The sequence below is a fragment of the Salvelinus sp. IW2-2015 genome, linkage group LG26 (assembly GCF_002910315.2).
Source record: "Salvelinus sp. IW2-2015 linkage group LG26, ASM291031v2, whole genome shotgun sequence".
Lineage (NCBI taxonomy): Eukaryota > Metazoa > Chordata > Actinopteri > Salmoniformes > Salmonidae > Salvelinus > Salvelinus sp. IW2-2015.
In genome coordinates, this window is record NC_036866.1 from 45748913 (window position 1) to 45893091 (window position 144179).

General features: G+C 43.9%; 4 protein-coding genes across 8 annotated transcripts in view; 3 read left to right on the plus strand and 1 right to left on the minus strand.

Annotated features, from left to right (window-relative positions):
- Positions 1-28390: 28390 nt before the first annotated feature.
- On the plus strand, positions 28391-78319 carry prickle1a (prickle homolog 1a). Of its 2 annotated transcripts, none has more exons than XM_023971792.2 (8): positions 28391-28938; positions 66273-66470; positions 68351-68464; positions 69708-69845; positions 74654-74857; positions 75053-75239; positions 75529-76449; positions 76634-78319. In XM_023971792.2, the coding sequence occupies exons 2-8, from the start codon at positions 66291-66293 to the stop codon at positions 77578-77580; spliced, it is 2691 nt and encodes an 896-aa protein (XP_023827560.1). In that variant the 5' UTR covers positions 28391-28938; positions 66273-66290; the 3' UTR covers positions 77581-78319. The 2 variants fall into 2 exon arrangements, with proteins under 2 accessions (XP_023827560.1, XP_023827559.1); XM_023971791.3 differs by lacking the exon at positions 28391-28938 and adding an exon at positions 53920-54319.
- A 661-nt stretch (positions 78320-78980) lies between these two features.
- pphln1 (periphilin 1) lies at positions 78981-117112 on the minus strand. Of its 2 annotated transcripts, XM_023971972.2 has the most exons (11): positions 116929-117111; positions 116385-116438; positions 112917-112981; positions 112445-112681; positions 112166-112236; positions 100456-100548; positions 99916-100127; positions 99563-99601; positions 96071-96144; positions 94946-95089; positions 78981-79714 (listed from the first exon to the last, which is right to left on the minus strand). In XM_023971972.2, coding segments are annotated over exons 2-11 (1128 nt in total). In that variant the 5' UTR covers positions 116386-116438; positions 116929-117111; the 3' UTR covers positions 78981-79522. The 2 variants fall into 2 exon arrangements, with proteins under 2 accessions (XP_023827740.1, XP_023827741.1); XM_023971973.2 differs by lacking the exon at positions 100456-100548 and having other exon boundaries at positions 116929-117112.
- A 1962-nt stretch (positions 117113-119074) lies between these two features.
- Positions 119075-122414, plus strand: LOC111952966 (YY1-associated factor 2). Its single transcript, XM_023972010.2, has 4 exons — positions 119075-119259; positions 119648-119773; positions 120515-120667; positions 122031-122414. The coding sequence occupies exons 1-4, from the start codon at positions 119234-119236 to the stop codon at positions 122272-122274; spliced, it is 549 nt and encodes a 182-aa protein (XP_023827778.1). The 5' UTR covers positions 119075-119233; the 3' UTR covers positions 122275-122414.
- A 4387-nt stretch (positions 122415-126801) lies between these two features.
- Positions 126802-144179, plus strand: part of LOC111952943 (glucoside xylosyltransferase 1-like) — a 20707-nt gene continuing 3329 nt past the window's right edge. The window contains exons 1-8 of one of the 3 annotated variants that reach the window (XR_011474219.1): positions 126802-127179; positions 131031-131111; positions 137848-138037; positions 138222-138353; positions 138612-138863; positions 140999-141122; positions 141417-141589; positions 143433-143667. Coding sequence is in view for 2 of the 3 variants with exons in the window: in XM_023971979.2 (XP_023827747.1) it covers positions 126935-127179; positions 131031-131111; positions 137848-138037; positions 138222-138353; positions 138612-138863; positions 140999-141122; positions 141417-141589 (1197 nt within the window). In the remaining variant the exon portion in view is untranslated. The remainder of the gene's footprint in view (positions 127180-131030; positions 131112-137847; positions 138038-138221; positions 138354-138611; positions 138864-140998; positions 141123-141416; positions 141590-143432; positions 143668-144179) is intronic. The other 2 variants (XM_023971979.2, XM_023971980.2) reach the window with 2 other exon arrangements.

The window sequence follows — 144179 nt, forward strand, 5'->3', positions numbered from 1 at the left end:
ACCTCCTGTTGTGTTCGTTTCATGTTAAATTAATTCTGTGTTCCCGCGTCCAAAATGACCGCCCATATAGCTGATTATAAATCCATAATAATCCATATTTTCACCTAATTTGTGTTAGATCTTTTTATCAACTTAAGTTCTTTGAACATGACAAGTTTTTAACTTCTATTTTCTATTTATGGCCTGTAGGCCTCATTGACCTGAGCTCATACAACTTGTTTTTGAGTAAAAAAAGCATAAATTGTCACGGCCGTTTAAAAGGGTGGACCAAGGTGCAGCGCGATTGGAATACATCTTTTAATCCAACGAAGAACACTTAACAAACTAACTAACAAACGAAACGTGACGCCAACGTAGTGCTCACAGGCAACTAAACATGGACAACTACCCACACAGACAGGTGGGAATGTCACGCCCTGGCCTTAGTATTCTTTGTTTCTTAATTATTTTTAGTTAGGTCAGGGTGTGACAATGGGGAATGTATGTGTTTTTGTAGTGTCTAGGGTGGTTGTAAGGTTATTAGAGTAGTTTGGGTTTATGTTAGTATAGTAGTCTAGCTGTGTCTATGGTTGAGGTGTAGGTATCTAGGAAAGTCTATGGTTGCCTGAATTGGGTCTCAATTAGAGAAAGCTGGTTATTGTTGTCTCTGATTGGGAGCCATATTTAAGGCAACCATAGGCTTTAGCTGTTTGTGGGGGAATTGTCTATGTCGAAGTGTTTTGTGTCAGCACTGATTTTTGTATAGCTTCACGGTCGTCTGTTCTGTTTGTTGTTTTGTTTTTTCCTTCTTAAAATAAAAGAAGATGTACTTTCCACGCGCTGCGCCTTGGTCCTCTCTCTCAGTCCGGTTGACGATGCATGACAGAATTCCCCACCAACATGGGACAAGCAGGGTAAATCAAGGCAGAGTGGCTGGAAGCCCGAGAGGCTACCCCAAAAATTTCTTGGGGGAGGGCACACGGGGAGTGTGGCTGGGTCAAGTGGGAGAATTGAGCCAGGTTCCCGTGCTTACCATCAGGAGCAGTTGGCTAAACGAAGGTATGAGTCGGAGAATGTGGAGGAGTTATTGGACAGATTGGAGGAAAGTGAAAGGATGGGAGATTATGAGACATTTGAGGAGTTGTTGGTGTTATTGGAGGAGAGCGAAGAGAGAGGAGATGTTGATATGGGGGAGCATACAACCAGGTAAGGTTGGGAAGCCTCCTGTGCGTCTCCTGAGCCCCTGTACGCACTGGTTCCTTCTCCCGCACTCTTCCTGAGTTGCGTGCCCTCAGCCTGGTACCACCAGTACCGGTACCACGCGACCAGGGCCTATAGGGCCGGCCTCGAGAGTCCAGTGTGCCCTGTTCCTCCTCCACGTACTAGCCCTATGGTGCGGTGTCTCCAGTCCGGACCACGCACAAGCTTCCTGTGTGTTCCCAGACGTCCTGGTTAGCGTTCTGTGCTGCTCCCCGCACTAGCCCTGAGAATGCGTGTTCCCCAGCCCCGGTACCACCGCGTTCGGCACACGCACTAGGGCCTAATGTTGCATCTCCAGGGCCCGGATGACCCTGTTCCTTCTGCCCCGCACTAGCCTGGAGGGTGCGTGTTTCCTTAGCCCGGTGCCTCCAGTTCCGGCACCACGCACCAGGCCTACAGTGCGCCTCATCCGGCAAGAAGCCATCCGTCTGCCCAGTGCCATCTGAGCCATCCGTCTGACCCCAGCGCCATCTGAGCCATCCGTCTCCCCAGCGCCATCTGAGCCATCCGTCTCCCCAGCGCCATCTGAAGCCGGTCCGGCTCCTCCCTCAGCGCCATCTGAGCCGTCCGTCTCCCCAGCTCCATCTGAGCCATCCGTCTGCCCAGTGCCGTCTGAGCCATCCGTCTGTCCCCGAGGCCATTAGAGCCACCCGTCTGTCCCGAGCCGTCAGAGCCGTTAGTCAGTCAGGAGCCGCTAGAAGCCATTCGTCAGACAGGATCTGCCAGAGCCGCCAACCAGAACAGGATCTGCCAGAGCCGCCAACCAGACAGGATCTGCCAGAAGCCGCCAACCAGACAGATCTGCCAGAGCCGCCAACCAGACAGGATCTGCCAGAGCCGCCAACCAGACAGGATCTGCCCAGAGCGCCAACCAGCACAGGATCTGCCAGAGCGCCAGCCAGCCATGAGCAGCCAGATCCGTCAGCCAGCCATGAGCAGCCAGATCCGTCAGCCAGCCATGAGCAGCCAGATCCGTCAGCCAGCCATGAGCAGCCCAGATCCGTCAGCCAGCCATGAGCAGCCAGATCCGTCAGCCAGCCATGAGCGCAGCCAGATCCCGTCAGCCAGCCATGAGCAAGCCAGACTCCGTCAGCCAGCCATGAGCCGTCCAGCCAGGATCCGCAAGAGCCGGCCAGCCAGGATCCGCCAGCCCAGCCAGGATCCGCCAGCATCCAAGGATCCGCCATTCAGTCCGGTGTGCTGCCCTTCAGTCCGGTGCTGCCCTCATTGTCCGGAGCTGCCGTACCTCAGTCCGGAGGCCTGCCCCTTATCCTGGGGCGGCCTCTTATCCTGGTGCTGCCCTTATCCTGGTACTGCCCCTTATCCTGGTGCTGTCCCTTATCCTGTGCTTGCCCCTTAGTCCGGTGCTGCCCCTTAGTCCGGGGCTGCCCCTTAGTCCGGTGCTGGCCTCTTAGTCCGGTGCTGCCCCTTATTCCAGTGGGGTTAAGAAAGCGGGTAGTGACTATGGTGGGGTGGGGAACACGACCAGTGCCGGAGCCGCCGCCGTGGACGGACGCGCCCACGCCAGACCCTCCCCTAAGACTATGTGCTGGTGCGCCCGGAGTTCGCACCTTAAGGGGGGGTTATGTCACGGCCTGGCCTTAGTATTCTTTGTTTTCTTAATTATTTTAGTTAGGTCAGGGTGTGACATGGGGAATGTATGTGTTTTTGTAGTGTCTAGGGTGGTTGTAAGGTTTATTAGAGTAGTTGGGTTTATGTTTAGTATAGTAGTCTAGCTGTGTCTATGGTTGAGTGTAGGTATTCTAGGAAAGTCATATGTTGCCTGAATTTGGGTCTCAATTAGAGACAGCTGGTTATTGGTTGTCTCTGATTGGGAGCCATATTTAAGGCAACCATAGGCTTTAGCTGTTTGTGGGGAATTGTCTATGTCCGAAGTGTTTTTGTGTCAGCACTGATTTTTGTATAGCTTCACGGTCGTCTGTTCTGTTGTTGTTTTGTTTTTCCTTCTTTAAAATAAAAGAAGATGTACTTTCCACGCGCTGCGCCTGGTCCTCTCTCAGTCCGGTTGACGATCGTGACAGGGAAAAAGGCAACCTAAGTATGGTTCTCAATCAGAGACAACGATAGACAGCTGCCTCTGATTGAGAACCACAACCCGGCCAAACACATAGAAATAGAAAATCATAGAACATAGGACTGCCCACCCAAATCACACCCTGACCAAACCAAAAATGAGACAAAACTCTCTCTACGGTCAGGGCGTGACAAATGTATGGACTTATTTTTTGACTATAACAAATACTCAGATGAAACATATTGTGCTATTTATCACAGTATACTTTGTGTCAAAGTTTAACAAGGGACTCTCTCCTCCTCACTAGTGTCATGATCAAAGATATGATCAAGAGCCTCACATTTACAGCTCTGGTATATAAAGCTTTTTTGAGGCCTTGCTCACAATTCATTCTGTGGCAGCACAATGACCAAACCATATACTGTATTGAGGCTCTTGATCATATCTTTGATCATGACACTAGTGAGGAGGAGAGAGTCCTTGTTAAACTTTGACACAAAGTATACTGTGATAAATAGCACATATGTTTCATCTGAGTATTTGTTATAGTCAAAATAATCCATACATTTTGTCACGCCCTGACCGTAGAGAGAGTTTTGTCTCTATTTTGGTTTGGTCAGGGTGTGATTTGGGTGGGCAGTCTATGTTCTATGATTTTCTATTTCTATGTGTTTGGCCGGGTGTTGGTTCTCAATCAGAGGCAGCTGTCTATCGTTGTCTCTGATTGAGAACCATACTTAGGTTGCCTTTTTCCCTGTCACGATCGTCAACCGGACTGAGAGAGGACCAAGGCGCAGCGCGTGGAAAGTACATCTTCTTTTATTTTAAAGAAGGAAAAACAAACAACAAACAGAACAGACGACCGTGAAGCTATACAAAATCAGTGCTGACACAAAACACTTCGACATAGACAATCCCACAAACAGCTAAAGCCTATGGTTGCCTTAAATATGGCTCCCAATCAGAGACAACAATAACCAGCTGTCTCTAATTGAGACCCAATTCAGGCAACCATAGACTTTCCTAGATACCTACACTCAACCATAGACACAGCTAGACTACTATACTAAACATAAACCCAACTACTCTAATAAACCTTACAACCACCCTAGACACTACAAAAACACATCATTCCCCATGTCACACCCTGACCTAACTAAAATAATTAAGAAAACAAAGAATAATAAGGCCAGGGCGTGACATAACCCCCCCTTAAGGTGCGAACTCCGGGCGCACCAGCACATAGTCTAGGGGAGGGTCTGGGGTGGGCTCCGTCCACGGCGGCGGCTCCGGCACTGGTCGTGGTCCCCACCCCACCATAGTCACTACCCGCTTTCTTAACCCCACTGGAATAAGGGCAGCACCGGACTAAGAGGCAGCACCGGACTAAGGGGCAGCACCGGACTAAGGGGCAGCACCGGACTAAGGGGCACACCAGGATAAGGGACAGCACCAGGATAAGGGCAGTACCAGGATAAGGGGCAGCACCAGGATAAGAGGCAGCCCCAGGATAAGGGGCAGCTCCGGACTGAGGTACGGCAGCTCCGGACTGAAGGGCAGCACCGGACTGAAGGGCAGCACCGGACTGAATGGCGGATCCTGGCTGGCTGGCGGATCCTGGCTGGCTGGCGGATCCTGGCTGGCCGGCTCTTGCGATCCTGGCTGGACGGCTCATGGCTGGCTGACGGATCTGGCTGCTCATGGCTGGCTGACGGATCTGGCTGGCTGCTCATGGCTGGCTGACGGATCTGGCTGCTCATGGCTGGCTGACGGGATCTGGCTGCTCATGGCTGGCTGACGGATCTGGCTGCTCATGGCTGGCTGACGGATCTGGCTGCTCATGCGGCTGACGGATCTGCTGCTCATGGCTGGCTGGCGGCTCTGGCAGATCCTGTCTGGTTGGCGGCTCTGGCAGATCCTGTCTGGTTGGCGGCTCTGGCAGATCCTGTCGGTTGGCGGCTCTGGCAGATCCTGTCTGGTTGGCGGCTCTGGCAGATCCTGTCTGGTTGGCGGCTCTGGCAGATCCTGTCTGGTTGGCGGCTCTGGCAGACCTGTCTGACGAATGGCTCTAGCGGCTCCTGACTGACTAACGGCTCTGACGGCTCGGGACAGACGGGTGGCTCTAATGGCTCGGGACAGACGGATGGCTCAGACGGCACTGGGCAGACGGATGGCTCAGATGAGCTGGGGAGACGGACGCTCAGATGGCGCTGAGGAGACGGACGGCTCAGATGGCGCTGGGGAGACGGATGGCTCAGATGGCGCTGGGAGACGGATGGCTCAGATGGCGCTGGGGAGACGGATGGCTCAGATGGCACTGGGCAGACGGATGGCTCTTGCCGGATGAGGGCGCACTGTAGGCCTGGTGCGTGTGCCGGAACTGGAGGCACCGGGCTAAGGACACGCACCTTCAGGCTAGTGCGGGGAGAAGGAACAGGGCATACCGGACCCTGGAGATGCACATTAGGCCTAGTGCGTTGTGCCGGAACTGGTGGTACCGGGCTGGGGACACGCATCTCAGGGCTAGTGCGGGGAGCAGCAACAGAACGCACAGGACTCTGGAACACACAGGAAGCTTTGTGCGTGGTCCCGGACTGGAGACACGCACCATAGGGCTAGTACGTGGAGGAGGAACAGGGCACACTGGACTCTCGAGGCGCACTATAGGCCTGGCGTGCGTAGGTACCGGTACTGGTGGTACCAGGCTGAGGGCACGCACCTCAGGAAGAGTGCGGGAAGAAGGAACAGTGCGTACAGGGCTCAGGAGACGCACAGGAGGCTTCCCAACCTTACCTGGTTGTATGCTCCCCCATATCAACATCTCTCTCTCTTCGCTCTCCTCCAATAACACCAACAACTCCTCAAATGTCTCATAATCTCCCATCCTTCACTTTCCTCCAATCTGTCCAATAACTCCTCCACATTCTCCGACTCATACCTTCGTTTAGCCAACTGCTCCTGATGGTAAGCACGGGGAACTGGCTCAATTCTCCCACTTGACCCAGCCACACTCCCCGTGTGCCCTCCCCCAAGAAATTTTTGGGTAGCCTCTCGGGCTTCCAGCCACTCTGCCTTGATTTACCCTGCTTGGTCCCATGTTGGTGGGGAATTCTGTCATGATCGTCAACCGACTGAGAGAGGACCAAGGCGCAGCGCGTGGAAAGTACATCTTCTTTATTTTAAAGAAGGAAAAAACAAAACAACAAACAGAACAGACGACCGTGAAGCTATACAAAAATCAGTGCTGACACAAACACTCGACATAGACAATCCCACAAACAGCTAAAGCCTATGGTTGCCTAAAATATGGCTCCCAATCAGAGACAACAATAACCAGCTGTCTCTAATTGAGACCCAATTCAGGCAACCATAGACTTTCCTAGATACCTACACTCAACCATAGACACAGCTAGACTACTATACTAAACATAAACCCAACTACTCTAATAAAAACTTACAACCACCCTAGACACTACAAAAACACATACATTCCCATGTCACACCCTGACCTAACTAAAATAATTAAGAAAACAAAGAATACTAAGGCCAGGGCGTGACATTCCCACCTGTCTGTGTGGGTATTGTCCATGTTTAGTTGCCTGTGAGCACTACGTTGGCGTCACGTTTCGTTTGTTAGTTAGTTTGTTAAGTGTTCTTCGTTGGATTAAAAGATGTATTCCAATCGCGCTGCACCTTGGTCCACCCTTTTAAACGGCCGTGACAACTTTTTGCTTTTTTTACTCAAAAACAAGTTGTATGAGCTCAGGTCAATGAGGCCTACAGGCCATAAATAGAAAATAGAAGTTAAAAACTTGTAATGTTCACAAGAACTTAAGTTGATAAAAAGATCTAACACAACATTAGGTGAAAATATGGGTATTATGGATTTATAATCAGCTATAATGGGGCGGTCATTTTGGACCGGGAACACAGAATTAATTAACATGAAACGAACACAACAGGAGGGTTAATAAATGTTCAACCCCTTTAATAAGTTCAGGAGTAAAAATGTGCTTAACAAGTCACGTAATAAGTTTCATGGACTCACTCTGTGTACAATAATAGGTGTTGACTACCTCATCTCTGTACCCCACATATACAATTATCTGTAAGGTCCCTCAGTCGAGCATTGAATTTCAAACACAGATTCAACACAAAAGACACCTATTGGTAGAATTGGTAAAAATAAAAATAAACATACATTGAATATCCTTTGAGCATGGTGAAGTTATTAATTACACTTGGATTCACCTTTCAGCAGGGCAAAATAACTAAAGCACCAAGATGACATTGAATGTTCCTGAGTGGTTCAGTTACAGGTTTGACTTAAATCGGCTTTAAAATATATCGCAAGACTTGAAAATGGCGTTCTAGCAATGATCAACAACCAACTTGACAGCGCTTGAAGAATTTTTAAAAGAATAAATGTGCAAATATTGTACAATCCAGGTGTGCAAAGCCTCTAGACATACCCAGAAAGACACAGCTGTAATCGCTGCCAAAGGTGATTCAAACATGTATTGACTCAGGGGTGTGAATACTTATATAAAGAGATATTTCTGTATTTCATTTTCAATACATTTGCAAACATATCTAACGGAAATACACAATGACAAAAAAAAAAAATATGTTTCTCCTCCTCGCTCAGCTACATAATGCCAGGGTATATCTGTTGAGCTTTCTGGAATAAGGGGAAGTTAATTTTGTGGTTGAAAGGGCAATAGAGGATAAAATGATTTGAATTCTCTCTGTCCTACGTTGTGTGTGTGTGTGTGTGTGTGTGTGTGTGTGGTGTGTGTGTGTGTGTGTGTGTGTGTGTGTGTGTGTGTGTGTGTGTGTGTGTGTGTGTGTGTGTGTGGATGAGGATGGGTTCCAAACATAGTGTGTTGATGCATTCTAAAGTGCTGTACATAAAATGTAATGATTGAAGCGAATAGTTAAATGAATAGCAGTTAAACAATACTACGCTGGCTGTTAAAAAACACCATCTATTCAGTATAGGCTGTATTTCAAAGTGACTTGACATCAATAATCAATAGGATGCAGGCTGTTACAAGTCATTGTTCTTGAACTGCCTCAATGCAGTTGACCATTTCAAATGGTCCCATTGCTCATTTCATCAATTAGGCCTAATCAGCTGTTCATTCATTGGGTACATGGTAACCTACCCCTTCCGAATTGTTTTCCATTTTTCATTTAGAAATAACTTTATTATGAAAGGTACAGCCTAAAGGGAAACCCTTCAGGGTAGAAGGCATGCTCAGATGTCTGGGTTTATGACAGGACGTGTATTCTGGATTTATGCATGTTTATGAACATAAACACTGCCGAAATAACTTTCCTCGACTCTCCGAACCCCTCAAGCAATCAGTGACTAATTTCTGAACTCTTGTATAGTAATAAGTGACATGAATTACGGCCAACCTTTTATTGCATTACTGAGAATGTTGGAATTTGGAAATAAAAGCAATTCCATTTTATGTTTTAGGGTGGCCTGGGGCTGAAGCTGGGGATAGAGCTGAGGCTGGAACTGGAGTTGGGGGTTTGAGGTTGGGGCAGGGGCAGGGGAGTAGGATATAGATAGGTTTGGGGCTGGGGATAGTGGGCTGTGGTTAGGGCTGGGGATGAAGAGAGTGCGGGCAACCGGGACTGGAGTTGGGGACTTGAGCCTGGGGAGTAGGGCAGTAGATAGCTTTGGTGCTGGGGCTGGGTATAGTGGAGCTGGGACTGAGGCTGCAGCTGGGAGGAGAGAGTCAGCTGGGGTATAGCCCACAGAGCCCTCTCCCTCTCCTCTCCTCTCCACGCTACTCTAGTCTCTGCCGTTGACATGTGCAGGTCCATGAACCGTCCATTTTCCCTCTGACAAGTAAGGCCCTCTGATGCAGGCATGGAGGCAGGCAGAGAGGCAGGCAGGAGGCAGGGAGGCAGGGGGCAGCAGGGAGGCAGAGACTGACTGAAAAGATGTGGTGTGGATCCCTGGATTGACCAGCTGATTTGTGTCTCACAGTCAACTGTATTATTCCGTTTTTCATAGTTCTTGTTTTTGAGCAATAAAGTTTGATGTTCTACCATTGTTATTGGACACTATAACTTTATGGTTTCCGCGTTAATGTTAAAAAAAAAATGTTTTTTGTCATTTAGCAGACATTCTTATCCGGAGTGACATACATTAGTGAGTGCGTACATTTTCATACTGGTCCCCATGGGAATCGAACCCACACCCCTGTTATTGCAAACATCATGCTCTACCTACTGAGCCACATCAATGTCATTTTGATATTATATCAGAAACGTAGAGACGGAGAGAGTGAGATTACGAGGGAGATGGAGAGGGAGAAAGAAGAGGACGAGAGACAGAGATAGAGAGCAGAGAAAAAAAAATACAAAAGCACAAGGAAAAAGTATAGCATAACATAGAGATGTTCCTGTGTCAGAATGGTGTACGCCCAGGGGCCTCTGGTAGCATCTGGTTTGGTCTGGATCCAGACATCCAGACATTAATAGATGAGTCAGAAATGACTATGACAAATTGAATATCACCAATGAATAATGACAGGGAGGATCTGTTGAAAAGGAGACCTATGGAAACAATGTCTCAGAGAGCATTGATGCATGGTTGCTCTAAATTGGTAAAGAAATTACACAAAAATACTCTAAATGCAAAACACTCCATTTCTTCACTTACAACTCTAGTGAATCTACAGATCTTTCTTACTCAGTAGAGAATGGTGACTGACTTCTGATTCTGTATGTTTAGTAGAGTTCTACAGCTGACAAGTTAACCATGCTTTTTGAAGATTAGTTCATTAAAATAAAATTATATGTAGTATTGTTGGTAACATATGAATAATGTTAATGTAAGCCTCAGTTAGCAGTCTTAATAAGATACAAATCTGGCTAATATAATGATGAAGTTGGGACTGAGAGGTAGGACCAGCATAGCTTTTCATCTAGACAGAGATATGATACGCAAATGCCTGAGGGGTATCGTCAGACGTTTTGCTTGCACCCCAAATGGCACCCTATTCCCTATATAGTGCACTAGTTTTGACCAGGGCCCATAGGGGTCAAAAGTAGTACACTTTGTAGGGAATAGAGTGCCATTTGGGACGCAGCTTTTGAGTTCGCATGGAACCATGTAGTACTCCTAACTCCCCCGGTCATGCCATAGCTGAACCTACATGGTGGCTTCACATGGCTGTGTCTTTGACAGCAATCTGTCAACGAACAAAATGCAAGATGTAAAACGGAGCAGCCAGAAGGGTGATGGTGAAACGTGGAGGGATGTAATCTCTGCTCTCTTTGTGGTTGAGGAACATCACGTTAATAACCACAGAGAGAGTGCTACTCAAGCTCTTACAAAGATGTGAGAAGATCATTGTAGACTTGCGGTCTATCATAGTTTCAACATCATAACCGACCTGTAACACAGCATGTGGTGTTGGGGGTTGGGAAAAGTAATAAGACTGCAAAAGACACTACCGTTTCACAATGGACAAGTGAAGTTGTATTGTATTCTATTATATTGTAGTTAAGTGAATGGTAGACTCGATGCTGAGACTTGAGACTCCCAATGTTATGTTACAGCAGAAGACATATAGCAGGGAGAATAACATACAGCGCCTTCGGAAAGTATTCAGACTCCTTGACTTTTTCAACATTTTGTTACATTACAGCCTTATTCTAAAATGCATAAAAAAAACATAATCCTCAGCAATCTAAACACAAGACCCATAATGATAAAGTGAAAACCGTTTTTTTTGACATTTCTGCAAATTTATAAAACATAAAAAACTGAAATACCTTATTTACAGAAGTATTCAGACCCTTTGCTCTGAGACTCGAAATTAAGCTCAGGTCTCATCCTGTTTCCATTGATCATCCTTGAGATGTAAAAACAACTTGATTGGAGTCCACCTGGGGTAAATTTGATTGATTGGACATGATTTGGAAAGGCACACACCTGTCGAAATAAGGTCCACAATTGACAGTCCATGTCAGGGCAAAAACCAAGCCGTCAAGGAATTGTCTGTAGAGTTCTGAGACAGGATTGTGTCAAATCAAATCAAATCAAATCAAATTTATTGTCACATACACATGGTTAGCAGATGTTAATTAACCCTCCTGTTGTGTTCGTTTCATGTTAATTAATTCTGTGTTCCCGGTCCAAAATGACCGCCCCATTATAGCTGATTATAAATCCATAATAATCCATATTTTCACCTAATGTTGTGTTAGATCTTTTTATCAACTTAAGTTCTTGTGAACATTACAAGTTTTTAACTTCTATTTTCTATTTATGGCCTGTAGGCCTCATTGACCTGAGCTCATACAACTTGTTTTTGAGTAAAAAAAGCATAAAGTTGTCACGGCCGTTTAAAAGGGTGGACCAAGGTGCAGCGCGATTGGAATACATCTTTTAATCCAACGAAGAACACTTAACAAACTAACTAACAAACGAAACGTGACGCCAACGTAGTGCTCACAGGCAACTAAACATGGACAACTACCCACACAGACAGGTGGGAATGTCACGCCCTGGCCTTAGTATTCTTTGTTTTCTTAATTATTTTAGTTAGGTCAGGGTGTGACATGGGGAATGTATGTGTTTTTGTAGTGTCTAGGGTGGTTGTAAGGTTTATTAGAGTAGTTGGGTTTATGTTTAGTATAGTAGTCTAGCTGTGTCTATGGTTGAGTGTAGGTATCTAGGAAAGTCTATGGTTGCCTGAATTGGGTCTCAATTAGAGACAGCTGGTTATTGTTGTCTCTGATTGGGAGCCATATTTAAGGCAACCATAGGCTTTAGCTGTTTGTGGGGAATTGTCTATGTCGAAGTGTTTTGTGTCAGCACTGATTTTTGTATAGCTTCACGGTCGTCTGTTCTGTTTGTTGTTTTGTTTTTCCTTCTTTAAAATAAAAGAAGATGTACTTTCCACGCGCTGCGCCTTGGTCCTCTCTCAGTCCGGTTGACGATCGTGACAGGGAAAAAGGCAACCTAAGTATGGTTCTCAATCAGAGACAACGATAGACAGCTGCCTCTGATTGAGAACCACACCCGGCCAAACACATAGAAATAGAAAATCATAGAACATAGACTGCCCACCCAAATCACACCCTGACCAAACCAAAATAGAGACAAAACTCTCTCTACGGTCAGGGCGTGACAAATGTATGGATTATTTTGACTATAACAAATACTCAGATGAAACATATTGTGCTATTTATCACAGTATACTTTGTGTCAAAGTTTAACAAGGACTCTCTCCTCCTCACTAGTGTCATGATCAAAGATATGATCAAGAGCCTCACATACAGTATATGGTTTGGTCATTGTGCTGCCACAGAATGAATTGTGAGCAAGGCCTCAAAAAAGCTTTATATACCAGAGCTGTAAGAAAAGTTCTATATATTATTGAAACAATGTTGCGATTGTTTGTGAGAATGGTTCCTGTGGGGGAAAGATTCTATTGGAGAAAGGTTCCAGTGGGGGTTGCCATGGAAGCCAAGAAGGGGAGTGAGGTGTGTTTGTGTGTGTGCTCAAACACACATGCATGTGGGGGTCTGGGAGAGGATGTGTGTCCATCTAATGAATGGACATGTGCCTGAACTCACTTTTATACACGAATTGTAGTATCATCCATTAATTTCTAATGACCGGTCATTTTTGACAGGGAACACCACAGGTGTACAAAAGTTAAATAAAACACCCAAGATGTAATGAAAATCATCTAAATGTATTTTGTGTGTTCAGATGCCCTGCGTGGACAAAGTCCTGGAACCTGATGACAATCAGATTTAAATGAACTACATTCAGAGAGAACATGTAAATTGGTCCAATTCGACCGGATCGCAACAGGAGGGTTAACTCAAGACATTTCAGCTTTTCATTTATCATTAATTAGCAACATTTCAAAAAATAGAATTCCACTTTGACATTATTGTGTCTAGGCCAGTGACACAATCCATTTTAAATTCAGGCTGTAACACAACAAAGTGTGGAAAAAGTCAAGGGCTGTGAATACATTCTGAAGGCATTGTTTATAGACTGTGTGTAGGCCTGTCTCACACTWGAATCTTCTCTTTGTGCCAGACTGGGTTCACTGTAAATCATTGTAATGTTTGTTTATGTGTCAATTCATCTCGTAAGGGATGACTGGAAATTTGACACGGAAATAAATAAATGAATTCACTCACTCACACACACGCTCACGAACACACTCACGCATATGCTCACGCACCTCTGCCTCGTGAAACTTTCTCCAGGATCAGAAACCCAAACCCAATCTCCAAATAAAATGCAGCAACGGAATTACGTCATGGCTTGACGTTTTAATTACACCATTAGGCACTGCATCTTAGTTGTCACAGAATTACTCCATTGCTTGACATCTAAATTACGCCATGTGGTGCACTATCTTAGCTGTCAGTCAAACCCCGTAAAAGTTAAACTAACATTTTTACGTTTAGGCATTAATTCCAAATTGTTGAGTTTAGGGTTAAATCAAATCAAATTGTGTTTGTCACATGCGCCGAATACTACAGGTGTAGACCTTACCGTGAAATGCTTACTTACAAGCCCTTAACCAACAATGCAGTTAAGAAAAATAAAAGTGAAGAAAATAAATTGACTAAATAAACTAAAGTACAAAATAAAAGAGCAACAATAAAAGAACAATAACGACACTATATACAGGGGGTACCGGTACAGAGTCAATGTGCGTGGGTACAGGTTAGTCGAGCTAATTGAGATATTATGTACATGTAGGTAGGGGTAAGGTGACCATGCATAGATAATAGATAATAAACTGGAAATAGTCAATGCAAATAATCCGGGTAGCCATTTGATTAGATGTTCAGCAGTCTTATGTCTTGGGGGTAGAAGCTATTCAGAAGCCTTTTGGACCTAGACTTGGCACTCCGATATCGCTTGCCGTGCGGTAGTAGAGAGAACAGTCTATGACTAGGGTGGCTGATGTCTTTGGCAATTTTTAGGGCCTTCATCTGACACCGCCCGGTATAGAGTTTCTGGATGGCAGGAAGCTTTGCCCTAGTCATGTACTGGGCCGTACGCACTACCCTCTGCAGCGCCTTGCGGTCGGAGGCTGAGCAGTTACCATACCAGGCGATGATGATGAACACCAACAAACTAACATGGTCCAAGCACACCAACACAGTCGTGAAGAGGGCACAACAAAACCTATTCCCCCTCAGGAGGCTGAAAAGATTTGGCATGGGTCCTCAGATCCTCAAAAGGCACCATCGAGAGCATCCTGACTGGTTGCCTGGTATGGCAACTGCTCGGCCTCCGACCACAAGGTACTACAGAGGGTAGTGCAAGCGGCCCAGTGCATCACTGGGGCCAAGCTTCCTGCCATCCAGGACCTCTATACCAGGCGGTGTCAGAGGAAGGCCCGAAAAATTGTCAAAGACTCCAGCCACCCTAGTCATAGACTGTTCTCTCTGCTACCACAGACAAAAAGTTAGAGGAAAATCTCCCTCAGTCTTCTGAATATCTAACCCTGGGATAGAGTTTTATTTTCTAGCTGTACAAATGTTAATGCCAAAGACACCAGAATGGCTTTCTAAGACGTGTTGAGTGTTGCTGAGTGGTCCAGACTCAGTCCTGACTTGAATCTGCTTAAACGTCTGAGACCAGGTTTAAATATGGCTGTCCGTCAATGATTCCCAACCAAATGTACAGAGCTTGAGCAATTTTGACAAAAACAATGGTTATGTTAACCTAAAAGTTGTGCAAAGTTGGTAGAATCTTAATCTTAATCTTATTTTTAAAAATTTGTATTCATTTTGAAAATGTGGAGCAGGTTGTGTAGATCAGAAGGAAACAAATAAAATATAATCCCTTTTTTAGATGTAATTTTAAGGCAGCAAAATGTGAAGACTGTCCAATTTGGTGTGAAGACTAGACACTGTACAGCTCAACTTCTCCACAGCCCTGCTGGCTAAACTTTGAGTCAGAGGAGACTGAAGAGGAGCAGTCGGGAGTCACAGTCCACGGTTAGTGTGACTCACGTCTTCTCTGATCTGTCTAATCACTGCTTCACTCTACTATTCACAGCAAGTCTCGTTCAGAATGACGTAAGCCCTGGAGTTGTATTGCACAGCTCCATGACAGCCTACAGAACAGTTCACATGCCTGCTTTTTCTTCTACTCATGAAAACTCTCCTAAAGTTCGAAGGTCATGTTTCACATCATACTGCTTACCTGAATTGCTGTTGTGTTCCAAATAAATTGTTGCGATAGAATATACTGTACTGCATACTATAATGCAATGTAATGCAAGTCAATGTACGTAAGCCAAATATGAGAGGCTTTTAACGCTGACAGTTCTGTAAGTCGCTTTGGAAAAGTGTCTGCTAAATGACCACAATGCACAGAACTGGTTCTTAACCATGGTTACCATGGCCGTACTGCTGTTCTTAAGATATTGCTAACGATATAACATCTAGTACTTTAAAATACAGTAATGTAATGTTTATTAACCATGTTTACCATTGCATGTACAGTGAGTAATGGTCATAAGAATTCTTCTCAACACTGGCTATAGTATATTGGTTCATTCTGTTATGTAGGTCACGCTATAACTACAAGCCCATCCATCGCCCAAATGGCACCCTATTCCCTATATAGTGCACTACTTTTGTCAAAAGTTTGTCAAAAGTTGTGATCTACCAAGGGAATAGGGTTCCATTTGGGATGCAGCAACTATATATCTCTCTCTATTCAACGCAGGTTAAAGAGTCCGTAGAACATTTCTTGAGTAAATTTCTTTTTTAAAGAAAAGGTTTTAGTTCTCTAATAAGTGCTATCTAGCCCTCCTCCTGTGAGGAGACCTTCTCTCTTTGGAACAGTTTGAACAGGGAAGTGGACCAGTCAAAGACTTTATCTGTGGTTCTCTGTAGGGTTTAATCTCTTATTGTGAGACTGAACACACTAAAGTAAAACGTCCGTGTCCAAATATAGCCCAGATCAATGCGTACGATTTGACATTGAATTATATTTCCAGGCCGCTGGTCCACCCTACATTTATATCTCCAGTGACAAGGCTCATTAGGCCTATTGTCCACTTCTATTTCTGTACCGAGGTTTTAAATAGTGTGTGTGTGTGTGTGTGTGTGCGTGCACGTGTGCGCGCGCACGCGTTGAGAGAATAACTGTGTGCATGAAAGAGCAGAGCAGCAGAGAATGTGAACAGTAGGATTTGCTTACACAAGTCTTCTCCTTTGGGGGTTTTGTTGCTTGGTGGGGGTTTTTCTTCCAAGCATAGTTGTAAATCCCATCCCATTATGATGTTGACAGGCTGTATCCCGGGTGACGAACGCAGTTGTAACAGCCCCCAATTGCTGTATTGCTTTTGGTGTGTGTGGTGCGCGTGCATCTGTGTGTAGATGTGTAACTGAAGTCATGCACAGCTGAGAGTCTCAAGTGCTTGTCCCTGGAGGGGCACACAAGAGGGTAACGTAGTTCCAAATACACACACATAACAACAACAACAACAAACACCCACAACACACAACCACCACACACACACACACACACACACACACACACAACACACACACACACACACACACACACACACACACACACAAACACATCCACATCATGGCTGTGCATTATTGCTGAGCTCAGGAGGATCACTCCACACGGTCCTGAAATGTGTGAGACAGCACAGGCTGTGTTTTGTTAGCATGATGGATGGACACTTGGAGAAGAGAAAGAAAGAAGACAGGAGGAGAAACAAATCAGTTGGCAGGAATCTCTACACAGCCGTTCTGCTACACCACATGAGCGGCAACACCTACAGATGTAGGATCTTAATTTGATCACTCTCTTGTTGCTGAGAATTTTCCTGCACAGGAAATAGGAAACGCTAACTTGCAGTGGATTCGAGGTTTAAAAAGTCGTTCACTTTAAAATGCAAGACTTGATTTGCCCTGACGAAAAATGTATCAACCCCTACAAAATTGTCCATTAATTATAATAAACATAATAACACGTTTCTTTTTGCTGCGGGGTTATTTTCTTGTTGTAGCAAACTGGCTCAAATTAAGATCCTACATCTGTATTGTTCCACTTACAGGGTTTCAGAGCTCCTCATAACTGATCTCAAAGTGCTCTCTGACACCATTGTGAGGCAAACTGAAAGGCTCAACCAAGGTTGGTTCTTTGTTAATAGTTACTGGTGAATAATAGTTTATAACATTGAATCCAACACTGACTTTTGATGTATGGCATCCACCGCACAGCTTCAGGCTGCCACTATATCATAACCAGAGCCAGACTGCCAAACAAGCTTTGGATCGTCAGAAGTGGCGAGGTCTTGTGTCTGCCTTTATGAGCCAGTAGGAACAGAGAGGATATAAATGAGTATAAATCCATTCCAAGGCTGTGTCCCAAATGGCACCCTACAGATGTAGGATCTTAATTGGATCACTCTTTTGTTGTTGAGCATTTGCCTGCACAACAGGAAATGCAAACATGTAGTGTATTTGAGTTTTAAAAAGGATTCTAAAGTTTGTAATTTCCACTTCCGCTCAGACTTGATTTGCCCTAATAAAAAATGTATCAGCCCCTACAAAATGGTCCATGAATTATAACCCACATAATAATGAACATTTCCTGTTGGGGCAGGGTTATTTTCCTGCTGTAGAAAACTGGTTCAAATTCAGATTCTAAATCTGTATTCCCTTTTGTCAAAAGTAGTGCACCGTATAGTGAATAGGGTGTCATTTAGGACCCAAACTATTTAAGTATTACAAGTATGCATTCCATTTAAAGATACACTTTGAGCAATGCATTTCATCAGTGGATACTATCCATCAGTGTTTCCTCCATCAGAACACCCACGTCTGTTTCCTCCGAAACATTCATCTGGTTTACTCCATGTGCCGGGGTTTTGTGAATGACTCATAAATATGATAATAATGTTTGGCTCCAGACGTCACAGGAGACTGGTGGGTAATGGGGCTACACCGTGACCCTGCTCTGTGTGTGTGTGTGTGTGTGTGCGTGCATGTGTGACTGTGTGTGCATCCATGCGTGTGTGTGATCTGGACAATGAGACTAGTCAGCTGGAGCTGTACAAGTCCCTCTATATACCACATTTGCATGTTCTGTATTTACTTAATACAGAACATGCTCCTAGGGACCTGGTACATACACACACTCATCTGGCTCCCTGTCATCCGTGAGTAACAGTGGCATCCACCAGACAAAACCCAGATTAAGGGATATGCTTGTTAGTTGAGATATTAGATTTCAGTTATTCCTTAATTGGCGCAGGTGTTGGTTGGTTTGATTCCTGGTTGGGTTTAAGCAACGTTTTGGGTGGGTTTGATCCCCGGGTAGAGTCAGTCTTCTCTGTGGCCAATTAGCGATATCCTGAAAGACACTGAGGAGACCTGTACAGCATCTGATTCCCATAGCGAAGATTTACAAAGGAGACCCTTTAACGAGAGGTAAAGGTCAGTCGTACAAAGGTGGCATGTGACATTGCAATATTAACTGTTCTCTTAGTTTAGTAAACACACCGCCCATATGTTCGTATTGTCCCCGTGTCACTCATTCAAATCATGCAAAACGAGAGGGAAGCATGAGCGGTTTTAAAAGCGAAAAACTTCCAGGCGGCACCAAGTCCGTTGAGTGTTGAGGCACAATGGACTATGGGAAGTGAGGAGTGAGACAGAGACCGGTTCAGATGACGACAGTCCCCCTCCCCCCATTCAGGCTGCGTGTGGCAGAGAGAGCGGGGGATAGACAGAGAGAGGAGATAGACAGTGCCGACCCCAGAGAGAAAGAGAGAGAGAGGCAGACTCCAAAAGAGAGAGGTGTCATGGAAGGGAGGAGAGCACCCGTGTGTGCCACCTGCCTCTATCCAGGGTTCACTCACTCTGCTCCCTGTACCATTTGACACATCTGGTCATTAGCGCTCAGTTGGAGACGTATGTCCCATACGGTGTCCCAGAGGCGTGTCGCTCACCTTGGGAGGGCCTAGCTAGCCTGGCCCTGGCCTGTGCGATGCTGTATCGTACTAATGTGGCGTTACAGTCTAATCAAAGCTGAGTGGTATTGCTGTATCAGACCTCTCCAGAGACTCATCCAGCCTCATTACATTACTGCCTGTCTGTCCCCAACCTTATGTGAAACCCCACACCTCCCGGCTTCCACCCACAGTTTTATATATCTCTGACATACTTTCCATTCAGCCCACTGGCTGCCGTAGCTGCTGCAGCATCAGAAACAGTTAGAGCAGGGCCAGAGTGATCCTCTGAGGACGAACTGTTCTGTTCTTTCTCACTCTCGCTCTCTCTCTCTCTCTGTGTCTCTCTCAAACTCTCTCTCTCTTTCTCTTTCACTTTCTACCTCACTCTGCTTCTCTTTCTTTCTAAAGCTGTCTCTTATTTTCTCTCCGTCTTCCGCTCTCTTTCCCTGCCTGTCTTTCTCTCTCTCTCCCACATCAGGAACAGAAGGGCAGGGCCAGAACGATCCTCTGAGGACAAACTATTCTACTCTCTCCGTGGTCCTCTCACTCTCTATTCTCTCTCTCTCTCTCACTCTCTCTGTCTCTCTCTCTCTTCCGCTCTCCCTTTCTCTTAGAAAGCTGTTTTGATATTTTCCCTGTTTACTTTCTCCTCTACGGGCACAAGTATTAATGTGATTCTCGACCACAACATGATACTCTTGCTCTGTACCATGACCACATTCAATCAATTGGACCGTACTATCACTCACTCAGAGAAACATATGTAAAGGCATGGAGCAATGCCAAAGTCGGGGGTTCCCCGCAGTGAACACATACAGGGATCACAAAATGTATGTACTCTGTGCTGTAAGATGCCTATGTTTGCTAAGTGGCATCTATTACATATTGTAGCAACGTCACAGGTCTCAAATTAGGACCGAGTGCATTGCTGTGTTAGCCCCATGTACATCCTACTTTGGCCTCGGCTCTTTGGTTGCTGAAATAAAACAAAAGGAGAGCGGCTGAGTGGCGAGTCTGTACAGGGACCGGATTATTGATAAATATCTGTTAATGCCATAGCTTTCTGGGTAATGGGAGAAGCTGGGGTAGGAGGGGCAGGGGCCCAGTCAGAGCTGTGTTCAAACACTATTTGAAATTATTTTAAATACTTTATCTGTGCTTGCCTGTTGCAATGGAACCAAATCGAAAAGTTGCACACTGCACACCCCTCCCATTAAAGCCCAAGGCAGGCTAAAGCAAATGCTCCAAAGCATTTAATTGATTTCAAATATTTTTTTCCAAAGCCGCTGAGCTGAGCTATGGGGGAGCCCCGCTGTGCTGGGGAGCGACCATGGTCCTCCATGGAAAACACTCTGCTCAGAACTGGAAGGCCACTAGAAGGCCGCCGTCTGGAATGCTGGGAATGGGGCAGATTCCTCAGAGGGGCTGTTAACTCCGGACTACCTTTCCCTACCCCTCTCCTCCCACCTTCCATCCCTTGTGATGACAACACACACCGCCCTGTAGACGTGCAGACAGAACCCTCCTGGCATATGTCCGGGGCGATGATCTTGATCTACAAGAACGAGCAAAAGACCCTGCATGGAAAGACACGTTTCATCACTATACAAATTCCAACAACCACACTGCCGCCACTTTAAGTGGAACGGGGGGCAATGTAGAAATGCATAGTAGACAGTCGTGTGTGTGTGTGTGTGTGTGTGTGTGTGTGTGTGTGTGTGTGTGTGTGTGTGTGTGTGTGTGTGTGTGTGTGTGTGTGTGTGTGTGTGTGTGTGTGTGTGTGTGTGTGTGTGTGTGTGTGTGTGTGTGTGTGTGTGTGTGTGTGTGTGTGCGTGCAGGGGTGTGTTAGTTGTGTGTGTGGGTGTAGAAGGAAATATAGGAAATGTGTCCTCCTGCAAGTTCTGATACGCCAAACGAGTTGAACACGGAACCATGAATCCAGTTATTTGGTGTTTCCAACCCTCCTTACGAGTCTGTAAAATGTAACGTGTGATACAGAAAGTGTTGAACTAGAAGCGTCAGTACATGGCGGTGGGTGACCTCATTTTGAAGTTTAAACTATTTCTGCGGCGTAACAAAGCCGTTGATGGTATTTCGAAAGCAATGTGACCCGGCGCTGAATTCCACAGACACATCAAATTACAGCCCTGTGCTTGTGGAATGACTTTAACGTAACGGGATCGTAGACTTTGGTTGGAATTTTATACTTTTTGGGGGGGGGGAAATGCCTTCCATGAGTTTTACATGTGACATTACATAGAAACACATTTTTTTGTAGCCATTTTTGACTTTACCCAGATGAACACCCCGTTCCATAGAAGCCTTATAGCAGAGGCAGCGCATCTAAACTATAGTGGTCTCAGATTGTATAACATTTTGTTAACAACATTCCTACTAGCTAATTGGAGTGGACTACATTTGAAATACCCAAGTGGGGGACAACAGGATGACTTTGCAGGACATTCGTGTAGCCTACATGAATAAGACATAATATGCATTTAGATCTTCTCCTATGAGCGTAGCACACCCACCACCCTGTCCAGTTGATCTATCACATCTGATTGAACAATAACCAGGAATAACACAATCAAGATGTGGTTTCTATTTCTTCAACTCCTGACCGTTAGCTACGAGGCATCAGGCGTTCCACTGAAGGATGACAAAAAACCATAACTCTAATTATCATCATACTGAGACATTCCATCATTAGTATTATTAGGAGTCAGCATTGAAAACAATCATGGCCACGGTAACATCTGTTTCTCCTAAAAACTCTGCTGCTTCCACGGTGATCTTCAACTAGGCAGTTGTTCTTTCCACGAACGCAGTCAGGTTGATGACCTTTCCATTGAAGGCTATAAAGTCAGTCTGATTAACTATTAAAGTGTCTTTTGAAACAACACATTTGTGAGAGCAAGATTTCTGAACAGGTCTCGTATCTGTGTCTGGACCGACATAAGCAACATTTCCTACAGTAGATTGACTTATTCCAGGACTGTACCTATTGTCTCCATCATTCTGCCTAATAGTTCCACCAATCTGCCTTGCAGCCTCTGCATTAGAGATATTATGAATGAGTGTATATCGTTGGGCCTCTCTAGCCTCTTTCTGCACCTGGCATCCACCAAATGCTGCTCTGTGTCCCCCCCCACACACAATTACAACATTTAACATCGACATTCACCATAATCACGTTCCCCTCCACGTTTGGCACATCTTTTTTTCATTTGTAGAGAGCCGCTACATGTCCCATTCTTTGGCATTTAAAACACCTTAATGGAGGTGGGACAATCTCTCAGTGAAAGCCAGGAAGCCCATCTGTACTTTCTTAGGTACAACCTTCTCATACATGAATAATACTGAATAACACTTCTCTGCCCCTCTTTCTTACTGAACAGCCTTTTGGCTTCAACCACTATACCCCCTCTACATTTATATAATATATGGACATAGATAGTGGAACCCCAGAAATGATCCCCCTCAGCCTAGCCGAAGCTCCAGGGAAATGACTTGTGATTTTTCTTCCTATTGAGAGGTTTCATTTTCAGAATCTGCCCTTGCTGAACATGGTCAGCACAGAATATAAACAGTCTACCATTACCAATGAACCGGTCTAGTGTGATTTCCCCTATCTCTTTCTTAACCGCATTGGTTAATCAAATAGGGTGTAGATGAGACCCCGTGGTCGCATCAAACAGGATTACAACTTTCCACTCCGACACATCATTACTTTTGTTTTTCACTGCCTTCACCCTCTTCACGTTCTCAACACGAGAAGTGCCACTGCTGTCAGCAACGCTTATAGCAGGGTCATTCTTTTTTATTTTCCTTTTCACCACAGACCATCCAGGTCCATGACTTTCATCATCCCCACCCATACCATCAGAACTATTATCCATGTCGACAACAGTACAGCACAGCTGTTGCTAAAACCGCCTACCACAATATAGAACGACGGATTCTATTTCGCTTCCTTGTTTGAAGTCGAACCTCGCGCGTCCAAGCTTACACAGATTCTTCGCCAAAGACTACGCAGTATTCTAACTGTCCTCTCCAAGTTTAGCTGGGATTTTATTTCGCCCGAAGGGATTTGAGAAATGTGATTGGTTGATGATAGGCCTATGACATTGGCCTACTTCTCGTCTTGCGCTGTGCCGAATATCAGATCTTAACAACGATTGRAGAAGTGTTAACATCACCAGTACCAGATCCTTATGATTTATATATTTATTTTCCTGAGTGGCGCATCACTCTAAGGCACTGCATCTCAGCGCTAGAGGCGTCACTACAGACACCCTGGTTCGAATCCAGGCTGTATCACAACCGGCCGTGATTGGGAGTCCCATAGGGCAGGGCACAATTTGGCCGGTGTAGGCCGTCATTGTAAATAAGAATTTGTTCTTAACTGACTTGCCTAATTAAATGAATAAATTAAAAAATATATATATATTTTTTAATAAGCGCAACATGACTGCAACAGACAGATTGGAATGTCTAACTGCAGGACATAATTGTTTGGTTTTGGAGGTCAGGGCCCTGGGCACGTGCCCTGCGTGCCCGGATGGTATTCGGACATGATTACTAGATAGATAGTTTCAGTTACAATTGTATAAATTCAGACAGATAATTTGTTTGTTCCACAGGATGGGATCTTTTTGTGTTGGTAAAATCAATTATGTGAGAAATGGTGGTGGAAATGCATTTATGCGCAAATATTGATATAATAAACCTCATATTGAAGTAAACTTGGAGTCACGCGATGAAATGGTGTGTGGTCATCCCACTATGACTCGGAAAACCATGCAGRTCATTAGGCTACAGATTAAATGAGTTTACGATGAACTTCACAGGGTGGTGAAAGTGAACCGTGATCTTCATGCTCCTTTCAAATGAAAATCAAAAGGTCTTATTCTGGTGAMATGGTGATCGATGCTCAAAGTGTTGTTTGACAAATACAAATATTCTCGCTCGTATCCGTAGTATTGCCATCATATAGACTTGCCTACCCGCACTGTATCTGCGAGCTGTTGGCTAGAGCGCACTTGCCTAGACCAGAGTAGGAACATTTGCTATGTACATTTCTATGTGAGAGTAAAAAAAGCATGTTTGTCTTTCCCCAGATCACCAACATCCCAGTCTCCCCCCCCCGCTCCTTTCACCTGGCTGGGGGCCATTCCGACCGGGGGGCCTTCCGACCTGGCCTGGGTCTTCTGGGATAGGGGAAGCATTGTGTGTCACCAGGTTAKGAAAGGAGGAGGGAGGACTAGCACGGCATGATCCCCTGGTCCCAGGTTGTCTACCACAGCACGTAGAGCGCTAGATATTACCAGGGTGAAAGCCCCAAAGCTGGATGAAGATCAAAGGGGAAATATGCTAATGTTGGAGGTCGGATCAGCACCTTAGACCATTTAACGCTGTGTGTTTGACTGTTGTCTCTGAAAGTGCCTGATAATATGGGGAACTGTGGAATATATCAATGTGCAAAGAATATAAGAAGATACTGTATTTTCTTCATATTGGGAAAGTGTGGCGCTGTTAATGGCAAACTCTCCGAGCGCTCCTTTCCAGCACCATACATATTTCTTCAACATTATTTTTTATAATCTCGTCATATATTTGACTACGTTGCTCTGGCAAAGACTCTCCATGAGCCGAGATGGCCTCCAGGGAAGCGGATTCTAACTGAATATGTATACTCCCTCCAAGTTACGCTGAAAAATCAAAGGGGAGCACTCATTCCATTTCGAAAATATGTTAGCTCACTTGCAATGGTGCAGAGCAGCACATATGTCTGTTGGGGGGGGGGGGGGGAAGCATGTTGAAGACTGATTGCAGACAGGAGTGAGGATTCCAGGAAAACCCATTCATTTAGAGTGACTGTTGAAAGGCTCTCCTTTGAGCCTGCAAAACTGGCAAAGGAGAGGAGAACCAGAGTTCCTCCGATAGACCTACCCTATATGAAGTGGGAGAACCACAACTAGCAGCAATCCAGGCACAAATATGCTGCATATTGTAGCTGTCGTGTTTCAGCAGCAGTCTATGGCTACTTCAACAAGCTGAAACCAAAATCCAATTATAGACCACRAAGGCCAAAGTGTAACATATCAATTAATTGCCTGGCATCATGTTACATGTTGGATCAAAAGGGCCAAATTTGCCTATTGTTATTGTACTTCATCCAGAAACACAAGAATCTATTCCTCTGCTGTTTTCATGGGTTTTATTTGAGATAATTGAGTGAAAACCAATCAAGCCCTTTCCCCCATTGTATCTCCTCCAACACAGCATTAGCCTTGTTTGTTTCACTAATGTTATCCCATTTGTCATTCTGTGTGACAAGCACTCCGACCCAACAACAAACCAAGTCATTCAACTGGCTGAAAGCTGAAAGCCCTGCAGGCCTTTTGGGGCTTTGGCTCGGGGCAGTGTGTTCTAATTGGTCAGACCAGTGTTTGAGCTGTGGAGAAAAGCCAGGTGACTGGTGGACTGGAGAGACTGGCGACATCCAGCTGCTTGGCKCAGACTGCCCTGGTCATTTGTTTGTCTTCCTGCCTTTGTTTGTACTAGAGATTTCCTGTGTAAACTCACGCAGCAACAAGATCCTTCTCTTTGGAAGAAGAGGCCCCTCAATTATGTTCGGATGGAGAATCGTAATACAAATGTATCTTCTTTCTTGCATGGAGTCTCTCTCTCTCTCCTCTCTCATCTCTCTCTCTCTCTCCTCTCTCATCTCTCTCTCTCTCTCCTCTCTCTCTCTCTCCTCTCTCCTCTCTCTCTCTCTCTGCATTTAACAATTTTGTGTATCAATCTCACAAAATGGCGTGCGAGCGGAAGCAAAACGATGCCAACACAATAAAATTAATGAAGCGGACCATCTTGATTAAATGAGCTGGGCAACACGGGTCCATGCTCACCCTTCCTGTACAGAGACTGAGTCAACATACAGCCACAAATAAAAAGGAGAGCAAACTAACACCACAGCAAATACCCTACCTAACCCGGCAACCAGAGGCATAACCACAACCAAGTTAATAACCAAGTGTGCTCATCTACCCTAACTGTCAGACTAGAATAATCAAATGGAGCTTCTAAACCAGGTCAAAACAACCACAATCTCAGTGCACAGTAACAGCGTGATGTTCTCATCTGTTTATTGTTACGGTATGCACTATGCAATATATAATATAGTTGTACATCATATCTATAAAATATGCAGAGGGGACATTCAGTGTTGATGAATGCTCCATTCCCACCACCACTGTATCTGGGTCCAGAATGAATCCATTGTTGCAGGCTTGACTTGAAGGCATGATGAAGCTCAGCTATTGTCGTAGCTAGACTCACACCGGAAACTTTCTCTCAATGAATAATGGAAACGGAGAGAGAGAGAGAGAGAGAGAGAGAGAGAGAGACACGGAGAGCTCTTTGCTTGAAGTGCAAAGCCTGCCCAGTGACATAGAGAGAGGGAGAGAGTAGCATAGTCACAAAGTTCTTATTGAGGGCCTGTGTCTGAGGCTCAGACCTCCAATAGGAAATGTCTTCCTTCTAATTAGACCAGGTTTGCTGGAAAGAGAGAGAGAGAGAATAATCTCTGCAGGGGCTGCCCTAAGCTGCCAACCTTGTTTAAAGGATTAAAGATTGAGCCCAATAAAAGCGTTCACTTCTGTTCTGTCACAAAACCCAACAAACACAATACACAGCTGCAATGGAAAGTGTTTTTTCCTCAAATCAAATGATGCCTCTCCATAGTGCTGTYCACTCACTGATCAAGTCATTTCGAAACAGGTCATATATATTGGAACTGCTTAGCTTTTATTTGATTATATAATTATTTGAGCTGTTGGAGATATTCCAATGGAGCATTTTAGTCCAAGGCTTAATTTGTTTATGTGAAACCCTGTATKTAGCAGTGAAGAAGTCTCGCCACATTCAAACACCGCGAAACACTGCAAACTATATGTAAGCCATCCTAATGGTTGACAGCCCAGTGATGCCGCGTTGTGAGAGCCTTTTACAACACTGCCATAAATATCACATTCGATAAGCCAAAGAGAAGCATTAAGAGAGAGACAAGATAAATGTTAGGGGAAAAAAGGGTTTGACATTCTGATCGAACCCGTCGTAGAGTTTGACATTCTGGTCGAACCCATCACAGAGTTTGACATTCTGATCTAACCCATCGTAGAGCATTAGGGCAGTAGTAAATCATATGGTATCTTCTTCGGTGACCTTTCTGGAGACAGCATGCATGGCCAACCAACACAGAACATGGAGAGGATCTGTGTGACTAATTTACAACATCCACTGGTCGAACTCAACAGTTCCTTAACTYCAAGATACTGTCGACATAATAGTTATGTGGAACTTGTTCCACTGTTTGTTTGTTTTTTTACCTCACAGTCCACACTAAAATACTTTGAACATGGTTGGGTGGAGCTCTTTAGTATATCTCATTGTTGTTTTTCAGCGGAAGAGAAATGGGGAAAAAGAAACACACAGAGAAAATATATTTAACTGAAGTACAACGCCACGGAGAAATAGGCTACACACCCATCTGGTCCAGATGAAATCTGTCAGAGCGATGCACTCCCGCCATTGAACTCTGCAAACCGTGTGTGCACACTGGTCGAGATTGATTGACAGGTTTTGGCTTGCAGAACCTGGTCTCACTTATGATGCGTTCACACGGGCCGAGACGTGACGGTCAGTGGGTCATGACCTGGGTCAAACAATGACGGAGCTCCTTATTCCGATGTTAGGGTCAAAGGTCCTCCAATCAGAATCATCCATTTGTCACATGYATAATACACATCTAGCGTTTAGCTTTGATGTCCCATTTTGGAAAAGCGATGTGGTCCCAAAGACCTTAATACTGACCTAACGTTTGACCTTTTGGGGGTCATTTTAGAGTCAGCCTAGCTCCAGGCATTTTGGTGTATGCTAAGTGATAACAAKCAATTATAACATAATGCACTTATGCAGTGCTTTTGCAGATGCTAGTCAATGGGGTGGAGAATGCTGGAAAAGGATGGGCAGTAGTGGGAGTGAGTTCACTTACCAAGAAAGAACTGTCCTGCAGGTGTCATAAGAGAGAGAGAGAGGGAGAGACAGAGAGAGAGAGGAAGATTGTTTTTAACTTAATTGCAGGCCAATTCATAAATTAATCGAATGAATCAAATAAATAGCCCTACATTTCGAATGACTAACCGTCTATAATATACAATAACAAACACTCTGGAAGAGTCCCAGTAAATGGAAACAGGAGTGAAACTCGCGGTTAAATCTTCAATGTTTTCCAGACTAACAAGAATTCCATCCGTCTCTCTCTCTCTAGGATTGGTGGGGGTTGCTTGTTCAAGCCAATTGGCAGAGAGCAATGCTAATGTCATATCGGTGTCGGTCGTGAGTTGAGAACATTACGAACCGGGCGCAAGTGAATTTATCCGGAGATGCGGTGACATTCACAGGTGAACTTTACAAAGTAGACCCTTCACTCGTTTGTGCCTACAACATGCAGTCGCCAACATTTGGACGAATCTAACCGCTCAGTACCGGACAAGTCTACGGGACAGCGGTGCGCTTTCTGGACATTTCATCCAATGCGACGTAACGTGAATCGTTTCTACAATTCAAGGAATATTGGTTCTGAACTCTTTGGGGGTAAGGGTACCATTTATGTTGCGTCCTTGTATCAGTGTATTTCAAGTATCAAATGATTGCGTATAGATGGCATAATGGCAACTGTTTTTATATTGCAATTTCGTTTAACTTTTAAGAGCCTGAATTGAGCTCCCCGGTGAAATGTGTTTATTTCATTATTTATCACGAGTAGCCTCACTTTATTAGGCTACTATTCACAAGAACCATCGGGCTATTTTTCCTCTGGAGAAGTGAATTTTATAATCAGATGCTCTATCATATTTAAATGCACTGTTGTTGACTATGAAAGCTTGTCGTAATTTTTTTTGCAAGGGTCTGAGAGAGGGCTTTCTATATCCTATGTTACATAGATATGTTATTCATAATGTTTTCAGAATCCCCACGGTCTGTTAATCATTATGAATGCTTTCCAGAAATGAAATAGCCTAGCCTAATGGGCAATTAACATAGCCTAGCCTAACCGTCTAATAAGAGATCACAAATACTTTCCTTCTCAGTGGTGGTCTTAACAACAAACAAACGCTTTCTGTATGTAAGTGTGGCAATGCGGTCTAAAAYATAGTGGGTGTATGTGTCGAACTTCGAGGTGTGGAGGCCCCCCTGGGTTCCAGATGTATGGACTCAGCTGTTGCCTGTCACTTTCGTGACAACTGGTCGGCCGGGCAGTGTGACTGTGGCCGCTGCTGCTGCGCTGTCTGTCTGTCTCTCCCTGCGCACTTCCATCCCCGACTCGAAGCGAGCCGCGGTGCGCTCTGCTCAACCACTGAAGGGAGATTGTGTTYACTCTCTGTTCACAGCGTCACTTTTCAGTCCTTTTCTGTCGTTTCGTGTGTTTGACATTCTTGGTGGATGGATATACTGTTTACTAGACTCTCTCACCGAGGGAATGCTGACACACACTCGTCACAATCTTGTATGATTGCCAAAGGCACCAACACATGGAAGTTTATGTTATGTTTCATTTACAAAAGCCTTTCCTTAAATAATATTTGCTCCCAACGGGGGACAGTCAACATCAACATAAGCCACTAAGCCTGTATGCGTGCTCTCTCTGAAGGCTTGTAGTGTATGTAGCCGAGTGTGGCTCTGTGGCGTTCCCTGGGTTCAGTTTCTGTCAGAGGGAGAGCAGGACGGCACACGCACGCACGTGTGGGCAAGCACAGTGACATGAACGGACCCAGGCAGACTKGCTTGAAATCTGTCACTGTGACCACAGCTGGTAGGCTGCATTGGGGAAGGAAAAACTGATAGCTTTATTGGCATGGGAAACGTATGTTTACATTGCCCCCCCAAAAAGTGAAATGGATAAAACAAAAGTAAAATGAACAATCAGAAATGAACACTAAACATTACRTTCACATAAGTWTCAAAATAATAGAGACATTTCAAATGTCATATTATGGCTCTGTACAGTCTCTCGCTCTCTCGATCCATCTGCTGATCCCAGCACAGCCCTGTTTAAATCCTGTCAGCTCAGAGAGGTGAGAAAAGATGGACCAGTTCTCACACTTCAGATTGGTGTCTCACAGTGTCACAGTGTTATGCATGAGCAGTTTTAACTGAAGGTGTTCTGTCACTCTGTCTTATTGGACACGTGTTAGTCAGTGATGGGGTACATCCATTTGGGGTTGAGTTAGTGTGATCTCTGTCCATGTGAAAGTTATTAGTGAATCCCAGAGCAGAAACAGTGTGTGTGGTGCTGTGTGTGTGTGTGTGTGTGTGTGTGTGTGTGTGTGTGTGTGTGTGTGTGTGTGTGTGTGTGTGTGTGTGTGTGTGTGTTGTGTGTGTGTGTGTGTGTGGTGTGTGTGTGTGTGTGTTGTGTGTGTGTGTGTGTGTGTGTGTGCATGTGTTTCTTGGGTAAAATAGGGCAGGGAGGGCTCAGAGCAGAAATCAAGGTAGGGGTGTCACCTAGTGGCCAGAAGAGCCACTCACTGCTTTGGTTGGCAGCTTTTTGGTCAGCTCATCAATGGCATTTAACTATGACATAACTACACTGAACAAAAATATGTCTCAGGTCAGTTAGGATCACCAATTTATTTTAAGATGTGAAATGTCAGAATAATAGTAGAGTGAATGATTTATTTCCACTTTTATTTCTTTCATCACATTCCCAGTGGGTCAGTAGTTTACATACACTCAATTAGTGTTTGGTTGCATTGCCTTTAAATTGTTTAACTTGGGTCAAACATTTGGTAGCCTTCCACAAACTCCCACAATAAGTTGGGTGAATTTTGGCCCATTCCTCCTGACAGAGCTGGTGTAACTGAGTCAGGTTTGTAGGCCTCCTTGCTCGCACACGCTTTTTCAGTTCTGCCCACAGATTTTCTATAGGTTTAGGTCAGGGCTTTGTGATGGCCACCTTGACTTTGTTGTCCAATTTGCCACAACTTTGGAAGAATGCTTGGGGTCATTGTCTTTGGAAGACCCATTTGCGACCAAGCTTTAACTTCATGACTGATGTTCATGAGATGTTGCTGCAATATATCCACATCATTTTTCTTCCTCATGATGCCATTAATTTTGTGAAGTGCACCAGTCCCTCCTGCAGCAAAGCACCCCCACAACATGATGCTGCCACCCCCGTGYTTCATAGTTGGGATGGTGTTCTTCGGCTTGCAAGCCTCCCCCTTTTTCCTCCAAACATAACGATGGGCATTATGGAATTGTCCAAGTTGTTTAAAGCCACAGTCAACTTAGTGTATGTAAACTTCTGACCCACTGGAATTGTGATACAGTGAATTATAAGTTAAATAATCCGTCTGTAAACAATTGTTGGAAAAATTACAAAGTAATTATCCTAACCGACCTGCCAAAACTATAGTTTGTTAACCAGAAATGTGTGGAGTGGTTGAAAAACGAGTTTTGATGACTCCAACCTAAGTGTATGTAAACTTCCGACTTCAACTGTACACCATACACCAACGAATGTTGTTGTGATTTCCTGTGATATAATATGCAAAGTTTCTTATATATGAAGTATTCTATACATTTMCTCACAATTTCCTCACCTTAGGCCTAGACTGAACAGCAGTGTTCATTTAGCCGTTTAGATCATCTCGGAGGAGAAATGAAATCTGTAGAAACCAGGCTGGCATACAATGGTTTGCAGAGGGTGCAAATCCTCTCTTATGAATATGCTGTTATTTATGGAGAAAAGATTAACTGAGAAAAGGCCCAGGAAAGAATTTCTGGACCAGCCCCAAACGTCGAGTAATGTCTCATTTTGGAAGATTTATCTGAATACCATGAATGTATTTATTTTTTTCATTCTTCCATCTAATATGAATCAGAATATAATCCACGAAGGAAAATAAGAAGTTTGAGTTTGTTATAAATTCTCTTGGACATGGTCTTGGAGACATTGTAGATGCACCATGGCCAACTGAGTGCCAACTCAATAAATCGTAAGTCTGTAGAATAGATGGTTCTTCATTATATTTTAATATGCAGCAGTGTATTGTTCAGTCCTCACAGGATCAGGATTGTGTAGTTTATAACCCTGCCTGCTTATTCTCATACGAATACCCCCAAATTACAGTAAATTAGGCTGGTCCCAGATCTGTTTGTACATTACTGGCCTATATAGCCAACTCCTATGATCTTTACTAATCGCCTGGTCCCATATCTGTTGGCGCAGTAGAACCAATTCTTAATGTCGTTGTCAATGCCAGTAGGAGTTGGCCAAACAGCACAAACAGATCTGGGACCAGGCTACTCAACTCAAGTATACCTTTCATCCTGTGAAAGTGACTGGTTCCATCACATTAGTGCCGTGGTGTGCCAGTGCATTAGTGTGTCATCAGCTAGAGGTGTGGAGAGCTGAGGACTGATCACAGACATGAATCCAATCTTAGACATAAAGTCAAACACGTCGGCGTGTGTGTGTGTGTGACAGACCCACAGAAAAGTGTGTGTTTGTGCACGTTTGTTTGTGTGTGTGTGTGGGTGCGAGTGTGCTGCTCACGTGTGTGTGTGCGGCAGCCGTCTAGCCGAGTGCGAATGAGCAGAAATGCAAGCCCCGGTGCCTGTATGTGTATACGTTACCTCTGTTGATTTAATACCCCTAGCAGTGAAATGTACACAGAGCTGTGTTTGTGCAGGACTGAATGAATCACCCTCACGTCCGTGTAAATCGCTCTCAAGCCAAACAGTCTGGCACTGGGCTGGCAGGCTTTTATCCCCAGACAGAGTGTGTGTGTCTGTGTGTGTCTGTGTGTGTGTGGGCTAGGCCAGCTCTCTGCATGCCTGTCGAATGGACTAAAAGCAGTAGGGTATTTCCATGTAAAAATCCCCATGAGCACTAACATGTGAAGTTCATTGGATCATCACATTTGGTGTCAAATGAAAGCTGAGAGTCAATATCTTTGAGATAGTAAGCCACGTGTACGTTGTTCGACCATTTTCCATCCCAAAAAAAGTGTTTTACGTAATGGCTTTGATTTCTGGTAAAAACATATGGAAAATTGGTCTTCGAAAACATCTAGCAGAAAACGTCTCAAAAGGTAGAAATACATCGAAACACAATAACGTTGAAGTGAAGACTCTGGCCAGCTAATATCAACATTTACATTTAGCTTGGGAGAAATGTTTTGCCGTCTATAAGTTGAATAAATATTGCCCCGTGTCTTGTCATTCTGTTACCAAAAACCCACATATGTTTAAGATATATTCCAAATGTCTCTCCCTCATGAAGAGAAAGGATAATGCAAGTTCACAGAAGTAACAAGTAAAGGGAGACCTACCAATTAGTTACAGTGGTTTTACTGATAACAATTTGGTTTAGGATTTATTAAATGATTAAAAATGCATCATTCTGTTGCCAAATCATAACGGTTTTCTTTCTCTTTCTGTCGCATGGTGGTCAAAGCAAGAGTGTGAAAACCCTCCCTCTCTCTCTCCCTGTCCCTTCTCTCTCTCTCTCTCTCTCCAGTTAATGTAATCTCTTATTTTGGAAAGAGGGATCATCAACAGGGAAGAGAAAGGAGGTACTAGACGGAGCAGCAATATTTAGACGTTGACCCGTCATTTATTTATTTTAGTCTTAACAATATTATTAATAAAAAAAACGGTGCAAAACTTTGTCAAATGTGAAAAAAATGCATAGGTCCGGACCCCGGTGTCCTCATATGTAGCTACGGCCCGGAGCGAGAGAGAGAGATAGGCTGTGGGGTATAACCCAGTATTTCATGGCCAGACTAGGGAGAGATGGAAGTCAAATCATGGCAGTCAATACTGCAGAGTGACTGCAGAGTGACTGCAGAGTGACTGCAGAGCCTGTCGGTGGCCTCGGCCATAAACAGTTTGTGGTAGGATGGCGGGGAGCTGAATGAATTGTGACTTGTTTAAACGCTGGTGGTCCCTGCACACGCGGTCACTCACAAACTCACTCCATGTAAACTGCTGTGCTTTGCTGCTTGAGTTATCGTTTGTAGGGCAGTGCAGCTAGAGTGTGCTCGTTCGAAGAGAGGCGATTTAAGATACACTATTATCACCGGTCTTCTGTAGTAGTTTAATCACAGGTTTGCCTCATGTTTGCTTTGTGTTGAAGATGTTCTACTTTAACTTTGTAACTCAAACAGTTACACTTGCACGAGGTCCTCTATAGSAGTTTTATCATAAATGTATGTTTTCTTTGCGTTTCTTTCTCAAACGTTCATCTCCCAACCTGCTAAAGCTAAGGCCATGTGAGATCTGCCTGCCTAAGCTGTGGCCCACATTGAATTGACATGCTTAGCATTTTTGTAAAGTGATTAAAGGTAGTTAGTGATTTAGCACTTCCAGACACAACTCTGTTTATTAGGAGTTGCAGGATGATGTGGGGGGAAAAACAGACTTGGCACACACATTGGAGTTTTATGCCCTACCAGATCTGTGGTGCTATAACCACACATGAACACACACACACACACACACAAACACACAAAAGTTTAATGCCCTACCAGATCATCTGTTGCTGCTAGAACCACACACACAGCGTAATTGTGGGTATAAACATCAGACCACCACGATGATGAAAGTCATACTCCAGCTCACACACACACATTTCATTATTTCCCCATACATACTCAAGATGCCCAGCTCTGAGGGTGGAATCTTAACCCTTTGACGCGTACAATCACGTATTTGTGATCATTGTTGAGCGGTCCCTGCAGCGTACGATCTCAAATATGTGATTGGAGCAGTAGCAACGGAACGCATGACGCAACAAACACATCTTAACACCATTGTTGTCTGAACAGCATTTTAATATTTTTTTGTACTGATGGAAAATAAAGGTCTTAACTTTATTCCTCAATTTGACCTTTTTATTGTAAAAGATAAAAGCGAACGTCATCATCCAAGCATCACACGGAACACATCCACAGCCAAACTCATTCCATAAACCAGTTTAAATAACGAAACGTAAGTTAGCGACCTAACAGCTAGACTAGTTTACAACGTACCACATCTCTGGTGAGCACAAGAGACTAATGTAATGTTGTTTAGAAAAGAAATGCATGTCAGTTAAGCTAACAGCAGCTAAATTCTTCATGATGGCAGCCATGTTTGTTTATGTTTGACTTGGCGAAAACTCCCTAGTCCCAGAATGCGATTCACTATAAAACGCAAATAAACAAAGTCAAGGATGGCTGCGCTCATTGCCTGAAAATATGAACTTAGTTTTGCCACTTTTCAACATATTACAAAGCGTCAATGTACTTGTTACAGTGTATACAAGAAACGGAGCACATGACTTGACAAGTCGTTAACCGTTTTTGTCAAATCACAAAGCAAATACATTTTTTCACCTCACAGATCATCACACCAAATACAAGCCTACTGCCTAGCCTAACCGTAGTGCGAAAGCTAAACAGGGATGAAAACATTTTAGGGGGGTTGTGAGGGGGCATTCATTTCATTTGTGGGGGGTTTTCAAGTCCATAGGGGGTAGAGATGGGGGAAGGTATCGTAGGGGTATATGATGCAGGAAATATTACTATGATGGGGGATTTATCAATAAATGGAGGGCAAACGCAAGAGAAGTTTATATGCGAAATAAAAATAAAACCCCTGGAAAGGGGGGTCTGAGCTGGCAACCCTGAGGTACCAAAGTTACAATCTGATTTTGCGTTCAAAACAACTGGGAACTGGGAATTCTCCGACTTTCGACTTCAGTGAATTCAAGACAACTGGCAACTCGGGGGAAAAAACGGTCATCCAACTCGGATTCCAACTTGGGAACTCTGGCCTCTTTCTAGAGCTCTGACTTTCCAACCTGAAGATCATTAACGTCATGATTTTACCAAGTTTTTTTCAGAGTTCACAGTTGTATTGAAAGAGCCATAAATCATTAGAGTGAACTATTCCTTGTTATACCATCTTTGGTCTGACAGAAGCTTACGTGACAACCAGGCCCGCCACAAGAGTCGYTAGTGCGAGATGGGACAAGAACATCCCTGCCGGCCAAACCCTCCCCTAACCCGGACCCAGCTGGGTCAATTGTGCACCGCCCCATGGGTCTCCCGGGTCGCGGCCAGCTGCGACAGAGCCTGGACTCAAACCAGGATCTCTAGTGGCACAGCTAGCACTGTGATGCAGTGCCTTAGACCACTGCGCTAGTCGGGAGGCCCTTCAAAAAAGTATTTACACACATTACATATGTGTCCATTAAAATCTATTCAAGAATCGGAATGCATGATTTGTCACCAGTACTTGAAAACATGTAAATAAAACAGTAAATACATTATGATCCATACATACATATGGTGTGCTACAGCAGGAACGACAACACGATATACAGAAAATAAGGCACTTACTTTGATAGGAACGCACACAATTTGTAAGAAAAACAACCATGAAGGCAATGCGGGCGCCAGCCAGAAAATGTGCTGGAGGAAAACGTTGTTCTGTTCTGACTAGAGTCAATGTCTTCATACTTGATCTGGGGAAACACTAGGGAAGTGCTTGGGCTCTCGTTGAAGAGAGAAGTTTGTCCGGCTCAGTAAAGCAACAAACATAAATTGTACGCAACAGTGAAATGGGCTTATGTGGATTAACGAGGAGGCAGAACACACCTCAATTCAAACTGTTGTTAGAAAATAAAACTTGTTCGAAAATCATTTGAAATTGACAAGGTAAAACATAGCCTATAGATAATTAGCAGGCAGCTTGCCTTGGTTTAAGAGCAGGGCTGGTAACTGTCCTGTTGCGTAACAATCACATTTTGGAACAGTGAGCGCATTCTGCCATCAAGCACATGAAAAAACTAACGTTGGGGCAACGGTATGAGATATTTGGAACTCACATGTGAAAAGGTTAACCTGATATGCGCACACTTGAGTTGATGATAGCATAAATCATGTGTTGATTGCAATGGAGCATTTGCGCATCAACTTAGATGGAAAGTTGGTCCTGTCCAACCTGATCCAAACACGGACTACACACAGACACGGACTACAAACGGTGCTATCTAGAACATTAAATGGTCCTTTGGCTCTCCCCATAGGGGAACCCTACGAAGAACACTTTTTGGTAGCAGGTAGAAGAACCCTTTTGGTTCTAGGTGGAACCCTGGTTCAATGTAGAGCTTTTTCTACACAGGGTTCCACACRGAACCCAAAAGGGTTCTCCTATGGGGACAGCCGAAGAGCCTTTTTGGAACCCTTTTTTCTAAGAGTGTACTAGCCCCATAGGAGGGCCTGTTTTTCCCTTCTCCTCATCTATGGGGTTCCGAGTCTTACGTGGCCATCCTTCCAAATCTTGTCTCGGTACGTGAGAAGCCTGGGCTTCCGAGGTTATGGGGTTCATACTATGTTTGTCTATGGAGATTGCATGATTGTGTGCTCGACCTCCTCTTCACAGTAGCATCACAAGGATAGGAGAGGAGAAAAGAAAAAACACATCACCCTGAGACATAGTCATTAAAGAACACAGCTTATTTACCTGAACCCCAACAGGAAAGTAATCTAGAGCCTTCTGTCCCTGCCGGACCCCTGGCTGGAAGTATGCAAAACATTCTTCCCCTCCCCGGTCCTTCCTGTGTTTCTCATTCCAGACCCGCCGTCCTGTAGTCCAGCCCCCGGTCTGTTGTCATTGTCAGGAGAGGTCATGTCAGGGAGAATTGATGATATGGAAAAGGTCAGGTATTTAATGGATTCGACTGGGTGAGGGAGTTTATACATGCTGCAGTGAAGGTATTTTCTGGGATTTACCAGGTTGCGAGCTCTAGTAGACAATGCAAGACTTTAATCTAGAATTTGGGTGTTCATTTTGCTAAAAGGCCTAAGGTAAGTGTTGATGAGGTGTCTTCGGTGGCTGGTAAACATACATAGTGGTCTGGGTCACAGTGTCATTATTTAGCCAAAATGCATAATGATGATGCAAAAAAACACAAATGCCAAAAATGATAAGGCATAGAATGGAATGATATTCAGTCATTCTAAATGGCTCTGAAAAAGAATCATTAGATTAAAGCCCTAAAATGAGCAGACTCTTCTTCTTCAAGATGTAAAGCGGCCACTTCTCATGCATTCCTCCAATGCCTTATACCGCTACTCATGTGAGATCATCTCTATCTCCTGGTCCAGAGATAATTCTCTAGTGTGATCTTCAAGCACACGCCTGCCGATAGCCTCCAGTGTGTGTGTGCGTCTAGCCTCCAGCGCCAGAAGGCCATCGCATGCTTATATAGCCACTTGACCTCATTCACCATTCTCCATGTGAACCTCTGAATTAGATTACAGTCCAGAAGTGTGGTTCACTGATTCGTGTTGCGTTGGATAAACAAACACAGAACAGTAGTGACTGAGGAGAGGTTCTCACAGGCCCTGCACGGGAGGAGAAGATGAATGATACAAAGACAGCAAACTGTCCCTTACTTCCTTCCTCAATGTCTTGCATGGTCCCATATCCTCCTCCTGACATAAGCAAGTGAGTTGTCTCTCTCACTGCACATAGATGAAGTAGTTTGCTCTCTCACTTTCTTTCTGTTACGGGTCATTTCCTCCTGAATCAAAGATTATGTGTCAGCTGATCCAGGAGAGAGCGATGGTATAGTCCATCCCCTCCCTGCCTTCCCCTTCAAAATTAGTTGACAGACAGTGAGATAGAACAACGGAAGGTGTGTGTTCTCTCTCTGTCTCTCTCTCTGTCTCTCTCTCTCTCTRTGTGTGTGAATTATCAATAGCAGCCCATTCAGGGCTCCCTAACACTTGTTGTGGAGCAAACATCTTGCCTTCCAGTTGATCCTTTATGCAGGACATGAGTCATCTCATTGCAGTAGGCTTCGTGCTCCACGTGTATCTTCCTTTGTGTGCTAGCTAGTGTTTACCCCCATGTTGTGAATAGACTTATCTTTTGTCATCTGGTGGAAGTGACTATAAGCCACAGTTGAAGGTGGGCTGGAGGCTAACCTAGAGGTGGGTCAATATTGACGCTAGACGAACTGAGGATGACATACCTAGCAGAGTAAACCCCAGGGCCACAATAGCCCCAGCCAGATGACAAAGAGAGGTTTGTTTGCCCTGCTACGACCTCCATGGCAGCTCCTAGAGTGTCGAAGAGAGAGAGAGAGGAGTTCAAAGAGCTGAGGCTTTGTTTGGTGTGCTCACACTGTCTTCCTGTTCTGACTGTTAGGGTGGTGGCAGCAGCACTAGCTCCAGATGTAGATGTAATGTGTGTGTGTGTGTGTGTGTGTGTGTGTGTGTGTGTGTGTGTGTGTGTATGCACACGCGTGCGTATGCACAACCACACTAGCCCAACCACAGTACATTCAGCTCAAAAGATGACTCAACAAAGCAAACAACATAATAACATCTCTTGAAGGCAAATGAATAACAATTTGTTTTTAATCGAATTGCCATTAAAATGTTGCGAAATTCTTCAGCATGGGTCCACAAAGCACATTCCCACATGGTAGACCATGTCAACTCCTTAAAGTCGCTTGAAACGTTTAGATGTCGTTAGTGACCTTAGAAGTCACAGCTCCAACAGTAACACAGAGACGCGGACAGAAGAAAACCAAACATAGCCGATGTCCCAAATGGCAACCTATTCCCTACGTAGTTCACTCTAAAAGGGGAATAGGGTGCCATTTGGGATGCAGCCATAGTGGCCTGGGTTCTAAGAATAAGCCCTGTGCCATGGGAATGACATGTGTAATCTGTGAGGTGATAAGACAGGGGCTGGTGTCCTGTTTTCCATTCCTCACATAGCCTAGCCTGCACACTGTTGAAGCTGTGTGTTCAGCTTAACCTCCCGGTGCCCAGGGCACTATAATGGCTATAGCTTGGCCTCCGTCGGCTATGTCTGTTCCTCTGTAATCTCCCAGAACCAAAATATTGTGTGCACTAACTAGCTAGCTACACACTTTGAGTCAGCATGATATTTATTTGAACAGTCCGTAATGTTCTTCTGACTCAGGGTTCTGTGGTCTCTCGGCAGAATGGCTCTCTGAATGGATCTCTGAATGGATCTCTCTTAACGCTCAGACACACCGGTAGGATTGTCCAACGTTTGCCTGCCGACAGTACACAAGTATGTGGACAGCCCTTCAAATGAACGGATTTKGCTATTTCAGCCACACCCGTTGCTGACAGGTCGAGCACACAACCATGCAATCTTCATAGACAAACATTGACAGTACAACGGTCTTACTGAAGAGCTCAGTGACCTTTCCAATAAGTCAGTTCGTCAAATTTCTGCCCTGCTAGAGCTGCCCTGGTCAACTGTAAGTGTTGTTATTGGGAAATGGAAGCAGCAATGGCTCAGCCGCAAAGTGGTAGGCCACACAAGCTCACAGAACTGGATCGCCGAGTGCTGAAGCGCGTAGCGCGTATTGTCTGTACTTGGTTGCAACACTCACTACCGATTTCCAAACTGCCTCTAGAAGCAACGTCAGCACAATAACTGTTTCGTCGGGAGCTTCAAGAAATGGGTTTACATGGCTGAGCAGCCGCATACAAGCCTAAGATCACCATTCACAATGCCAAGCGTCAGCTGGAGTGGTGTAAAGGTTGCCACCATTGGACTCTGGAGCAGTGGAAACGCGTTCTCTGGAGTGACGAATCACGCTTCATCATCTGGCAGTCTGACGGAGTAATCTGGGTATGGTGGATGCCAGGCGAATGCTACCTAATCATTAGTCAAACAGTTGCAAACAAGAGTTTCTATTGGATGAATTCAGGTATATTTATCCCCGTTTCGTGCCATTTGCTTCAGTTTAAGAAACGTTTTTCAACAGAATCGGCAGAATGAATAGAACCCTAATCACAAGCAAACACAGAACTAGCAGCCACATATAAACCGCATGATAACTTTGCTCGTTGTATATATAATTCCTTCTCGCATCTACGCTCTCTCCTCCTCTCACCTTTTCCCTTCACTTGTKGACTTCAGTGTCTGTGACCAGGTGAAAAAACCTTACGAAGCCAAACTTTCATACCATGACCGCTAACTGCTAMACACAGCCTACATCGTTTTCACCATATTATTACTATAGCTTTATAAAAACCTGCTTAGGGCTGACCCCAATTAGTMGACTGGTCAATATCACTTCCCTATTAAATATATCGCCAGTAGTACATTTACCGTTAATTCCTGTAATTTCTAATCTACAATGTTTGTTTGGTTATGGTAATTTCTGTTAATGCATTCAATATATTATTATTCCAGTCTTACCGTTCTTATTGTCAGATTGGACACATTGTTTGCAATGTTGAGTAAGGACTCACACCTGATAACGTATAGAAGTATATAGGTCTATAGGCTACCTGGCCAGCGTGCAAATACAGGCATATAAATGTGCCCATTTGTGGATCTGATTAGTATTTCTGATTGGTTTAATGCACCGCCACTAATGAGCTGGGGAGATTCTCAAAGTTATGTTTTCTTCACCTCAAACGGCAAGCAATAAAGTCTGTTTTTACATCTGTCAAGAATGACAATAGTTCCTCGATGTATTTGAAAAATCTTTCCAGCTCACAATTCCGTGTGAAAGTGAAAAATGTCATGCTCAGATCCAGTGGAAACGTCATAAAATAGGCCTACCTGATTTACTTCTTATCAGTCCTTGACTTGGACTGGAATAGGTTCCAGTACTCATTTTGGGTGCTGCTACTGTTTATATTTAGGTGCAGGAGCTCCACAATACTTTTGAGCTAATGTTCTATAAGAGGAACAGGAGCTTAAGCTGTAGAACATTTTAGGTGCTGGTACTCAGCTCCGATGAGCTCCTGCCCAAGTCAAGCGCTTCTTCTTATCCCTTGCGCAAATAGCCTACAGCTGTGTCTGTCCCGAGCTCACTGGCACAGGAAACTCCGAGGGCCTAGAATATTTAATACAATGTTGCAAGTTCGCTAGCGCAAACTTCACTCCAGGCTGGACTCAAGTTAATAGTTGATACAATGTTTGAAGTTCGTTGCAGACAGGCCATGGTTAGCCAATGTGATTTATAGTATTTTTTTTTTATCAGGATATTTTCGACCTGCAGGCTGCAGTGTTTTTATTTGTTGGCTTTATGTGGGCTATTTTTACATAGTTGGCAATGGCAATAGAAGTAACTTTTAAGATTTGAATCATTTTCATTGAGATTTGGATAGAATTTTGATTATCTACATGACAATGATTTTGAGATATGAAGACATTATTATAAATTAAATCAAACTGTTCCACGAAAATGTGCATATGAAAATCATAACTGGCATGCAGATCGGTAGAAATGGCAAGATAAATTGGCATTCCACATGAGAAAGGTTGCAGACTACTGTAGTCTATTACCGGCAAATTCTGGAGAGTAATTGCAGAATCTGCAAAAGCCAGCAGGAGCGGGAGGAGAATGGGTCAGGCAAAGTTTTTTTTCCTTCAGGCTATAGATCTCTGGCTCCCTCTTGAGTCATTTGTGTGTTATTTCATCAAACCGTAAGCTTGTAGCATCAGACAAGCTCAATACATATCATTGATTTCATTAAAACACGTAGGGTGTGTCTATATATGGAAATTGGTCGAAAGAATAGACAACTTTCGGTCGACCAATTTTTTTTTAGTTGTGGACAGCCCTAAACCAACTACAATCATGCAGTACAGTGTACAGCAAGCAGTTTAGCAGTTATACCGGCGGGCCCCGGTGGCAATAAATTAATAAAACCAAAGGCTTACCTTACTTGGAAGAGTTCCAGTGTTGGATAGCCGTTGCCAGCTAGCTAACATAGCATCCCTCTCTCTTTGAACCAGGTGTTTGAGTAGACTAAACTAGCTAGCTGCATTCTCTAGCTAAGTAAGTTAAAGTAAAAGTTTAAAAAATACTTATACTATGAAATATAGCTCTCTCTCTCTTGCTTCTCCTTAATTTTGGAAGAAATGAATTTGTTCAAAACTGTTCAACTATTGTCTTTCTCTCTCTTTGAGGCAACTACTCACCACATTTTATGCACTGCAGTGCTAGCTAGCTGTAGCTTATGCTTTCAATACTAGATTCAATGTCTGATCCTTTGATTGGGAGGACACCATTTCAGTTCATGCTGCAAGCTCTGATAGGTTGGAGTACGTCCTCCGGAAGTTGTCATAATTACTGTGTACGTCTATGGAAGAGGTGAGAACCATGAGCCTCCAAAGTCAATGTACCCAGAGGAGGACAGAAGCTAGCTGTCCTCCGACTACACCATGGTGCTACCCTACAGAGTGCTGCTGAGGCTATGGTAGACCTTCATTGCGAAATAGTGTTTTTTAATCTATTATTTGGTTATGTGAATATATTTATAGTCGTGGCCAAAAGTTTTGAGAATGACAGAAATATGACTTTTCGCAAGGTCTGCTGCCTCAGTTTGTATGATGGTAATTTGCATATACTCCACAATGTTATGAAGAGTGATCAGATGAATTGCAATTAATTGCAGTCTCTCTTTGCCATGCAAATGAACTGAATCCCCCAAAAACATTTCCACTGCCTTTCAGCCCTGACACAAAAGGACCAGCTGACATCGAGTGATCAGATGAATTGCAATTAATTGCAAAGTCTCTCTTTGCCATGCAAATGAACTGAATCCCCCAAAAACATTTCCACTGCCTTTCAGCCCTGCCACAAAAGGACCAGCTGACATCATGTCAGTGATCTCCTTAACAACAGGGTGTGAGTGTTGACGAACACAAGCTGGAGATCACTCGTCATGCTGATTGAGTTTGAATATCAAACTGGAAGCTCAAAAGGAGGTCAAAAGGAGGTTGGAATCATTGTTCTTCTTCTGTCAATCATGGTTACCTGCAAGGAAAACACTGCCGTCATCATTGCTTTGCACAAAAAGGGCTTCACAGGCAAGGATATTGCTGCCAGTAAGATTGCAACTAAATCAACCATTTATGGATCATCAAAAACTTCAAGGAGAGCGGTTCAATTGTTGTGAAGAAGGCTTCAGGGCGCCCAAGAAAGTCCAGCAAGCGCCAGGACTGTCTCCTAAAGTTGATCAGCTGCGGGATCGGGCACCACCAGTACAGAGCTTGCTCAGGAATGGCAGCAGGCAGGTGTGAGTTGCATCTGCACACACACATGCAGCGAAGACTTTTGGAGGATGGCCTGGTGTCAAAAAAGGGAAGCAAAGAAACCACTTCTCTCCAGGAAAACTTAGGACAGGACTGATATTCTACATATTCTGCAAAAGGTAAAGGGATGTGGACTGCTGAGGACTGGGTAAAGTCATTTTCTCTGATAATCCCCTTTCTGATTGTTTGGGGCATCTGGAAAAAAAGCTTGTCCAGGAGAAGACAAGGTGAGCGGCTACCATCAGTCCTGTGTCATGCCAACAGTAAAGCATCCTGAGACCATTCATGTGTGGGTTGCTTCTCAGCCAGGGGAGTGGGCTCACTCACAGTTTTGCCTAAGACACACAGCCATGAATAAAGAGATGTACCAACACATCTCTCGAGAGCAACTTCTCCAACCATCCAGAACAGTTTGTGACGAACAATGCCTTTTCCAGCAGGATGGAGCACCTGCCATAAGGCAAAAGTGAAAACTAAGTGGCTCAGGGAACAAAACATCGATCTTTTTGGTCCATGCCAGGAAACTCTCTAGACCTTAATCCCATTGAGAACTTGTGGTCAATCCTGAAGAGGCGGGTGGAAAACAAAAACCCACAATCTGACAAACTCCAAGCATGACTATGCAAGAATGGGCTGCCATCAGTCAGGATGGGCCCAGAAGTTAATTGACAGCATGCCAGGACGGATTGCAGATGTCTTGAAAAACGAAGGGTCAACACTGCAAATATTGACTCTTGCATCAACTTCAGTAATTGTCAATAAAAAGCCTTTGACACTTATGAAATGCTTGTAATTATACTTCAGTATTCCATAGTAACATCTGACAAAAATATCTAAAGACACTGAAGCAGCAAACTTTGTGGAAATTAATATTTGTGTCATTCTCAAAACCTTTGGCCACGACTGTAGTATAGTAGTATAAAAAAATACTATTTTATTTTGATGAAATTCACTGAGGATGGTCTTCCCCTTCTGGGGAGGAGCTTACACTGGTGGATGTGTACGTAATTGCTCCCCCATGTGAGGGTTCGTGCTCTCTGATTGGCTCAAAGTCAAGTTGTTGGCCTTCTGATGAGCATTGCGATTCTACCATTAGAATCGGTAGATTCATCGCTACCGGGTCGGTACACAGCAGGTACCGCTTTTGTTATAGTGAGAGRAGGAACGGCCTCCCCCTGTGATAAGTACCCATCAGCAGTCTATCGGCAGTGAGATTCTTGGTGTGTTTCATGAATTACCCCTTTGTGGCGGCCTCTGATCTCTTCTGTTGTCCACAATGCGACCCCCAGCTATAGACAGGCCTGGACACTGGTCCCCAGAGCCCAGCCCAGGGCCATGGTCAAACATAGCTGTCTACTCACCCGGCGCAAACTGTCTGGTGACGATGGACGTCTCATACTTCACCCCTGGCCCCTGGACAGAAGTCTAATAATGGGGTCTGGGACTTCTATGTCCCCTGAAGCTTAACGCTAGCCCCCTCTCTAGGCTACCTGTGACCGCTAGCTAGCCATCCACATTTARAGGTGAAGAGGTCAACGTCAGAGCCAGGGGAGGAAGGCCATGGGGGCTATGGAAGGAGGGGTATAATTCAGCCTCGTTTCCTTTCTCTTCTTCTTTCTGTTCAGTTTTTTTACTACCACCTTAATGAGAATGAAGCATCCCTACTGACTGTGTCAGAGGTCCCCTCTGTGCAGTGGTACTGGAGCATGTTAAATTAGCCTGTTATAAAATACTGTAGCTAACAGAGCCAGTGTTCCTCCAGGAATGTTAATGATTGTGTTAAGAATGGCGCCCGGAGCTATTATATGGAAGAGTGACACTCCGCCAAGCAAGCAGATGTGGCTAAAAGAACTCAATTCCATCTGAAAAAAGAACATACAATTTACGTAATAAACCCTTTGAATTTACTGATGTCTGGGGGGGACTTTCAGCAGTTGTCACCTTAGCTGCCTCATTATTTTCTTCATTAATGTATTATTATTATTATTTGTTTTTGAGTTGAATGATTTATTTTCTAGCATTGGATGTGAAAGTCATTCTGTCTCGTTTTTTTCTTGTTAATCATTGAAGTTAATACTGGTATAGGGGAGGGAGGGGGGTATGCATGTGTTGGAGAGGGAAGGGTTTTGCACAATGTGCTCCCATGTAGCATGCTGTGTAGGTGGAAGGAATAACGGGGCATTATCTGTGTCATATTTTGCTGACGATTGTTAAATTGTAAAAAATGACAATAAATATATTGTTAAAAAAAACAGAATAGCACCGGAGGGGATGGCCGCCATTTTAGTTTTTTGCTGTTTTTTTTAAACATAATTTGTCCGCCATCGTTTCATATAACCGAAAGGAGCTTCTGGACATCAGAACAGCGATTACTCACCTCGACCTGGACAATGATTTTTCTTTCATGAGTTGGGCGCGAAGGCCATACTGCTCTTCCCAAACCAGGCCCATATCCCTGACGTTCGTATGAAGAGGAGACGCTGTTAGAGGTCGAAGAGCCGGATGCCTGGTGAGACTGCATTGACGAGTGGATAATCCACCTTTACCCTCCAATCTACTGGCGAACGTGTAATAACTGGAAAATAAACTGGATGAGCTCTGTTCGAGACCATCCAATCAATGGGACATAAAAAAAACAGTAATATCCTATGTTTCACAGAGTCGTGGCTGAACAAGGACATGGATAATATACAGTTAGCGGGGTTTTCTGTGCATCAGCAAGACAGTACAGCAGCCTCCGGGGGTGGTGTGTGTGTCATTGTCAAAAACAGCTGGTGCGCAATCTCTAATATTATAGAAGCCTCAAGGTTTTGCTCGCCTGAGGTAGAGCACCTCATGATAAGCTGTAGACCACACTATTTACCAAGACAGTTTATCTATATTCTTCGCAGCTGTCTATTTACCACCACAAATCGATGCTGACCACACTCAATGAGCTGTATAAGGCCATAAGAAAACAAGAAAATGCTCAACCATAGGCGGCGCTCCTAGTGGACAGGGACTTTAATGCAGGAAAACTGAAATCCATTTTACGTCACTTCTACCAGCATGTTACATGTGCAACTAGAGAGAAAAAAWTTTTCTAGATCACCTTTACTCCACACACAGAGACATGTACAAAGCTCTACCTCGCCCTCCATTTAGCAAATCTGACCATAACTCTATCCTCCTGATTACTACTTTCAAGCAAAACTTAAACGGGAAGTACCAGTGATGCGCTCTATACGGAAGTGGTCAGATGAAGTGGATGCTAAGCTACAGGACTGTTTCGCTAGCACAGAATGGAATATGTTCTGGGATTCATTCCATGGCATTGAGGAGTAATACCACATCAGTCACCGGTTTCATTAATAAGTTCATCGACGACATCGTACCCACCGTACGTACATATCCCAACCAGAAGCCATAGATTTCGTGAAACATCCACACTGAGCTAAAGACTAGAGCTGCCGAGATAATGCCAAGAGTGTGCAAAGCTGTCATCAAGGCAAAGGGTGGCTACTTTGAAGAATCTCAAATATAAAATATATTTTGATTTGTTTAACACTTTTTTGGTTACTACATGTTCCATATGTGTTATTTCATAGTTTTGATGTCTTCACTATTATTCTACAATGTAGAAAATAGTAAAAATAAAGAAAAACCCTGGAATGAGTAGGTGTGTCCAAACTTTTGACTGGTACTGTAGATGTTCCCTCAATTCCCTCGACTAACCCGTACCACTTCCCATTGACTCGGTACCGGTACTTGTATATAGCCTCGTTATTGTTATTTTATTGTGTTACTATCTTTCTTTGAGTTTATTTAGCAAATTTTTCTTACTTTTTAAAAATAGATTTTAATACATTTCACTGTAAGGTCTACTACACCTGTTATATTCGGCATGTGACAAATGCAATTTTATTTGTGCGTTTGATGGGATCCCTGACTGTGCTGAGAGAAGAAGTGTTTAACTGTTTGACTCAGAGTATTGTTGAATGCCATAGTTTGCCTTTTGAAGGCCTTGTGGGTCGTCGGGAAAACGCTTCCATGTGTGGGAAGGAAGGGAATGGATAATTTTTTTATTTTATGGCCTCCTTCGTTACAACGACTAGCCTCGGAGCGCTCACACCCTGGCGGGTTCAACTAGGCGGTCCAGAAAATGTGCCAGTTTAGCTTTGGGCTAGAAACGAACAGGAAATGGTTTCCCTCCTCCTTGGTGTGTGGTGTGTGTGTGTCCCTCACCATGCAAGTGGATAACGTGTTTAACTCTGAGGAGAGCTGGAAGAAAAGTAAGTCCCAGATGTATGATATGTTTAGTTGCAGTTGTTTGTCTTTTTGTGTGTCAAATGTTGTGGGTTGTGTGTCCTTCTGACGCTGAGGTCAGCTAGAAGTCTGGTCAGAGGTTAGAGGTCATTCTCAGAGAGCAGGAGTCACATCCTGAACCTGGATGTGGACCCACTGAGTGCTGTTCCAACAGGAACAGAAGCATGCAAACTAAACGTTGTCTCTCAGAGAAGGAAAGAAATAGCCTTTTTCATAAGAAAGACATTCGAGTTTCATGTTCACTTGCTATATGTAATACTGTATACATGTTTACTCGCCGGAGTTCTCACAAACTCACCAGAGATCTCAGCTCAACCTTAACCGAACTGTTGAACTGTCATTTTAAAGTCAACAAGAGCAGGACCACACATGACAGGCCTCGTCCTTTGCTCTGTTGCCATGGCAGCAGCTTTTATGCTAGTAAGTGTGTAGTATACTTCCCATTTAGCTTTTGTCTCTGCTGTGTGTAGTATAAGACATTTCCTTCCAGCCCTAGTCTCTGCTGTGTGTAGACTGCCATTGTCCTTTGTTCAGTGATAGTGTCCTCAAATAAAGGTTATTCCTCCCTTTTAACAGCCCTGAGGAGCTCTGTCGCTCTATACTTCCCATTGTATCCAATGAGCTCCCCACTTTACAACTGGGTGAGAGGGTGTCAAATTGAGSGTGAAATACGATGGCCAACCTATCTCTGACTATCCTAGGATACATCCCAAATGGCACCCTATTCCCTATTTAGTGCACTACTTTTGACCAGGGTCCCAAAAATGTGTGCACTATATAGGGAATAGTGTGCCATTTGGGATGCAGGCCTAGATTGTACTGTAACAGTGTTGGTGATGCAGTTAGACAGGAGTGTTGCCGTTATAAAGCGGCGGCACATCTAGACTATGTATATTGCCCCGAGATGTTTTGACAGGCCACTCACAGATGTGTTATGTAGGCATTGATTTTGCAATGCAATTCAATGCCATTCAATGCAATGCATGGAGGAGTTCCATGATTGGAACAATATCCTGGTACTCCAGTTACCTCTAAATATAATGGAATAGAATATCTCTGTACATTCCATTCCTTTTACATATTTGCATTTGTTACATATTACATTTACATTTGTTACATATTACATTTACACTGTCTGACATCATATACTAGAAACCTTATTTTGCTTGTATAACTTAATACCATTGTGAACCGTAATCCATTTGCAGTCAAGGTTTAAAAGTTCAGATGCAGCTATTGCAAAATAGACGTAAAAAAAATGATTTAATAATATTTTTCATTATGATTAATGACGCTTGCTGGAGCGACGAATCGCACAATAATCCCTTTCAGAAAGGTTAAGTGCATAACACATTTATTAACGATTACTTAACCAAATGCCCAATCCCAACATGACATTAATTCCAATGCATTTTGACATTAAAATAGCCAGGCAGCGATGTGTTCTCCCTGTTCTCAATGCTCTGTATTCTAATGCACCGGCGACGTGCCTTCCCAGCTGTGTGAGAACTGTTCAAACGGGTTATCGGAGGGTTATAAGGCTAACAAGCCTCTAAGCTCCATCCCACCATGGTCTATCTGACTTTGGGTTTGTCAGCACCAATCTAGCTAAGTCAATATCAACACTGCCTGTTCCACCAATGACTGTTCTGCTACTGTAGCTCCACCACCACTACCAGTTGACCTTTTTCATCCCTCCTCTTTCTAAACCCCTTTTCTCCCCCTCTTTCAGTGCGTAAAATGGATTGTTATTACAGTAGAGTGATAGGGGTTTATGGGGTTTATTTATCTTTATGACTCTGGGCCTTTTGTGTCAGGCTCTTCTCCTGGTGATACCCTAGGTGTATTGGCAGGTCATTAAAAGCCTGGAGAATGAGACAGTCAGGCTTCTAGCTTTTATGATAAGGTAACTCGCACATCACTGGGTGCTATTCTCAACAATGGGCCCTGAACGACGACAGTAAACTGTAAACGAACCCTAAACTGCCAGGGTACACCACACTGTGCTGTGCACTGCGGGGGAGAGGAGTCCCATAGCCGAGATTGTCATGACCTTCTCGTTGCCCCTACACTGTTTCCGCTTTATAGCCTCTGTGATGGGGTGGAGTTGAGGATATACGATAGGCTATATGCCACTTAGCAGACGTTCCTGTCGAAAGAAGCCTGCGAGAGAAGCAGTGCACGTTTGTTAGCACGTGATCCCTGCGGGGATTGAACCCGCGACTTTACCAACTGAGCCGCACATGACCACTAGTGTGATGGCGTGCATTGCGATATACGTAGGTCATGAACTCATACGACTGCACAGTCGTGAAACATTTTACTGGGCATCTTACAACCCCGTGGGATCGTGCTTGCTACCCCAGACTTTTTGGTTTTACGAGTCCGTGTTCAAGGGCGAGGCCAGTTTGACCACTGAAGAATGTTGTGTGTTGTTTTATTATTGTTTGGTGCTGGTCCTGCCTCCTGACTCTTGACGTTAGTTCTGTCCTGTCATTGTCGAGGCATGCTATAGCTAGACTCTAACTGGAGGGCAACGACAGCGAGGTGAGCTTGTGGGGTGTCGTTTAACTGCATTAGAAGGTGATACGGACCAGAGACCAGGTGTGAGGTGCAGCTTGGTCAGGTGTGTGTGTGTGTGTGTGTCTGGGGCTGTAAAGCCCCTGGTGGTAGACATTTATGGATGACCCCTAAGGGTCACAGGTCAGGGGTGTGTGGAACACATACACAAGTGAGGGATGCTGGGCTTGAACTGTGAAATTGTCAGAGACCCCTTTCTAACAATAGAGTTGTACCACAGCCAGCTTCAGAATGTAAGACAATGTTTTACTTTTTTATGTACTGTGTCTGGTAGAGTGGAATAAGAAACATTTACATGAAACACATGATGAACACATGGCCTAAATGGTTTACGTCGTTTGACATTGACTTGAAATGATGTATTGATAGATTCAGTCATAAAACTTTAAAGAGTTGTATAATTGATGAAAGATTGGGCTCGCGAGTGGCACAGCGGTCTAAGGCACTGCATCTCATTGCTAGAGGCATCACTACAGACCCTGGTTCGATTCCAGGCTGTTTCACAACTGGCCGTGATTGGAATTCCCATAGGGCGTCGCACAATTTTCCCAGCGTCGTCCGGGTTTGGCCGGGGTAGGCCGTCATTGTAAATAAGAATTTGTTCTTAACTGACTTACCTAGTTAAATAAGGTGAAATAAAAACGTGTGGGATAAGATTCAATTGAATGTATATGGATTCAGGCAAATTTCAGAGCCACATTGAAGTGACTTTGAACCAGTTAGTCAACTTTCTTCCAATCAAGATGAGAAGGAAGTCTGACAATTTCAATATCGCCACATAGCCAACGTAGAAATCTACAGTCAGATTTCCATAGTTTGTAGATAGTACATCCCGTTTAGTGACTTTCTGTTAAAACCACTTAACAATTTGCATCTGTTTCTTATTGCTATTCTATAGAATTTCTGTAACTGATGTTTTTCCAACTCAACCTTGTCTTGGCCTGAATAGCCTGCAGGCAGGATGCAGAGTTGTCCCTCCCTCTATGACTTGCTAATGAGGAAGGGACAGAAGGTCAATTGGGTCGGTACAAAGGCCTGTGGCCTGCACTGGGACCTGCTGTGTGGTGTGTCAGTGGGGCTCCCCGGCCTTGGCTGCAACAATGGCTTTGTCCACAGACACACACACACACACACACTCACACTCACACTCACACTCACACTCAAACAAAAGCATACACACAATATTATTTTCAGTGAAATCAACAAGCATCCATCTTAGGATAAAGCCTGATATTTCCCTAACTCTGAGGTGGCTAGGCATGTGGTGTCCCCCATAATGATGTCCCCAGAGTAGCTAGGAACTTTGTTTAGACATGGACAGACCTCCAGCCACCACAGAGGAAGCCCAGGGTGACAGTCTCCACAACCTCAGCCTCCGCCTGAGGCAATAGACAACAGGAAGAACTTCTACACCTTTTACACATTCCTTTCCTCAGGACAGGAAGGAGACCGAGAGGGAGAGGTCAACTGTCCTGTGAAGTTGGGTTCAATTTCATTTCAATTCAGCCAAGTCAGGGAGTTTGGAATTTCATTTTACTTCCTGAATTGACTGAATTAAAATGGAATTGACTCCAGACCTGCTGTCCTGCTTGCTCATATCGGGGGGAGTTTCTGTCAGTAGTTCCTTAGTCAAAGGCCACAGAACAGGGGCAATACACAATACTCAACACATCATAAATGCGGTACAATGGTTCCAGCACGTTTGTCAGTGAACTGGTGCCAATGTGACCTTTCAACCCTACACAGATTTCAGAGCTGAAATTGTAAGCTAATGATACTTAGAAAAGTTTATTATCCTCTCTCTGTCTAAAACGTCTGACCTCCTACCCCCTGAGACTAGCTGATAATAGAGCTTCCTTGTGGAAGTGGTTCATTTGTAGTGAGACTACTTCTGCTATTCTTATGTAAAGCACCCCTGTGGATTGAATCCAGAGTTGCATTATTCTTTCTCTGTGATGGGGTCCTGCTGACGTCATTGTTGACTGGGAAAGTGAGGGAGGACTTTCAGCAGGCAGTTCAGCAGTTCAGTATCGTAGGGGACAGGGAGAAGTGGTCAATGGTCATGTGATGGGAAATGTTTTCTTAGCACACTCAAACTGAGACTGCATCTTACAAGACGACCCTCTTTAAAGAGGCATAGGTCACATTGTATCACATCAGAAAATACAAGACGTGAGGTTCTAATAAAAGAAGATAAACAAAACCTGGAAACAACACTGAACACTTCCCGCAGTTCCTGCAACAGTTTTAATAGGGGAAGGAGAGATAGGAATGTCATGTGAGAGCCATTGTCGCTGTGGGGTTGACCACCATCAGTCTGGTGGTAACCCGAGCTGTGGCATTTGTCGCTGATGTGATGTGATGCGCTCGTCAGGGAAAGAGTTCCTGTGGGGAAGGCTCACTGGTGGTTCTCATTTGATGTGTGTTTGAAGTGTGAGAGGAGGGTCACCAAAGGGCGGAGACACCCTGAGCCTGGCCCTGCCTCTGAGTGGCTGGGTTAGGGGTTAGGGGGTGGGATATGGGGTTAGGGGGTGGGATACGGGGATTTACGGAGGTGGGAGAGTGTGGGAGTAGTAGGATGGTCATCTGGTTGAACAGCCCTCCACACACACCCTCAAACAGTCAGTTTACACACACAGAACACACACCTCTCTGGTTTTACAGTCTTTCCCTACTTTGATATGGAATGTGGCTGTGCTGACAGCTCTGGAAGAGGGAGAGAAGGCAGAGGAGGGGGAGCTAGGCTGCTGTGAGCCTGTTACTGTCCTGGATTTAGTAGAGCTACAGTAGAGGGAGACTGGAGAGGAGGCTGAGCTAGCAGAAGCTGAAAGAGGAGAGGTTGCTGTCTTGGATCTTTGAGCTACAATAGAGGGAGATTGAAAGAGGAGAGGCTGAGCCGAGAGCCATGTAGCCCAGAGCCAGTGGAGAATAACGGACAGGATTTAGTAGTGATAAGAGCCTGCTCAGGAGAGCTTTCTGCACAGAGGTAAGACCACTAAGGGCTCCGTCAAAGGAACTTTACAGTAGTGGATAAAAAAAAAAGCAGCTTTTCAATTGCATGTATCCTAGTTGTACCGGTATGGCAGAAAAAAATACATTTGACATTTAAAATGGGATATTTTGTCATTTTTATATGTCTCACACTTAGCAGTGACTTCTAGGTTTAAACTGGATTTAAATAGTGATTTTAACTGTTTTATTGGTAAAATGGTCACATTTCTTTTTTTGTACTCAGTCCCTTCTTTTTAGGGAAGACAAAATGATTTAATATGCATGCATTCTAAGTGGTGTGCTAGTATGGACAATGGTAATCAGAATTTAGGCTTACTGAGTCTGAGATTTTGGGTCCTGTAATGCTATATGAATTTGATCAGTAGTGTGGTTGATGTTGAGCTAGCAGTGTGACAGCTGCATGTGTGTTGAGAACCGGGTGCAGGCCAGGCAGGCTGTCGCGTGCAGGTGGTCCTTCTCTCAGTCCATGGCAGGCAGGGTTAGAAGTTCTGAGGGTTAGGAGTTCCCCCTCTCACACCCATTTGATCTTGGAATAACACCCCAACTGCGATGGCGGGAGGCAGAGGTCAGCCAAACTGTAGCCTGCCAGCAACTCTTTGATATGGGACAGACAGGGTTGTGAGAAACTCCTATTTTAAAGAGGATGTCAATCGTATTCTCGTGGTATTTTCCAGATGACTTTTTGTAAAATAATTTGGACAGTTCTTTCTGCTCATGTTTTCCGTACATTGGATAGTTGGATAATATATGTATTGGATGACACGTTTTTATTTAATTCATGTGAAAAAATTGCGGGGTTGATTCACAAAGATCCAATTATTTCAAATCTGAAATACTTGTACCTTTTCCAAATGGTTTATATGTAGGCTAGTGTTTCTTTATTTACGTGCCAGGTATCGTACAAGGGGCTGGTTTTATCAAGTGCCAACAGGTGACAAGTCGTAATCTGAGTACACATGTTCATTTGATTTGAGATCCTCTGTTCTGCACATCGTGACTAGAGAAACATCTTGTTCGACAGACGGAGAGAAAAAAGACTTGTCTGAATATGGAGAACCTGAGACTTTTGAACTGAATATATTGTTTTCTCTGCAAGTAGACCTAGGGTCCATCCTTAATGACACCATAATCCCTATATAGTACACTACTTTTATGGGCCCCGGTCAAAAGTAGTGCACTAAATAGGAAATAGAGTGTCATTTGGCAAGCACATGTAGACCCTATCCAGAATGAGTCTGTGGGTGAGTCTGTGGGTGAGTCTGCGCCGAATCAGACATGTACAGTCCTGACCCGCTGACAGAGTCGCATGTGATCCGTATGCTTGTTGGGTTGTGGGCTTGTCCGTCACGCGTCTTTGAGGAATTATGACAGTAATTCAGACCAGCAGCTGGTTATCTCCCCTCTTCCTCTCACAAAGGGTTGTTTGTCTAATGTAGTAGATTATTTTTGTGTGTATGTTCACACAATAGTGTCTATATTTGGAGGACACCTTTTCAATCGATGAGTTTAGACAGGGGATGCCATTGAACTGAGTGGCTGTCAATCATGACTCGTGGTTTAAATGATCTTGCGGGACTGTCACTGTCACTGTCATTAAATCKGCAGTGAACATGAAGCATATGTCAGGACACGTGTGGTATCGCCTCTCTATGCTGGCTGTATGGCAGTAGCACAGCCCCTGTCATTTCCCTCATACCATGACTGAAGTTTACTCTTCATTGTAATCCATAGCGCATTTAGCATTTCCATAGGAGTCAATAGTCACTGGTTACCCCAGCATGGTCTACCTCTAACCTGCCAATCCCCCCTCCTCCCATGCTACCCAGACCCCTGCAGTCTTGAATGTTTAACAGCCTTTGTAAAGATGCTTGTTAACATGGCTTTACTTAGGGAGCCTCGGATGCATGTCTGATTTGCCAAAACAGAGACCTTGTAGCCCCCAGCCGGGAGGGACTGGGTGGGGGGTGGGCGAGAGAGGGGCACAGGAACTAACCACAAGTCCCTTGTGGGAGCTATCTTTTCAACTCAGCCCGTAAAGGTTTGAGAGTTTGTCAGAATTCAGTGTGTGTACGATGGCTTGTACAGTCAGTCAGTAGGTTGAAACAAAGTTGGCTGACATCTGAGGTGAGAATTAGCATACTTGCCGATGTGGTTCAAGGAATGGCATTGCTAAACACACGAGGCGTTGTCTCAGTATCCTGTATTCATGTTTCACCTATCTGCATCTGGCTATATCTCCGACTTGACATTCTTCTGAGCGAGGTCCTGCTCCGAGAGACCAGTGAAGAGAGGCTTCGTCTCTGACATGTGAAAGCAAACATCCCTCTCGTTCTCTCTAATGAAAGTCACATGTACTCCCCCCCCCACCCCCCTTCGTAAAGCAAAGCCCATGCTGCTACAGTCATGTTCGCTCTCTGCTCTACGCTCTGGCTGACCTTTCTCTATAGTTAGCCTCTATCTCCCCAACAACATCTCTCTCAATAACAAGGCCACACGTTTTAAGTTATTTCAGTCTCATTTGCAAGTCAATCGATGTGTATAGAACAAGACGTGTCTTATTCCGCACCTCTGACTGAAGAACAAGTTATCTTGGTTTGAAAGACGACCACCGTGAATGCAGCAGAGATAACAGAGATCATCTTCAGGAGAGAAGGGGGGGGGGGGGGGGCAGAGAGAGAGAGAGACACACAGAACGAGAGACAGTAGAGATAACCAGGCTCTCGATGGAACATGCCTTCCCACATTGATTCACTATGAAAGCTCTATTGTTGAAGCCTGAAGTTGTTTGCAAGGTGTTTTAAAGTGGGAGGTGTCTATCGTACCAACCCCATCTGCCTGACTTGACACCTCCTGGACACATGCAAACCATCAGCATCAGGGTACAACGCTGAAGCATCCACTTCTACAGGCGTCACCCATCATGCGCGTGTCTGAGTGGATGCACTGTGTGTCTTGTTGTGTGTGTGTGAGCAGCCTTGTGGAGGGGCAGGCATGCCAGGTGTTGGCATGAGTGAGATATGGGTTATTGGGAGGAAGGGTGCTCAGGCAGGCAGCTGTCCTTAAAGTGGAGTGCTGTCTGTGGTATATAATAGCTGTTTGGGTAGTGCCTGTCTGGCTGTCTGCCTGCCCTGTGCTGGGCAGTTAATCACTCATTCCTCTCAGAGGTCCAGGCACTAGGCATGCGGACTGTGCTGCTGTGTGTGTGTGTGGTGTGTGTGTGTGTGTGTGTTCTCTCTATCTCACAGAGAGTGCACTAAACGAGAAACAGGACGCGGGCATACAGCTGACACTTAAACAGTTTGGCCTCTTGTCAGTGGAGGGGTGTGTGTGACGCGCTTGCCTGCCTGCTTGCATATCTGTCTTTGTGTGTGTGCGTGTGTGTTTGAGAACCACACTCAGGCATCCATGCATATATGCCATTCTGAGAGAGAGAGAGAGAAGAGAGAGAAATAGAAAAACGGAGAGAGGGAGAGAAATAGAAAAACGGAGAGAGAGAGAGGAAGAGGAAAAGAAGAAGGAGAGAGGAGAGAAATAAAAAACGGAGAGAGAGAAGAGAGAAGAAAATAGAAAAACGGAGAGAAGAGAGAGAAATAGAAAACGGAGAGAGAGAGAGAGAGAGAAAAGAACAGAGAGAGAGAGAAATAGAAAAGAGAGAGAGAGAAAACAGAGAGAGAGAGAGAAAAACGGAGAAGAGAGAAATAGAAACGAGAGAGAGAGAAATAGAAAAAAGAGAGAGAGAGAGAGGAGAGAAAGAAAAACAGAGAGAGAGAGAAAAACGGAGAGAGAGGAAAAAGAGAAGAGAGAAATAGAAAAACGGAGAGACAAATTGAAAAACGGAGAGTGAGAGAGAAATATAAAAACAGAGAGAGAAAGAGAGGGAGAAAATAGAAAAACGGAGAGAGAGAAATAGAAAAACAAGAGAGAGAGAGAGAAGAGGAGAGAAATAGAAAAACAGAGAGAGAGAGGGAGAGAAATAGAAAAAGAGAGAGAGAGAGGAGAGAAATAGAAAAACGGAGAGAGAGAGAATAGAAAAACGAAGAGAGAGAGAGAGAGAGAAATAAAAAAACGGAGAGAGAGAGAGAAAGAGATAAAACAGAGAGAGAGAGAGAGAGAGACTGTATATATACATAATATGACATTTGAAATGTCTTTATTCTTTTGGAACTTCTGTGAGTGTAATGTTTACTGTTCATTTTGATTGTTTATTTGACTTTTATTTATTATCTACTTCACTTGCTTTGGCAATGTTAACACATGAGACATATGTTAACATTGCCATTAAAGCCCTTGCCATTAAAGCCCTTGAATTTCATTTAATTTAATTGAGAGAGTGAATTCTGGCCCACCACTGTCACGCCTGACTTCTTCAAAGGCACCAGTCAAGTGTGGCTGGTTTTCTCAGCTGTGTCCCCACAGCTCTCCCCAGCCCTGTGTGCCTGCCTAGCCGTGGGGGGTGGAAGCAGGGGTACAAGCGGGGTGTGCTGGCCACTGGCTGGGGAGGGCTGTGGAGTCTCACAGTCAGAGCTGTAGAGCTGTGGCCCTTCCTTTGAGAAATGGCCACAACTGCCTATTCATTTACTCCATGCCTGTATGTCATACAAGGCCTTTCAGCATGACTTGTACAGCTCAGAGTAGCATTTGTATAGTATGTAGTAGTTGTAGTCGCCGCCGCTGCAGCAGTACTAGTATTGGCAGAACTGTACTACTGCTACTTGAATGTTGTATGCCTAACGAATCCTTCCATCCTTACAGAGCAAAAATGTCTTGTAGGTCAAAGCTGTTTTGTCACTGCTCTCTTGAAATGTAGGCTACACGCAAAGAACTGAGGAGGTCCTGAAACCTTCTGCTGCCTCAGCTCAGTGGTTTCAGTGACAAGACAGAGTAGTCCCCTTGCTTTTCCACTTCTCAATGTATCCCCCTAGACGCACACTGCTCTCCTGTGTGGCCGGTCAGCTGTGTGCGTGTGTGTGTGGGTGTGTTTGTGCATGCGTGTGGTGGGTCAGCGTCGCRGCGAGTCATTCTTTGATCCCATCTGCCCTATTTCTATCTCTCCGTGTCAGGGTCCACTCTTCTGTCGTCCCCATCTTTCCATCCATCCATCCATTTCTCTCTTCCTCGTCCCTGGCCTCCCCCGAGTCCCCTCTTGTCTCTTCCCTATATCCATTCCAAARAATAAAGGATGATCAGAGAGACAGACAGACACCCTCTTCCCTCTCTCGCTGTTGGCAGGTTGGAAAACAAAGAGCCGAGGAGAAGAAGCGAGGGAAGGAAAGAAGGAGAGAGAGGGGCAAAGAGGGGCTTTGGACATTCCTCATATGGCTCTGGGATCCACAGGGATTTGTGCCTACTAAGGCCAGGGTACTGTTATTTAATACAGAGCTACAGCGAGGAACCCTTTATCTTGAGATCGTACATCCTATCTATTAGCCTCATATAGAGAGATCACATTTGATTCGTCACATGCTTTGTAAACAACCGGTGTAGGCTACCAGTGAAATGTTTACTTACGGGCCCTTCCCGACAATGCAGAGAGGGAAAAAATAGAAATAATAGAGAAACAATAACACAAGGAATAAATACACAATGAGGAACGATAACGTGGCTATATACACAGGTTACCAGTAGAGTCATTGTGCAGTGGTACGAGGCAACAGGATTGATAATAAACAGTAGCAGCAGTGTATGTGATGAGTCAAAAGAGTTAGTGCAAAAAAGGTCAAAGACAAACTATTTAGCAGTCTTATGGCTTGGGGGTTGAAGCTGTTGAGGGTCCTGTTGGTTCCAGACTTGGTGCATCGGTACCKCTTGCCGTGCGGTAGCAGAATGAAGAGTTTTTAGGGCCTTCCTCTGACACCGCCTGGTATAGAGGTCCTGGATGGCAGTGAGCTTKGCCCCAGTGATGTACTTGGCTTTACGCACTACCCTCTGTAGCGCCTTGCGGTCGGATGCCAAGAAGTTGCCATACCAAGTGGGGATGCAGCCAGTCAAGTTGCTCTCAATGGTGCAGTCGTAAAACGTTTTGAAGATCTGAGGGCCCATGCAAAATATTTTCAGCCTCCTGAGGGGGAAGAGGCGACTGTGTTGATGTGAGTGGACCATGATAATTCCTTAGTGATGTGGACACCTAGGAACTTGAAGCGCTCAACCTGCTCCACTACAGCCCCGTCGATGTGGATTGGGGCATGATCAGCCCTCCGTTTCCTGTAGTCTACGATCAGCTCCTTTGTCTTGCTGACGTTGAGGGAGAGGTTGTTGTCCTGGCACCATACTGCCAGGTCTCTGACCTCCCTGTAGGCTGTCTCATTGACGTCAGTGATCAGGCCTACCACCGTAGTGTCGTCTGAAAACATAATGATGGTGTTGGAGTCGTGCATGGCCACGCAGTCGTAGGTGAACAGGGAGTACAGGAGTGGACTAAGCACACCCCWGAGGGGCCCCCGTGTTAAGGGTCAGYGTGGCGGATGTGTTGTTGCCTAYCCTCACCCCTGGAGGTGGCCAGTTAGGAAGTCCAGGATCCAGTTGCAGTTAGGTGTTTAATCCTTTACTTAGCGATGAGTTTGGAAGGGAACTATGGTGTTGAACACTGAGCTGTAGTCAATGAACAGCATTCCCACGTAGGTGTTCCTTTTGTCCAGGTGGGAAAGGRCAGTGTGGCGTGCAATAGAGATTGCGTCATCTGTGGATCTGTTGGGATGGTATGCAAATTGGAGTGGGTCCAGAGTGTCTGGGATGATGGTGTTGATGTGAGCCATGAGCAGCCTTTCAAAGCATTTCATGGCCAAAGATGTGAATGCTACTGGGCGATAGACATTTAAACAGGTTACCTTGGCGTTCTTGGGCACAGGGACTATGGGAGTCGGCTTGAAACATGTAAATATTACAGTCTGGATCAGGGAGAGGTTGAAAATGTCAGTGAAGACACTTGCCAGCTGGTAAGTGCATGCTCTGAGAACGTGTCCTGGTAATCCGTCTGGCCCTGCGGCCTTGTGAATGTTAACCTGTTTAAAGGTCTTACTCACATCAGCTACGGAGAGCGTGATCACACAGTCGTCCGGAACAGCTTGTGCCCTCATGCATGGTTCAGTGTTGCTAGCTTCGAAGCAAGCACATAAGGAATTTAGCTTGTGTGTTAAGCTTGCGTCACTGGACAGCTTGTTATCCGTGATAGTTTGCAAACCCTGCCACATCCGAAGAGCATGARAGCCGGTGTAGTAGGATTCAATCTTGGTGCTGTATTGATGCTTTGCCTGTTTGATGGTTCGTRGGAAGGTGTAGCGTGATTTCTTAAAAGCGTCCGGATTAGTGTCCCGCTCCTTGAAAGCGGCAGCTCTAGCCTTTAGCTCAGTGCGGATGTTGCCTGTAATCCATTGGTTCTGGTTGGGATATGGACGTACGCACACTGTAGGGACGACATCATCAATGCACTTATTAATGAAGCCGGTGACTGATGTGCCTTAATGCCATCGGATGAATCTCGGAAACATATTCCAGTCGCTGTAGCTTAGCATCTGTTTCATCTGACCGCTTCAGTCATCTGGTACTGGTACATCCTGTTTGAGTTTTTGCTTGTAAGTAGGAATAAGGAGGATATAGTTAGGTGATCTAGTTTTTTTCTTCCTCTAGTTGCACAGGTGACATGCTGATAGAAATTAGGTAAAACGGATTTTAGTTTTCCTGCATTAAAGTTACCGGCCACTAGGAGCACTGCCTCTGGGTGAGCATTTTCTTGTTTGCTTTTGGCCCTATACAGCTTGTTGAGTGCGGTCTTAGCATCGGTTTGTGGTGGTAAAAATAAAAATGGTAAGTATTTTGGTAAATAACATGGTCCACAACTTATCATGAGGTATTTTAACTTCTCTGCGCTACGGATCCCTTTTACGGGATCATTTTCCTAAACAACCGCTGAATTGCAGGGCGCAAAATATTACAAAAAATATTTATAATCATTTATAATCACTCCCAGTTACACAACAAATGTTMTTTTTGTTCGATAAATATTACTTTTATAACAAAAAAACGCATTTTGGGTTGCGCGTTATGTTCAGAAAACCAAAGCCTYGTTCTGTTCGACGAAAATTCCAAAAAGTATCCGTAATGGCCGTAGAAACATGTCAAATGTTTTTTATAATCAATCCTCAGGTTGTTTTTAACAAACATAATCGATAATATTTCAACCGGACGTAACCTACTCAATAAGAGAGAAAAAGAAAATGGAGGGRCCTCCCGGGTGGCGCAGTGGTCTAGGGCACTGCCTCGCAGCGCTAGCTGTRCCACCAGAGACTCTGGGTTCGCGCCCAGGCTGAGGACACCTGACTGCTTTTGAAAAATCTCACTCATTTTTCAAAATAAAAGCCTGAAACTATGSTCACAGCCTGAGGAAGCCATTGGAAAAGGAATCTGGTTGATAACCCTTTAAATGGAAGAAAGACGGGCCAGGAAACACAGATAAAAAWAWAWAAAAAATWATCACTTCCGGGTTATATTTCCTCAGGTTTTCGCCTGCAGAATCAGTTTTGTTATACTCACAGACAATATTTTGACAGTTTTGGTAACTTTGGAGTGTTTTCTATCCTAATCCGTAAATTATATGCATATTCTACGATCTGGACCTGAGAAATAGTCCGTTTACCTTGGGAACGTTATTTAAAAAAATATATATATATATGACCCCTAGCGTCAGAATTCAGGCGAGCAGAACCTTCGAGACTCCAGAAGCTCTTTTCAGTCATAGGAAACGTTGGCGGAAACATTACGTACAAAAAAGTTGAGATCAGCATGAAAAAATACACAAAATAGAACAATTGGTCAGGAGCCCGTAAAACTGCCACTATTCCCTCCAGCGTCATTATTCAGCTGTAGAGAATATTCCCTATATAGTGCACTACATTTAAACATAGAGCTCTGGTCAAAAGTACCACACTATATACTGTAGGGCACCATTTGGGATGCGACCATTGCTTTAGCCTTACATATGTTACCCGAGAGAGAGAGACATAGCGTCATGATGAGCTACACTGAGTGTACAAAACATTAAGAACAACTTCCTAATATTGAGTTGCATCCCCCTTTTGCCCTCAGAACATCCTCAATTCGTCGTGGTATGGACTCGACAAGGTGTCGAAAGCGTTCCACAGGGATGCTGGCCCATGTTGACTCCAATGCTTCCCGCAGTTGTGTCAAGTTGGCGGGATGTCCTTTGGGTGGTGGAACATTGATACACACAGGAAATTGTTATGCGTGAAAAACCCAGCAGCGTTGTAGCGCTTGACACAAACCGGTGCGCCTGGCACCTACTACCATTACCCATTCAAAGGCTCTTACAGTACATTCCAAAAGTATTCAGGCCCCTTGACTTTTTCCACATTTTGTTACGTTATTATTCTAAAATGGATTAAAAAAAAAAATGACCATCAATCTTCACACAATACCCCATAATGACAATGCGAAAACAAGTTTTTAGAAATGTTTGCTAATTAAAAAAACAGAAATACCTTATTTACATAAATATTCAGACCCTTTGCAATGAGACTCAAAATTGAGCTCAGGTGCATCCTGTTTCCRTTGATCATCCTTGATGTTTCTACAACTTGATTGCAGCCCACCTGTGGTAAATTCAATTGATTGGACATGATTTGGAAATGCACACACCAGTCTATATAAGGTCCCACAGTTGACAGTGCATGTCAGAGCAAAAACCAAGCCATGAGGTTGAAGGAATTGTCCGTAGAGCTCCGAGACAGGATTGTGTCGAGGCACAGATCGGGGGTAGGGTACCAAAACTTTCTGCAGCATTGAAGSTCCCCAAGAACACAGTGGCCTCCATCATGCTCAAATGGAAGAAGATTAGAACATACCAAGACTCTTCCTAGAGCTAAACTAAGCAATCAGGGGAGAAGGGCCTTGGTCAGGGAGGTGACCAAGAACCCGATGGTCACTTTGACATTGCTCCAGAGTTCCTCTGTGGAGATGGGAGAATCTTCCAGCACTCCACAAATCAGGCCGTTATGGTAGAGTGGCCAGACGGAAGCCACTCCTCAGTAAAAGACACATGACAGCCCGCTTGGAGTTTGCCAAAAGGCACTTAAAGGACAGAGCTTGCTCAGGAATGGCAGCAGGCAGGTGTGAGTGCATCTGCATGCACAGTGAGGCGAAGACTTTTGGAGGATGGCCTGGTGTCAAGAAGGGCAGCAAAGAAGCCACTTCTCTCCAGGAAAAACATCAGGGACAGACTGATATTCTACAATAGGTACAGGGATTGGACAGCTGAGGACTGGGGTAAAGTCATTTTCTCTGATGAATCCCCTTTCTGATTGTTTGGGGCATCCGGGGAAAAAAGCTTGTCCGGAGAAGACAAGGTGAGCGCTACCATCAGTCCTGTGTCATGCCAACAGTAAAGCATCAGGATTAAATGGAATGAAGATTAGGGGTTGCTTCTCAGCCAAAGGAGTGGGCTCACTCACAATTTTGCCTAAGAACACAGCCATGAATAAAGAATCCTCCGAGAGCAACTTCTCCCAACCATCCAGGAACAGTTTGGTGACGAACAATGCCTTTTCCAGCATGATGGAGCACCTTGCCATAAGGCAAAAGTGATAACTAWGTGGCTCGGGGAACAAAACATCAATATTTTGGGTCCATGGCCAGGAAACTCYCYAGACCTTAATCCCATTGAGACCTTGTGGTCAATCCTCAAGAGGCGGGTGGAAAAACAAAAACCCACAAATTCTGACAAACTCCAAGCATTGATTATGCAAGAATGGGCTGCCATCAGTCAGGATGTGGCCCAGAAGTTAATTGACAGCATGCCAGGCCGGATTGCATAGGTCTTGAAAAAGAAGGGTCAACACTGCAAATATTGACTCTGCATCAACTTCATGTAATTGTCAATAAAAGCCTTTGACAGTTATGAAATGCTTGTAATTATACTTCAGTATTCCATAGTAACATCTGACAAAAATATCTAAAGACACTGAAGCAGCAAACCTTGTGGAAATTAATATTTGTGTCATTCTCAAAACTTTTGGCCACGACTGTATATCTTTGGTCTTTCCTGTTCACCCTCTGAGTGGCACACATACACAATCCATGTCTCAATTGTCTCAAGGCTTTAAAATCCTTCTTTAACCTATCTCCTCCYCTTCATCTACAMTGATTGAAGTGGATTTAAGTGCCATCAATAAGGGATCATAGCTTTCACCTGGATTCACCGGGTCAGACTATGTCAGGGAAAGAGCGGTTGTCCTTAATGTTTTGTACACTCAGTGTATAACTCATCTGTCTCTGAAGCATGTCCTGTACAGATACGGTGACAAGGTGAGGTTTTAAAGTGTGAGTCTGCTCGGCCTGGTTTTGCTCTCACGTCTGTGCTGAAAGCAAAAGTAATTACAGTATGAAGGTGGAATGTGCAGTCCATTGTCGAAGTCGATGTAGAATTCAGGTACTGTAATACAAGCAGTCTGTAAAGGTCTCACGACAAGTCAAGACATCACCTCATAAAATTAACTTGCAAACTGGGAGGGGTTTTATAATGGTTTTCGACCCAAGCCACACGAGGGGGACCCATCATGACGAAACACTGCCACAATGGCAAAAATAGTACCATTGTGATTTGTGAATCGTAAAGGCAAATCGTCACCAGAAGAACTTAAGTGTTACCCAGATCCCCTCAGCGCCTTTCGGGGAAAACATCCCACATGAAAGTGGTGGTATAGTGACTCAGTGACTGCTGAGACTGAGATTCCTGGAACGATAGGGGGGGGGGGGGTTCAGCGTGTTTTATAGCAACTATAGTGGATGGGTTACCAGTCCATATCAGTACAACTTGGTTTGGCTCGGTTCGACTCAGTAGTGTGAAGAGCTTATACTTTCGCCCTGAAGTAACACATCCCTCTCTCTCTCTCTTCCTCTCTCCTTCTTTCTCTCTGCAGTAGAAGGCGTGGCGTGTGATGAACCTGGAGAGTGCGTGTGGTTACCAGGTCGGGGTGCGGGGCCCACGGGCTGTGATGGAGCAGAAGGTCAAAAGTCGACTGAACTATGGCTTCCAGAGGAGCTCCACGTCAGACGACGACTCCGGATGTGCCCTGGAGGAGTACGCCTGGGTGCCGCCCGGCCTCAGACCAGAACAGGTGAGACGCGCCAGAATCTACACAGTTCTAATGCATGCCCCTTAAATTCAACACTATATGCCACTAATATGTCACGTATGCAATACAACCGCTGTTCCACAAAATGACACAAAGCAGTATGTGATGATTACTTGTGGGAATTGAACCCAGGACCTTGCCGTTTCTAGTGTCATGCTCTTACCAACTTTTTATTTTTTATTTTGTTTTACCTTTATTTAACTAGGCAAGTCGGTTAAGAACAAATTCTTATTTTCAATGACGGCCTACCAGGGAACAGTGGGTTAACTGCCTTGTTCAGGGGCAGAACGACAGATTTTTTACCTTGTCAGCTCGGGGATTCGATCTTACAACCTTTCGGTTACTAGTCCAACGCTCTAACCACTATGCTACCTGCGCAAAAGGCCCGGAAGCAGATTCGCTTGTTTAGATAGGAGCTGAAAAATACCACAGTAGCTTTCTCTGTGATTATTCTCCTTGTCATAACTCCATTAGGTAAATTACCAGGCCTCCTCAGGTTTTTGGGGTGGTGGGCAGTGCAGCGGGAGGGCTTGTCAACCTGAAGCAGGACAAAGCTGCCTGTCTTTAACTGTTTAACTGTCACCGTGGCACTTTGACCCCTTGGGGCCCACTGGGCTGGTTACTACTTTGCCCCTCTGGGCCGTTGACCACCACTGAAGGCTACTTTACGAGGAAGGGTCATTACAGACACCAGATAAAAAGGTGGGATGTTCTTGTCTCCTGTTTAGAGGGGGCTTCCTGCTGCTCTATTGCCCCCCATATCCACCTCCCCAGGCCAAGGGTTACAGAACAGTACACTGACAGACGCCCTTCCTCCAGGGCTGTGTGTTTCTCCACTGTAGTGATCACCCCATAACGGGCACTACAGGGCTGTTCCATAGAATAGCTGCTGTAAAGGCATTACAGTTAACCCATGCATTTACACACAAAGGGGAGAGGCTTTAGAGGCAGGGTGTCCCTGTTGCTTCGGTCCCTTCTCTCCCCTTTCTCTATCTTTCTCTCCCCCGATCACCCTTCATTGCTTCCATGTGTGCTTTTTAAAAGGGAGGGAGAGGGGGATAGAGTGAGGGGAGTAAGGGAAGGGAGGGAGAGAGTGAGACCGATGAGAGAAGGAAGGGAAGGAGGCCTCCCCAGTATTTGGGAGAGTGCCACATAACACAAGTGGACTCTGTTTGTGACAGGCCTGTAAAAGGCAGCCGTGGCGATGCCCGCTCCAAGCTGAGCCTGGTGTTGCCAGMAACCAGCAGGACGGGGTGAGCAATGGGGGCCTGATCCACGACTAAAGGCCTTCTCCAGCATCTGATCTGCCAGATCTCTACTAATCACTAGCAGACTTTTCCATGCCGAGTGTGTAAATAAAAATATACACATCCTGTCTCTAAGTGGCTTTGGGGTGGTGCTTGACAAGTCTGTCTGTCTCGCAAGAAAGGAGCCCGCGATGTGCTAGCTTTTAGGGTAGGGATACACAAACGCACGCACACACCCACCGCACGAACATACATGCACGCAGSCCATTATCCAGGGACAGTCTGGGTAGGTATATTATTATTCCTAATGTACTGAATAACATCTATCTGGGACAGTGAAATAGGTTAAGAGAAATATGTGAAGGTGCTCTTCTTTAAACAGGGAACTAGAAAAAGGGTCAGGGCTGTTTTTATGTTCGTGACCAAGAACATTTGATTTTCGTGTTACTTCACAGTATAGGCAACCCTCCCGGGCTAATTTGTTTGTGTGGTAGGTGGAAGCATGGCGCTACCAACGCCAAGGTTCAACCCTCGCAAGGATCAAATACACATACTAAAAGAAAGATGAATGTGTTACTGTCTCTAAACATCTCTCTTTTGCCGTCTATGGTCCAGGTCCAGCTGTATTTCTCCTGTCTGCCTGAGGACAAGGTACCTTATGTTAACAGTCCCGGAGAGAAGTTCCGAATCAAACAACTCCTGTATCAACTGCCTCCACATGACAACGAGGTAAGTGATAGACCCCAAAGAGTTTGTGTGTGTATGTGCATGCATGGCTATGTGTAGTTCATAAACTGTGTGTGTGTGTGTCTATAGTGTGTGTGTATGTATGTGTCATAAAATGCATCCCAGTGAGCCCTCTCATTAAAGGCATCGTAACAGTGCAGGTCTCACAGAAGGACAGCACCCATTTCCCCCAAATCCATCCCTCCCATCCCCTTTTTTTTGGACTCAATGTTGTTTGAAGAGCTGTGTCCGACCCTTGTCCTTCACTGCCTTTTAGTTAACCGCTGTTTAAGACCACCTTACTACCTACCAGGGTTGGTGTCAATTCTATTTCAATTCAGACTAGAAATAAACTTCAAGTCCAATTCTCCAAGCAACAACAACATTTTATTTGACTTCCAGTTGCTTGAGCTGAAATGGAATTCACTCCATCCCTGTCACCTATAGCTCCACGCCATTCTGGTCATGCGTGGGAGGACAAGACATTCGCGTCGGCGGCGTCACAGAGTTTTTAGTCCCTTGGTCCCACGCTGGGTCACAGACTGAAATGGCGTGGGCACAATACATCTTTTGACTTAAAGATTTGACGATGTTTGCTGGGAGCCCCCGCTAGCAGGATTCCTGTCATAGCTGTGGTCTTTATGGGGACAGAACTGTGGGACGGCGGGGCATTATGGGGACAGAACTGTGGGACGGGGGGCGCTGCTGAAAGAGAAAGTCTTTATGCCACCACCACTAACAGTGGCACCACTGCATGAGCTGCCTACCCTGTCTCTTTGTTGCTCGCCCTCTCGTGATTTCACTCTAAACACAACCCTTGTTTGTGTAAACTGTTCATGTCTGCTTTCCCTTGTTAGCGGTTTCGGAGGGAGACATCAAAAAGGGGGTGTTAAAAAAATAAAATAGTTCTCAGTCAGAGCTAAGCCAGGCTTAGGTTTAGGGTGGAGGTTTGGAGTGGGGATGACGGAGGTGGAAGGGCAATGAGGAGGGCAATAGATGGCTTTGTTGAACATGCCCTGGTATGCAGCTCAACTCTCCCTCTGTCTTATGATGATTGAAGGACTGATCTGTGTGTGTTTTACTAAAACRCTAAAATACCTATTTCCTTCTAGTTTGACGTCGACTCCACTCCCTCATGTTGGTTGTCACTCTTTGCTCTGTTTGTGTTGTACAATAAAAGTCCACTTTCCCTTGTGTTTGACTGTTTCTTCTCTCTCCCTCCCTCMCTTTCCCTCCCTCCCCCCAGGTGCGGTACTGCCAGTCTCTCAGTGAGGAGGAGAAGAAGGAGCTCCACATGTTCAGTGTCCAGAGGAAGAAGGAGGCACTGGGGAGGGGCTCCCTCAAACTGCTGCCCCGGGCCCTGCTACACAGCGTCTGTGAACACGTACGTCCCCGCTCTGCCTCTCTCACCTTACCGCAGTCCCTGACAGGACACACTGATCCACATTACTCAAGTAACTTATGTATACTATTGAGAAACAGATTACAGAGAGATGTAGCCTTTTTGTTTATCCCATTATGAATATAAGGCTAAAACACAGACAAGAAGCTCCATGTCAACCTTGCCATGCCAGAGATCCCTAAACATATGCTGGATTTTCAGCCATGCAGTCTATAATGTAAAAAGCCTCTCAGTGGTTTGGAGAGTCGCTAGAAGGTTGCCGGACCGTACTGCACTCTGCTGTGATTGCACCACATTGTGTTTTATTTTGTGAATTTACAATGGGTCCTGAGCAGCCTGGGGTTGACCATCATTTTTTATTTAATTTCTTTAGATTTAACCTTTATTTAACTAGGCAAGTCGGTGAAGAACAAATTCTTATTTATAATGACGGCCTACCCCGGCCGACGCTGGGCCAATTGTGCGCCGCCCTATGGGACTCCCAATCAGGGCCGGAAGTGATACAGCCTGGAYTCGAACCAGGGACTGTAGTGATGCCTCTTGCACCGAGACGCAGTGCCTTAGACCGCTGCGCCACTCGGGAGCCCTCTTGTCAAAACACAGCTCTCTGGTGGCTCTCCCTCCAGTCAACATCACTCCACTCCAAGATAAAGGCTGTTTTCTCGTCAACGCTGACGCTTGCTCACTGCCTGCTTTAGCTTTTGCCATGTGTGAGTACTGTGTGTGTAAGAGCGAGAGAGAGAAAGAGAGAGAGTGTGTGTATGTTAAAAGCAAGGCCTGYGTGTCCCCCACATGGCATACAGAGACAAACAAGAGCCTGACCGCAGTGGGACCATAGTGGACCACAGTTAGCCTCACGGTCATAATTCCCATAATAACACCAGATGCCATGTTCTGTACTGACGCGGTCTCAACACGAATGGAAGGGAATTGGCCACGTCTCTCTCAACCCCCCTTTTCTCCCCAGTAGGACATGGGGACTTAGTGAAGCTACTCTGAAAATACTGTATAGTTTAACAAGCTACCAATTACTTCACACTGGAATAAGTTAAGCTACACTAAAGCTACCCTTCAGAAAAATATATTTTACTGTGCTAAAGTTATTTTGAAAAGGTACATCCAAACTACTTTGTGATAAATTATCATATCTAAATCAGAAATGTCATAGACTTCAAATTGCAAGAACAGATCACTCTGGAGTTAAATGTTACCAGAATGTGTAATTTAGCCTATTAAACACAAAAATGATGTTTCAAGTGAGAATTATGCAGATATGATGCTGGAAAATAAAGTCTTGCCTTCAACCATATTTTATTTTTGTAAAATAAGTAGTCTGTAGTTCCAGTAGTTAGCTACACTGCTACATGGCGACAAAAAATAAGGAATTGACTACTGAAAACACTACCACCAAGCTACTGCAAAATGTCAATTAAATGACTAGTTGAGCTAAATGTAGTTCACTACTCCCCAACACTGCACCCTAGTTAGCATCCAGGGTAGAGGCAATGCTGTAGGATAGGATAGAAAGGATAGGCCACAGGTACACACTCCAGACTGGAGGTTACATAAGCAGGCCATTTAGCCATAAATGWGGACATGTGGCAGTCAACCACACATTGAATTAGTAATGGAATTCATGTTTTCAAAATGTCAGTACTTTGACATTTAAAAAAACAACATGCAAGTTTTACTGGTCTTGAATTGTCATTTTAATTAAATGTACAGTACCAGTCAAAAGTTTAGACACACCTACTCATTCAAGGGGTTTTCTTTATTTTTTACTATTTTCTACATTGTACAATAATAGTGAAGACATCAAAACTAGGAAATAACACATATGGTATCATGTAGTAACAAAAAAAAAGTGTAAAACAAATCAAAATATATTTGAGATTCTTCAGAAGTAGCCACCCTTTGCCTTGATGACAGCTTTGCACACTCTTGGCATTCTCTCAACCAGCTTCACCTGGAATGCTTTTCCAACAGTCTTGAATGAGTTCCCACATATGCTGAGCACTTGTTGGCTGCTTTTACTTCACTCTGCGGTCCGACTCACCCCAAACCATCTCAATTGGGTTGAGGTCAGGTGATTGTGGAGACCAGGTCATCTGATGCAGCACTCCATCACTCTCCTTCTTGGTCAAATAGCCCTTACACATCCTGGAGGGTCATTGTCCTGTTGAAAAACAAATGTTAGTCCCACTAAGCACAAACCAGATGGGATGGTGTATCGCTGCAGAATGCTGTGGTAGCCATGTTGGTTAAGTGTGCCTTGAATTCTAAATAAATCACAGTGTCACCAGCAAAGCACCATCACACCACCTTCTCCATGCTTCATGGTGGGAACCACACATGCGGAGATAATCCGTTCACCTACGCCACGTCTCACAAAGACACGGAGGTTGGAAACAAAAATCTCAAATTTGGACTGATCAGACCAAAGGACAGATTTCCACCGGTCTAATGTCCATTGCTTGTGTTTCTTGGCCCAAACAAGTCTCTTCTCCTTATTGTTGTCCTTTAGTAGTGGTTTCTTTGCAACAATTCGACCATGAAGACCTGATTCACAGTCTCCTCTGAAGAGTCGATGTTGAGATGCGTCTGTTACATGAACTCTGTGAAGCATTTATTTGGGCTGCAATTTCTGAGTCTGGTAACTCTAATGAACTTATCCTCTGCAGCAGAGGTAACTCTCGGTCTTCCTTTCCTGTGGCGGTCCTCATGAGAGCCAGTTTCATCATAGGGCTTGATGGTTTTTGCAACTGTACTTGAAGAAACTTTCAAAGTTCTTAACATTTTCCAGAATGTCTTAAAGTAATGATGGACTGTTGTTTCTCTTTGCTTATTTAAACTGTTCTTGTCATAATATGGACTTGGTCTTTTACCAAATAGGGCTATCTTCTGAATACCTGTCATAACACAACTGATTGGCTGAAACGCATTAACCTCTCTTTGGGTAGGTGGGACGTTAGCGTGATACTGCAGGGCGCCATATTCAAAACAGAAATCCCATAATTTAAATTCCTCAAACATAMAAGTATTTTACACCATTTTAAAGATACACTTGTTGTAAATCCAGCCAAAGTGTCCGATTTCAAAAAAGGTTTTACGACGAAAGCACACCAAACGATTGTAAGGTATGAGCCAAGTCACAGAAAAAGACAGCCATGTTTCCAGCTAAAGAGAGCATTAACAAAAAGCAGAAATAGAGATAAAATTAATCACTAACCTTTGATAATCTTCATCAGATGACACTCATAGGACTTCATGTTACACAATACATGTATTTTATGTTCGGTAAAGTTCATATTTATATCCAAAAATATGAGTTTAGGCAAGACGCTACTGTATCACTTGGCAAAAAGCCTGAGAAAATGCATAGCGCCACATTAAAATGAATGACTATGAAAATTACTATAAAATCTAACTTTCATTAAATCACACATGAAAGATATCAAATTAAAGCTACACTGGTTGTGAATCCAGCCAACATGTCAGAATTCAAATAGGCTTTTCAGCGAATGCATACGATGCTATTATCTGAGCATAGCACCATTGTAAATGCAGGAGCGACACAAAACGCAGAATAAAAATATAATTCATGCCTTACCTTTGACGAGCTTCTGTTGTTGGCACTCCAATATGTCCCATAAACATCACAAATGGTCCTTTTGTTCGATTAATTCCGTCGATATATGTCCAAAATGTCCATTTATTTGGCGCGTTTGATCCAGAAAAACACCGGTTCCAACTTGCTCAAACATAACGACAAAATATATCAAAGGTTACCTTTAAACTTTGCCAAAAAATGTCAAACTACTTATGTAATACAACTTTAGGTATTTTTTWACGTTAATAATCGATAAAATTGAAGACGGGATGATATGTGTTCAATACAGGATTAAAACGATATGTAGCATGCCTTCTGTTTGATTGAAACGCATGTCTAGGACACCAGGAGTGACTCGACTTCAAGATGGCCGTATTTCTTCATTACACAAAGGAATAACCTCCCCCTATTTCTCACGACTGTTGACATCCAGTGGAAGCCTTAGGAACTGCAAGCAAGTTGCTTAGAAATCTGGTGTCCCAATAGAACCTAATTGAAAAGACGGTGACCTCAAAAAAAAAAGAATTCTGAATGGTTTGTCCTCGGGGTTTCGCCTGCTAAATAAGTTCTGTTATACCCACAGACATGATTCAAACAGTTTTAGAAACTTCAGTGTTTTCTATCCAAATCTACTAATAATATGCATATCTTATCTCCTGGCGATGAGTAACTGGCAGTTGAATTTGGGTATGTTTTTTATCCAAATGTGAAAATGATGCCCCCTACCCTAGAGAAGTTAAGAAGGAAAGAAATTCCACAGTCACAAATTCCACTTTTAAAAAGGCACACCTGTTAATTGAAATGCATTCCAGGTGACTACCTCATAAAGCTGGTTCAGAGAATGCCAAGAGTGTGGAAACCTGCCATCAAGACAAAGGGTGGCTACTTTGAAGAATCTCAAATAAAAGCTATACTTTATTGTTAAAGTACTTTATTGTTAAAGTGTTATTTCATAGTTTTGATTTCTTCACTATTATTCTACAATGTAACAAAGTCAAAATTAMGAAAAACCCTTGAATGAGTAGGTGTGTCCAAACYTTTGACTGGTACTGTATACCGATTAATTCAAAACTAAAATGAATGTATAAATATTTTATGAGCTTCGTAAAATACTACAGTATACAATCTCTAGTTTGAGAGTGAAACTCTGTTCCTGTCCGTGTTGTTGTTTTCATTACAGTGTGGGGAGAGTGTCAACGGAGGAGAGATGGCGGTGTTTGCCTCCAGAGCGGGTCCTGGGCTGGTCTGGCACCCAGCATGCTTTGCATGCGCCACGTGTCAGGAGCTGCTGGTAGACCTGATCTACTTCCACCAGGATGGAAAGATCCACTGTGGACGGCACCATGCTGAACTGCTGAAACCACGATGCTCAGCCTGCGACGAGGTGAGACGTTTGTGTGTGGGTGTGAGTGTGAAGAGCCATTGTGACGCACACCAAGCATTGTTCCTAAAACCACGCTGGGTCGGAATTGAACTCACACCAACACTGGCATATGTCCTCTGAAGGCAACAGCAATAACCGCTAGACCAAACCAAGCCACGCACTTCTCAAACTATTTGTTTATGTGTCTGTCTTCAGGTTATCTTTTCTGATGAGTGCACAGAGGCGGAGGGGCGTCATTGGCACATGAAGCACTTCTCCTGTTTCGAGTGTGAGACGGTKYTGGGGGGACAGCGTTATATCATGAAGGATGGGCGGCCATATTGCTGCGGCTGCTTCGGTTCGCTCTTCGCTGAGTACTGCGAGGCCTGCAGAGAACACATCGGTAAGCCCTGACCACTGCAGACAAGCAGACCGACCACTGCTTCTGTCATTGTAAAAGAAATGTCAGAAACTACAATAAACTGAAATAGTGAAGTGTTAGACATCAACGTTTTYTAGGCAGTGAGAGAGCGAGTCATCCAATGCAAAAGATCCAAATAAGGTAACATGTCATTATTCTCAGCCAGTATAAACATGTTATATGACATATGCCTAGGAGGAACTTGACACTGATCCAGGGAATCGCACCACAAAAGTGTTTAACAAAATACAAACAAATTTCTCTCCACTAGGGGTGGACAATCCCCAGATGACGTATGACGGTCTCCACTGGCACGCCACCGAGGGTTGTTTCTGCTGTGCCCAGTGTAAGAGCTCTCTACTGGGCTGTCCCTTCCTGCCCAAGCAGGGCCGGATCTACTGCTCCAAGGCCTGCAGTCTGGGCGAGGATGTCCACACCTCTGACTCCTCCGACTCCGCCTTCCAGTCTGCGCGCTCCCGCGAATCCCGCCGCAGCGTCCGCATGGGCAAGAGCAGCCGCTCGGCTGACCAGTGCCGCCAGTCRCTCCTCTTCTCGCCCTCCGTCAACTACAAGTTCCCTGGGTTCACCGGTGATGCCGGCAACACAGACACACTCACCAACAAGCTGGCCCACCTGGGTTTAACCAACGAGGAGCAATTTTGGAAGGGGAGGGAGGGCACTGAGGCCCCTGAGGATCGGGAGGAAGAGGAGTGGGCCGAGCACGAGGACTACATGACACAGCTGCTGCTCAAGTTTGGGGAGCAAGGTGTCTTCCAGCAGGGTGAGGCAGTYGACTCCAGACCCCCAACAGATCTGTGGATGACCGAGGCAGAGGTCAAGATGAAACAGTGTGAGCCTCAGGGCTCAAGGGCTGGGAGAGGAGGAGGAGGTGGAGGAGGGTCAGGCAGCCAAAGCCTGGCCAGTAAGAAGTACCAGGCAGATATGTACTGGGCTCAGTCCCAGGATGGGTTAGGGGATTCAGCCTACGGTAGCCACCCAGGCCCTGCTAGCAGCAGAAAGCTCCAGGAGCTGGAGCTGGAGCACAGGGCTGGTAGCATTGGGGATAAAGGCTTCCAGAGGGAGGAAAAACAGTGGTATGATGACTCTCTGGAGTGTATCACAGATGGGCTGAAGCAGACGGATCAGAGCGTCAGGGACTCGATGGACTCACTGGCACTGTCCAACATCACCGGTAAGACATCTCCATTGGAATAGCCTTTTAGTCCAGGACTAGGCTTAACCAGGTTTTGATCTGTGTAGCATACCACCTTTCAATGTTCTGTGACGGCAGATTGCTATTTGAAACAGCATTGTGGTGAATAGACACCTTGTACAAACATATATCCTCATTCTCCCTCATTTTCTTCTTCTTCCAGCGGCATCAGTAAACGGAGACAGTAAAGAGCGCCCTCTGGTCTATTCCTTACAAAACTTCCAGGAGCTTGAGGCAGAGAACTGTGAGAACACAAGCAACATGGGAACTCTCAATTCCTCCACGTTACACCGCAGTGCCAATTCCCTGAAGAGCCTTACATCTGAGCTGGAGCAGGTGGAGGAGAATGTACCAGAGGAAGAGGCGGCTCCTCTTCCCTCTCCCCCAAAGCCACCTCACGTCCCGGAGTTGAGGAGGACTCGCTCCCAATCCCGACCCCAACAGGTCAAGTTCTCCCCAGACGTCGTTGACAACAGTCGCTATGGTGACCTGCCAGTGCGCCAGCCCCCCATGAGCGAGAGGACGCGGCGGCGTGCCTACCACTTTGAAGAGCAGGACCCGGAGCTTCTTGGCTCAAGCTCCGGCCGCCATCACAACCACCACCATCACCACAGGAGGCGCCGCAGCCGCAAGTCCCGCTCCGACAACGCTCTCCACCTGGTGCCCAAGGAGAGGGCTAACCGCATGTACTTCAGAGAGGACCATAGAGGCCATAGGAGCCACGGCCACAAGGGTCCCCAGCAGCAGACCTTCCTGCCCAACCAGCAGAGGTATGACCAGGGCCAACCTGGTCACCCCCATCCCCACCACGCCACCTCAGATTACGGGCTCCAGCAGGGCCCAGCCATGGAGAGGTTCCTGGGGCTGTGTGGGGACAGGGGCGAGGATGACTGGTGCTCCACCTGCTCATCTTCCTCCTCAGAGTCTGAGTCTGAGGAGGAAGGCTTTTTCCTGGGGCAGCCCATCCCCCAGCCACACAGACACTACTATGATAACCTGCCCAGCCCTAGCCACGTGGCAGGCCTACCCTCCCCGCCTTACGGGGGAATCCTACGGACTAAGTCCAAAAAAAAGAAGGGGCACAAGGGGAAAAACTGTATAATTTCATAACTTTTTTGTGGAGTACCCTTTTAAATTATACTCGGTCTGCATTGCAACCCCCCTCTAGATCTCTTGTTGCCACTGTTCGGAATATGGAAACGGCCTGCCTGCTTGCTACAAATGCCAAAATGATCTTGCCAACTGGTTGTACTACATGTCTTCTCGAGATGGATTACAAAAAACAGACATGTTTGTAGTGGAATGGCATTGAAAGACTAAACAGATTGCATATTCTTTTTTTTWACCTTTATTTAAGTAGGCAAATCAGTTAAGAACAAATTCTCATTTACAATGACGGCCTACCCTGGCCAAACCTTAACAACGCTGGGACAATTGTGCACCGCACTATGGGACTCCCAATCACGTCCGGTTGTGATACAGTCTGGAATCAGGCTGCACCACTCGGGAGCCCCAGTTATTAAAGGATCTATTTTGCTAACCAGGGTTTTAAAAATGAAAGTATGATAGTTTCTGCTAGCAAAGGTATTATAGAATACAGTATGATGACATCAGCTATTTCCATGTATGTGCTTCTTTTGTATTTAGGCTTACCAGTATGCATTTGCAGCCCTGACAAGTGGGGATAGCATATGTACTATAAAGAGCCTGGTTGGGTTGACTATTTTATTTATGGGTCATATTATATTGTAAACAGATCACAGTCATCTGTATAAATGTAAAAACTGGAATATAAAAGGCTAAGATTGATAATAATTGTAATAAAAAACATTATAACATGTTAGGTTTTTTGTTTATTCCAAAAGGAGAGCAATGTCCCCCAAACGTTTGTACAGAACGAGTATGTGTATGAAGAATGAATATAGTGTAGAGGAACAGAAACTCCGGAAAGCTTGTTAAATTACTTTTATTACCCAACAGAAAAAGTAACACAAAGAACAGTACCAGTCAAAAGTTTGGTTTGCGCTTAGTGGGACTATCATTTGTTTTTCAACAGGACAATGACCCAGGGAACTCCTTCAAGACTGTTGGAAAAGCATTCCAGGTGAAGCTGGTTGAGAGAATGCCAAGAGTGTGCAAAACTGTCAATGCAAAGGGTGGCTACTTTGAAGAATCTCAAATATAAAATATATTTTGATCTGTTTAACACTTTCTTGGTTACTACATGATTCCATAGTTATTCTACAATGTAGAAAATAGTAAAAATAAAGAAGAACCCTTGAATGAGTAGGTGTGTCCAAACTTTTGACTGGTACTGTATGACAGTAAACACCATAAAATATGCAAAACATTTGTTTTCGGACAAGTTTTCTGGAGAGCACTAAACGGTATTGAAACCACTCAAATCTCTTCATTACGGCACACTGATAAATGTTGATGACTGAACTCCAAAAAGCGTATTCTTACCATTCCTTCTGTGTATACACACACACAGTGTACTTTAAAAAAAAATCTGTGTGATTTGGTTGTTTAACAGTTGGTCAGAAGTGGAGTTCAGCAATGTGTCTAAGGAGTGAAGAAATTACTGCTGGACATGAGGTTTAAAGAACGACACCTGAAATCTATATAAACAGCATGGGAAAAAAACATTCTTTAAAATATTAACTCCCTAAAGTGACCTCAAATTCTATCAAATATTTATTCTCAAATAAGCATGTTTCCAATAATAAAATATTAGTGTTAGYGTTTTTTCTTGAAAATGTACTTGAATATCTTGGCAGGGTCATGTTTCAGAGGATGCATGGCTCTCGACATTTGCCTCTCCTGAGTCCGTACGGGAGTTGCAACGATGGCGACAAGACTAACTATCAATTGAATGTCACGAAATTGGGGAGAAAAAAGGGGTAAAAAAAAAGACGATTTTTTCTTAAATCACAGTGTGGAGAGGATGCCACACTAGGTTGCCTCCTCTCACAGTCTTCTATGCCATCACACAAACCCCACTTCTGGTCCATCAGTACCTGCACATAATAAGGGCTTTTGTGGTTCCCCCTCATGCTGACGGTTCTGGCGTCATGACCTGGTCCAGCTCTATGATAAAGTGTCGGAGGTCGTCAAGGCAAAGCTCCCTGATCTCAATCAGGTTGTCCTTCAGAGGGTTCTGTAGCAGCTTCTCCAGACTGGGCTCCTTGACCACCAGCATCTTGACAACCGTGCCAAACGTCTCGCAGTCCTGCTTGTATAGCTATAGACACACACGGCAACAACTCATTACATTAGAAATGTGTACAAACCATAAAGTGAACACCGTTCTGAAACATAGTATYAGTAAAATAACTCCATTAATATCAAGAAAGGAAATTGATTGATCACCACAGAATCGACAACACAAAGTACAAAGACACACATCAATCAATCAATAAATGATAAACACATGGAACTGTGAATAAAACAAATAAACACATGCACCAGGAGAAGCCAGCGTCGTACACAAATAGAATTGAACATAAAGTTGCGCAGTGACACCTTTGCTTCAAAGTGTATTTAATAGCCGTAACACAGTAAATGAGTTCAGACTTAGTCCATGCTCCCAACACTTCACTGTGAACTTCATGAACCCACATTGTATTCAACGAAACAGGAGTGCGAGCGAGCCTGCGTGTGTCCAACCATCCATTGGTACAGAAGGGAGTGAAGGTGTTATATTAACAGTCTGTTAGCGTTAGCTGCTCAGTTCTTTCACACCACATGGTAACAAAAACAGGCCCTCGGGTCCAGGAGGCAGCTCTGGTTTTACTACCACACTAGAAAAGGGCTGTTAACCTCTATTAAAAGCAGGGCTGGGGTCCCAGCCAGGTGCTCGCCCATTGGGCACTAGGTCTTAAACACCTGGGGGTTGACGTGAACAGACCCACTATGTGTGTATACTATGTATACCCTTATTTGATCCTTCCTGGAGGTCAGCACTCAGTAGGTCTGGCCCTGGCTTTCACACCAAAGTGCCTTGTGAAGTGCCCTTAGAAAAGGAGCAGCCTGGGACAAGGGTTCAGCTCCAGGGTTGAACGAATACTGCCAATCTTTCTCTGAAGTGCCCTATAAAGTGCCCTTACAAAGGGAGGGCACGGGGAGCAGTCTGGGACAAGGGTTCAGCTGTAGGGTTCAGTGGATTCTAACAAATCTCCTCTGAAGTGTACTATGAAAGTGCCCTATGGAGTGCTCTTCCAAAGAGGGCACAGGGCACTCAAGGGTTCAGCTAATCTAATCCTGCCAAGTTTCCACCGTCCTCACCATTCTTCACAGCACAGCGAAAACGCTTGATGAAAGTTCACTGGAGCTGGCTGGTGCTAAGTTGAGCTTTACTGGTCCTTTTACCACCAATAAACGCGTTGTACCGTGTGTGTAATGTGCTTTGAATTCAAGCCGTGGCGATTTAGTCTCTCTAAAATAATCACAATAACTGTATGCTAGCTTCATTAAACATTATGGAGATAGTGACTACAAAATTCTTTGAGTCTGAAACTATTTTTAGTCAGTGGCAAGCTTTTTCTCCAGTGGTAAAAGCTGTTTCATTACAGGAATAACAGACTTCAATTACTTTGTCGTCAGACAGTGCCATTCTCCGCATCAATTTCACAAAACAGCAAGAGATTCCTGTGACCTATTTCTTTACAGTAGTGATCTAATCAAGAAGTCCCAGGAAGCTTCCTTAAGAGGTAAAAGTGTGTCATGTTAAGACCCTGTAGCCATTTTGAGAATCTGGGCTTTAGTAGTCTGCTTAAGCAGATTTGTTATCTTCTGCCTGCGCAGACTAAATATATTATTGCGTTTGCGGCATAAAAGAGGAGTTGTTGAGTGGTCTAAGGACAGATGGACTTGACCATACAAAAAATAAAAACAGGCCTTGTTTGTTGCAGGACGCTTTCAGCTAGGAGCAAAAAAGTGTGTGTGTGTGTGTGTGTGGGGGGGAGGCGAGACTGACAATGCGGTACAGATAAAGAGGAGGATGTGATGTTTAAGATGCTGTAACTCACAGGTTCAGCACAGGACAGAGCCTGTCATACTGCATCCTGGACGAAACATGAACTGCCCCATGGTCACTAGCAAACAACCACATGGTTCTCAGAAGGCCAAACTCTGACACAGAGGCTTCAGCTGGGTGGGCCAAGCAGCGCCATACAGTACTTTCAAAGGTCAGGGGAATAATAGAACCCTGAAACAATAAGTATATCCCAATAAACCAAGCTAGATGCATGGGGAAAAAACCCTCTGTTGTATAACATTGTTCTACACAATAGAACGCATAACAACAAGCACATTCCAAGTAGAGTAACTACAAAAGCACAGAAGTAAATCATGCTGCTCGTTAACTGACCATTTGGCCTACATTGTGGTTTAAGCGCATCTTGAGCCGTATGCTACTGAAGATTCCTGTTCATGAACCGTCAYCAAGCACAACTACCACCTGAGGGAGTCTTTAGGGTAGGCTGGGGGAGCGCAAAGTGGGGCAAACTCGATGAAGACGGTTAGCTGAAATGATATACTCTCCACCATACTCTCCAGAGAGACTAAATGAGGGTGTCTCTCTTCTCTGCTCTACCTGCCAATTAACTAAATGAAAAGAGAATCAATGACTCCAAATGTCTCCAGTAGACTTCTCTCTCCCGCTCTCATCATTCCCCCTCTCTTGTCTGAGTCTCTCCTCCACCCTGAAAATACCCCCAGCTCAGCTCAACCAGCTGCAGCATGTTGCGGTAGTTAACACAGACGCTGCAATCTGCTCATTCCCGTATCTCTAACCCACATTCTCCTCCCTGTAGACTGCTCTTCAAACTGGAGTAGAACTGCTATGACCTGCAGAGGTGTCTGCTGATCTAGACAAGATTCTAGAACAAATAACCCGGGTTCAATTCTAGAGACAAAATTCGACACGATTGTCGAGTAAAACCTGCACACAAAGTACCAACAACAAAACACTGACAAAATGTGGCATATGTTGGCCTGAGAGACCAATGCTTTAATGTCTGTAGCCCATCATGTCAACCGTAGCCATTGGGCCACATAATGACAGTGTTGGACAGGCACCAACCACAGAGAAGTGAGAGACCAGGAACACACTGTGTGACCAAATAAGCCCAGGGTCAAGTTCCTCTTTAAACAACTTTCTCCTACAAGTCAAAGAGGGATAAATCGTTTCTACTTCATTTGGAACAGTTTTACCAAAACATGGAATATGCACAGTGTACAAAACATTAGGAACAGCTTCCTAATATTGAAAGCTTTCTTTGTTTAACTCAGAGGGAATAAGCATAACTGTGAAGAGAGAGAATTGGTCCCATGTTTAAAGATGCATAAAGAAACCAGTAACATTAACAAGACAAACGCATGCAGCGCCGTGTCACATCTCATAGTACTCACTACTCCCCATTAGGGCGGTGATTGTCAAGCAAATAACTGCCGACAGACATGACAGCTCTGCTTCTAGCTCCTAAGCAACTTTTTTAGTATTTTGTATGTTATTTCTTACATTATTAGCTCAGAAAGTTTTTTGTGTTATTACATACAGCCGCAAAGAACTTTTGGATATCAGAGCAGCGGCCAGGATCTCAGCGATCACTGCCTCATTGCCTGCGTGCGTAATGGGTCCGCGGTCAAACGACCACCCCTCATCACTGTCAAACGCTCCCTAAAACACTTCAGCGAGCAGGCCTTTCTAATCGACCTGGCCCGTGTATCCTGGAAGGATATTGACCTCATCCCGTCAGTAAAGGATGCCTGGTTGCTCTTTAAAAGTGCTTTCCTCACCATCTTAAATAAGCATGCCCCATTCAAAAAATGTAGAACTAAGAACAGATATAGCCCTKGGTTCACCCCAGACTACCCTGCCCTTGACCAGCACAAAAACATCCTGTGGCGTTCTGCATTAGCATCAAATAGCCCCCGCGATATGCAACTTTTCAGGGAAGCTGACCAATATACTCAGTCAGTTAGGAAAGCTACGGCTAGCTTTTTCAAACAGAAATTAGCATCCTGAAGCACTAATTCCAAAAGGTTTTGGGACACTGTAAGGTCCATGGAGAATAGAAGCACCTCCTCCCAGCTGCCCACTGCACTGAGGATAGGTAACACTGTCACCACCGATAAATCTACGATAATCGATCATTTCAATAAGCATTTTTCTACGGCTGGCCATGCTTTCCACCTGGCTACCCCTACCAACAGCTCAGCACCCCCTGCAGCATCTTGCACAAGCCCCCCCCGCTTCTCCTTCACCCAAATCCAGACAGCTGATGTTCTGAAAGAGCTGCAAAATCTGGATCCCTACAAATCAGCTGGACTAGACAATCTGGACCTTTTCTTAAAAAAATTATCCGCCGAAATTATTGCAACCCCTATTACTAGCCTGTTCAACCTCTTTCGTATCGTCTGAGATCCCCAATGATTGGAAAGCTGCCGCGGTCATCCCCCTCTTCAAAGGGGGAGACACTCTAGACCCAAACTGTTATAGACCTAAATCCATCCTGCCCTGCCATTCTAAAATCTTCGAAAGCCAAGTTAACAAACAGATCACAGACCATTTTTAATCCCACCGTACCTTCTCCACTATGCAATCTGGTTTCCGAGCTGGTCATGGTGCACCTCAGCCACGCTCAAGGTCCTAAACGATATCATAACCACCATCAATAAAAGACAGTACTGTGCAGCCGTCTTCATCAACCTGGCCAAGGCTTTCGACTCTGTCAATCACCGCATTCTTATCGGCAGACTCAATAGCCTTGGCTTCTAAAATGACTGCCTCGCCTGGTTCACCAACTACTTCTCAGACAGTGTGCCAAATTGGAGGGCCTGTTGTCCAGACCTCTGGCAGTCTCTATGGGGGTGCCACAGGGTTCAATTCTCAGGCCGACTCTTTTCTCTGTATATATCAATGATGTCACTCTTGCTGCTAGTGACTCTGATMCACCTCAACGCAGATGACACCATTCTGTATACATCTGGCCCTTCTTTGGACACTGTGTTAACAAACCTCCAAACAAGCTTCAATGCCATACAACACTCCTTCCGTGGCCTCCAACTGCTTTTAAACGCTAGTAAAACTAAATGCATGCTCTTCAACAGATTGCTGCCCATAGMCGCACGACTAGCATCACTACTCTGGACGGTTCTGACTTAGAATATGTGGATAACAACAAATACCTAGGTGTCTGGTTAGACTGTAAACGCTCCTTCCAGACTCACATTAAGCATCTCCAATCCAAAATTAAATCTAGAATCGTCTTCCTATTTCGCAACAAAGCCTCCTTCACTCATGCTGCCAAACATACCCTCATAAAACTGACTATCCTACCGATCCTTGACTTCGGCGATGTCATTTACAAAATAGCCTCCAACACTCTACTCAGCAAACTGGATGTAGTCTATCACAGTGCCATCCGTTTTGTCACCAAAGCCCCATATACTCCCCACCACTTGCGACCTGTATGCTCTCATTGGCTGGCCCTCACTACATATTCGTTGCCTAACCCACTGGCTCCAGGTCATCTATAAGTCTTTGCTAGGTAAAGCTCCGCCTCAGCTCACTGGTCACCATAGCAACACCCACCTGTAGCACGCGCTCCAGCAGGTTTTCACTGGTCATCCCCAAAGCCAACACCTACTTTGGCCGCCTGTCCTTCCAGTTCTCTGCTGCCAATGACTGGAACGAATTRCAAAAGTCACTGAAGCAGGAATCTTTTATCTCCCTCTCTAACTTTAAGCATCAGCTGTCAGAGAAGCTTACCGATCACTGTACCTGTACACAGCCTTTCTGTAAATAGCACCCCCGACTACCTCATCCCCATATTGTTATTTATCCGCTTGCTCTTTTGCACCCCAGTATCTCTACTTGCACATCATCATCTGCAAATCTATCACTTCAGTGTTAATGCTAAATTATTTCGCCTCTATGGCCTATTTATTGCATTACCTCCCTACTCTTCTACATTTGCACACACGGTGTATAGATTTTTAATTTGTGTTATTGACTGTACGTTTGTTAATGTGTAACTCTGTGTTGTTGTTTTTGTCGCACTGCTTTGCTTTATCTTGGCCAGGTCGCAGTTGTAAATGAGAACATGTTCTCAACTGGACTACCTGGTTAAATAAAGGCGAAATAAAARAATGGTGTGATTGTGATAACGTACAGAAACTCAAGTCATTTTGTTCACCCGACCTAGAATACCTCACAATTAAATGCTGACCGTATTACCTCCAAAGAGAATTCGCTTTGGTTAGTCACAGCCATCTATATTCCCCCTCAAACCGATACCACGACGGCCCTCAAGGAACTACACTGGACTTTGTGCAAACTGGAAACCACATATCCTGAGACAGCATTTATTGTAGTTGAGGATTTTAACAAAGCAAATTTGAGGAAAATGTTCGCGAAGTTCTATCAACAAATTGACAGTAGAACTTGCGCTACTAAAACACCACTGCTACTCCAACTTCCAGGATGTCGACAAGGCCCTCCCCCGCCCTCCCTTCGGCAAATCAGATTATGACTTTATTTTGCTCATCCTTTCTATAGGTAGAATCTCAAACAGGAAGTACCAGTGCTAAGAACTATTCAACACTGGTCTGACCAATCAGAATCCATGCTTCAAGATTGTTTTGATCACGGGGACTGGGATATGTTGCTATTGGACCAGGTCTCTTTTGGAAAAGAGATGTTATCTCAATGAGAAAAACCTGTATAAATAAAGGTAAAAATAAATAAATAAAAATGTTCCGGGTAGCCTCCAGAATAACACCGACGTATACACTGATACGGTGACTGAGTTCATCAGGAAGTGTATAGCGGATGTTGTTCCCACTGTGACTATTAAAACCTACCCAAACCAGAAACTGTGGATAGATGGCAGTATTTGCGCTAAACTGAAAGTGCGAATACAAACAGTGTAGTTATTCCCTGCGTAAGGCAAACAGGCAAAACGTCAGTAGAGAGACAAAGTGGAGTCGCAATTCAACGGCTCAGATACGAGACGTATGTGGGAGTGTCTACAGATAATTATGGATTACAAAGGGAAAACCAGCCACGTCGGGGACACCAACGTCTTGCTCCCRGACAAGCTAAACACAGTCTTTGCCCACTTTAAGAAAAACACAGTGCCACCGACACGGCCCGCTCCCAAGGACTGTTGGCTCTCGTTCTCCGTGGCCAACGTGTGTAAGACATTTAAACGTGTTAACCCTCGCAAGGCTTCCGGCCCAGACGGCATCCCTAGCCGCGTCCTCAGAGCTTGCGCAGACCAGCTGGCTGGAGTGTTTACAGACATATTCAATCTCTCCCTATCCCAGTCTGCTGTCCCCTGCTTCAAGATGTCCACCATTGTTCCTGTCACCAAGAAAGCAAAGGTAACTGAACTAAATTACTATCGCCCCGTAGCACTCACTTMTGTCATCACAAAGTGCTTTGAGAGGCTAGTTAAAGATCATATCACCTCTACCTTACCTGACAACCTAGACCCACTTTAATTTGAATACCGCCTCAATAGATCCACAGACAATGCAATCGACATCGCACTGCACACTGCCCTATCCCATCTGGACAAGAGGAATACCTACGTAAGAATGCTGTTCATTGACTATAGCTCAGCCTTCAACACCATAGTACCCTCCAAGCTCAACATTAAGCYCGGGCACTGGGTCTGAACCCCGCCCTGTGCAACTGGGCCGCCCCCAGGTGGTGAAGGTAGGAAACAACACCTCCACTTCGCTGATCCTCAACACAGGGGCCCCTCAAGGGAGCGTGCTCAGCCCCCTCCTGTACTCCCTGTTCACCCATGACTGCATAGCCACGCAAGCCTAAAACTCAAATCATCAAGTTTGCAGATGACACAACAGTTGTAGGCTTGATTACCAACAATGATGAGACAGCCTACAGGGAGGTGGTGAGGGCAACTGGCAGAGTGGTGCCAGGAAAATAAACCTTAACCTCAACGTCAACAAAACGAAAGAGCTGATCGTGAACTTCAGGATACAGCAGAGAGAGAGCACACCCTTATCCACATCAACGGGACCGCGGTGGAGAAGGTRAAAAGCTTCAAGTTCCTTGGCGTACACATCACCGACGATCTGAAATGGTCCACCCATACAGACAGTGTGGTGAAGAAGGCGCAACAGCACCTATAGCATTTCGCTACACCCGCAATAACATCTGCTAAATATGTGTATGTGACCAATAGAATTTGATTTGATTGACCGTTAATTAACAAACACGTTTAGCATCTCCTGGCTTCCACGCATAGCCTACAAGTCACTGATGCAGACCTTTGGAACATATACATTAACATTTTACATTAACATTTTCAAAAGTCTAATAAATCCATTTAATATAGCCTACACCATCACAATAAATCCATTATTTATTTTAGACAGATCTAAAGAAACATGACATGAAGAAAATGTAGTCWATTTCAGAAGAACAGAATAGCATAACTTGAGTTGTCCTTATGTTAGGCCCTGATCTGGCTATGCCATATGGCTGATGGCTACACTACTTAATTTAGCAGACAATATTTGCTTAGAATTCAATGGCACTCGTTTATAGTATGAAGAATACAATTGAACATTGCTGAATGAATTAGAAAGGATATTTTCTCCAAACAATTTCCGAGTGACTGCGCACATGCGGCTATTCTGTGTTGAGTGTTTAACAAAGAAACAGGTCCTACTATATGCTTAATTTAGAGTTATGTAATACACTTTAGTTGTTACACAAACACTAGGCTATATGTTTTGATTTTTAATACATTCTAAGGCTGCATGATGCRACTCATGAGGATTTGAAAAAAAGTGACATGAAAGTCATGAACTCTGCTTTGTTTCTTGTGCAGGCTGCACACACTTCATCAGTCTCTCATTCACAATTTCACTAGCACTTGATAATAGTCTCATCAGGACTTGAAATTTTACGGCGGCATCCCCCCTTTGCGGCAGTAATGTACCCTAAAACAATTAAAAATATATATAAAATCGGCCAGTAGCCATTAGGCTGAAAATAATAATTATAATTCCCTTCTCCCGGCAGCTAATTTCGTGCTCCGAAGCACCTCTCACTCACATGGCTCTCTCAATTCKTATTAGCCGCTAATGCAGTCACTTGATTGGGTTCTTCTCACAGGCATCTCAGCACTGAAGTAGGCTACGYGTGAAGACTGACACGTCGGGGACGAAACTGCACGCATCCTTCTTATTAAATTCCGAGGTGCATATTTAAGATGTTAGAAGACCTATCCACATTTACTTTTCGTCAGCCAACATGAGTAGGCCTAACGAACAGCAAAAGCACTAGCCTATGTCAATCTACTATCCCCCATAGTACAAAAGTTGACCTATTCTATTCTGTGCGAGAAATAAATACTCCAAAYATACTCTGGGACAGTTGTGGAATGCGATAGATACCAAATTAATACAGCCACTCGCATATTATAATTTTTTTTAAAGCAATGAGGCTGACGCAACAGATCAGAACATTTATCTTAAAGGTTTGATAAACTATTAGGCTATTTCTTAACATTATAAGCGCAGCAATGCGCACACAGCTGTAGGCTATACGTGTGAATGTTCCAAAATGCAATCAAATAGCGGTAAAACACCGTTCTCAAAAGTGACCGCAAATGTGATTATGCATGTAATACTTTATAATTAACAGGTGCATTTTTATGGTGAAAATTATCATCTCTAAACTTGGCTCACACACCACCTATGTACGCCAGTTAGGCTCTACACCGGTTGTAAAGCGTACTAATGTGCTCCATTTTAAGAAGTTATTTGGCCACTTTAGTGGCATAATGGGCTTGGTTACATGAGATGGGCAACTGATTTGAAAAAGTAGCACAAAAAAAAATGCATGCACTGTTTCTTGCCTTACTGCACACGCTGGGCATCATTCACAAGTGATACGCTAATGTCACCCATCAGACTATTCTTAATTTAATCTTGAACTAAATAATATATCAAATTTGTTTTGATTTAGAATGGACCACTATCAAGCACCTGTCTCGGAACAGGGGCAGGGGGAAAAAATACATGTCATCTATGCACTTAAATAGCGAATGGAGGACGCGTCCCATAGTGCATTTTCATGCCAGCCAGGTAGGCCATTGTCCTGTTGTAAAACAAAGCAAAGTCCATAATATTAGGAAAGTTGAGAAATAAATATAGTAGGCCTAGCCTATAGACAGCTGATGGGATCCTCTTTTTAATAAAGGCCATCAAAACAATGTTGCGCAACATGAATTCATGGGCTCTCATGAATTCATGGGCTCTCATGAAGTGTTTGATTCGATTTTTCATCACATTTGCATCGATGTCAGAGTGATTGGAGTGACAATAGAGTGCTGAGTAGCAGGCAGTTACCAAGTTTGGTAGGCTACTAATGACAGTCAGCAGCATCAGAGCTTGGAGAACCATAGTTACCGTGACTAAATGGTCACGAGGAATTTGACTGCGGTCATGACTCGTGACCGCCGGTGTGACGGTAAAACAGTCACCGTAACAGCCCTACTCACCATTCACTTAGAGTTGATTATGTTTGCCATCTTTCAAAACAAAACCTTCCCTAAACTTTTCTACAGTGTGTTGACACTGATTACATATTAACTTCATATATATATAATATACACACACACACACACACACACACACACACACACACAAACTTCTTCTACATGCTTTGAAGCTTTGAGGAAGAAGTGGGAATGGGTGAAAAAAAGGGCCTCAAAATGAAATAACTTCCCTCGACGTCACTGGAGCTTACAAAAATACTGTTTCTTAAGGACGCACACACACTTGGAGTGAGCGTTTCAATGCATGTGTGAGGAAGTGTCACGCTGTATTTGTAACAATAGAGAGTATTTAGGGAGTAGTGTTTCCTCAAACTGTACTGTGAACTCTCAGACAGAACCGGTCCCTGGTTACTTAACCAAACAGGAAGGGTGGCTTGACCTGAACCTGCTCTCTGTGTGTGTGTGTGTGTGTGTGTGTGTGTGTGTGTGTGTGTGGTTTTTTCCTGGGTTCCCTCCCTATCTCCCAGCGGAGGGAGCCAGGGACTGATATCCAGACCTGATACTAGAGAGAGGTAGGGCCACACAGGACGGGTTAAGAAGCCATGGCTGAGAAAAGGGAAGAAGGGATGAGGGGGCGTTTGGAGCGGACACGGAGGTCTGAATTAGAGGGGTACAGTGGGTGTGTGTGTGTGTGTTTGCTTGTGTGTCTGCATGCGTGTAAGCGTAACGGATACAGAGTTGGGGGTTTCGTCTTTAGGAGATTATACATACAAAGCTGTGATTCTATACTGGAGCTCGGCTCAAATGAGCCCCGATGTAGGCAGAGAGGCAGGGGTCCTGAGTTAATAAGGGAAGTGGAGTAATGAGTGGATGTAATGACTGGAGGGCCTGGTACACAGAGGATATCATTAAAACAGCCATTTAATCACTCAGCCTGGACTGGATGCAGACCGGACTGGACCGCTTAGTCTAGGTTCCAAATGGCACACTATTCCCTTTATAGTGTACTACTCTGGTCAAAAGTAGGGCACTGTAAAGGCAATAAGGTGCCATTTGGGAAGCAGACTTCATCTGATGGACTAATAGGGAAGAAATGGATAAGTTTAGCTTACAGTGATTGAAATGATGAATGGAGGGACTCCTCAGAAAATCACTGGCAGCAACGCCGATACTCCCATTACGTTAAATAGTTTCTCTGATACTTAATCTAGGTTTCTAACCAAAATGTAAATAGCCGTACATCCATGTACGACTATTTACATTTTGGTTAGAAACATGTAGGCTAATGCTTTACAGTGTAGTACCATCAACCAAATTGGAGAAGATGGGATACAGGCTAACAAGTTCAAGGGTTGCTGCTAGCTTGTTTCCTGATGAATTTGATTGGCGTTTTCAAGAGTAATTCCTATAATGTAACACAGGAGCCTTTCAAGAGGAAGTTACTGGAACATAGCATTAATAAATGTCTTGGCTTTCTCATTTTGCTTTCCTAGCCCGTAATCGGCCGCATATTACATAGGTACGGTAGCTCTACAGTGAGGTATTTTTTAGAACATGAACCAGACATAAACATCTCCCGACACAACTGACCCCACTGAGTATCCAAATCATATGGAGAGTTGTGTATATTTCTAGTCCTCATCCTTCAGCGTTACTGCAAACGTGCTCATTCAAACCAGCCTCCTCTGAAGATCCGTATCGGATACAGGAGTGAGTGCTCATGGCTCAAGGGTGGTAAAGGACAGTCTCCTCCCTCCATGTGGAGTTGAATAAACAGCTATGGACAGGAGCCATCACACTAAATCAGCCTCAACGGAGGTATGAACCTCGTGCCAGCGCCCAGTCCCATCCTCAGTCAAAGCACCAGCCACCCAGCGCCAGCTCTATCCCAAACACTATCCCCATGCCCAGCTCCAGACTTTCTGCCCCAACCACATCCCTGGTGTTAGCCACATCTCTATTCCCATCCCCATCCCCAGCCGTAGCCCTGTACCCCGGCCACATCCCCATGCAAACCCAGCTCCATCCCCATGCATCTTGGTCTCCGTTTGGTCTGGTGAGTTTGGCTTGGCCCTCCACTGTACAGGGATGGGGATCAGACTGCATTTGGCTAAGGTCAATATAGATGTTACAAGCCAGTGCCTCTCCACACAACTGCTGCTGTGAACTGGTTAGGAAATGGCAGGGTAAGCATGTGTGCTATGTGTGCGTAAGCATGTTTGTAATGCCAAAAGAAGTACCCACACCGTGGGTGGCCCTGCCCTGCAGGGCAATTCCTGCCCTGGTTTTAACCGGGAACAGATAAGTGGTAGTGTAGCCAGTGTGTGTGTGTGTGGTGTGTGTTGTGTGTGTGTGTTGTGTGTGTTGTGTGGTGTGTGTGTGTGTGTGTGTAGGGAAGGGCCGGGCAGGGCAGGCAGACTCAAATAGCAGGCCCTGTGTAGAGCATCACAACCTGAGATGCTTAAGTCCTTCCTGCCAACTCATCCTCCCTCCCTGTGCGCTCTCTCTCCCAAATCAAAATGACATGTTTCCCAAGCCGCCATCTGCAGGCAATGGTGCTTCAGAGAGCCACTAATCCAAATGGAGGGAAGGTTCAGGCCTAGGAGTCGGACTAGAGATAGCATTCTTGCACGGGTCAGTTCTTTGGAGTCACACCCGCCCCACACCGGCCACATCAATTCCAAGCCCTACACGATATCCGACATCAGGACTAGGGCTGCAAATGTGTACATTTTGTGCGCGACTAAATTTTGTTGCCTGTCAACAAACGGTTACATTTTTTCCTAAACAGTAAAATGACGTGACCAACAGAAAAGTACTATTTGAGATCTGTATATAATGACGCGATGCTTATGTTTCCGCGCTAACAATGGAAGTCGGCTCTAGGCGGGAAGGCAGGTAACAAGCTTAGGCCCAAAACATTTTTACATTTGACATTTTAGTCATTTAGCAGACGCTCTTATCCAGAGCGACTTACAGTAGAGTGCATACATTTTATTACATTTTTACATACTGAGACAAGGATATCCCTACCGGCCAAGAGCAGACGCTCTTATCCAGAGCGACTTACAGTAGAGTGCATACATTTTATTACATTTTTTACATACTGAGACAAGGATATCCCTACCGGCCAAACCCTCCCTAACCCGGACGACGCTATGCCAATTGTGCGTCGCCCACGGATCTCTCCGGTTGCGGCCCGGCTGCGGGGGGAAAACCCCCCCAAGAAAGGGCCCTGGGGGCGGGGCGGAAAAAAAAACCCAGAGACTCTGGTGGCGCAGCTAGCACTGCGATGCAGTGCCCTAGACCACTGCGCCACCCGGGAGAGGGTGGCGCAGGGGGTGGCGCAAATAAGCCCATAGAAACCTATTGGGCTTATTTTGGACAGATTTTGGCGAAAGAAAAACCTCTCGCTTTGCCTCTTCCTCTCTGATACTATGCATGCATACACGGACCGAACATTCTTCATTCAGAGCTTACTGGGAACATGCAACAATGGCAAGCCTTATCGTCTAACAGTTCAAAAGGCTATAGTCCATTGTTGAACATGCAACCTCTGTGATGAAGCAGCTAATAAAACATTTTCAAGCATTTGCCAAAATGCAATTTGCGGAAAGCACCGCTCTTAACCTAATGCGAACAGTTGTGACAGAGATAAAAATCTCTGTTAGAAATGTAGAAAGAGGGGAAATCTAATGGTTGTTGCAATGATAGGTTGCTAATATGACTAGGATTGTAGCTTTGGCTTCTGGACAACAAAATGAAGTTGATATGAAAATCAATAGAACAGGAGAGAAATGCTGGTTAATGGCATGAGGAAGTCTTTATAAAATAATTGCCTCCATGTTTCTACAGATGGATTTTTCGCAAGGCTACTTTGAAGCAAAGTAAGACATGCCTCATTATTTGAAGTAAAGTAAATCGTTCAGGTTTCAAACAATTCCACTGCCTCAAGCACACATTGCAAAGTGGTGGGTGACGCGCTGGTAGTCAACGCTAGGCAGGCTATAGCCTACACGCCCGAATGGGAGGYGCGCTTTAATTACGAGTTGAGATTGAGAAATAAAAATAGCTCCTTTTAAAATCGTGGCCACCAAAGTTAACACGCGATAGCGTTCAGAATTGCTATTTGTTGCGCAATGACTGGGCATGCAAAAGCAGGTTTCCCTCCAGTAGCCAACAGACTTTGAGGAGCTACTCTCACACTGTCTGACAGGTGGTAAGCTATTCCACTCCTCAAACTAGGCTCTGTATGCTGTGTGTGTGATAAATGAGATGCATGGCCAGTAACGAAATTACAAACGCGCCAATTGAATTCCACAAAATTATGCAAATGATCCTATAGACTGATAAGGATGACCGGTCAAATGTATTTTCAGCAGCTAACCGATKAACAGTTAGCATCCCTAAAATCAGGACATGTTTTTCTTCGCAACCTGACCCACCTGCATAGAATTGTTCCCGAGATCCGATCAGTGACCCGCCAAATAACACATTTCATTAATTGTTTTTATGATTCCAGAGCAGTAGGCTATTATTCCCCTTCCTGCATGAATTAATTTGTCTGCATGTCTACATTTGGATAAAAGGCTACTCAAACCTTTACCGGCGTACCGTTTTTGGACATATGGCCTGCATATGGTCTAAATGCACGAAAGCCTGAATTAACCTAACAATTAACTGATATTAAACTGAATTTACCTATCGTAAACAAATACCTGCTTGCACTTTTTGCTGGCTGTATATCCATCTACTGGCTTGTGGTCCTTGTCCACAATGACACAAAAATCCTTCCAAACCAGGTGATTTTTTGCGGGTCAACCGCTGGGAACCGCTGGTATCCAACCCGATGCAGGACTCTACCACACAGCCAGCAGAGAATGACTAGCTAGCAGTTGAGTGTTGTTGGATAGTGGGACCTCTATTACCTTCTCAATTTCGAGGGCTTTAGCTGCGATGGCTTGAGAGCGCCGTGTCTTGAAGTTGGCCTTCTGTGTCTGCTCGGTCTCATCCTTGGCCGGCACGGTGTCCTCAGGCTCTGCTAGCAGGGCTGGGGTGGGGTCAAGTTCCTCCTGGCAGGGTAAAGGTTAAAGCTAATGGGTTAGAGTGCCAGGCAGGACACAGCAGTTCAAATGGCTTAACTGATTCAGGTTTCAAATTCAAAGCGTGTGAGGGCAACACTGATTAGAGTCAACGAGGTTGTTGCTGTCATTTTTTCCCAGCACATCAAACGCTTTAATATGCATGCAGCATCTCAACAGTGATCTAGAATGTTTCTCCTTCAACATCTTTGATCAAAGACCGTCGWCAGCTGAAGACGAAGGCCCACGCCCACCGACGTCAGCGCATCATAYTGCATCATTTAGTGTTAAAAGGGAAATGAGACACAATACATAACATCTCTGAGTGTCAATTTGAACAAGAGGAGGCCTTTTGTGACCGCGTTAGCATYGAAAACAAACGACTTTTGAAACGCCCATTACTTTTAGTTTACAGAATCCAGAAAGCTTTCATCCATGGCAAGGAAATGGGTCATGCATGGTGAACGCAGTCTTCATCTATCGTGACCTCATCAGACCACAAGAAAGAGACAGGCCACTTAAGGTACATCAACTGTTCCTCTGCGATGTGGGTTCTAGAATGAATGACATGAACAGGGATTTGCAACAGATTCCATACACCATGACAGGGCAATGAATTGTGTTGATAAATTATGTATCCATAGGAAGGTATGTGAAATGTGATGGTCAGACAATGTTGAAACGATGACACWAAAGAAAAATAGCCTGTATGGTAACAAATCGGACTTCAACTATGTATYGAGTCTCATGGACTTCCATAATCCAACCAAGTGATGTAAAACAGTTGTGCAGGTCTTAAGAGATTCTTCTACCTTTTAGGACTAGTATAACGCTAGTAAAGGGTATGCTACTACTATGACAGGTAGCCTATCATTTTGATATAGGCCTAATGAATGAATGATCCTATCAACTGAGAGGCTGAGCTGAAATGAGGAGCAGCGAGCTACGTCTTACATAGTTACGCAGTCGTACCTTGATTGAGACAGCGCTGTGTGGAGAACCGTCTATGGAGGCACTCTTTGTGTGGCCTAGCAACCTGGGCTGATCTGTGGAGTGAAGGAGAAGAGGAATGAAGGAGACGGGGGACAGAAGGAGAAAGASAAAAAGGAGAYGAAAGATATAGAAACAGTCAAACAGAAACACTCGCAACTCATGCATACACAGTAAACTAAGAAGCATTGTAAAACAAAAAGGAAACGTTTAAGAAAAAGGAGGGCACTCAAAATAAAAATCAGGGCCACCAGGCGCAGTACAATTCCATTTAAATCCTCTCAGTATTAAAAACACACTGGGGAACTACCACCACTTATTCTATATTGTCCTCCACCGTGCAATCACTCATTGCACTCTTACAGTAAACAATGGATAGGACACGATGCTATGGGACTGACGACAAGCAGAGCCCAGACAAATCGCTGTTAATTTTACGTTCTTGTTGGAATAGCTTGCACAATAGCGGTCGACAAGTTCAGCTGTGACTAAATTGAAATATTGTGCTCCGCCGGCTCCAATATGTCTATAAAAAAACAAACATGGCTGGGTGGAAATGTTTGTTTTCATTCCCATGGCGATGAGACTGAGCCAAGGTGAAATTAAAAACACACKTCTTCCAGGAAGTTATGAAAAAAATTCCAAGTAACCCATGAAAAAGTAGTTTGTTAGTTCAAAATGCAGCAACATTTGAAATTTATTGAGTGCTGGATTTCCTATGATACTATTAACAGATGATTCTTTGAATGAGAGATGTTTACTTGGGCAAAAATGTTTGTAGGCTGAATTTATAATAAAATGGATATTTGCCGTGTTAAAAGAACAGAGTAGCACAGACTCTGTCTATGACAGACCAGGCCTTTGCATGTTGAGGAAAACCTGGTAACTTGGAATGACACTCACTCGCCAGACACACTGAATCTGTGGAGAAGAAACTAGGCTGCTGTTTAACTTAAATGATTAGGGACAGATGCTCATGAATTGCAAATCCAGAAGAGGAGCATCCAGAAGATTGTGTGTGTTCCATCAAAGAGAAACGTAATGACATTAGTTAAACAGCAGCAAAGGAATCTAAGCAGATTAAACATCAAACCTCGCTAACGGGTAATGAATGAATGAAAGTCAGAAACAGAACCCTGCGGATAAGACTAATCCCTACCAACAGTCAATGTATTAGAGCAGGGGATTTCTGACAGCTTAAATTGGCTAATTGTTTTTGTGTGTTATCAATCCAAACAAAGAAAAGTTAGGATATATGGTACAGTCTAATCATTAGGGCTGGGAATTGCCAGGGACGTCACAGTAGGATATCAYGATACKCACGATTCTATATGTATTGCGATATCGAGACCGCAGTTTTATTGCGATTTGATGTTCCAAATACATTGCTTACTATATAGTATGTCTGCTGCAGAGAGACAAGGGACCGTGAGAGAAAATGAGTTTTAAAAATCAGTAATGGAAGTTWAAAAAAAAGTGCTAAAAACATGTTGGCTCACTATTTCATAAGAAGATGGAGAACAAGCTATAGGATGTTAAATACTAGAGGTGTTGCACGGGTTCAGCATACACACACATTTCTTATTTTACAAATCGATACTTGGAGTCAAAGTATCAATATAATATTTGACCAAAATAATATTGTAAACATATTCAGTTTATCCCCATCCACTACTAATCATGAAAGCTAGGCTATCCTTCACCAAAAGATTGTGGACACATGCTCTTCAAAACATCTCATTCCAAAATCAAGGGCATTAATATGGAGTTGGTCCCCACTTTGCTGCTATAACACCCTCCACTCTTCTTGAAAGGCTTTCCCTTTCCACTAGATGTTGGAACACTGCTGCGAGGACTTCCTTCCATTCAGTCACAAGAGCATTAGTGATGCTGGGTCTTGTGCTGAAGTCGCTTCCAGAGGCAGTTTGCAACTTGGTAGTGAGTGTTGATTTTTTACATGCTTCGGCACTTGGCGGTCTCGTTCTGTGAGCTTGAGTGGCCTACCACTTCATGGCTGATCCGTTGTTGCTCCTAGACGTTTCCACTTCACAATAACAGCACTTACAGTTGACCAGGGCAGCTCTAGCAGGGCATAAATTTGACAAACTGACTTGTTGGAAAGATGGCATCCTATGACCGTGCCACATTGAAAGTCACTGAGCTCTTCAGTACACTGTCAATGTTCGTCTTTGGAGATTGCATGGCTGCGTGCTCGATTTTATACACCTGTCAGCAACAGGTGTGGTTGAAAAAGCTGAATCCACAAAGTCCACATACTTTTGTATATATAGTGTAGAATAGTCTTCTTCAAGAGGTACTTGAAAAATACTATTTGGGAACTAAAAACCTGAACCATAACCTATAGGCAGCAGGCTTTCTCTAAACCATTGTACTCCAAATGCTCACTCAGAAACATTGTACAGGATTCTCTACAGTAAAACTGGGCCTACAAGACCCTGTGCTGTACAATGTCTCGGAGTGAGCATTTGGAGTACAATGGCTTAGAGAAAGCCTGCTGCCTATAGGTTATGGTTCAGGTTTTTAGTGTGGTGTGCATTCCTTATCGTCCCTCCCAAACAGTTTCTTTCTGTGCACTTTGATGTGTTGACCTAGCCAAATTAGTGTTCCAGAAAGGGGTGGAGGGACAACCGTTTTCTACCTGTTTTACTGCATCTTCAAAAGGGGATAGAATATGCAGCCCAAATATAGGGGTGGGGGGGGCTTCTTCAGGCTAAACTGAAGGCTTCCTCTGTGCTCTCTTTACGCAGTAGCATAATGGAGGAAAATAAGGGCTTTAAAACCCCTCTGCAGTGATTATGAGAAAGGACTTCTTCAGTCAAAAAACAACATGTGAAATGGCTGCATTAGGCATGGGGATATTTAAGGACACTCCCTGTTACTTTCCTTTATTCTCCTACTATCCCAATATTCTTAATCTCAAAATCTCCTCACTTCAATTGAAGGTAGGCCTAACTTAACCCACGCAGATTCCTGGTTAATCCACATAGAGAAAAGGTAATAGTTGTCTTTTTACTTTCCCAGGTTGTCCATTGAGGTCAGAAGACCTCTATGACAAGGGAGACCTGGCAAGACCTGACTGAATCCTTTTGACGCTCATAAAGAAAGTTAGGCTACAACATAATGGTATGCTCAAAGGGGAAGGTAATGGGACTGGGAGTGAGTGCTGGTTTGATCTTGAAGACATCTGCTAGTTCAGTGCGCAAGCCAAGCAAAGGTTAGACCTTGAATCAAAAGCCAAATCACCTCAATAAAACAAGGCTATAGCCTTATAGAACCTGCGTGTGTGTGTGTGTGTGTGTGTGTAATTAAAAATGTTCCAGCACCTCCATTTAATACACACGTCCACTGAAAACAGATGCTCCTCTCAGAGAGCGGCCGGGCCTCTACATATTAGTTTTAGCATCACTTCAAAACGTGCCAATTTTCTTTTAGGGATATGAAGTGCAGACTTACCAGGCTCTCTGCTCTGGCTGTGAGGCTCTTCTTTATACCCTGGAGAGGGGCGAGAAAGAAAAAAGGTCACCAAAATGACTGACAGCAGATACAAACACCAAGGTTACAGTATCCACACTAGTGGACGCACGTCCTTTACATTGCGCCATTCCAAGTGATATGCTAGAATGGACACTGGAACAGAGCCAGACTCTAAAGTGATTGATTAAAATGTGATATTATTAAATCATTGACAGCTGAACTAAATGCCTCAGTAGAGAAACCAAAGGAAACTTAGGATGCTTCCTTATGAGACCTGGTCAAAATAAGTGCACTATATAGGGAATATGGTGCCATTTGGGTTGCAAAATTACTCTTCTGATGGTAGGGGAAGCCCTTCTGGTCCCTGTCTGGGGAGTAGCTCCTTCTGCTGGTGTTGGACCCGGAGCGCATGAGAACGGAGCCTGTTATTGCTGGAGTATCCCTTCTGATGGGAGAGCGGTCCCGTAATCTACTGTAGGAGTCCCCGGCAGGGCTTGCAGGGTAGGGGCCCAGGACCCTCCGCCTGATACCCTCAGGGTTCTCCCTGAGAAAACAGAGAGAGCGAGAGAAGGGGATTCAAGGGCCCATCCATTCAGGTCCACTCAATGACAGAACCAAAGCCACGGCTCTACACACGACGAGCGCCTGGATTCTAATTACCTCTAAGTGTAGAGTGAAAGAAGAAAACCACTTGATACGAAAAAATTCAGTTGCTGGACTTAGAACAAAATAAGTAGTGCCTTGGATCTTGAAAAACAGTATACAACAACTGAAGTCACCGTGTCAGTCCATTGGTGCTTGGCACTTGGTCTATTAACTAAGTGCACTAGAAAGAATGGGTCTACCCTCGGCCAAAGTACATGAGGCCCTACCTCAGGTTGGGGTAGGCTGGAGACACGGTCCTCGAGAGAGGAGCTATCACTTGAACTCTGCTGCTGGGGTGGGCGCCCACTCTGCTGCTGTTCCTAAAATTTCAAAATAAAAACAGACTTTGGTAACACTTTACTTGACACCCTGCGTCATAACCATGTCAACAGCTGACATAACCTGTCATTGCTGGACTTAGAACAAAATAAGTAGTGCCTTTTATCTTGAAAAACGGTATACAACTGTCATTCCACTGCTACATCCGCAATAATCTGATAAGCACATGTATGTGACCAATACAATTTGATAACACATTTAGACCGGTTGTGACATGTATTGCGTTATTTTATGGCTGGTTAAGACACCTACATAAGAGTGTCAAAACCCACAAAACCACACCAGGCAAAACATTTCATTACACGACAGCCTACTTGTCAACAGTATGTTTGTTAAATAACCTTTTTTTAAGTGGACCGTATTAAATCATCATTGTAATTGTGCATTGGGTTAGGTCAGACATGCACCGAAGCCAATGCTCTGTTGCTGACAACTGCGTTGAACGCAGGAGCAGATTTCAGGTACAGGACAAGACACCCTCTTTTGATTTATGACTGACATAAGGGCATGTATGTGATAGGCATAACTGGCTTATTTGATGAAATCTGTCATAATGCTTCATGACAGTGTCAAAGTGTATTTTCTTAGTCCAAGTAGAGTGACAGGATCGTCATAATGCTTCATGACAGTGTCAAAGTATATTTTCTGCAAGTTAATTAAAATATGATGAAAAAAACATGACAAAATAATTCATTACAACAGCAACGGACTTAAGAAACAAACTTTCAGAACGAAAGGAAACTTCTTGGCAGGGAAAAAACACATTTGAATAAATGTGGGTTGAGACACTTATGTACGTGTCATTATCAGGCATAAAAATTTAAAAAATTTAACAGCTGTAAATATACTGATCGTGACAGTGTTATGACCATATTATGACAAGTTATTTGTATTTATTATGGTTCCCCATTAGCTGCTGACTCTTCCTGGGGTTCGGCAAAATGAAGGTAGTTATAAAATTTCAAAAACATTACATTCATTACAGAATTCACAACACACTAAGTGTGTGCCTTCAGGCCCACACTCCACTACCACATATTTACAACACAAAATCCATGTGTACGTGAGTGTACAGTGTGTATGTTATCATGTGTGTGTATGCATGTGTCTGTGCCTATGTTTGTGTTGCTTCACAGTCCCCGCTGTTCAATAAGGTGTATTTTTATCCGAAAAAAAAAAAATCTGATTCTACTGCTTGCATCAGTTACCTGAAGTGGAATACAGTTCCATGTGGTCATGGTTCTATGTAGTACTGTGCGCCTCCAAAAGTCTGTTCTGACTTGGGGACTGTGAAGAGACCTCTGTTGGCATGTCTTGTAGGGTATGAATGGGTGTCTAATCTGTGTGCTAGTCGTTTAAAACAGACAGCTCGGTGCTTTCAACATGTCAATGCCTCTCACAAATACAAGTAGTGACGAAGTCAATCTCTCCTCTACTTTGAGCCAGGAGAGATTGACATGCATATTATTAATATTAGCTCTCTGTGTACATCCAAGGGCCAGCCGTGCTGCCCTGTTCTGAGCCAATTGCAATTTTCCTAAGTCCCTCTTTGTGGCACCTAACCACACGACTGAACAGTATTACAGGTGTGACAAAACTAGAGTCTGTAGGTCCTGCCTTGTTGATAGTGCTGTTCAGAAGGTTAAGCAGCTCATTATTATGGACAGACTTCTCCCCATCTTAGCTACTGTTGTATCAATGTTATGACCATGACAGTTTACAATCCAGGGTTACTCCAAGCAGTTTAGTCACCTCAACTTGTTCAATTTCCACATTATTTATTAACACATTTAGTTGAGGTTTAGGGTTAATTGAATGATTTGTCCCAACCAAATACAATGGTTTTAGTTTTTGAAATATTTAGGACTAACTTATTCCTTGCCACCAATTCTGAAATTAACTTCAGCTCTTTGTTATGTGTTGCAGTCATTTCAGTTGCTGTAGTAGCTGACATGTATAGTTTACGCAAAGCCAGTGGCATTACGTTAGTAAAGATTTACTTTTTTCAAGGGGCCTAGACAGCTGCCCTGGGGATGCTTCCATTAAAGAACACCCTATGTGTTCTGTTAGATGGGTAAATCTTTATCCACAATATAGCAGGGAGTGTAAAGCCATAAAACAAGCTTTTCCAGCAGCAGACTATGATCAATAATGTCAAAAGCCACACTGAAGTCTAACAAAACAGCCCCCCCAATCATCAATTTCTCTAAGCCAATCATCATTTGTGTAAGTGCTGTTCTTGTTGATTGTTCTTCCCTATAAGCGTGCTGAAAGTCTGTTGTCAATTTGTTTACTATAAAATAGCATTGTATCTGGTCAAACACAATTTTTTTTTGAACTATACAAAGGGTTGGTAACAGGCTGATTGGTCAGCTATTTGAGCCAGTAAAGGGGGCTTTACTATTCTTAGATAGCAGAATGATCTTTGCTTCTCTCCAGGCCTGAGGGCACACACTTTCTGGTAGGCTTATTTTGAAGATATGGCAAATAGGAGTGGATATATTGTCCACTATTATCCTCAGTAATTTTCCAAATTGTCAGACCCCGGTGGCTTATCATTGTTGAAAGACAATACGTTTTTCACTTCTTCCACACTCAATTTACGGAATTCAAAATTACAATTATTGTCTTTCATAATTTGGTCAAAAATACTTGGATGTGGTGTCAGCATTAGTTGCTGGCATGTCATGCCTAAGTTTGCTAATCTTGCCAAAAAAAATAAAAAAATCAAGGACATTCATGTCAGCTGTGTTATTTGGAAAGACCTCAAGCCATGAGGTCGAAGGAATTGTCCATAGAGCTCTGAGACAGGATGGCGTCGAGGCACAGATCTGGGGAAGGGTACCAAAAAATTTGTCTGTAGCATTGAAGACCCCCAAAAACACAGTTGCCTCAATCATATTTTAAATGGAAGAAGTTTGGAACCACCAAACTGAGCAATCGGGGGAGAAGGGCCTTGGTCAGGGAGGTATATATTAAACAAATTTACAACAGACTTTCAGCACGATTATCTGGTCTGATTAAACCAAGATTGAACTTTTTGGCCTGAATGTCAAGCATCACGTCTGGAGGAAACCTGGAAGCATCCCTACGGTGACGCATGATGGTGGCAGCATCATGCTGTGGGGATGTTTTTCAGTGGCAGGGACTGGGAGACAATTCAGGACCTAGGCAAATATTAACGGAGCAAAGTACAGAGAGATCCTTGATGAAAACCTGTTCCAGCGCGTTCAGGACCTCAGAAGGTGAACCTTCGCCCCAGTCTAACAGGATAACGACCCTAAGCACAAAGCCAAGACAATGCAGGATTGGCTTCGGGAACAGTCTTTGAATGTCCATGAGTGGCCAAGCCAGAGCCCGGACTTGAAACCAATCGAACATCTCTGGAGACCTGAAAACAGCTGTGCAGCGACACAAACCATCCAACCTGACAGAGCTTGAGAGGATCTGCAGAGAATAACGTGAGAAACTCCCCAAATACAGGTGTGCCAAGCTTGTCTCATCATACCCAAGAAGACTCAAGGCTGTAATTATTGCCAAAGGTGCTTCAACAAAGTACTAAAGTAAAATTTTCATTAATACATTTGCAAAAAATTATATTAGGCTGTAACGTAATTTTTTTTGAAAAAGCCAAGTGGTCTGAATACTTTCCAAATGCACCCTATTAGAGGTTGACGAATTATGATTTTTCAACACTGATACAGATAATTGGAGGACTAAAAAGAGACGACAATGATTAAATCGGCCGATTTTAAATATATATACACACATATATACAGTTGAAATCGGAAGTTTACATACACCTTAGCCAAATACATTTAAACTCAGTTTCACAATTTCTGACAGTTAATCCAAGTAAAAAATTCAGCTTTTATTTCTTTCATCACATTCCCAGTGGGTCAGAAGTTTACATACACTCAATTAGTATTTGGTAGCATTTCCTTTAAATTGTTTAACTTGGGTCAAACACTTCCGGTAGCCTTCCACAAGCTTCCCACAATAACTTGGGTGAATTTTGGCCCATTCCTCCTGGCAGAGCTGGTGTAACTGAGTCAGGTTTGTTGGCCTCGTTGCTCTCACACGCTTTTTCAGTTCTGCCCACAGATTTTCTATAGGATTGAGGTCAAGGCTTTGTGATGGCCATTCCAATACCTTGACTTTGTTGTCCTTAAGCCATTTTGCCACAAATTTGGATGTATGCTTGGGGTCATTGTCCATTTGGAAGACCCATTTGCGACCAAGTTTAAACTTCCTGACTGATGTCTTGAGATGTTGCTTCAATATATCCACATAATTTTCCTACCTCATGATGCTATCTATTTTGTGAAGAGCACCAGTCCCTCCTGCAGCAAAGCAGGACCTCATGGAGGTCAGGGAGGGAGGGCTAAGGGCCCAGGGATTGCCTTTGCGATGGGGGTTCGAGGTCAACACTGTCCTTTCTGGTTAGGACAGCGGGAGGAAGGTCTGGCGAGGGTGAGTTTAACCTGACCAGAGCCCATCCAACTATCTATAGCAGGTCACGGTAAATTTCTCCTGGCCATTTGGAAGGCCAATTTGCCTTTTGGTCCATGGACAAAAAGAATAACTGATTTGTCTTTGTTAATCAGGTACTTAGCTACACTGATGTCACCTGGGAGCCTCTCATTGCTAGCTCTGTAGCTTTGATGATTTGAATTGCTGTATCCTAGTCAATAGGTTTGTTAGCATGCTCAGCCAAGATCTTTGCGTTGTATGCTGCAGCAGGTTCGCCATGTTGAGCGAGCAGCTAGCCTGGCCACAAGCCAGATAGGCCTTCTCCAGGCAAGTCAAATTTAGCCACAGCCAACCACCTCTTGCAGCTCACAATTAATTTCTGACCATTGGAACGTTGCTTTGGCTGGTGTGATGTCTCACTTTTCTCCCTCTCCATGGACATTACAGTTGAGAACTGATCCTCTTTTACAGCCAGCTAGAACTTCTTAGGCAGTATCTGCTGTGCTTCTTCTCCATAGCGTCCCGGTGCGCAGTACAGGCACATCAAAGGTCAGACTGGGATCTGCTACAGACACTCTCTTAGGTGACAGTACAGGGACCAGATGGAGGCAGACCGTTTGCGGCGCAAGTGTGTGTTTCTTCTTTCCCCGTGTACACACTTGGTTCAGCAGACACTGTCACCATACAGGGACCACCTACAGAGGTTGTGGTTAACTGTTTGCGGTGCAAGTGTGTCGCTTCTTTCTCCTTGTGGTACACACTTCCCGTATTTATAGCACCCTGACGGTTAATCTCAACAACTGTTCAGAAGAGACTGCATGAATCAGGCGTTTTGGTTCCAACCACTGTGTCTTCGTGAGACGCAGAGTAGGTAAACGGATGATCTCCACATGTGTGGTTCCCACCGTGAAGCATGGAGGAGGTGTAATGTGTGTGGGTGCTTTGTTGTTGACACTGTCTGTGATTTATTTAGAATTCAAGGCACACTTAACTGCATGGCTACCACAGCATTCTTCAGCGATACGCCATCCCATCTGGTTTGCGCTTAGTGGGACTATCATGTTTTTCAACAGGAGAATGACCCAACACACCTCCAGGCTGTATAATGGAAAGGGGGATACCTAGTCAGTTGTACAACTGAATGCGTCTTTGACATTTAACCCAATCCCTCTGAATCAGAGAGGTGCGGGGGGGCTGCCATAAATCGACATCCACGTCTTCGGCGTCCGGGGAACATTGGGTTAACTGCCTTGGTCAGGGACAGAACGACAGACTTCTACCTTGTCAGCTAATGGCTATTTGACCAAGGAGAGTGATGGAGTGCTGCATCAGATGACCAGGCCTCCACAATCACCCGACCTCTACCCGATTGAGATGGTTTGGGATGAGTTGGACCGCAAAGTGAAGGAAAGGCAGTCAACAAGTGCTCAGCATATGTGGGAAATCCTTCAATACTGTTGGAAAAGCATTCTTCATAACGCTGGTTGAGAGAATGTCAAGAGTGTTGCAAAGCTGTCATCAAGGCAAAGGGTGGCTACTTTGAAGAATCTAAAATATATTTTGATTTGTTTAACACTTCTTTGGTTACTACATGATTCCATGTGTTATTTCAGAGTTAATGTCTTCACTATTATTCTACAATGTAGAAAATAGTACAAATAAAGGAAAACCGTTGAATGAGTAGGTGTGTCCAAACATTCGACTTGTACTGTATGTCTTTTTTTTTTTTTTTTACCCAATAGGTGCTCTTCTTTGCGTTGGAAAACTTCCCTGGTCTTTGTGGTTGAATATGAACTCAGTGCTCAACCTTACAAATAATTGCATGTTTTGGTTACAGAGATGAGGTAGTCATTCAAAAATCATGTTAAACACTACTATTGCACACAGAGCCCATGTAACTTACGTGTAACTTATGTGACTTATTATGTGACATTTTTACTCCTGCTTATTTAGGCTTGCCATAACAAAGGGGTTGAATACTTATTTACCCAAGAGATTTCAGCTTTTCATTTTTAATTGTTTTGTAAATTACGAAAAACATAATTCCACTTTGATAATATGGGGTATCGTATGTAGGCCACTGACCAAAACATCTCAATACAATCCATTTTAAATTCAGGGCTGTGACAACAAAAATGTGGAAAAAAGGGGTGTGAATACTTTCCGAAGGCACTGTATGACATGCATTATCTGAATTAGGCCACAGAATCATACCTACGGAGGAACGGCTTCTGTGGAGGAATTTTCTAATGTCTTTGAACTTCCGAGTTGGTTTAACGTTAGACCAGAGCAAGCTAACAAGCTTGTGTGTGCAGAGCAGTACTATAATTAAAAACACGTCTTACCTTTTTGTAGTTAATAAATCCAATGTGAAACGTGATAACTATAGTATCCCTACCTAGCATTGAAAAAGTCAATTCATTCTTCTCTAATTAAAACATCTCTCCCTAATTTCTGAATTACACTTGTAACTTTGTCAGTAGGCTACAGTTAACCTATGCTTCAGAGGGGAGGAGTAGGTAGACTACACACACACACCCACTGGCAAAGATTTCCAGCTGGCAGGCAGACGCTGGATGGAATAAGTTTGAGTGACAGAGTGAAAGCTTTGCAAAGGCTCGTTATTGTGATTTTTGTGGGATTGGAAAAAAATGCCCGGAGCATAAAATAACGTTAGTAACCGGTGGCCAGCGAAGAGTCCAAATCTGAATCACATCCAAGCACTATGGCGAGAGCTGAAAACAGCAGTTAGCGGAGGGCACTCCTCAAACGTTGAAGAATTAGAGTAGTTTGCTGCTGAAAAGTAGGCCAAATTAACAATAAAAAGGTGCAGTAAGCACATTGATGGGTACAAGAACCGTTTGTCTGTAGTTATTTTGGCCAAAGCCTGTGCAACCAAATACTAACTCGGGGGCACCAATAATTCTGCCCATGACGTTTGTCTTTATTTTCGAAATAATAAATTGTAAACTTAAAAATGTACTAAAGTACATTTGGTTTTGCAATGTTGAAAATCTAAAAGGTGTGGAGACCAAAAGTCTTTTCAATTTCAACTTATTTTTCAAGAAATTGTGAATTAGTTAATGTCCAGGTAGCAGATAATGGACCTTACTTGGTTCTAACTTGAAAAAGTATGTTAATTTACAATAGTACAATTTATTCTCCCCGCATATAAAAACCACAAAGAAAGCCCAGAATGCAAGATGTGAATCATAGAAATTACTAAAGGTGGAGTACTCTTTCTCTCTCTCTCTCTCTCTGAGGACCATGCCTTAGGACTACCTGGCCTGATAACTCCTCGCTGTCCCCAGTCCACCTGGCCGTGCTGCTGCTCCAGTTTCAACTGTTCTGCCTGCGGCTATGGAATTCTGACCTGTTCACCGGACGTGCTACCTGTCCCAGACATGCTGTTTTCAACTCTCTAGAGACAGCAGGAGCGGTAGAGATACTCTGAATGATCGGCTATAAAAAGCCAACTGACATTTACTCCTGAGGTGCTGAGCTGTTGCACCCTCGACATCCACTGTGATTATTATTATTTGACCCTGCTGGTCATCTATGAACATTTGAACATCTTGGCCATGTTCTATTATAATCTCCACCCGGCACAGCCAGAAGAGGACTGGCAACCCCTCATAGCCTGGTTCCTCTCTAGGTTTCTTCTTAGGTTCTGGCCTTTCTAGGGAGTTTTTCCTAGCCACCGTGCTTCTACACCTGCATTGCTTGCTGTTTGGGGTTTTAGGCTGGGTTTCTGACTTTGAGATATCAGCTGATGTAAGAAGGGCTTAATAAATAAATGTGATGATTTAGGATGAACGGCGAAAATAAGGTCTGTGGTAAACACAGGTTTAGGACGTCATACGTTTTTGTTGATTTAAGAGTAAGTAATTTAGGAATGTTTTCTTGGGGTGCTCGAAGTTACTATTATATGCGTTTATGGAATTAAGAAATAGGTAACACACTGCCTTTAAGAAAAGTGCAAAGATGCCAATATATTTGGCCGCAACTGTATAAATGAACCAACCAGCGGCACCTGGTTTTCATGACCCCTGCTTGAACTTCGAGGGCCATGTCCCAAAACAAAGATCAGGCCTAACAAGGCCTCCAGCATTTACGCCCCCCAGGCCAGTTTGAAGTAGCCAAGGCTCAGCCTGCCAAATAAAGTTAATTACCACCGTTGCAGTGAGTGATCCTACATCTGCAGTGCTTCTACATCTGCATTGCTTGCTGTTTGGGGTTTTAGGCTGGGTTTCTGTACAGCACTTTGTGACTTCTGCTGATGTAAAAAGGGCGTAATAAATACATTTGATTGATTCCTCCTTAAAAACTCACCTTTCCATAAAGAAAGCTATGAAAAAGGAATTCTGTGGTCACTATACATAAAATGTCACCGTTTGAAGAAAATTCCTAGTTGTAATGGTTGATTAAGTAGGTCTATAGCTGCATCTTCAAAGCCGTTCTTCCAAGCATAGGAACAGGTTCTCTAAACGCAGGTTATATCCTTACAAACCAAAGAGAAGAAAACACGCTGATCTGAGAGCAAGAATAACCCCAAAAAAAGACAGTCAGAGCAACTGGGTGTCATAGTCCCACCTGCAATAACAGGAAAACTAAACACTAGCTCTTTCAGGTCCAGGAAGAAAGACAACTGCAGAATACCAGAGGGGGAAAAGGAGACCGTGGCCTGACTAAGCTAGAAAGTACTCAAGAGGTTCTGAGAGAGTGTCTCTCTACAAGGTCAGCATCCTAAATGGGCACCCTATTCCCTATAGTGCACTACTTTTGACCAGAGCCTCTACACAGGGAATACGTTGCCATTTGGTGCTCAGCCTCCCTCTACAAGGTCATGCCGTTAAAGCCAATCCATTACATGGAAAGCGTTACACAAACAAATTAAACATGAAATTAACTCATTTTGAAAACAAAATAACATGAAACCCAATATCAATCTAGGTAATTGGTTTTAGTCATAAGGTTATTACAGCCAATGCCTCCCTCTCATCTTCCTGAATAGTGAAATCAATAATATATCATTGCAATCAGCCCTGTGCACAAATTTAATATGAGTGCACTTAATGGGATTCCCCTTTCACTCATTATCTGCTATCGTCGCATGAGGTCAAGAGCTCCACAACGGAGCGGATTGAGCAACCCACCCGCCACCGCCCACCTGCCTCTATTGCAAAGGCACACCTGCAGTGTGCACCCCCCCCCCTCAAAACGTATGTGTGGGAGTCTAGTGAAGGCCCATGAACAGCAGCCCCCAGGCCCAGGACTCTGTCTTGTGTTGAGGGGAAAGGGATAAGGGTGTGGTGCTGGAGAGGCCTTGCTGTTCGTCTGGTGTCTGGCCACCTCAGTTTTCGACACCTCCGGCCAGGCGAGAGAGACCCAACAAAGAATTCCTGACCGCTGCTTCCTGTGGGCTACACTGCAAGGGTGAGGCCTCCAGTCAACCTCCTTGCCACACTAATGGCGGAAAAACGGACCCAGATGCCCGCCTGCTGCCCTGTCAAAACCACACCATGAGTCTCTCTTTTAGGCTCCATTGCAGCTCCCTGGACTTGTAGGCAATGACATTGGTGAACCGACTCGAACCAACGTGGGAGACAGAATTGCAAATATCGGTGACAAATATGCGAGGTGTCATACTATGGATCCTAAAAATAATTGGACTGGTTGCGGTAATGAAGGAAGAGGTGAGAAATCAGACCGTAGTTAGCTTGCTCTCCCACAGAAGACAGCATAGAGAGCATGTACGCCGTACAGAGAGTCTGAGGATAGCCGAGAGTGTGGTGGAGGTTGTCTGGCTGGAGAGGGAGTGGTTAGCGGCCCAGATGGTTTTCCTGTGGGGGTTTAGCCTTGTTGGCTCAATGAGTTGACACTGGTGCCCTTTGTCCCTGTCTGGAGTCTGGTATGACACTTGGGTAGGAGTGAATGGGGAGGGGTGGGTCTTGGCCTGTGAACTGTTGGCACTCTGTATTGGGTCACTGCTAGACGGCTGTCTTGGCAGCACAGGGGCAGAGCAGATCCACTGGCTTTAGCTGTGCTCTGTGTGGGGTCGGGCTGACAAGCGCCCCAAGGCAAGGAGTCTGGTGGTTGATAAGTGGAATATGGTATGAAACGAGAGCCAAGAACCTCCTCTCAGTCTTTCCCGCCCAATCCCTCAGAGACAGGTTGGCAAATTCGCTTCAGTGTATTTTCAATCCCTCTTCAAAAATCAGTGACTGTGCGATATATGTCAAATGTAATATCTTGAGTGGGGATTTACACTGAGTACACAAAACATTAATAACACCTGCTCTTTCCATGACAGATTGACTAGGTGAAAGCTATGATCCCTTATTGGTGTCACTTGTTAAATCCACTTCAAACCAGTGAAGATGAAGGGGAGGAGACAAGTTAAAGAAGGATTTTTAAGTCTTGAGACATGGATTGTGTATGTGTGCTATTCAGAGGGTGAATGGGCAAAACAAAAAATGTAAGTGGCTTTGAACGGGGTATGGTATAAGGTGCCAGGTGCACCGGTTTGTGTCAAGAACTGCAATGCTGCTGGGTTTTTCACGCTCAACAGTTTCCCGTGTGTATCAAGAACGGTCCACCGCCCAGAGGACATCCAGCCAACTTGACACAACTGTGGGAAGTATTGGAGTCAACATGGGCCAGCAACCCTGTGGAACGTTATCAATGCCTACCGAGCTGCAATAATTAAAAGCAATAATTTCAGAGTTGAATTAATGCTACAAGTTGTGCTCTACACAAAGACACATACATGATATGAAAAATGCTGCTCAAAAACGTGGTTAGAGAGGCGAGCCAACAACCAGCAAATCCTAGATGCCATTGCCTACCGCTGTGCCCTTGAGCAAGGCACTTAACACCCAACAACAGCAGCTCCCAGGTGGCCCAGTGTGGCAGCCCCCCCGCACCACTCCAAAACCTGTATATACTTGTGTCTTTCGGAGGGGACCTCGTGTGCAATTGACCAATAAAGGTATGGTGGCTTCAGAAATGTAGAACTCTGCTGCCATCCGGTGGTTCATACCACCACAGTATTTTAAAACAGGTCATTAACAAAGTATTACTCAACGTCTCTCAATCTTATAGATGTGGTCAAGCCTGATTTACCTCATCTCTCCTTGACGGCCCATCTGAGAATCAACTCTGGATCCCCTGTAGCATGGATCCCTGTAGTCCTCCTGCATACAAAGATAGTGTATGTGTTGAAATTTGTGTGAATAATACAGACTGCTGAAAAAAATTAAAATACTGATAATCAACATACATTCAACAGCTAGGCTACCGCCTAAATGGTCCGTTTTATATTAGTCCAACTGCAAAGAAAGTAAACTAAATCTTAGTTTTCTGAGATCAATATGACAATGGTCATTATAAAGCGTCACCAACCTGTCGGGGAGATGGGGAGTTCCTCCCTCGGATGCTCCCTACCACGTCACCGTGGTATCCACGATCACTTCCTGTGTGAATGTTGTCGCTAGGGTATCCTCTCTGGTCATCGTCATGGTAACTTTGAATGCCACCATACCGCTTGGTTTCATATTCAAATTCTCGGTCGTATTCTTGCTCCGGTCTTGTCACAGCTGTCCTCCTCTCGACAACATTCACAACTCTCTGGTACATTCCCTAAACAAAAAACATCACGACATGGATTAGTTCCTTTCAAAAACACAAGTGCAGAGAGACAATCTACTCTATGCATGAACAAATAAGTTATACATCTCTTTACATTGACAACTCCATGAAGGATGGGCGATGGCCTAATAAACACTCGTGTGATGACAATACATACGTGAACATAATCTTCACCGTCTGCCCAAAGAGTGCATTGTGCAAAGTGCTAGAATGACCAGTCACTTACCGCTCTCTCTGAAATAAGCTCATCGGTGGCCTCTCCGATTCGGCTTCGGTCTCGCCTGTACGCCACTGCAAGTAAGGGACAACAAGCATACAATCACAGCCTTGACAATAATTAACACAGAGGGACGCAAACTAAAATGTGTTAATTTTTTTATTTTTTACTAGGCAAGTCAGTTAAGAACAAATTCTTATTTTCAATGACGGCCTCGGAATAGTGAGTTAACTGCCTGTTCAGGGGCAGAAAGACAGATTTGTACCTTGTCAGCTCGGGGATTCGAACTTGCAACCTTTCGGTTACTAGTCCAATGCTCTAACCACTAGGCTACCCTGGCGCCCCATTGTCCACAAGTAGCTCACGTTTCAAACAAGTATGTACACTAATGCGGCGTTCACATGCTGTCGGAGTAATCGGAAGTTCGGAGTTCCAACTGGGAAGTTTCACTTGAACGACCCTCCAAGTCATAATTACAAGTGGGAAACTCAAAGAAAATGTTGTTACAAGAGTTGTCAAGTTGTGACGTTTCACCACTGACCTTTCAACTTTTTGACCAAAAGAGGACAACAAAACGGTTTGTGGAGCAGGTAAAAGTAAAATACTTCTCATTCCTCCTTCGTATGGCGGCGACTGCTAGTCAAAACAGTTATTTGGGCACCACGGGAACATCCAGGAAGTCGGGGTGCAGATGGAGCGAGTGACGCAGTCCACGAACCTCACTGGCTGTGCTCTTGCGATGGGTTGTAAAATCATTGGCTGCAGAGCAACTCTGCTGTCCTCAGAACTGGATCATTATAAACCGATTCACATTTTCGCCTCCTCCTCCCTTGTTAGGCCACTATAGGTGTTGTAGGTAGGTTGCATGTTGCTATAATAATATGGATATAGGCATAAACCAACTACGCATAATTTATTTCACAAGCTTTCCTCAGCTGTAGCCTAAGTTTTTTTTTTTTCTTCTCCTCATTAGATTTTTCCATCTTGGTATTGTTTGCTCAATTTCACTTCTTGTGGCCGAACATACAGTTGAAGTCGGAAGTTTACATACACCTTAGACAAATACATTTCAACTCAGTTTTTCACAATTCCTGACATTTAATCCTAGTAAAAATCCCATGTCTTAGGTCAGTTAGGATCACCACTTTATTTTAAGAATGTGAAATGTCATAATAGTAGAGAGAATGATTTATTTCAGCTTTTATTTCTTTCATCACATTCCCAGTGGGTCAGAAGTTTACACACTCTCAATTAGTATTTGGTAGCCTTGTCTTTAAATTGTTTAACTGGGGTCAAACGTTTCGGGTAGCCTTCCACAAGCTTCCCACAATAAGTTGGGTGAATTTTGGCCCATTCCTCATGACAGAGCTGGTGTAACTGAGTCAGGTTTTGTAGGCCTCCTTGCTCGCACACGCTTTTTCAGTTCTGCCCACAAATGTTCTATAGGATTGAGGTCAGGGCTTTGTGATGGCCACTCCAATACCTTGACTTTGTTGTCCTTAAGCCATTTTGCAACAACTTTGGAAGTATGCTTGGGGTCATTGTCCATTTGGAAGACCATTTGCGACCAAGCTTTAACTTCCTGACTGATGTCTTGAGATGTTGCTTCAATATATTCACATAATTTTGCTACCTCATGATGCCATCTATTTTGTGAAGTGCACCAGTCCCTCCTGAACAAAGCACCCCCACAACATGATTCTGCCACCCCGTGCTTTACGGTTGGGATGGTGTTCTTCGGCTTGAAAGCCTCCCACTTTTTCCTCCAAACATAATGATGGTCATTATGGCCAAACAGTTCTATTTTTGTTTCATCAGACGAAAGGACATTTCTCCAAAAAGCACAATCTTTGTCCCCATGTGCAGTTGCAAACCGTAGTATGGCTTTTTTAATGGCGGTTTGGAGCAGTGGCTTCTTCCTTGCTGAGCGGCCTTTCAAGTTATGTCGATATAGGACTCGTTTTACTGTGGAAATAGATACTTTTGTACCTGTTTCCTCCAGCATCTTCACAAGGTCCTTTGCTGTTGTTCTGGGATTGATTTGCACTTTTCACACCAAAGTGCAGTAATCTCTAGGAGACAGAACGCGTCTCCTTCCTGAGCGGTATGACGGCTGTGTGGTCCCATGGTGTTTATACTTGCGTACTGTTGTTTATACAGATGAACGTGATACCTTCAGGCGTTTGGAAATTGCTCCCAAGGATGAACCAGACTTGTGGAGGTCTACAATTTTTTTTTATGAGGTCTTGGCTGATTTCTTTTGATTTTCCCATGATGTCAAGCAAAGAGGCACTGAGTTTGAAGGTAGGCCTCGAAATACATCCACAGGTACACCTCCAATTGACTCAAATTATGACAATTAGCCTATCAGAAGCTTCTAAAGCCATGACATAATTTTCTTGAATTGTCCAAGCTGTTTAATGGCACAGTCAACTTAGTGTATTTAAACTTCTGACCCATTGGAATTGTGATACAGTGAATTATTAGTGAAATAATGTCTGTAAACAATTGTTGGAAAAATTACTTCTGTCATGTACATAGTAGATGTCCTAACCGACTTGCCAAAATCATAGTTTGTTAACAAGACATTTGTGGAGTGGTTGAAAAACGAGTTTTAATGACGTGTATGTAAACTTCCGACCTCAACTGTATTTGTCATTCAAAATAAATCTGTGAATGAGTATAGCACAGAATCCAACTTTCTTAATTATTCCCATGGAAAAGCTGCAACTTTAGGACAATAAACACTTTATAGGAATAATTTGGAAAATACGCTTCATAACTTTAATTTGTCTTAATGCTTTTAAAATATTTCAGTGAGTAGGATTAGGCTTTTAGTCGTTTGGTTTGTAATGGCAAGGAAGGATTTTTTCCCCAGACTTGAATGCATGTTTAATTTGTTTTAATGCTTTGCTCAACTGTAAGGTTTGTTCAAATTTCTCATTAGATTTGTATCTCTCTCTCTCATTATTACCGTAGGCCTCCCATGTTCATGGGTTATTCAAAAAACGTAAACTTTCGGAGATTCATTCAATGTTTGAACATGAATACGGTAACACGGTCACCACGACAGCCCTACTTGTGTGACAAGAAGCTGTAATCCTACGGCCGGCAACTAAATCCTTGACGTTTCGCCTGTGAACAGTTAAGTAGGAGACTGAGGTTGCTCTGAGATCAAGCTAGCTAAAATTCTATTGGTTGAAGAATTGGTCCGACTTCAAAAGCAATAAAACACAATCATGTCAGAATACCCAGTTTCCCTCAAGCACATGAATGCCTCATTAGACAGTACACAGTGTAGTGTGTGCACTAGTGAGACTTAAGTAACGTTTATACTCTGACAAACAGATATCGCAAATCAAACTCTGAAAGTATCTGAGCTAGGCATCAGGGTTACAGTATAACTGTCCCTTCATATTGTGCACACTGATTTTTCAGTTACTGTAGTGGAGTGTGGTAGAGCTGTAGCTAACTTACTCCAAGTTGCTGAAGGGCTCCTCAATGTGGTGTGGGACCTGGAGAATGTAAAACCTGAAAATATTGATGAATATTTAGTAATTATTGAGTTGTCTATGGAGTGTATTGACACAAATGTGGTTGATATTCAAAAACTAGGATACAAGACACAGAAAGAAAAATTGTACATGTAAACAAAATCAACCGGGGCATATTCATTACGACGTCTCTTAAAACATGAAGGACCTACCTGAATTCCCCTTGGGGTGTAATAATTACGCCACAGTTGCAGTTGCTAACGACAGAATTCAGGCAGCTAGGGCCCTTAGTTTAATTACGTTTGCTTCCGTTTAAGAAACGTTTCGCAACAGTGTGTAATGAATACGACCCTGATGATTAATAATGTTTCTATATGAACATCCCAAGTCAATTGAAATGATAGCGTCTCTAGCTAGTAATTTACAAACAATTGGACAGTTACTGAAGTTAGCCTAGCTGCAAAGAGATGCTGGCCAATGCTAGCTAGCGTACACTGAAGCTGTTGTTGCTAGGAAAACGAACTTACCAGTTGAACGTGCTCTGTGTATTAGTATTAAAGGTAGTCTTGAACTTTTTGCGATAAAGTAGTGTATTTTTTTTATATAGTTCCAAACCTTTCTGCATGTGCTACATTTGACAACAAACACCACGAGCACAATTCAACCTCTTCCTCGTCGGTGTTTGATTGGCGGAGTGCAGTATGTTACGCTGCGTTTACCGCCGCCTATCTGCTTCTTCGACCTTTTTTTCTTCGGCGGCGGGTGGTAGCCAAAGTATAACTCTCTTATACTTTGCTTGAATAAAAATATATATAATAATAAAATAAACAAATACCTTACCATCTAACAATATACTTACAAAATAAAAAATAAAAAAATTATAATAAATAAACATCATACTCCACAATTTCAAAATATTTTGGCCTACTTCAGGCCAACAGCCTGAAAGGACGGGATACCACGGCTTAGCACACTCTTCCGATGTCAAGTCTCGCACAACCAAATACCTCTCTGCAGCTGCCACCACAACATCAATTTTCAGAGACATACGTTCCGTCCCTGCAGTACAGTTGATAACCATTGCAATAAAAGCTAAAAATGCAATCTTACTGAAACATATATCGGGGTGGCAGGTAGAGCCTTGGGCCAGTAACTGAAAAGTTGCTGGATCGAATCCCCGAGCTGAGGCTGTCATTGTACATAAGAATTTGTTCTTAACTGACTTGCCTAGTTAAATAAAGGTTAGAAAAAGCACTTGCTGGTTTATCCTTCTGTACTGGTAGAAATCTACTATGCAGGATCCCTACACAGATGAACTGTCTTGGGTTAGTTATGAACATCTTTGGTACCGTCAAAAAGGAAACCCTCATGCACACACCAACGGATTAATGGAATGCTGAATGTTTTAGTTGTCCCTCTAGTTCTACAACGTTTTAGTTGTAGTTAATACAAATATTGTTGTTGATCATTTTAATGTACGTAATGAAGGAGTAAGTCAATTTAAAGAGTGGCTACAGAAGACGCAAGACTCAGGAGTCATTTGGAGGGTTGCTGTCACAAAACCAAGTAAAGGACAGCATGTGCTTTTTAAAGTAAGGCCACATCAGGAACACTGTCATGCCACACACAGTCTCACTCTCACTCACTCACTGACACACACATTTCTTGTTTGTTTAGTCTCTTGCTATTTATTGTATCCTATGCAATCCCAGTAAATAGTTTTGCTGTTTTGAAGAAATTAAAAGAATAAACTCCATACATTTTGTTCAGACTCATTGTAAGTGTCAATACAATGTTGCCGTCAGTTCCCAAACAGCCAATGACAGAAGACTGTCCATTGTCAAACTAATTAATTACTGTATTTAATTATAAAAAATATGTAACAACATTCCAAACTTGTTTAACATTATCTAGTCCAAATATGGCATGATTACGCTCTGTGTCGGTTTGCAACGCTTTCAATTGGGGACTTTTATTTTGAAGGCAAACCGCAAACTCAACACCGAGGACGACGATCACTAGTGACCATGGCAACGGAGTAAACAAACATTTTCAACGTGTGGAAAGCATGCATAAAACGTTTTTACAGTCAACAAAAATGATTTACCCAAAAATAGATTAGAAAACAATAGTGTGTATTGTTATACGTTATTCTGTAAACCTGTAATGTAAGACTGCTAATTTGCTAGCTAGTGTGGCAAACTAGCATTTTTTGGGGGGGGGGGGGGGGCAAGCTGATACTTTTTTTCTTATTTTATGAAACTTTTAAAAGTGTTTAAAAATATATGGAGTTGTAATTATACGTTCGAAATGCATATTTAGCAAAGTACATAACTCATGGCGCGTTCAAGATAACTGGGAACTCGGAAAAATACGAGGTCAAATCATGACTTCTGTGATTTTCAGGTTGGAGCTCGAGAAAGAGGCCCGAGGTCCAGAGTTGGAATTCCGAGTTGGATGACCATTTGAAACGAATTTTCGCAGTCGGAACTGTTTTTTTTTTCCGAGTTCCCAGAAGACTTCAACAATCTGAAGTCGGAAATCAGAGATTTCTGAGTTCCCCGTTTTTTTGAACGCTGCACAAACATGTTACGTTGTGTGGAGCGTGGGTAATGCGAATGCACCTCAACCAATAAAAACGTGTGATGTGCGGGACCGGTACGTTTAGTGTGCGGCGGCGAGTACTTTGAGTGCCTTGAGAGAGTGATTGGGTAGGCGGTGCCACGTGATCATCATCCTTCCACTGGAGTTCTACGACAGCAGAGAGCGGCGTTGGTCATTTCCCCGTCAAATTAATCTATATTGAGTTCAAACAAATAAAGGTTTCATACGATGGGAGACAAGAAGAGCCCCACAAGGTAAAATTACATATATATCTAGAAATATTACCAGAAAATGTGATGAACACTTGTAAACATAGGGTGCGACCAATGGATGCGTAGCGCTAGCTACATTGTAGCTTCATGGCGGCTGACTGGCTCTTTTATGCCGGGGCCACCGTGTGTCAAATAGAAGCGTTTTACCTCGTAAATCTGACCATACGGCTCAAATAAGAGTAATTTGTATTGTTGTGTTTTTGTACAAATACACATCAATGAATGTTACCTAAAATGGCAATGCTGACAGTGTCGCTCCCCTTATCTTGTCTGTGTGTGTGTGTGCGTGCGTGTGTGTGTGCGTGTGTGTGTGTGTGTGTGTGTGTGCGCGCGCGCGTGTGGTTTGTGTGTGTTGTTTTTGTGTTTGAAGGCCGAAGCGGCAACCCAAGCCCTCTTCTGACGATGCCTACTGGGACTGTAGCGTATGTACTTTCAGGAACACCGCCGAAGCTTTCAAGTGTATGATGTGCGATGTCAGAAAGGGAACGTCAACACGGTAAGGGTTTCCACTAGATACCACAGCCACAAGTCTAAATTGTCTATATCGTAACAATTTATGAAAATAAACATTTGCTTTTTGGTCTTTATTTAAGGTTAGCAGTGTGGTTGAGATTAGGTTTAAAATCACATTTTAAGAACATACATTTAAGAAATATGTGGGTTTATATGTGGCTGTGGTAACTAGTGATGACTGGGAAGAAGATCAAAGATGATGTCCAGACAGTTTGACTTTTGGGTGTAAACCTATTGTGCAGATTATTCATAAATCATTGTAATTGTACCCTAAATTCAAGTGGTTATTTCGAGCGAGACATTTCTATTATGGGGACATTATTTGACAGATTCTATGGTGTAGTTCGTCTGACAGATTGTGTCAAATGTGTTGTTTTTTTTCAATAAAGGGTATAAAACAACAAGTTTGAACCCTTCTAAATTTTCATTTCTCAAGATGTCCGGAGCCATGCACAGAACTTAACCCACTGAGCACAAATGCCAGGCGTATGCATTCCTGTACCCTCAATATGTTGTCGCTATGCAGTATTTGTCTATGTGCAGTGTGCTTCCTTATGATAGTTTTTCCCCCATACATACAATTCATCATACACTAGAAATCTAGCAAAACAAGTCACAGGACCCCTGTATATTTTCAGTATCATAAATATGCAGTGCATATATGTATGTACCTGCTGCTCATGGCCTAATATCCAATATTAATAATCGCTCATCTGTTTTCTAGGAAGCCTCGCCCTGTCTCCCAAATGGTTGCCCAGCAAGTCACTGCACAGTTTGCTTCACCCACACAACCCAAAAAAGAGAAGAAGGAGAAATCGGACAAAGAGAAGAGTGAAAAGGAACCGACACAGAAAAAGAACAGCCACAAGAAGACGAGGTAAGGAGGGAACTGTTTGAACAACATATTCACAAAGATACTATGAGGGTTGGAGAATATTTGAATCATCTCGTTTTATTATGATTATTACATTCTATCAAAATCATTTACAGGTTCCAAGTGACCTGCTATAACATCAATGTCAAGACTTAAAAATTGCTGTCTCGCTATGATCACCAACACCTTGGCAGAGCATGAAGAATGTGAAAATGTCTTAGATTTAGGGCTCACGTGCTGACCAGACTGGACACGTTGCGTGCGTCGCAAAATAAATGTAGAAATCCATGTTATTCAATTATTGCACCCACACTGCTCGCGCGCGCTAACGAGCGTCTGCGATGCCATGGGCTAAAATAGAACTCCTTTCTATTTCTGATGCAGATCGCGCTGAAAGTCCTGCCTCCCATCTCCTCATTGGTTTATAGAAGCAGGTACCCACGTGCCATCTCCTCATTGGTTATACCCACGTGGGTGATTGAAAGACAAACTGTTTTGCCGGTCGTCGTGGTAATACTATGAAAGTTTAGATGCCGATCACCATATAAGTTCAAAGATGGAAAAAGCCTGGAAGGAGGAGAGATGACTAGAAACAATTCGGTTGGCCGTTTTATTTGTGGATTAATTGTCGGAGTAGAGGACCTTGTGCATTTCAGGTAGAATAACAACTCAATGTTTATATCCCAGGACAAATTAGCTAGCAAGCTAACTAGCTAAATTGGCATATATTTTTAATGCTTTTTGACCTGTCCCCAAATTAATGTCATTGGTTCAGAGTTTGTTTTGATATTTTAACCTGCGTGTCGTGATCGCGTTTGGTGTAGGTGGACAAAATTTGCGCACGATGACACACGCGCAGCCAGTTTGGGTTCCGTGTTAGACACACCAATAGCGCTTGCTGGCCAAGAGCACTTAGCACCTCTGATTTTGTAATTTGTGCACCGATTTTATTAAGCCCAAACTTCTTTAGGAAAACAGCCCTAATGTTGGAAACAAACCTCATTACGTTGTCATCCAGAGTCACATTTATTTATTTTTCAAGCTAGAGCACACTATTTTACAGCAGGTTTTTAAAGGACCCACCCAAGTTTGGTCTGCTTCATGTATTCATTTTTGTCATGGAAACCATATTGAAATGCTAGTATCGTTCCGGGCCTAGATTTTACATGTAGGGGGTGCGTGCGCGCAACTCAATATTAGGAAGATGTCTTTAATATTTTGAGAGTATTTTGTGTAGATCTTTGACAAATTACAATTAAATATATTCCAATCCCACTTTGTAAGACAGTAAAATGTGAATAAATCAAGGGGATGAACACTTACGATACCTACTATATATCCATCCATACTTCTGTCTCCATCCCAGGCCCAGGTTAAAAAACGTGGACCGGAGCAGTGCCCAGCACCTAGAGGTAACGGTGGGTGACCTTACGGTCATAATCACAGACTTTAAGGAGAAAACCAAGCCCGCCTCCACTCCTTCCAGTGCCGCCTCGGCAGACCAGCACAGCCAGAGCGGCAACACCAGTTCTGACAACACTGAAAGGGGGGTGTCCCGGTCGTCCTCGCCGCGGGGGGAGGGGTCCTCAGTTAACAGCGAGAGTCACTAATCTCCCATTTCCTCCCTCCTCGCCTAACATAGTCTTGTGGAACCAGACAAGTGTGTCTCTGAATATTGCATACAAGTCTGGCATGCAAGATTACACCCAACGCTACATACACCCTTATGTCACCCCCATATCCATCACCCCACACTCCAACCCAGCATTTCAACATGCACACATTGTAAAAAAATATATATAATAATAAAACTTATGTATTATGAGGCTGGTGCTGGGAGGACGCTGTGTATCATCAACAAATTGGTTTCAGCCAATATCTGTCGGTCGTGTTCAGTAGGCAGCAAGCAGAAGAAAATTGACTGAAACTGGAAGGTAATACGTGGACTTATCCAATAAATAAGAAACGATCATGTTTGTTTTCTGTTGCACAACGTTTTAAAACATTTTGCTATGGTGTGCCCTAATGAAAACGACCATGGCCTGAGTGAACTGAACTGAAGCTGGGTCTTGACTGTGTTGAATGAACCCTGCCTTGCATGCACAGCTAGCTGAGTGATGCCATGGGATCTGATGGTATTTACTTACAACACCTCAGTGTTGTAGTGTCATCCCTCATCACACACTTAGTGGTTGGTTTCTGTCTCTTACCAATGTGGACTATTGCAGAGTAAAAGAGTGCTTTAGCTACAGAGGAATACGAATATGCATTATGAGTAGGGTTGCAAAATTCTGATAACTTACCCGAAATCCATAGGTTTTCCAGAAATCACCTGGACGATTCCCCGACTCCGAGAATAAGTAGGAAATTCAGGATTCCTCCAACTGAGAGAACTGGAAAACCTGGGAATTTTGGCAAAGTTACCAAAATTTGCAACAACCCTAGTTATGAGAGAATAAATGTGAAGCGAGTGGTCCATCTCTTGATTGTAGATTGACAAATATAGTTTTTGTTAGCAGCAGATTGCACCTGCTGGCATATGGTGTGCATTAATTAATGAGAAGATATTGGACCAGTTTCCCAGATACATAGTAGTCCTTGACTAATCACTTTGAATGGAGAATCTCCATTGAACCTTCTTCTTAGTCCAACAGTAGGCTGAATCTGTGTCTGGGAAACAGGCCCATTGTTTTATAAAGCATTATAAAGCATTTCAGTTTGGCCAAAATTTTACTGCCCATGTTACTGAATATTATCAGTGCTTTATGTTACTGGTTATAACCAGCCATGTTGTCATATGTACATCAATGAGCATCTCAATTATTGCGTTACTATTTAATGTTTGATTCACAATTGAGAATATTGTTATGAAGTATGCTTCTCTTCCACAAGTTTGTAGAGTCAAGCATGCTGTCATCCAACAGTGGTTTATATTGAAAATATGAAATAAAACTAAACTGATAGGTTCATCAGTCAGACTTGAGTTTCCTCCGTTTGTGCTCAGTGGATGGCAGATGGGTCTTAACCATAGACTTTTATGGCTGCGTTTACACGGGTAACCAATTCCTGATTTWTTTTTTTTTCATGGATTGGTCTTTTGACCAATCAGATCAGCTCTGAAAAAGATCTGATGTAAAAAATATATTAAAAAAAATTAGTGGGAGAAATATTCGATTTGGGCTGCCTATTTAAATGCAGCCTAAGCTCCTCACACAGGAGACTGTATTTGGGATATTAATGGATAGCCCTCATTTTTATAACCTATTTACAAGTACTGTATCTGCTAGAGTCTGGATAACTTGACATGCTAAGGTATTTTGTTAGAAATAGGTCTTTATGGGTCTCCTGAGTGGCTCAGCGGTCTATGATTCCGTAGGAGGCCGTAGGAGGGCAACAACCCAGCAGCAKGACCGCTACCTCCGCCTTTGTGCAAGGAGGAGCAGGAGGAGCGCTGCCAGAGCCCTGCAAAATGACCTCCAGCAGGCCACAAATGTGCATGTGTCTGCTCAAACGGTCAGAAACAGACTCCATGAGGGTGGTATGAGGGCCCGACGTCCACAGGTGGGGGTTGGGCTTACAGCCCAACACCGTGCAGGACGTTTGGCATTTGCCAGAGAACACCAAGATTGGCAAATTCGCCACTGGCGCCCTGTGCTCTTCACAGATGAAAGCAGGTTCACACTGAGCACTAGTGTGACAGACGTGACAGAGTCTGAGGACGCCGATAAGACTACATTGTCAGGTCTGTCGACGTTCTGGCTGTCGTCCCTAGTGTGAAACATCCATCTCGCTTTATCGAATCCCAAGCGACAAGTTTGGCGGTGCGGTCGTCATGGTATGTGGAGGCCAATACCAGCCCACAAACCGCACGCCCGGGTGGGCCTATTTCTCTCTGGGAGGCCGCACAGCCCTCCATGTGCTCGCAGAGGTAGCCTGACTGCCATTAGGTACCGAGATGAGATCCTCAGACCCCTTGTGAGACCATATGCTGGTGCGGGTTGGCCTGGGTTCCTCCTAATGCAAGACAATGCTAGACCTCATGTGGCTGGAGTGTGTCAGCAGTTCCTGCAAGAGGAAGGCATTGATGCTATGGACTGGCCGCCCGTTCCCAGACCTGAATCCAATTGAGCACATCTGGGACATCATGTCTTGCTCATCCACCAACGCCACGTTGCCCACAGACTGTCCAGGAGTTGGCGAATGGCTTATAAAAAATACCAGTCTGGGAGGAGATCCCTCAGGAGACCATCCGCCACCTCATCAGGAGCATGCCCAGGCGTTGTAGGGAGGTCATACAGGCACGTGGAGGCCACACACACTACTGAGCCTCATTTTGACTTGTTTTAAGGACATTACATCAACGTTGGATCAGCCTGTAGTGTGGCTTTCCACTTTAATTTTGAGTGTGACTCCAAATCCAGACCTCCATGGGTTGATAAATTTGATTTCCATTGATAATTTGTGTGTGATTTTGTTGTCAGCACATTCAACTATGTAAAGAAAAAAGTATTTAATAAGAATATTTCATTCATTCAGATCTAGGATGTGTTATTTTAGTGTTCCCTTTATTTTTTTGAGCAGTGTATAATAAATAGGTCTTTATTTTTGTTCGTGTCTGTTAGAAACGTGTACACTGGTATGTATACATGAGGCGGTATTGTATTGCAGATGTTTGTAAGGCTAATATTTCCTAATCTCTTTCCTTCATATCTAATTACTAAGGTATTTAGCTAGCTAGTATCTAGTAGGAAGCTATTTGATCATAGTTCAACTTGTCCTGCAAGCCAATGGGCGCTTTCCAGACACCCAGATACACAATAAAAAGTATGGCCAAAAGTATGTGTATTTGGACACCCCTTCAACTGAGTGGACTCGGCTATTTCAGCCACATGTATAAAGTTGAGCACACAGCCATGCAATCTCCATAGACAAACATTGGCAGTAGAATGGCCCGTACTGAAGAGCTAAGTGACTTTTAACGTGGCAAAAACATTATAGGATGACACCTTTCCGATAAGTCAGTTCGTAAAATGTCTGCCCTGCTAGAGCTGCCCTGGTCAACTGTAAGTGCTGCTATTGTGAAGTGGAAATGTCTAGGAGCAACAACTGCTCACAACAAAGAGGTGTGCCACACAAGCTCACAGAACGGGGCCACCGAGTGCTGAAGTGTATAAAAATTGACTGTCCTTGGGTTGCAACACTCACTGAGTCCAAACTGCCTCTGGAAGCAAAGTCAGCACAAGAACTGTATGTTRGGAGCTTCAAGACATGGGTTTCCATGTCCGAGCAGCCACACACAAGCCTAAGATCACCATCCTCAATGCCAAGCATCGGGTGGAGTTGTGTAAAGCTCGCCGCCATGGGACTCTGGAGCAGTAGAAACACGTTGTCTGGAGTGATGAATCATGCTTCACCATCTGGCAGTCTGACGGACAAATCTAGGTTTGGCGGATGCCAGGAGAATGCTACCTGCCCGACTGCATAGTGCCAACTGTAAAGATTGGTGGAGGAGGAATTGTGGTCTGGGGCTGTTTTTCATGGTTCGGGCTAGGCCCCTTAGCTCCAGTGCAGGGAAATCTTAATGCTACAGCATACAATGACGTTCTAGATGATTCTGTGCTTCCAACTTCGTGGCAACAACTTTGGGATGAATTGGAACGCAGACTGCGTGTCGGGCCAAATCGCCCAACATCAATGCTCGACCACACTAATGCTCTTGTGGCTAAACATCCCGACAGCAATGTTCCAACATGTAGTGGAAAGCCTTCCAAAAAGAGTGAAGGCTGTTCTTGGAGCAAAGGGGGGACCAATTCCATATTCATGCCCGTGATTTTGGTATGAGATGTTCTATGAGCCGGAGTCCACATACTTTTGACCGTGTAGTGCATGAAATAATATCTGGAACAGTAATTAGGGGTGTATTCATTACGCTAATTCTGTAGCAAAACGTTTTCTCTGTTGCAAAACGTTTGCTATAGAAACGGTTTACTCCAAACCGAAAACGTGTTACAACGAAGACGACAGTTTCTATTGGACAAATGTAGGTAAGTCCCTCCGTTTCGTCCCGTTTGCTCTGTTTGCTTCCATTTGGTTCTTAAACTGTAAACGATTTCCTTTGCAAGACGTAATGAATACACCCCTGTGCTTTGGTTTCTTGACAGAAGGTGGAGCTCAAAGTTGACGTAAACACAACGCTAGTTAGTCAATGTAAATCCATATCTGAAAGAATGTTACGGTAGTACGGTTAAGTGCATTTTTTTTATTCACAAAATGCGATGTTATCTTCATGCACTTCTACTGTGCATGGTCTTTGCTGTCTTTTCGGTGCTGTATGTTTTTAATCAACTACCGGTAGCCTCGTCTTTTGAGTCGCAATACGAAGACGGATGGACCGACAGAAGAACAAAACAATCCAGTGGCAGGCAACCCCGATTTGGGGCCCAAGACACTGGGCACATAGTCAGGAAAGGTGGAGTGGCGAGCCTTTTCGACCATCAAGAAGATGACAGGACCAGGTAAAATAACAATTGATTAGCTAACTAGGTAGTTAGTTGGCTACGGAAGTCAGCCAAGTCACTAGCTAACACGCTAAAGCTAGCCACACTTGTAAAACACTAGCCACAACTCTTCGCTAGCAGGATTACTARCTAACGTTAGCTAACCAGCTAATCTGTTGACTTTACAGATAAAACATTGCCCCGTACCATAAGGATGACGATGTACAACCACAGATCAATGAGCCAGTGGGTTAACTAACAATGGGTTACCAAAGTCATAATGCCATGGGGAGGATGTTGATAATCATTGCCTGCTTTAAATCCATTAACCTGCTAATTCACAATTATCCACATTGCAATTTGTTGATTTTTTTCCCCCATGTGAGCTAACGTTACCTATCAAGAGATGTCCTGCTTAGTTCAAGAAGATGGGTACTTACCTAACTAGTTATCTATTTCTACAAATATTAGAGAAACTCAAGCAGTTTGCTAGATAACAAAGTAACTCTCTAATCTACCCCTATCAGGATTCAATCACCATGGAACCAAAAGGCATTCAACTTGTTGTTCTGTCTTGTGTAAGGCATTGTCAGTGTTCTTACTGGAATCCCTATTGTAAACTGCCTCCTGATGTTTGTGGAATGAACTGATTATTGGGACCCATTTATGCATGGCTGGGGCAACCCCTTGAAAGGCAGACAGTGGCCACTTTACTCATTTTAAAATCTGGCAGTAGCTGTGCGTGGGTAAAATCACTGGGGAAGCCAAGCCAGAAAAAAGCCATGTTACAACCTGGTTTTGGTGTTTGCTCTATAACCTGTTAGTTCATATGCCTTGACACCGTGATATATAGGCCTAAGGTCGAGACAATAAGAAGACGGTGGCAGAATAAATGTTGTTTCATAACAAAACCGGTGAGCGAACTCTGTCCGGTGAAGTCCATAAACCATATTGCATGTAACAAACAGTTAGGTTACCTACAGGAAGTTAATGTTTGCAACATTTTTGGACTACTAAACAACTGTTGAGTTAGAAACACGAAGAGTAACTGCAAGTCGCAAAGAAAACAGGTGGTGCACCGTTTCAACATCATCAAATCACCGATGCTTAGTCTAAAATTAAAAGATACCAAAAATAATGTAGTCCAATCAATGTAAGCTAAATATGATTTGGCTGTCTATGGTTCTGATTTGTGTGTGTGTTTGTGCAAGTAGAAAAACATTTTGACTCACCCTACTTGTAGAGCAGGGGTGGGCTACAAATATTCAAAACTCATGAGGGGCTGCAGTTGCTCGTGGGAATCATGAGAAACGCCAATGCCTTCCTCTTTCTTGTTGACTAAACAGTATATGACTTCGTCAGACAGTACGCTTTTAGTTTTTGTTGCTATAGGCTAGCGAGCAAGCATTTTATCCAGGTAGCCTAACTTAATTTCATGGGCAACAATGAGCCAGCTAGTTTAGGAAAGGGCCTATTTTAGCTAGCTAGCCACCGGAGGACAACAACAAAACGAAATGCAAAAATTCTAGTTTTTTCTGTAAATAACATTTTGCTCTCGATGGGATTGGTGTGAAGCCAAATCCAAACTGGCTTCCCTCGACAACATTCACAGTTAAGCACACACAGTTTAGCTCAACGCTGAATGACTATTTTATGCTTAAAAAAAAAAAATGTATCAAGGGAGGCCAAATGTTCGCTGGCTTCCCTTGCATTTAAACCTACATGCTGCAACACTGTCCTACTCTTTTTGACCAGACAGCATCAGATAGATGGGCTACACAAACAGAGACAGAGGGGCACTGTTTCGCTCGCTCTGACGCTTTCTCCGGTGAGATACATTCAGCCTCTTGCGAATTAAAGGAAAGTTATGAAACACATTTGAAAGATGAATTGTTTTTTTCTTGGGAAATGTTTTGGGGAAGCCTGGCTTCCCTTGACGTCCATGAATACACACCACTGCAACCTCGACCCGGTTTCCCAAAAGCATCTTAAGGCTAAGGCATAGTTAGAAAAGAGGAGTGGGAGGCCCCGGTGCACAACTGAGCAAGAGGACAAGTACATTAGTTTAGAGTTTGAGAAACAGACGCCTCACAAGTCCTCAACTGGCAGCTTCCTTAAATAGTACCCGCAAAACACCAGTCTCAACGTCAACAGTGAAGAGGCGACTCCGGGATGCTAGCCTTCTAGGCAGAGTTGCAAAGAAAAAGTCATATCTCAGACTGGCCAAAAAAAAGATTAAAATGGGCAAAAGAACAGACACTGGACAGAGGAACTCTGCCAAGATGGCCAGCATCCCCGAGTCGCCTCTTCACTGTTGATGTTGAGACTGGTCTTTTGCGGGTACTATTTCACGTATCTGCCAGTTGAGGACATGTGAGGCGTCTGTTTCTCAAACTAGAGATCCTAATGTACTTGTCCTCTTGCTCAGTTGTGCACCCCACTCTTTCTATTCTGGTTAGGGCCAGTTTGCACTGTTCTGTGAACGGAGTAGTACACAGCGTTGTACGAGATCTTCATTTTCTTGGCAATTTCTCATTTCTCAGAACAAGAATAGACTGAGTTTCAGAAGAAAGGTCTTTGTTTCTGGCCATTTTGAGCCTGTAATTGAACCCACAAATGTTGATGCTCCCAGATACTCAAATAGTCTGAAGGCCAGTTTTATTGCTTCTTTAAATAGAACAACAGTTTTCACCTGTTCAAACATATTTGCAAAAGGGTTTTCTAATGATCAATTAGCCTTTTAAAATTATAAACTTGGATTAGCTAACACAACGTGCTATTGGAACACAGGAGTGATTGCTGATAATGGGTCTCTGTACGCCTATGTAGATATTCCATTTTTTTTTTTTWAATAACCGTTTCCAGCTACAATAGTCATTTACAACATTAACTATGTCTACACAGTATTTCTGATCAATTTGATGTTATTAGCTTTTCATTCAAAAACAAAGACAATTCTAAGTGACCCTAAACTCTAGCATTAAGCGATTACACTACATCTGAGCTGCTTCAATATTTATATATATTAGGCCTATAGGCTACAACTATCTAAAAGCTCACAAATTTCACTGTAGCCTAACCAATAACCTAAACGTTACCATATTAGGTCTATGCCAATGTTGCTTGTCTTGGTACTTAATGTTTAATTGTAGAATATCTGTAGGCCTACTTGAAGCCCAATTCCTGCCTGCCGTTAGACTACAATGATTTGTTCAGCAATTGCTAAAACCATTGTCATATTTTATTTTTAGGTCACTTTGATATTTTCTATAGCAACGAGGGAACGAGCGATTGAATTTGGCTTTATTTATTCATTCTTGCGCACAGTTTGCACACTAAAGAAATACATAATTTACTAAATCAAACATTGCATACAAAATAGCAGGAGAAACAGAATACATGTCAAACATACTAATACAAAAACATGAATACATAATAGGCTATATTCTGGAGTCATTTTCAACACGTGACAGCTCMTGTAACGACAGTTAAGTTTCACTTTGTATCGAGTGCACAGCATGGTGTTTTGGGAAACGGGTGTGTCATTTTCGGCCGTTGTTTTTACGATGCATCATTAAAACATGTGTAAATTCCATTGTTATCGGGAAACCTGGCCTTGTAGTGTAGTCATAATACCCATGAAACCTAGCGGTCAAACACAGAAATGGTTCCAAAAGAAAATGCCCACCATACCATTTGATCCATTGTGGATTTTAGAAACACTTCAGATAAGGGCTGTGTTTCGTCTTACCCTGGCGTGATGTTTTGAAAACCGTGTAAATCTCTCTGACAATGTGACTTTTTTAAAATAAATATATTTGCCTGTATTTACCCTCCAAAATTGAAATGCTAATGTGGCTATCATACAGAACTACAAATGCCTGTCTCAAGCTTCACATCACTCACCAGGGCTATGATGATCTGGAAGAGACTGCCAAATCGAGGCAAAGGTAAGAATCTCTGGATTAACTATCTAATGTTAGCTAAATGTAGTAATTAGTCAATTGTTTAAATTGACAATTCTGTTAACTGTCTTGAGCAAGTTTTTTAAACGGAAAATGCCTGTTAGCTAGCTAGCTCATGGTTAGCTAGTTAGCAACATTATCCTGGCTAGATGGCTACGTTAGCAACGTTGTCCTGTCTAGATGGCTACGTTAGCCATATTTGTCTAGCCATTTAAATGCTTGAGAAATTTATAAAAATGATTTCTAGCTTTCTTTGGCCTTTATAAAGCAACAATCTAGCTTGCTAGTTAATTGAATTTATCACAGATGTTCTCCAAGTTGTAGAAACATCTCAATGATTATCAATGGAAATAGGATGCACCTGAGCTCCGTTTCGAGTCTCATAGTCATAGCAAAGGGTCTGAAAACGTATGTAAATAAAGGTATTTCTGTTTTTTTCGCTTTGTCATTATGGGTTATTGTGTGTAAATTGCTTAAGATTTTTTATCCATTTTATAATAAGACTGTAAGGGGTCTGAATACTTCCCGAATGCACGTATGTCGCAAATAAAAGCCCTGGGTAGCGAGTTGATACAATTCCAAGTCTGGAAGGTTAAAACCACCTTCAGGCCGTGTCTAGACTTGACAGTTGTTGATAATTGGATATGGAGAAGGGTGAGCCGGTCAAGGATCGATTCGGRCAAGGTGGTAAATTGTATGACAAGYGACAGTTTTATTTAAGAGTAAAGATATCTGGTACAAGCGTGCACGGACTTATTCATTTAGCTCATATGGAACTTGCAGAAATAAGCCCAGATAACAGAGTGCATATACATTTTATACAGTACAGAAAGTAGGTTGAGTCTGGAAGTTCTGGTCCTCTGGTTGGTTCTGATGAGTTGGGCGAGGTCTCCTTCAGGCTAGTATCACTGTCCCATTGGCTCTGAGTAGAGTTCTTTGTCTTCAGAAATGTTCAGCTAAAACAGGAGATTAGGTGTGTGCGTAGATGTTCCTATTTTGACATTTCTGTGTGTCTCTGTAAAATGTTCAGACTGAAGAGGAGTTTTTGTGTGTGCGTAGATGTTCCTGTCTTATCTGTGTTTATGAAAGGTTTACGTCAGCCCTCTGTCCTTGGGTATGTGTGTGTCTCAGTACCTCGTGAAATACAGTACCAAGCACCCTTTTCTTGTCAGTGTTGATAAAAAGGTCTATGTCAGCCATCTGTCTCTGGGTGTGTGTGGGTCTCAGTATCTGCTTTATGAGTTTGTGAGAAACCCTGTTTTGAAAGAAGTTAGTTATAACAATGTAATAGGGATATGCTTGTGTTATATTAAATGGTATTTATTACACAGTTCATGCAGCTTTAGTATTCTGATCATAGAGGTCTGATCATGAAATTCTGAGCGCGTCATGCATCGACACCTACATTTAAATGTCTACCGTGTCCAGATTCCTTTTTCCCGCGCCATATTCAAATGCCTAGAATGCATTCAACAAATGGTGTAATAGGCAAAATATGATAACGCAACAACTGATGGCTGTAGGAAACTACTGTGGCAAACTAGCCAGCTAACCTCTGTAGCTAGCCAGCATGCTAGCAAGCGATGGTAAAGGGATTGTAACTGGGTTAGCATTAGCTAKCTGGCTAGCATTTATGAGGCCAGCAAACACTTTCCTCACACGCTAGGAACGTATGTCCTGCAACGTCACCCACTGTATACGCTTTCGGTAGGTAGCCTGATTTGCGTCCAGACAGGAGAAATCTGGCCATCCAGAACTAAACACAATCAGTCCACGAAACGATTTTTGKGTGTCTAGACCCGTGTTTTCAATATGATCAACTGAGTGTCAAGTGTAGAAACCACTTAAGACTTCGGAATATGTGCAGCATTTTTTATTTGTCTGTTATGACCGAGTATACTTTTTAACAATTTTTTAAATTATGTCTTCAGTGGGGTAATTGGTATTGGATTTGGCAGTCATGCCATTCTAAAGAGGTTTATTCTATCTGTAAGATTTATGGGAAGATTATTTAATTAAATCTGCTTTCATATTGTTGAGTAATAAATGTAGCAAAAAAAGAAACGTCCTCACTGTCAACTGCATTTATTTTCAACAAATTTAACATGTGTAAATATTTGTATGAACATAAGATTTTAACAACTGAGACATAAACTGAACAAGTTCCACAGACAGGTGACTAACAGAAATTGAATAATGTGTCCCTGAACAAAGGGGGGGACAAAATCAAAAGTTAGTCGGTATCTGGTGTGGCCACCAGCTGCTTTCAGTTATGCAATGCATCTCCTCCTCATGGAATGCATCAGATTTGCCAGTTCTTGCTGTGAGATGTTACACCGCTCTTCCACCAAGGCACCTGCAAGTAGTTCCCGGACATTTCTGGGGGGAATGGCCCTAGCCCTCACCCTCCGATCCAACAGGTCCCAGACGTGCTCAATGTTATTGAGATCCGGGCTCTTCGCTGGCCATGGCAGAACACTGACATTCCTGTCTTGCAGGAAATCACATACAGAACGAGCAGTATGGCAATGTCATGCTGGAGGGTCATGTCAGGATGAGCCTGCAGGAAGGGTACCACATGAGGGAGAAGGATGTCTTCCCTGTAACACACAGTTTTGAGATTGCCTGCAATGACAACAAGCTCAATCCGATGATGCTGTGACACACCGCCCCAGACCATGACGGACCCTCCACCTCCAAATCGATCCCGCTCCAGAGTACAGGCCTCGGTGTAACGCTAATTCCTTCGACGATAAACGCAAATCCGACTATCGCCCCTGGTGAGACAAAACCGCGACCTGTCAGTGAAGAGCACTTTTGCCAGTCCTGTCTGGTCCAGCGACGGTGGGTTTGTGCCCATAGGTGACGTTGTTGCCGGTGATTTCTGGTGAGGACCTGCCTTACAACAGGCCTACAAGCCCTCAGTCCAGCCTCTCTCAGCCTATTGTGGAAAGTCTGAGCACTGATGGGGTGATTGTGCGTTCCTGTTGTAACTCGGGCAGTTGTTTTTGCCATCCTGTACCTGTCCCGCAGGTGATGTTCGGATGTACCGATCCAGTGCAGGTGTTGTTACACGTGGTCTGCCACTGCGAGGACGATCAGCTGTCCGTCCTGTCTCCCTGTAGCGCTGTCTTAGGCGTCTCACAGTATGGACATTGCCATTTATTGCCCTGGCCACATCTGCAGTCCTCATGCCTTCTTGCAGCATGCCTAAGGTGCGTTCACACAGATGAGCAGGTACCCTGGGCATCTTTCTTTTGATGTTTTACAAAGTCAGTAGAAAGGCCTCTTTAGTGTCCTTAGTTTTCATAACTGACCTTAATTGGCTACCGTCTGTAAGCTGTTAGTGTCTTAATGACCGTTCCACTGGTGCATGTTCATTAATTGTTCATTGAGCAAGCATGGGAAAGTGTTTAAACCCTTTACAATGAAGATCTGTGAAGTTATTTGGATTTTTACGAATTATCTTTGAAAGACAGGGTCTTGAAAAAGGGACATTTCTTTTTTTGCTGAGTTTAGTGACCTTTATATATTTGTCACACATTAATCATCCTAAGTATTAAATATTTGTTGTGGTCCACTTAAAGGATCGCTGTAGGTTTATTATTTTTCCTATTGCCATTATTTTGTTTTTTTAGAATTGCCAGGGCAAACAGGAAGGGGGGTGAGGGGACATCAGTCTTGTGCCCCTTTGTAAAGCAATTTAATCAGATATTGTTTGTGTATATTTTAGCTTTAGGACATTTTATACAATATTTTTTATAAAATGTATTATTTAATCTGGAAAGTTGAAAGCTTCCAAAGTTTTTAGTAGAAAAGGACATTCATGATTGTCAAGCCTTTTTGGCATCAACAGCAATTATTGATAGATCTATATCTAGTTTTTTTTGCATAGTTTATTAAACTGAAACTTGCTCTTGAATGGAATTCTATGGGAAAGCCATCCATTCCTGGTACTTTTCTCTGTGCAAATATTTTAACAATATCTAATATTTATTCTTGGGTGATCTCAGTTTTTAGTGAATATTTTTTGTCTACTGATTATTGCTTCAGAGTTGTTGAGATTTAATGATGCTCCTACAAAGGTTCTAACGATGAACGATGCTTTTGGGAAACCGGGCCCTGGTCTCAGTATGCCAACTCCTATGGTCAACGGGGTGACAAACAGTGACCATTTAGTAGTTGGCAAGATAGCATTAAAAAATCAAGCTTTATTTATACAGCACATTTTCAACATGGAATGCAACGCAATGTGCTTTACAGAAAAAATACAATAAAAAAATAAAAGCTGAAATATTTACGACACAACAAACATAAGATTTTAGATAAATAAGAGAACTAAAAATCACCCTAAGGTGAAATTGTTTTTAAGATCTGTTTTAAATATGTCTACAGTTTCAGCCTCCCTCAGGTTCTCTGGCAGGCTATTCCAGAGGCTGGGTGCATAATACCTAAAGGCGGCCTCTCCATGCCTCTTGGTTCTAGGCTTTGGGATAGTTAAAAGACCAGTGCCAGAGGACCTGAGGCACTCGCTGGGTACATAACTTAAAAGCATGTCTGACATGTATTGGGGTACACAATCGTGGATTGATTTAAAAACCAATAGAAGACTCTTAGTTTAAAAACTCACAGGCAGCCAGTGCAGAGACCTTAAAACCGGTGTAATGTCAGTACCCGTGCTGCAGCATTCTGTATGTTTTGCAGTTGACCAACGGCTTTCCTGGGTAGACCAGACAGGAGAGCATTACAGTAGTCAAGCCTGTTTGTAATAAAAGCATGGATGAGTCTCTGTGTCGGCCTGAGAGAGAAACGGCCGCACCTTGGCAAAGTTCCTTAGGCGGTTAAAAAGCTATTTTGGTCACATTCCTGATGTGTGATTCAAAATTTTGTTCAGAATCTAAAACAACACCTAGGTGTTTTTGCCTGCTGTTTTATCTTCTTATGGCTTGTGAATTAAAATTTGCAGCTAGATTCTCTCATTGCTTTGGCTCGAACAACACGTACCCCGGTCTTGTCTTGATTTAGCTGGAGGAAGTTGTGAGCCATCCAAGTATTTAAATCCCCAATACAGTCTCATTTATCCGTGGAGCTAAAATCCTCTGGGGACACAGAAATGGAAAGTTGTGTATCGTCTGCGTAGCAGTGAAAATCAATGCTGTGCTTTCTGATAACGCTGCCAAGAGGTAACATGTATATAAACTGAACAGTACCGGAGCCAAAATCGAACCTTGTGGAACGCCACATGTAATATGTAGTTTCTCGAAGTTATGTTCACCAAAGTTTGACAAACTCTCGACCGGTTAAATAGGTCCTAAACTAATTTAGAACTGGACCGGAGAGGCCAACCCACCTCTCCAGTCTGTCCAGAAGGACATCATGGTCAACAGTGTCGAAGACAGCCTTAGTTAAAGTTGCGTATGTGGTGTGGACAAAAAGCAGATTTGAAATGTAAAAAATGTTGCCACTTAAACAAATATTTTGTTTGAACACCAATTTCTCCCGAATTTTGCTTTTTTTCTCCCGAATTTTGCTTAAAAATGGAAGGTTGGAGATTGCCCAAAAAAATCTAGTTTTACTTTTCTTCAGAAGGGGTTTCACCATAGCAGTTTTTAGTGCAGTGGGGAAAGTGCCTGTGAACAATGAGTGATTTTAACAATATCTTGCACTTCTTCAGATATACAATTAAAAATAGTTTTGATGAAGGTGGTGGGGATAGGATCGAGAAGGCAGCTACAAGGCTTAAGTTGTGATATCACTTTCCTGAGCATGTCTGTGTCAACCAGGGAAAATAAATCCGTAGTGCCTTTTGCGTGGTAGTCTAGGGCACATATCATCAAACTTCTCATCAGGTCTTGCTTGAATGATACCCAGCCTAATGTTGGTTCTTATCTTATCTCTGAAATATGCTGCAAACTCATCACATTTAGATGAGGGAAGTCCACATAAATTGTACCCCGGCAAACCTATCAGGCCGTCAATGGTCGAGGAGCACTCTCAAATTATTCMGATTTTTAATAGTGATCAAGTTAGAAAAATGAGCTCGTCTGGCATTTCTTATTGCCTTGTTAAATATGCCAAGTTTCTCTCTTGAGATATCATAAAGGACCTGCAACTTTGATTTTCTCAAGTTCCGCTCTGCCTTTCTGCAATTTCTCTTTTTAATTGATTMGTTTCCTCACTCATCCAAGGGGCTYTCCGTTTGGATGAGGSCCTTTTTCAACTTTACTGGCGCTATGACGTCAATGGTCACCCTTTTAATTTGCTGTTAAARTKATCAACTAAATCATCACAAGAGGAAGGCACAATAGGTGATGGAGTATTGTTCATACACTCAATAAAATCTGTAGCAACTTCAGGGGTAAGATAGTGTTTCTTAATGATGCGTTCAGTATTACCCTGTGCTATGTGCAGCAAGGTAGTAAACAAATCCACAGTGGCGATTGGATAAAGCAACCTCAACAGTAGAGGATATGTCAATAGAAAGCCCCTTGGTAATAATCAGGTCCAGAGTATRGGTGGGCCCAGTAACATGTTGGATAAAGTTCATAGAGCTCAAAAGTTTAATACATTCAATGGCCTTGGAGTCAATTTAACAATGTTGGGAATTCCCACCATCCAATACTTCCCCCAATCCAATGCTTTTAAATCCACGACGGGGACTGTGCAAGTGGTGCCCTAAGATGCTGCTCTCCTCCCTTTTCTTACTCTCTTACTATCTCAGGGAGAAGCCAGCCTCCGGCAGCGTCCAGGAGGCCACCAGAGATGAGCGGATCCATCTGGCTGTGGTGGCCTGTGGTCCCAGACTCGAGGAGACTCTCACCATGTTAAAGTCTGCTCTCCTCTTCGGCGCCAAACCGCTACACTTTCACATTTTCGCAGAGGACCATCTGCATGGCAGCTTTGGAGAGTCTGTAAGTGTGGAGAACAGGAATTAGTGGCAGGATGAATATTGGTACTAAGTGRCATGGCCCTAGCAGTTAAGAGGATGGAACTAGAATGAAAGAAGCTAGATATCTGTACCTGTGCTGGTGTGTGGTTGTCTCTGTCAAAGCGAACCTGTTCACCTGTGTCTGTTCCCTGTGTATTTTCCCTCAGCTGGACTTGTGGCCCAGTGTCTTCCAGACCAGGTTTAACTACACCACGTACCCCATCACCTTCCCCAGTGAGAACGCCAAGGAGTGGAAGAAACTCTTCAAACCCTGTGCTTCTCAAAGGCTCTTCCTACCGGTGAGTCCTCAGGGTTTGATGAGACTGGCCATAATAAAAAATWCAACTGTTCAGTGTCCCCCTTGCTGAGAACAATACACGTTTATTTATGAGATATTGGATCCAGATTAAGCCCATTCCTGGACCTAAACCACTTTCATTGAAGATTCTCCATTGAAATCTGGGTCAGGGAATCTGGCACATGGCGTGCTGTCAGAGTAATGTGTGTAATGTTTGACTATGTTCTTGGGCATTCTAACCTTTTTGTCTCCTCTCCAGTTGATCCTAAAAGACGTAGACTCTCTGCTGTACGTGGACACCGATATCTTGTTCCTTCAGCCTGTAGAGGAGATCTGGTCCCTGCTCTCCCTCTTCAACTCCACCCATCTGGCAGCCATGGCCCCTGAGCATGAGGAGCCGCGCATCGCCTGGTACAACCGCTTCGCACGGCACCCTTACTATGGAAAGACCGGGGTCAACTCTGGGGTCATGCTCATGAACATGACCCGGATAAGAGAGAAATACTTCAAGGTGATTGTGTCAGTGAGAATGAGCATCTTTGTGTGTTGGTGTATATGCTTGAGAAGAGGTGTCAGGATCTCTTGAACTTTCTCAGCTTATTTATTTGTATGTTCTGTTAAAAGCATTTTGAGTCTAGAAAGGCCAAACTGTTGAAGGTACAGTAGCAGTCAAAAGTTTGGACACACCTACTCATTTAAGACATTTCTTTATTTTTACTATTTTCTACATTGTAGAATAATAGTGAAGATATCAAAACTATTAAATAACACATGGAAGCATGTAGTAACCAAAAAAGTGTTAAACAAATCAGATTCTTCAAAGTAGCCACCCTTTGCCTTGATGACAGCTTTGCACACTCTTGGCATTCTCTCAACCAGCTTCATGACGTAGTCACCTGGAATCCATTTCAATTAACAGGTGTGCCTTTTTAAAAGTTTATTTGTGGATATTCCTCCTTAATGCGTTTGAGCCAATCAGTTGTGTTGTGACAAGGTAGGGGTGGTATACAGAAGATGGCCCTATTTGGTAAAAAAATAAGTCCATATTATGCCAAGAACAGCTCAAATAAGCAGAGCGAAACGACAATCCATCATTACTTTAAGACATGAAGGTCAGTCAATCTGGAAAATTTCAACAACTAAAAAAAGTGCAGTCGCAAAAACCATCAAGCGCTATGATGAAACTGGCTCTCATGAGGACAGCCACAGGAAAGGAAGACCCAGAATTACCTCTGCTGCAGAGGATAAGTTCATTAGAGTTACCAGACTTGCAGACTACCAGACTTGCAGACTGCAAATTGCAGACAAAATAAATGCTTTACAGAGTTCAAGTAACAGACACATCTCAACATCAACTGTTCAGAGGAGACTGTGTGAATCAGGCCTTCATGGTCGAATTTCTGCAAAGAAACCAGTACTAAAGGACACCAATAAGGAAAAGAGACTTGCTTGGGCCAAGAAACACGAGCAATAGGCATTTAGACCAGTGGATGGTCTGATGAGTACACATTTGAGAGTTTTGGTTCCAACCGCTGTGTCACAGAGTAGGTGAACGGATGATCTCCGCATGTGTGGTTCCCACCGTAAAAGGAGGTGTGATGGTGCTTTGCTGGTGACACTGTCAGTGCTTTTATTTAGAATTCAAGCCACATTTAACCAGCATGGCTACCACAGCGTTCTGCAGTGATACGCCATCCCATCTGGTTTGTGCTTAGTGGGACTATAATTTGTTTTTCAACAGGACAATGACCCAGCACACCTCCGGACTGTGTAAGGGCTATTTGACCAAGAAGGAGCGTGATGGAGCGTTGCATCAGATGACCTGGCCTCCTCAATCACCCGACCTCAACCTAAATGAGATGGTTTGGGATGAGTTGGACCACAGAGGAAAAGCAGCCTACAAGTGCTCAACATATGTGGGAACTCTGTCAAGACTGATTCCAGGTGAAGCTGGTTGAGAGAATCCCAAGAGTGTGCAAAGCTGTCATCAAGGCAGAGGGTGGCTACTTTGAAGAATCCAAAATGTATTTAATACTTTTTTGGWTACTACCTGATTCCATGTGTTATTTCATAGTTTTGATGTCTTGGCTATTATTCTACAATGTAGAAAATAGTACAAATAAACTCTTGAATGAGTAGGTGTGTCTAAACTTTTGACTGGTACTGTCATTTGTAAATTATCGTAGTTGTGTTCTTGAATTTGTAATGTTGGCTAAGGCATTTTCTGTAAATCTTCTCCACCCCCAGTATTGACCAGAGGAGGTCACTGTTGCCATTCTTCTGCATAGCTCACCAGCGGTGGCTCACCAACGGTGTACTGCAGAGTTTCCCAAACTTGGTCTTTGGGACCCCTGTCAGCTAATCATCAAGCTTTGAATGAGCTGTGTAGGGTTAAGGCAAGAACCAAAACCACTTGGGGTCCTGAGGACCAAGTTTGGAAAATGCTGGTGTACTGTAATAAACATATCGCTATGCCTCAGACACAGAAAGGATGAAGCAATTTATTAATTGTTTGGTGTCAGTCAGGAGTTTGGCTGTTTTAGTTTTCCATTTATATTGTGTCACATTACCCACGTAAGAATGAATGTGGTTCACACTGTCATTTAACATTTTTGTTTCTTTCTTTACTATGACTTGTCGTAACAGAATGACATGACGTCAGTCCCCCTCAAATGGGTGGAGCTGCTGATGCCACTTCTCCAGAAATATAAACTCAACATCACCTGGGGAGACCAGGACCTGCTCAACATCATATTCCATCATAACCCAGGTGAAACTCACCTTCATTAGGTCCCACCGCCTCAAAAACCGTTGTGCAACCAAAACAAAAATGTGCATTTCTTACTGAACACTGAACGGGTTCAGATAGTACTTCCATGTTTCTGATCTTTTTATTTAGTTTATTTCAAGTGAACCTGATCCAGACAGACACGTTGCTTGATTGTTGAAACGATCTATTTTCTTTGTCTAGAGGAATAACTGTTTTCTGTAAGTATACAACTCACGCAATGGTGTAACAGAAATCCTCAGCTAACTCTCTCGTCTCCTGTATTTCCTTGTGCAGAGAGCCTGTATGTGTTCCCGTGCCAATGGAACTACCGTCCAGACCACTGTATCTACGGCAGCAACTGTCTCGAAGCCGAACAAGAGGGCGTCTTCATTCTCCACGGAAACCGAGGCGTTTACCATGACGACAAGCAGCCAGCGTTCCGGGCCGTCTATGAAGCCATCCAGAAGGTAACAACATCCTCAACTATGCCTGTAACCTGGGAATTCAAACAGGGGGGGGGGAGATATTGAAGTAAAGAACATCAGAACTGAGGGAGGATGTGCTTCCTGATGCATTTACCTAAACTCAGCAAAAATGGAAACGTCATCTCCCTGTCAACTGCGTTTATTTTCAGCAAACTTAACATGTGCAAATATTTGTATGACCATAACAAGATTCAACAACTGAGACCGATGTAAACTGAACAAGTCCACAGACATGTGACTAACAGAAGTGGAGTAATGTGTCCCTGAACAAAGGGGGGTCAAAATCAAAAGTAACAGTCACTATCTGGTGTGGCCACCAGCTGCATTAAGTACTGCAGTGCATCTCCTCCTCATGGACTACACCAGATTTGCCAGTTCTTGCTGTGAGATGTTACGCCACTCTTCCACCAAGGCACCTGCAAGTAGTTCCCGGACATTTCCGGGGGGAATGGCCCTAGTCCTCACCCTCCGATCCAACAGGCCCCAGACGTGCTCAATGGGATTGAGATCCTGGCTCTTCGCTGGCCATGGCAGAACACTGACGTTCCTGTCTTGCAGGAAATCACGCACAGCACGAGCAGTATGGCTGGTGGCATCGTCATGCTGGAGGGTCATGTCAGGATGAGCCTGCTGGAAGGGTACCACATGAGGGAGGAGGATGTCTTCCCTGTAACGTACAGCGTTGAGATCAGTCAGGCTGTTTGTCAAATACCCTTAGTGTGGGAGTTAACATTTCCTCTCTTGTCTTTCTGTCCTCTAGGCCCAGTGCACTCAAACATGATTTTCCTATGTCTTATAGACATTTCCACACTGAGGTTGAAATACTACCGTGAAATTGGGAAAGTTAATAATGCCTTTTTTGTGTAAGAGCTGTTTGAAATTTCATCCTGATTTGGTGCGATAGAGTTTTGGCCTGCCTGGTGACATCACCAGGCTGTAGCCAATAGACCAATAAGAAATAGTTCCGAACCTCTCTGCCAATAACGGCTCGTCTTCACTCAAACCACTCCCAGACAGTCCTAGCAAAATTCTAGCTTGAGATATCGCTTCTAATAAGCAATTTTTGTTTGTTTTCATTAAAATGGTCAAAAATACGAAGCACAGCAAGGTACTTTAATTGTTACCCAAAAATGCTGCTGCATTTGGACCTTTTAATACAACAAGCTATCCTCTAACATTTGCTCAATTACATCATCAGGGCACTCCGGGCCAAATCCTTTATTCAGTACTCTGGACTTCCATCCATCCAGATGAATTCGGCCTCCGCTCTCCCAAAGCCAGGCTAATCCCTACCTACCTACTACCCAGACCTGTGTCCACCCACCGATCACTCCTAGTACAGGAATTTTTAGAGCAGGGTTCCCTAACTGGCGGCCCATGGGTGATTTTTGTATTTAGCCCCAAAGTTTTCTGAGCAAAAACAAAATGACATAGAAGAATGCAAAAACACCAGCAAATCAGCTCCATGTGATTCTAATTGATTATAATAATACATGAACACACACACACACAAGAGAGCATACACACAGCACACACTCCTACAGCGGGGATGCCCAGGTGCATTTTAACCCAGAGTCCACTCACAAGCAACTGAGACGGAAATAGTTTGATAGTGAAACATGCTGCGTGTTAAAACTTAAGCCAATAGTGCTCTTTAGGTTGATAATTATTTCTCCGTATTCCTTATAGTGAAGCTGTGTTTAGTGTTTAACCAGCCTTTCGACGGCTTGTGTTCCGTCTGTTGAGCATTTGGAAGAAGCTCTTACCAGGTCTTCCTTTGCTGCCCGCTCTTGTCTTTCATTCTCTTCCTTTACACCTCTTCCAGTTTCCTCTCTCCCTGCTCCCCCATTCCCTCCCCTCCCAGTCCTTTGAGGACAGCAGGCCTGAAGCCCATACTGTAGCAGGCATTTCTGGAGAACACTCTCGTTCTCAGCACACAAAGAACTCAGTCAGTGTCTCTCCCTAGACGACCTATCCCAGCTTGCACTGAGGCTGCTTGGCAATAAACCCGGGCTCACCATTACTGATATGAGCCAAGCCCACAGAAGAGTTGTAAAAAGGTTAGTGCTGATGATGCTATGTTGAGACACAATGATGGGATGTTGTGAACAATAAACACACACACACACACACCAAGAAGACCACCATCACCACCCAACAGCATCCACATAAAAATCAATAGGAGACAGTTAATGCTGCTTTATGGCCTGCTGTTGTGTATGATAGATGATAAAGCAAGTGTGTGTGCATCCTTTGAGTGACCTAATGCTTAGCCAAACTGGGTTCCAATGAGCCCTCGTAAAAAGGTAATTTCCTCTTTACCGTGCCTGCTGTAAAAGTGCGGCTCAGCCACGGGATGTAAAAAAGCTTGATTCTTTATTCATGGATATGACTGAGGAGATTGGGTCTGCAGTGACTGAGAGTCTTGGACATTTGTGTTGGGTTGTGGCACTTGCATGACTAAACCAAACAACCGCCAATACTTGAGTGCTTTGTCCATAGTTTTCCATAATGCTGCATAGTTTATTAATCCCCGTGTCCTAAGAGCGGAGGGAGAGATGGGGTGGAGGTT

Coding starts and splice junctions, on each gene's coding strand:
- pphln1 (XM_023971972.2), bottom strand. Junction 112,682..112,916: donor AGCTTATTTCAGAGAGAGCG/GTAAGTGACTGG, acceptor TTTTTTGTTTAG/GGAATGTACCAGAGAGTTGT. Junction 99,602..99,915: donor CTTCCCCTACCATCAGAAGA/GTAATTTTGCAA, acceptor GCCCCTCTCCAG/GGTATAAAGAAGAGCCTCAC.
- LOC111952966 (XM_023972010.2), top strand. CDS start 119,234: ATGGGAGACAAGAAGAGCCCCACAAG. Junction 119,774..120,514: donor AGAAAGGGAACGTCAACACG/GTAAGGGTTTCC, acceptor TCTGTTTTCTAG/GAAGCCTCGCCCTGTCTCCC. Junction 120,668..122,030: donor AACAGCCACAAGAAGACGAG/GTAAGGAGGGAA, acceptor TCTCCATCCCAG/GCCCAGGTTAAAAAACGTGG.